This window comes from Lutra lutra, chromosome 4, assembly GCF_902655055.1.
Source record: "Lutra lutra chromosome 4, mLutLut1.2, whole genome shotgun sequence".
NCBI classification, from domain to species: Eukaryota; Metazoa; Chordata; class Mammalia; order Carnivora; family Mustelidae; genus Lutra; species Lutra lutra.
The window spans coordinates 46,787,141-46,931,319 of record NC_062281.1 but is presented as its reverse complement, the minus strand read 5'-3'; the positions used below and the strand labels follow the sequence as shown (position 1 = coordinate 46,931,319).

Sequence of the window (144,179 nt, the reverse complement as noted above, 5' to 3'; positions counted from 1 at the left end):
CTCACAGCTAACATTATACTCAATGTTGAAAACTAAAAGCTTTCCCAAGGTCTGAAAAAATAAAAGAGGACTCACTCACCACTTTTATTCAATATAGTAGGGGAAGTCTTAGCCATAAAACTAGGCAAGAAAAACAAATAAAAGTGATCTAAATCAGAAAGAAGTAAAATTCTCTGTTTGCAGAGAATGTGATCTTACATGTAGAAAATCCTAAACATTCCTCCAAAAAACTGTTAGAACTAATAAACAAATTCAGCGAAATTGCAAATACAAGATCAATATAAAAAAATAAGTTGTTTCTGTAAAGTAACAATGAATTATCTAAAAAGAATTAAAGAAAACAACCCCATTTATAATAGCATCAAATAATAAAATACCTAGAAATAAATTTAACAAAGGAGGTGAAAAAACTGTACACTGAAAATTATAAGACATTGATAAAAGAAATGGAAGAAAACACAAAAAAGTAGATATCTCATGTTCATAAATCAGAAGAACTAATATGATTATTATTTCCATACTATCCAAAGCCATCTATAAATTCAGTGCAATACCTAACAAAATTCCAATGGCATTTTTCACAGAAATAGAAAAAACAATCCTAATGTTTGTATGAAACCACAAAAGACTTCCATTGCCAAAGCAATTCCAAGAAAGAACCAAACTAGAGGCACCACAATTCCTGATTTCAAACTTTATTATAAAGTTGTAGTAATCAAAACATTATGGTACTGGCATAACAATACATAAACCAATGGAATAAAATTGAGAGTCCAAAAATAAACCCATGCACATATAGTCAATTAATATTTGACAAAGGAGCCAAAAATACTCCATGAGGAAAGGATTGGCTCTTCAATAAACAGTGTTGGGAAAACTGTATACTCACATATAAAAGAATGAAACTGGAGCCCTACCTTGCACACACAAAAATTACACTCAAAGCAGACTGAAGACTCAAATCTAAAATCCAAAATTATAAAACTACTAGAAGAAAAGTATGGGAAAAGCTCCTTGTTAACGATTGGTCCTGCCAAGGATTTTTTGGTTACGACAGCAAAAGCAAATAAAGCACACAAAATCAGAAATAAACAAATGGGTCTACAACAAACTGAAAAGCTTCTACAGTAAAAAAAAAAAAAAAAAAATCAACAAAATAAAAAGACAACCTATGGAATGGGAGAAAATACCTGTGAACTATCTGAAAAGGAGTTAATATTCAAAATGCATAAGGAACTCACACAAGTCAGTAGGAAGGAACAAAAACAATTTTAAAAATGAGTAGGAGGGGCACAAGGGTGGCTCAGTCAGTTAAGCATTTGACTTTTTATCTCAGTTCAGACTTTGATCTTACTGGACTCCATGATGGGCATAGAGCCTACTTAAAAAAAAAAAATGGGTAGAGGACTTAAATAGATATCTTTTTTTTTCTAATAAGACATATAAATGGCCAGCAAGTACATGAAAAGATGCTCAACATCATTAATCGTCAAGGAGATGAAATCAAAATCACAAGATTTCACCTCACACCTATTAAAATGACTACTATCAGAAAGTCAAGAAATAACAAGTATTGGTGAGGATATGGAGAAAAGGGAAACCTTGAACTCTTTTGTCTGGCATAGAAATTGGTACAGCCATTATGGCAAAGAATGTGGAAGTTCCTCAAAAAATTAAAAATAGAGACAACAATATTGTACTATATTTATATAACATAATAAATACTGCTACAATGACAATCATGTTACAATATATAATTGTGTTAAAATAGCACAATGCCACTTAAACTCACACAATGTTTTGTGTCAAGTATATTCAATAAAAAAGTAAAAAATAGAGTTTCCATATCATTCAGCAATCCTACTTTTGGGTATATATCCAAAAGAAATGAAAACCTACCTTAAAGAGAGATTCACATTCTCTTGTTCATTGCAGCATTATTCACAATAGCCAAGACATGGACATAACCTAATTATCCATCAGTGGATTAATGAATGAAGAAGCTGTGAAATATCTGTAAATGGGACATTATTCAACCATAAAAAAGAAAGAAATTCTGCCTTTTCCAACTACATAAATAAACATTGAGGACATTATACTAAGTGAAATAAGTAAGACAGAGAAAGATAAATATTATATAATGTCACTTTTATGTAGAATCTAAAAAACTGGACATAGAAATCAAGAGTAGAATGGTGGTTGTCAGCGATTGGTGGGTAGAGCAAAGGAGGACATGTTAGTCAATGGGTACAAATTTCCAGCTATAATATGAATAAGTTCCAGAGATTTAATGTGTTGCATGATGACTATAATGAAAAATATTATGTTATATACTTAAAAGTTGTTGAGAGTAGGTTTTAAATGTTATATCCACCCAAAAAAATGAGAGGGAATGGTGGTGTTACCTTACTGTGGTAGTCATTTTGCAATATACACATATTCAATATCATGTTGTACATCTTAAGTACACATGTTATATGACAAGAATATTTAAATAAACCTGGTGGAAAAAAAACAAAATTAAAATTAAAAAACATTGGCCCAATCCTAAAGAGAACAATATTTCATTTTAAAAGGGAATTTGATAGTATTGTGATTGATCTGGATGCTTGTAATCCAAATAATCTATAGACCTTAGAATGCTGTCCATTCAGTTTTATACTACACTGGTCATTCCACATTAATGGGGGTGAAAATGACAAAGACAGGTCTATGATGGATGTATCATAAGATGGCCCTCATAATCCCTGCTTCCTGGTATTCCTGCCCTTGTGTAATACCATCCTCTTGAATGGAGACAGAAGTTGTGAATTTCTCTTTGCTGATAGAGTAGGCAAAGGTAATTTGAGGTGCATGATTACATTCTATAAAATCTTAACATCTGTCTTCAAGGAGACTCCCTCTTATGAAGAAGCAACTGCCAATTATGAGTTGCCTATAAAAAAGGCATGGGGCAAGAAGGTGAGGACAGGCTCTATTAATAACCAACAAGAAACTGAGGGCTTCAATCTAACAGCCCACAAGTAACTGAGTGCTGCCCACAACCACATGAACAAGGAAGCAGAATCTTCCCCAATCAAAACTCACATGAGATCACATCTTCATCCTTCCTTTTTACTGCAGCTTTGTAGAACCCAGCTTAGACCATACCTGGACTTCTGACACACACAGCATTGAAGGATTGTTGGACTCATAGTACTAAAAGGAGTGAAATGGTCATTTAAGAGCTGGCAGTGAGAAGGAGAGATCAACATTGAGAAAATGTTGAGGTTGCGGAAAAAGTTACTGACAAAGCCTGAGGGTGACCAAGGGATGGATGGCAAGGCAGAATGAGCACAGTCATTGGAGTATGCCAGGGTATTTGAAGGCTCTTCTCTGAGAATACTGAAATAACCCACAAACTGCAACAGTGGTAGGATAAAGAGAATGACAGGGGGTCAGGAGTTAACATCTTTAAGGAATGGGAAGATATAACCAGTAATCTATAGATAAGACTGTAAGAGATGATGGGATTATGGACATTATAAAAAGAGGAATAATGAGCAATTAGTCTGGTGCCCAAATTTAAAGCTGAAGAAGTTCAAAAAAGAGGAAAAGAGAATGGAAGAATGGCCTAGAAGCAGAAATGATGATCAGGGAAGTTCCCTCCCCCACCTCCAGGCCCAATGATCTGAAGTGGGGTGGGAAAGAAGATAGCCAGCAGTGAGGAAGAGTGTGGGAACGCTAGAGATCTCAGAGAAGAGCTACATTTCTACAGCACAGAGCCCCCTTAAAACTAGACTCCAGATTATTAGAATTTCTTTTGGGTAAGGAGAATATCTTACTATTTTGCCTATTATTGCAAAAGTTGAATCTTTAACTTAAAGCAGGAAATACCCAATTTAAAAAAAAAATTTCTATGCATTCATGAAATCTTTCTTCATGCATTCGTGAAAAGATTCTATGCATTCACTGACCTACAGATCTGATTTAACCCCTATTTGTGGTTTCAATCTTGGTGAGCCGTCAATTCCCCAAAAGCAGATTGCTCAGAATCCAAATTAGAATTACAATAAACATTTCCTTAAATGTCTTCATTCTCTTTAGGCCAGGTTTTAGGGAATGTTTGCTTGTTAATTATTATAATAACTATGACAAAGTCAGAGTCCCCAAAGATATTGGACAAGGCTATAACCGCAGAAATAATTTTATATGCGTCTTGCAGACTAATCAGATTTCAAAATGCCAGTTTATGCATTTGTAATAAGTCTCAAAATTAATATCCTGACAATCATATATTAATATGTGCTAAACAGAACATTAACAACCACACCAAACTTAAGGATCAATTGCAAGAAAAAGAATTAAGTGTACTCTTACATAGGAATTTTTTATGTAAACTTAAATTGTGTACTTGATGCTATTAGAAAGTGAATGTTCATTCTAGACTTCATTGGTAAAATTTAAAAATGAAAACACTTAACTCTTCATTAATAAAAAATCAATAAATTATGAAACATGCATACTATTGAATATAATAAAGTCACAGAATGATTAAAAAAAAATTCTATTAGCGTTTCTATAACTATGGTCCAATGATCATCTGCATCAGAATCACCAGATTTTAGTAGATTCTTGAGCCTTGTCCCAGACCTACTGAATTCATGGGACTTGCATTTTTAATTAGAACCTCAGCTAATTCTTACTTATGAAAGCTTGAAAATAGCTATTATATATTCCAACAAAGACAGCTCTCCTAAACAAAATCATTAGACCAAGAAATGGAATAATACATATAACACAAGCCTGTGTTTATAAAAACAAAACTATATAGTTGTATGTTTATGTGTACTCGTGTGTAACTATGCATATGTTTGTTTATATTAATATGTGTATGTATGAATATAAACAAATGATATGGAAAAGTCCAGAAAGCAATATAACAAAGGTTAATAGCGGTTACCGCTTAGGAAAATAAGTGAGATACCCATTTATTTTTCTTTTTTTTTTTAATTATTTATAATGAACATATATTCATGAATTAATATGACAATTTTAAAAGAGAAATGAAATTCACATGACTAAAATATAATTGCAGGCCAATGAGAAATGTAGATTAGTGTCTTGCCATGATAATAGGATAAACTAAAAAGCAAATGATACTACTAATACCAATTTTTTTACAAATGCATATCAAACTCTTCTGGGCATCAAAGTACACCACTCAGATTTCCTATTATTATCCATTTTTGACCCCATGGCACCAACAAGGTGTACTCTGAATCCACCACCACACAGGCACCGACACCATACCTTCCACAGACTGCTCCCAGCTAAAGACTCAGCGCAGCCAGGATACTAAAGTATACCCATTTCTGTGAACTATAACATTGCATGGCCACCTGGGTTTGAAAAGTGGCCATAAAACTTGCCAAAACTTTCTTAGGACTTCACTGCAGTCCAAGACTCTTCTTACCCAAAACTTCCTGTCTTTCATCAATCCTTTGTAGGGATCAGACTTGCAATGTGGTCTGAGAGCTCTCTCACTACCTTTGGCTCTTTCCCCAGCTTCCAGCACAGATATTCTACCCAAATAAATCTCTTGCAGGTCTAGTCTCTCCTTTAGTATCTCTTTCTTAGAGAACCCAAAATAACAAACTATCTGAGTCAAAGGTCTGAACTCTTAATAAATACATTGTACTACCTGCCAAGTAAAATCTGTAACTTTACAGAACATTTCCCTACTTTTCAGCACAGATATAAGGCTCCCAAAAGAAGTAATCTTTCCCACGACTGTCCCCAAACTAGCCCATTACTTCCTCTAGGATGACCTATCTTTAGACCAACACTTGACTTTTAACTCCAAGTGAAGATTTGCCCAGAGCCTCAAGAAGACCAGCCTAAATGACCCTTCCTTCATTTCTTCAGTCAAAATGTATTGAGTACTAACTATACAAGAATTGCCATCCCAGGCCCTGAGTATGCAGTGCAGATGAGGTGTCTGCTCAAATGTAGTATATAATCTCGAGGGGAAAAAAAAGACAGTAACAAACACAGGGGAGCCTGGGTGATTCAGTTGGTTAAGACTCTAACTTTTGGTTTTGGCTCAGGACATGATTTCAGGGTCATGAGATGAACCCCCAGGGCAGGCTCCACACTCAACACAACCTGCTTAAGATCCTTTCCTTCTTTCTCTCCTCCTCCTCTGCCCCTCCCTTGCCCCGTGTGCACGTATGCCCTTTTGCATGCTCTCTAATATAAAATAGAATCTTAAAAAAATAATAAACATGAACATATAAAAAATTGCAAAAAGCTGGGTGCCTGGATAGCTCAGTCCTTGAACGTCTGCCTTCAGCTCAGGTCATGATCGTAGGGTCCTGGGATTGAGCCCCACATCAGGCTCCCTGCTCGGCAGGAAGCCTGCTTTCCCTGTCCTGGTCCCCCTGCTTGTGTTGCCTCTCTCGCTGTGTCTCTCTCTGTCAAATAAATAAATAAAATCTTAAAAAAAAAAATAAAATTGCAAAAAGCCCCATGAAACAAAAGAAACAAGAGTCGCATGAGAAGAAGAAGCAATGTTAAGACTGGAAGGTGGAAAGGTCTTGGAGTATATGAGATGTAAGCTGAGACTAAAGGAAGAAAATGAAACTAACATGTGAAGATTTGGGAAAGAGTAGTTCTGACAGAGGAACAGCCCAGGAAGACCTGAAATGAAGAAGAGTTTTATGATGGGGATAACACAAGTGAAAGGCTTAAAAGTAGTTAACTATGGTTAGAGAGTAAAGGTCACATCATTCAGGGCCTTGGGGCCATGGTAAGGAGTTAAGATTTTATGAAGTCTCTGAAAGGTGTTAAGCAGGGGCCGAGGAGGGGCAGTGATAAAAAGACGCTAGGAAGGATATGCTCCAATTTCAGTTGTTAAAAGACTATTCTAGCAGGATTGTAGAAACTGACTTAGTACAGCACACAGCAACAAAAGAATGGGAAGAGCCACCAATGGTGGGGACAAAGGTGAAGGTAGGAGACAAGAGCAGAATCGAATGCATCAGAAAATTGTTCAGTGGGGACACACACTCCTTGGGACCTCTCAAAGAACCTACCCACATGTGAGATACCCCAAAAGATCCAGCATTTGAATACCTGCCACATAGTCAGAAGATATAAAAACCAGTAGTGGAATTAGAGAGCAGTAACCATCCAAGACAAGACTGCAGCCACAGCCAGCTAAGTAAGAACATTTCTCTTTCCTTCCCACCCACTCCCCACTCCTTTCCACTCGAATACACTGAGTGCCAGGGCACGAGAGCCTAGAATAGGCAGGAGAAAAGGTACATAGCAGTGATTCCCAGCAAGAGCATCACCTGGGATCTTATTGGAAACAATTATTCTCAAATCCTTTCACAGACCTACTGAATCAGAAACTCTGTGGTTAGAGCTCATCGACTTGTGTTTTTAACAAGCACCCCAGGTGATTCTGATGCATGCTAACGTTTGAGAATCACCATTGTAGAGCTTGGCTAAACAGAAATTTTAAACTACTGGAATGAGATTTAATAACTATAAGTGATCTGAAAGTTATGGGATCTGCCTGAGATGTTACTAAATGATAGGAAAGGGACATTGGAAAGAACACAGCTGAAATCAGTGGCTTGCAAAAAATAAAACGATTTCATATTTTATTCCTATGATTGATTAAAATTCACATATTTCTTCTTTTAGGTACACTGACAACAAATGCATTTAGGATTTTATATTTGCAAATACTTATTACTTGAACAAGAGTGGAATAATATTTTATTTTCACTATGAAATCTGATCATAAGCTATGCAAATACCTGCTCTCCAAAATCATGTACTCAAAATTGCATGGTCTTCCAATATGAGAAAGCAGAGATAATCTATACTACCCAATTGAGCACCCCTTCACAACACCCCATACAACATCAAACAGATTTCCTTGAAATAAACAAGCAGTTTACTCTGAAGAGATATGGATTGGTATGATGAGTATCTGGTCAATTATTTATATATGCTATTTCTTTACTTCTAAATTTATTGCTTTAATCACATCTACTAACAGTTATTGAGTGTCCAGCATATTCCAGGTGCTGCCAGATGGTAAAATACCTTAGGTAAATTTGCTTCTAGAATTGTCAACCATAATTGAATGTATTTTCTTTATACTTGTCAGAATGCTTTATCCACAGTAAATCATGAAGACCTACAAATCATGAACTACATAGTTCAACATTTACCCTTTGACTATCAAAGCCAGCATAGATGTTAAAAAAAAAAAGCAGGCTCCTTGATAAAAATTATAGAAATTATTTTAGTTGCTAAAAAAAAACCTGTTAGTAGTTATTCCTGATATACCTGCTATGCATATTTTCTGAGCACAGAGGGGAAAAGATACTGTTGCACATTCACTCTATAACTCTGCCCCAACACTATTGAAACTATTATTGCTGTCTTGGCATGTTTCAGGTGATATTAACGATGTTCTCCTTATATGAATAATTTAAAGATACCAGACACCATGCTAAGCACTTTACTCATTTATTTAGTGTTCACAAGTCTTCCAGCTGGGCATGATTATACCCACTTCGCAAATGTAAAAACCAAAGGTCAGAAAGATTAAAGAAACCATCAAGGTCATACCAAATGGTTTATCTAAGATTAGAACCCAAGACTATCTTAGTCCAGAGAAGAAGGTCTTAAAGACTGCAGGTTACTGCCTGAGACATCCCTTTGAATGCACAATTTAGAGGAAGGAGGAGTCATAGGCTATAATCACAAGGGAGATGCACCCTGGAAAGTGAACCATATCCCCATTACAAGGGAAAATCAATGCCATTTAAAGATTTACTGAGGGAGAATAGGGAGGTGGCAACTAGGAGATAGTGAAAGCACCACATTTCTTCACTTGGCCACATAAACCTGCAAAGAAATCTTCCACTAATGGTTTATGATTGCCAGCCTCTATCCTGAGGATGGCTGAAAAACAAAATGGCTTATCTTGCTCCCAAGGAACACTGTCACTCTTTTAGTTAGATCAGCTTATTATGAAGGTAATTCTTGAAAAATACAAGATTCACAAAATATACCGAGAGGAAAAAAATCAATTCCTAGGTGATCTTAAGCAGGTTTAGCAAAGCCATAGAGGCACAGAGGTGCAAGAGTATGGAAAGAATATACTAAGGTCTTAAAAATACATATAAGAGAAACAAAAAAAAACAGTATTTAGGTTTTGTAACCTAAATTGTTAGGAAGATGGATGAATAATAATACACTAAAAATAACCCAAATAAGAATCCCCAAAATACATCTGCATGATTTCAACGTCTTTGAGCTATAGAAAAACAACTGTAATTGGATCGCATTAAGAAGTGTCTTTTATTTGAATTTACTTTTCGAACAGATGTGTTGCTACAGACCTGAAGCTATCATATTCAAACTTCCCTAGGCTCCAGTTCCTAATAAGAGTCAAATGGATTTGATTCCATCTGTATGTCACAACAATGACATCCAGTGGCTAGTTCACTGAAGTGCATTTTCAGGGAAAAATTATACAATATCCTTTTTAAATGTAATGAACATTTTGGCACTTAACGTTTTCAAAAGTCATCTCTACTATGCACCTTCATAAGGTATGAAAGGGTAGAATGAAGAACTGTGCTCCTCAAACAATTACATTCTGTGTTCATCATGAACATTTCTTTGAAGCTAGAGAAATTCAGTCCATAAACTGAGTCTAAAGCCAGAGCTGGTTGGCAGTTACTGAAGTCAATCATTTAAGTAAAAAAAAATCTGGAATTCCTAATAACTCCCTTTTATACTACTACTTATTAAGGCAGAGGAAAATGACTAATTATTTCTTTTTTCATTGTTCCTTCCTTCAACCTAAAGTTTCTACTATAAGTGTATGTCGTTCTGAATTTTAGATTCAACACAGGAGCATAGTGTCTCTCTTAAAGATGAAAAAAATAGAAACATTTAGCAAAGTCTTTTAGTTAAAGAATTAATACAGTTTCCCCCAGAATAACTATATCAAAAATCCCAGAATATAGGTGTTGGCACATGGAAGAATCTATTCCATTGTTTTCTTGCATTGTGGAGATTTTTTAGTTGGGAAGTGTACATATTCAGGAAGAGATTTCACTACACAATGTTTTTTTGTTTGTTTTTTGTTTTTGTTTTTGTTTTACAAAAACAAAGTGGAGAGCTAAAGTTGAAACCTGCAAGAACCAAGCTTCTACGTTGGCTAAACTGCAATATATGGGTATGTGTATAATGTTATAGAAGACCGTATCACTGTCCTAGCCCATTTCTGAAGCAGCAGTATAAAAGTGACAGTAAATCACATTAAGTGTGGTCCCAGTAAAGAGTATCTCATTTCAGTTGTGTGCACATGTAACATAATCATTACTAATGGCATCTTTCCAACATTAATTAAATCAAGTTCTTACAGAATATCTGATACTGTGCCATTTGGGAGGGGGAGAGGATGAATAAAGAGACAGACCACAATAAAAAAAAAAAAGTCTTAGGTTAATGTATGTAACAAACATCATCTGCCTCTGTGTTCTCTGGCCTTCAGAGATCACCCTTTTTTTTTACTGTAAGTTGGCTCAAGCCCCCATGCCACATAGGTGAGGACATAAGCTATCCTTCACATCCCCTCCCCCATTCATACTTCCAAATGATCTTTGTAGGGCTTAAATTTATCTTATTTACCTCTTGTTATCATATCCTGCATCTGCTGAATTCTCTCTACGTCTCTGCACCTACACCTCTCCTTCACTCGCATTCCAGCTAGGCTGAAAAATAAGCGACTTAAAAGTGGGAGCCTTTCTAAAAGTCCTGCTCCCCATTCTGTCCCCAATGTCTAAAAAGGACTTGGTCCATAGTAGTCACAATATCCTCTCATTTTTTTTTTTAATTCAAGCAATTCAGCGATGCTTTTATCTATTCTCTCTGACCAGACCCTGCCCCAAGACCCATTTTTTCATGCCCAAGGGACATAATTATGAATGTCCCAGAATATTCTCCCTACTACTTGCATGTGATGTATTTAAAACATACCTAGAGGGGCACCTGGGTGGCTCAGTGGGTTAAGCCTCTGCCTTCAGCTCAGGTCATGATCCCAGAGTCCTGGGATGGAGCCCCGCATCGGGCTCTCTGCTCGGCGGGGAGCCTGCTTCCTCCTCTCTCTCTCTGCCTGCCTCTCTGCCTACTTGTGATCTCTGTCTGTCAAAAAATAAAATAAAATCTTTAAAACATACCTAGATATAGTGAACTGATCTACCAAAAACTAAACTTGACCTCTTCAACAGAAGAAGCTGAAACAAGTTTAGCATAGTTTAAAAAAAAAAAAAAAAAAAGATCTGGAGCAGATCTGAAGCACACTTTTTTTTTTTTTTAATTATTAACATGTAATGTATTATTTGTTTCAGGGGTACAAGTCTGTGATTCATCAGTCTTACGTAATACACAGCACTCACTACAATATATACCTTCCCTAATGTCTATCACCCAGCCACCCCATCTCTCCCACCAGCCTCTACTCCAGCAACACTCAGTTTGTTTCCAGATTAAGAGTCTCTTATGGTTTGTCTTCCTCTCTGGTTTCATCTTCTTTCATTTTTTCCTCTCTCCCTTATGATCCTCTGCCTTGTTTCTCAAATTCCACATACCAGTGAAATGAAGAACCCATTTTAGAAAACAAGCCTCCTCGTATCTACACAACAATCGAAGATCCCAGCATAGGTCAGAGCAGAAGGCATGAAAGCCAGGGGGAACTTTGAGAGGGAAGCAGTGGTGTGCTGGAACGTGTAACAACAGGCTCTCTGAGTTTGGATACAGGTATTGGTTAACCTTGTCATTTCTATTAATAAGTAAGATGAATAGAGATGAATGGTAGAACGTAACTCATTTGTTGATGATGTGAGCAAGTGTTTGCTAAATAAGATAACAGTTTTCAAACACTAAAAAATATTGTGTGTGCTTAACTCGATGCAAAGATAATAGACACAATGCACTTTTCGGTTTAATCTGCATGATTAACATTTTCTCCAACACTTAAGTCTAGATCAAAGGTCAGCAAATTGCAGCCTGCAGGTGAAATCCAGCCTGCCATTTACTTTTGTAAGCAAAGTTTTATTGGAATGTAGCCACGCTCATTGTCCAAGCATTGTCCATGGCTGCTCAAAGCTACAGTGGTAGAGCCAGGCAGCTAGGACAGAAGCCATGTGGTCTGCAAAGCCTAAAATATTTACTATCTGGCTCTTTACAGAAAGAAGTTGTCAACCCATTCTGTACTCTTTCCATTACTAGCACCTACTCTCCTTAATCTTAGGTACCAACAAACTCCTCTGTCTGTTCAAAGTCCCTGCTTTAACTCCCAAGGACAACCAACTCCTTCTATTGTTTCTCTGACCTCCTTTTCACCCATAAAATGTTCATTTCATTATTTTAACTAAAAGTTGAGGAAAGATTATATAATTATTTTATAGTAAGTTTTAACTGTGTATTAGATTCAGTACTCCTACTTTTTAAAAAGAAGCTTGTAGGGGCACCTGGGTGGCTCAGTGAGTTAAAGCCTCTGCCTTCGGCTCAGGTCATGATTTCAGGGTCCTGGGATCAAGCCCCATATCGGGCTCTCTGCTCAGCCAGGGAGCCTGCTTCCCTCCCCCATCCCCCACCCCCCGGCCTGCCTCTCTGACTACTTGTGACCTCTGTCTGTCAAATAAATAAATAAAATCTTGGAAAAAAAAAAAAAGCAGCTTGTAACTTGTTAAAGAAATCTTACTGGAATAACATCTAAAGAACATCAGTAGGGGCACTGGGGTAGCTCAGTCACTTAACTATCTACGTTCCGCTCAGGCCATGATCCCAGTGTTCTGGTATCAACCACAGCATCGGGCTCCCTATTCAGCAGGGAATCTGCTTCTCCCTCTCTGTCCCGGCTCCTGTTTTCACTCTCTCTCAAATAAATAAAAAAATCTTTAAAAGAAAGAAAGAAAGAACATCAGTATGCTTACATCACCATGTTCCTGTCTTTTCAGCTTCTGTCAAGGACTCTCCAGAGAACAATAATGGAATAAACAGTGAGCCAGAGCCATCTACACCTCTGGCGACCCATTTCTGAAAGGGAGTTACTTTCTACCAATTCTCTGTGAAAAGAATAAGAGACTAGGTCTACCTACTACTATTTAAAATGAAATTTGGCTCATGTATCTCCTTACCTTTTTTTCTAAAGCTTTTTCCTACTCCTCTAGTTTCTAGGTAAAGATTTTATAGAAATATTCAGATATTATATCTTTTTGTATTTAAATTTTATATGAAATAAAGTTATTAAATCTTTGAAAAAATGTGTCTTTCTCTGCAATTTCCATAAATTGATAGCTTTACTTAGAGGCATAAGTTATGTGTATGCTTTTTCTTATAATTACTCACATATTTTAAAAGGAGCTTGTTTATTTTAGATCATTTAAAAAGTACAAAAACAAAAAAGAAATTGAAAACTCACCATTCAGAGTTAATCATCATGATATGTGAGGAGTATACCTATAGTCTTTTCTCTACACAGACACATGCACAAAGGAATGTGTCTCACACACACATATCATTATTTACTAATTTTAGATACTACTATTTTCACTTAACATTATATAGTGAAGATCTTTCAATGTCCTCAAATATTCTTCCACAAAATCATTTGTACTGGCTAGTTAGTGTTTCAATGTATAGCTAGACCATGATGAATTTTTAAAATAGCTTTATATATGATATTACATGTATAAAAATGCTTTAAACACTTCAGGGGCGCCTGGGTGGCTCAGTGGATTAAAAAAACCTCTGCCTTCGGCTCAGGTCATGACCCCAGGGTCCTGGGATCGAGCCCCACATCGGGCTCTCTGCTCAGCAGGGAGCCTGCTTCCCTTCCTCTCTCTCTGCCTGCCTCTCTGCCTACTTGTGATCTCTCTCTGTCAAATAAATAAATAAAATCTTTAAAAAAAAAGAAAAACACTTCAATAAATGCCATAGACACCCATCCAGTAAATATTTCATTAAGGAAATCCCTTTCTGAGCCAATAATTGGGTATCTTTTTATTAGAATCAGCTTTTCATTCAAATCGTTAAACTGCCTTCCCCAAATATGGTATTGTGATAATAGTAATGATCTATGAAGTAGAATTATGGATGATTGGAATTTCCTTTTTATTATTTATCAGTTTTTCCATGTTTTCTACAATGAACCAACTGAGATACCCAGGATATTCAGAAACATCCTTCTTAATAGATAGATAGATAGGTACATAGATATAGCAAACTATGTATTTATGGGTCTAATCTGTTTTAGTTATAAAATATAAAACAAATTTTAAATGTAAAGTGCCTCTTTCATGGTATCCAGCCATTTAGAAGCAAATGGTCTATGCTATATATGTGCTTAAAAGTGTTAGAATAATATAGCAGAATCTGTGTCTTTAATGTGTACATTAATGTCTTTCTCTAAAACATAAATGAGATAATTTTCCTTTCTACCAATAAATACAAGAGTACATTTAATGAATATATTCTCAAGTGTTTCATGTCTTATTTCATTACCAGCAGTAACAACCTACTTCTGCCATCTTCCTAATGACAATTTTCATTATAGAGATTAAAAAAAAGGCATCACATTTAGAAACACAGCATCTCAGGTATAACTCCTAAGTGAATATTTCCATCAGCTCCTCTCATTTTCCTGTTCAACATTAATCAGCTCTTTCCCTATAAATATGCTATGTTTCATTTAGAGATAATGTTTAAAGTTAATCAACTGCCTACATTGTTGTTTCACTTTCAGGAACCATTTAGGTATGCATTAGGGGAACACAAATATTAAAGTTGTAAATGTGTTTCTTAATGAATTTACAGTAACATTTCATTAATTTAAAACCCTTTCATACAAAGAAGTGTAGCAAGAGAAAAACTCCTGCATTCTATTAAAGCAATCTGTGAAGGTGAGTGTGTCCAGAGGAGGTTTTCTGAGCACCGTTTGAAGAGGAAGGTAAGGAAGATCACCCTGAGCGAGCCTGACATAATCCACTGCAATTCCCTAAGCTACACAGAATGGTTCCAGTTTCATAGCTTTCAGCAAATGTCTAGACATTTCTTTCCACAGATAATTCAAAGCAAAATAATTGGTTTTCCTACTTATTGGTAGTTTTTGTCTTCTATCTGCCTTTAGACCTGTCTCAATGTTTATATTTAAATCAGGTCTGATTGGCATCACACAATGGGCATCACAATGATTACTCTTCAAGAAGTTCTTACAGTAGGAAATCAAAATTCATAAGAATGGGGTTGTAAAAGATCAGCATGCTCCATGCATTATTCATTCAATAAGTATTTACCAAATCATTATTGAGTGCTAGGCCCTGGGCTAGGTAATGCTGCCCTGCTCCTTGTAGATTGTATTTCCTATGTAACTTTTTTTTTTCCAACTTCACTACCATCTTTTCAACGTCCATTTGAATGATCCTTTGGATAACCTGGCTTCTGGGTTCCTTAATTTGGTTTTTCCAAAGCAGGTCCTTAAAAAAGTACTTGGCTACAGGTAATTTACTAGAGGGATAATTCCCAGAAGTAACAACAAAGGAACAGGAAGGAGTGTATGCTACTGTATTAGTTGCCAGAATACACAATAGCTACTCAGTCCTTCTGGGGAACCATGTTAAACAGAACTGCCCTTCCAAAGAAGAGAAGCTGGGGCATTTATCCATCCACTCCAATTCACAACTGGTTTAGATTTGTTGTCAGAAGTACATACACCTCTGCACTTCCTTACTACCCTTGCCTGCATTGAGGGACCTCTCAAGAGAAAGCTCTGAGGCAGAAAAGCAAAGACAAAATAGGTGCTCAAGGTGGGAAGGCAAAAGCAAACAGGAACAGTTTGCCACAGCTGCTGATGAAATCAGAGGCAGACCAAGGGGATGTGACCCAGGGCACAAAAACTATAACTGCAACTTCTTTTTCCGTAATCTTGCTCTGTACCCATTTCAGATAGTCACTCTCATAAGCAACCCCTAGCCTTGTAGTTTCCTCTTCCCACCTTGCACTTTTAAGAAATCCCTTCCAACCATTGCTTTCATTTTTCAAACTTACATTCTCTAGTATCCTGGTTTAAACAATTCTTACTCCCTATTAGATCCTACAATCCATTAATCCTACCACCTTTCTATTGGCCACCACTTAATGTCCTCACTTCCTTTCACAGCTTAAATATGCAGTCCATCTTTATCATCATTCCCTTGCACATATTCTCAACTCTCTTGCTTCTCTCCGACCTCCTCATTCTCTTATAGCAAAACACTCATATTGGGTAAGTTTGTTTCTACATCTAATCTGTCCTGCATCCTATAGCTGGATGAATCCAGAGAAAAACTGTTCTCATTTTAAAGGGATAGTCATTCTGTACAAGTAGCCTTTTAATGCTGCCCAACAATCAAACCAAATATCCCTGGTTCCTTCACACATGCACCCTAGACGGCTGTTTCATTTCTTCTATTCTCACTTCAACCCTCCAACTTCCCCTTTATCTTCATTTTCAGTTGACAATCTTGCTTCCTGTATCTCTGAGAAAATAGAAGTAGAAAACAGAAGCAACTTTTTTTTGAATCCCCACAAGCTCCATCAACACATCTACCCATCTCATCATATATGTGCCCATACAGTCTAAATTACTCTCCTATTAGGGGCCCCTGGATGGCTCAGTTGGTCTTGATTTTGACTCAGGTAATGATCTCAGGGTTGTGAGATCCAGCCGGGCTTTGGGCTCCACGCTGGGCACGGAGCCTGCTTAAGATTTCTCTCTCCCTTTCCCTCTGCCCCTCCCTATACTCTCTCTCTCTAAAAACACAAAAAATCTCTATTAATTCAAACTGTCCATACCCCTATCCAAGGCCAATGCTTCAACTCACCCACTAGATCCCATCAAACTTCTCTTGCTTAAGGATATTACTCCTGGGGCACCTGGGTGGCTCAGTGGGTTAAGCCGCTGCCTTCGGCTCAGGTCATGATCCCAGGTCCTGGGTTCGAGCCCCACATCAGGCTTTCTGCTCAGCAGGGAGCCTGCTTCCTCCTCTCTCTCTGCCTGCCTCTCTGCCTACTTGTGATTTCTCTCTGTCAAATAAATAAATAAAATCTTTAAAAAAAAAAAAAAAGGATATTACTCCTGGCAATATTCCCTCTTTTTCCTATATCATAGGAAATCATAAATGTTTCTCTCTCTGCTCAACCCTTCACATTAAGCATAAAAACATGATAAATTGCACCATCTTAAATCATCATCATCATCATCACTATCATCATCATCATTATCTCCCTCATTACCTTACTAACCTCTAACCTACGTTCCATTACACTTCTTCACTTCACAACAAAACTTGTTTGGAGTTACCTACATTCATTATCTCTGATTTATTCTACACCCATTCTTTTTTGAACCATTCTTTTTTGAACCAATTCAATGCAGTCCCAGTCAATATTCTCTTGTCAAGGGAAAATATGAATTGCCCTCATACTTAACTATTAAATTCAATAATATTCATTCCTTATACTTTTTGACCCATCAATAGCATGTGACACAGATTTGTTATTCACCTCTTTCTGAAATACCTTTATCATCTGGCTTCCAAGATACTTCACACAGTTTGATTTCCTTACTGACTACTCCATCTGAGTCATTTTTATACTTCGTACCATCTCCCTGGTTTCTAAACACTGCGGTATGCCAGTGCTCAATCTTTGAACTTCATATATATATCATCCAGTTTCAGAACCTTAAATACCATCTATATGCACGTGAGTCACACATTTATCTTTATCCCAGACCTCTCTTAAAACTTTTTAATTAGGGGCACCTGGGTGGCTCAGTGGGTTGTGCCTCTGCCTTCAGCTCAGGTCATGATCTCAGGGTCCTGGGATGGAGCCCCGCATCAGGCTCTCTGCTCAGCAGGGAGCCTGCTTCCTCCCTCTTCTCTCTCTCTGCCTGCCTCTCTGCCTACTTGTGACCTCTGTCTGTCAAATAAACGAATAAAATCTTTAAAAAAAAAAAAAACTTTTTAATTAGCTGTTTTTTGGTATAATCTATATTCAATAGAATTATACAATTTATGAGTTTTGACAAACAAATACAGTCATGTAACCACCACCAAAAGATATAGAACATTCACTTCATCTGAAAAGTTCTCACCTGCTCCTTTGCAGCAAAACTTCCTCCTCCTCCACACACATACACCATGCCTCAGCTTCTGGCAACCATCAATCTACTTTCTGTCATTACAGTTATATCTTTTCTAGAACTTTGTATCAGTGGAATTATACATTATATGCTATTTTGAGAATGGAATTTTTCACGTAGCATAATGTTTTTGGTACTCATCCACATTATTACATATATCAGTAGTTCTTTCCTTTTTATTCCCATATAGGATTCCAGGCATGGATATACAACAATCTGTTTATTCATTCCCAGTCAAGGAACATTTCAGTTCTTTCTAGTTTTATCTATTACAAATAAAGCTACCAAAAATATTCACATGTGAACATTTCATTGTAATTTTACTTTGTATTGCCCTAATAAACCAACAATGTTCAGTATCTTATGTATGCTTATTTACCATTCATACAACTTATCTGGGAAAGTCTACAGATCTGTCACCCATTTTTGTTTTCATAGATTTATCTTATTATTGAGTTGTAAGAGTTCTTCTTCTATTATTGACACAAGTTCTTCATCAGATATATGTTTTGCTAATAATTTCTTCCCATCTGTAGCTTGCCTTTCCCTTTTCTCAACAGTGCATTATGAAAAGCAAACATTTTACATTTTGATTAATTCTTATTTTACCATCTTTTTTTTTTTAAACTTTCATTCATTTTGTATCCTAAGATGCGTTTACCTAAACCAAGGCTATAAAGATATTTACCTATGTCTTCTTCTGTAAGTTTTGTGGTATTAGCTCACATTTAGGTGTATAATCCATTTAAAGCTAATTTTTTACAGAATGTGTGCTAAGGGTCAAGGTTCATATGGCTATCCAATTGTTCCAACACCATGTATTGCAACAACTATCCTTTCCCCACTGAATTACCTTGAAATTCTTTTTCAAAGTAAGTAAGTGTTTATATCTACTTTGGGACTACTCCCATTTTTCTGTATATCTATCCTCACGCCAATACCATATTATTTGATTACTGCAAAACTTTAGAGTAAGACTAGGAATTAGATAGTATAAGTTCTCAAATTTTGTTCTTTTCCAATAATTGTTTTGGCTCAGGTGCCTGGGTGGCTCCGTTAAGCATCTGCCTTTGGCTCAGGTCATGATCCTGGGAGTCCCAGGATGGAGTCCCGCATCAGGCTCCCTGCTCAGCAGGAAGTCTGCTCTTCCCTCTGACCCTCACCCCACTTAAGCGTGCTCTCTCCCTCTCTCTCTCACGTAAATAAAATCTATAAGAAAATTGCTTTGGCTCTTTAGCGCTTTTAATTTGTATACAGATTCTTGAATCAACTTGTCAATTTTTAACCAAATAATAAAAGGCACCAGGGTTTTAATAGATAGCATTGAATCTATATATAATTTAGGGAGACTTGACATTTTAACAATAGTCTTTCAATCTGTGAACCTGGCATAAGTCTCCATTTATTGAGACTTTACTTTCTTTCAATAAATTTTGTATGTTTAAGTGAATAATTCTTGCACATATTTTATAACTTTTAAAATATTTCATATTTTAAAACTATGAAACATTTTTAAGGCCATTAAAATGTAAAATAAAATTATTATAGGGGCACCTGGATGGCTCAGTCAGTTAAGCATCTGCCTTCAGTTCAGCTCATAATCCCAGGGACCCCACTTAGCCCTGCATCAGGCTCTCTGCTCATCAGTGAGTCTGTTCCTCCCTCTGCCCCTCCGTCTGCTTGTGGTTACTCTCTCTCTCTCTCTCAAATAAATGAATAAAATCTTTTTTAAAAGATTATTATATTAACTTATTATGTTATTATATTAATGTTATAATTAATTATAATAAATAAAATAATTATATATTATTGTATATTGTCATATTTCTATTACATAATAATTAATATTATGATATTAATAAGTATTATTATAGTAATTTCAAATCCCAATTGTTGGCTGTGGATATACAGAAATACAATTAATTTGTTGAAAAAAAAGAAATACAATTACTTTATTAAATATTGACTTTTTATCCAGCAACTTTGCTATTTATGTGTTAGTTCTAGTAGCTTCTTTTTTTGCCTAGTCCCTTCTATGTAGATTCCTTGTTGTTGTGTTAAATGTAAATGATTGGGAAACTTGGGTGGCTCAGTTGGTTAAGCTTCTGACTCTTGATTTCAGCTCAGTTCATGATCTCAGGGTCTTATGACCATGTACTGCATCAGGCTCCATGCTGGGTGTGAAGCCTGCTTAAGATTCTCTCTCTCTCTTTCAGTTTGCCCCTCCCCTCAGTTTGCACTCTCTCTCTGAACAAATAAATAAATAAATAAAAATTAAAAATAAATTTAGTAGATCATGTCATATGCAAATAAAAGGTCTTTCTTTTCCAATTTCTATGTCTTTTGCTTATTTTTCTTCCCATATTGCACTAGCTAGAAATCACAATAAAAATAGAAAAGAAGTGGTGAGAAGCCATCCTTGACTTGTTTCCAGATTTAAGGAGAAAGTATTCAGTATGATATTGGTTGCATGGATTTTGTAAATGCCTTTCTTCTATTTTTGGCTTGTAAAGTTTTTATCGTGAATGGGTGTTGAATTTTGAGAAAAAAATGTTTTTACTTCATCCATTGAGGTGATTATGAGTTTAATCTACTCTCTGTTAATTGGTGAATTATATTTATTTTTGAATGTTAAACCAACACTAAATTCCTGAGATAAACTTTAATTGGTCAAGATTTACTATCCTATGCAAACTACAGCCACAATGAGATATCACCTCACACCTGCTAGAATGGCCATCATCAAAATAACAAATTCTGGTAAAGATGTGGAAAGAAGAAATCTTTGTGCACTGTTGGCAAGTCTGTAAATTGGCGTAGCCCCTAAGGAAAACATTATAGAGGATCCTCAAAAAACTAGAAATAGAACTACCATATGATCCAGCAATTCCACTCCTGGGAATATATCCAAAGGTAATGAAAACACTAACTCGAAAGGATACCTGCACTTTCATGTTCAAAGCAGCACTATTTACAATAGCCAACACATGGTTATAGACACAGGTGTAGGGGGAAAAGGAACTGAAGGAAAGTAATCAAAAGGATTTAACTTCCAGTTATAAGATAAATAAGTAGTAGGGATACAATGTACAATATGATAATTATAACTAACACTAACACATGATATATAGGAAAGTTGTTAAAAGAGTAATCCTAAGAGTTCTTATTTAAAGTAGGAATTTCCTTTTCCTTTAGTCGATTCTTTTCTTTTTTTTCTTACTATATCCAATGAGAACATGGATGTTAGCTTAACCTACTGTGGTAATCATTTTACAATATATGTAAATTAAACCCTCATGCTGTATGCCTTAAACTAATATAGTGATGTTGTTAGTTATTTTTCAACAAAACTGGGTGGGGGAGATGTATTATTCTTTTTTATATATAGTTGGATTAGATTTGCTAAAATTTTGTTTAAGGAATTTTTCATTGATGTTCTTGAGTTTACAATATGTCACTTTGACTGACTACAGCTTAATTAATCAGCTTCCAAGATGTCCTCCAAAAATCTCTGCTTTCTAGTGTTCAGACCTAATATAATCTACTCCCACACTGAATAGAGATGACCTGTGTAAACAAGAGTATATATAAAACCGACAGCATATGACTTCTTAAGCTAGGTCAAAAAGATATTGTGGCTTCCAACTTTTTTTTTTTTTTTTTTTTTTTTGCATCACTCACTCTGAGGAAAGCCAGCCATCATGCCCTGCAGACACTCAATAGTCCTATGAAGAGTTCATATGGAAAATAACTGAGGACTGTGGCCATGACCCAGAACCAACTTTCCAGTCACATGATTGGGCCATCCCAGAAGCACTCTCCATTCCCAGTAAAAGTTCAGATGATAGCAACCCCTTTCAATATACTACAATCTCATGAGAGATCCTGAGCCAGAGCCACCCAGTTAAGTCCATCCTAAAACACAGAAACTATCTGAGATAACAAAGGTTCACTGCTGTTTTAAGCTGCTAAATTGTGGGGTAATTTGTTATTCAGCAATAGGTAACTAATTCAACCATCTACCTTCAAATGATAAATCATTTTATGCACAGTATAAGGGGTTTTCAACACTACACTTCTATTTTGTCATCCTGCCCTTTGAGCTATTTTTATTATACACTTCACTTCAGATATTTTAAACCCAAAAACACATTATTTCTATTTCACTTTAAGCAGTCCATTATTTTTTAAAGATATTTAAAAATTAAGAACATAAAGTATTTTATATTTACCACATATTTACCATTGCTGGCACTTTCCATTCTTTAATGAAGATTCAAATTTCCATCTGTTACCTATCATTTTCCTTCTACCTGATGAATTCCTTTAGCATTTATTATAGTGTAGATCTGCTTACACTAATTTTGTCTGCTTTTGTTTTTCTGGAAAGTATTTATTTCACTTTCAGTTTTGAAAAATCAGAAAGCTAGGTATAGAATTCTAAATCAACTTTTTTTCTTTTAATACTGAGGATTGTCTTCTCTCCTGCAAAGTTTCTGACAAAAAAAATTCCTGATGAGAATATGTCTTTTTCCCTCTGGCTACTATTAGGATCTTCTCTTTATCACCGCTTTCCTAAAATGTGATTATAGTGTGTCTTGGCATGGTTTTCTTTATGTTTTCCCTTCTTAGGATTTGTTGAGCTTCTTGGATTTGGGAACTCAAGAGTTTTCACTAGATTGGGGGAAATGTGGCTATTTTCCTTTAAATATTTTCTGTCTTCTCCCCACTTTGCTTCTAGGATTTCAATTCTAAATATGTAGCAACTCCTGATATGGTACCTCAGGGCATTAATGCTCTCCTCACTTTTCTTTCGATCTTTTTCCTCTCTGTACTTCATTTTTATTTTCTATTGCTCTGTCCTTCTGTAAGTTCTACTTAATCTATTTATCCCATCTAGTCTTCATTTTGGATGCTGTACTTTTTATCTCTTGAAGTTTGATTTGGGTCTTTTTCATATTATTTCTTTCTATCTTCATTATATCCATGTTGATATACCCATGCCTTAACATGAGTAAATGTATAATAATCAATTTTAATTATTCTATCACCGTTCCAATTTCTATTTCTATTTATTGACAATTTTCTTGTGATTAAAAGTCACATTTCTGCTTTTGAATTTCTATTTCTATTTCTATTTATTGACAATTTTCTTGTGATTAAAGGTCACATTTCTGCCTTTGAATTTCTGGTAGTTTTTTATTGAACACTGGACATTTAGACTTTACATAATCAGGTGGTGTATTTTGCTGTGTTCCTTTTAATAGTATTGAGCTTTCTTCTGGCACACAATTAAGTTACTTTAAATCAGTCTAGACCTTTTGAAGCTTATGTTTAAATTTTGTTAGGGAACTTGAGAGCATCCTTTAGTCAGTGCTAATTTAGCATCTCTACTACCTAACTACTAAGGTACCCTTCTGAGCATTCTCTCCAATGTCCCATATAATACAAGATCTTTCCTCTCTGACTGCTGAAAACACAAACTTATCCCAGCCTCATGTGAGTTTTAAGAATTATTTATTTTTGTTTGTTTGTTTGTTTTTCAGTGGCTCTTTTCCCTGCCTGGGTAATTTCCTCTCTCTCATGCATAAATCAGTATTCAGACAAAGACTCAAGGGGTCTCTGCAAATTTCTGAATCAGTCTTTCTCCCTCTCTCCCTCCCCCTCTGCCCTTGTCTTTCCCTTTTTCCCCCTGCTCCCCAAAAAAGATTCTGGCCACCTTAACCTCTCAAAACCCCTATATTTATTTCCTTCACTCCAGTAGACCACCAGGCTTTGTTTGAGTTTTCCTTCCACCCACTGAAGACTGAAAACTGCCTCCAGATGGCAAGCCAAAATGGGGCAATAAGGATTGCCTTGTTTGTTTTCCCTTCTCTCAGGATCCCCAGTGACCGTTATCCAATACTTTGAAAATACTGTTTTCCAATTCTCTAGTTGTTTAAGGTGGGAGAATAAATTCAGTCATAGTTAATCTATCAATGCCAGAAGCAAAAGTGTTCTTCTGAAGACTTTTTTTAAATACCAAACTGTTCCCTGGATACCTCTAATGTAAATATAATAGATATACCAAACTTAACATGTACAAAGTTTAACTCTGATTTTCTATGCATGCCCTGCATCATGTCTCTCTTCCAATCTCTTCAAAAATATATCCAGATTCTAATCCTACCACAACCATCCTATTTCACTCTAGTTTGCCATCACTCTTTGCCTAAATTATTACAATAGTACCTGTATGAATCAGGCTTTACTGCTTAAAAAATATCCTTCAGAATCTCAGGGGCTTTCAACATAATTTACTTCTTGCTCATAAATCCACAAGTCTGCTGTGACTTTCCTGTGCTTGGCTGAGCTTTGCTAGTCATCTTGTCTTGACTCTAGGCTGCTGGTTAAGTTCCTGTTTGCTCCATGTCTCTCATTCTGGGGCCCAGGCTAAAGGAACTCTGGCTACTTGGGATATTCTTTTAACAAAGCAGAAGCAGGCTGAAAAAAACTAGCTGTGTCTTTTAAAGTCTTATCTCTCAATTGACACACAGTCACTTTTCACTCACATGTCATTGGCTAAAGCAAGTTAAATCAGCAAATTCAGTTTTAGTGGGTGCGGAAATTTTATCCTACCTAATACAGAGGATAGGAATGTGAATATGTGTTGAATAACAGTCCGCCAAGCCTCCTAACTGGTCTTCCCCTTCTTTCCCTGGACTTTTTCAATCTGTTCTTAACATAATATTCATAATGAACTTTTTAAAATATTCCAAGATCCTACTTTACTAAAAACCCATCAATAGGTATTCATTTCACTCAGATTCCACACAATGGTCTATAATGTCTTGATCAATCCAGCACCCAGTCACCTCTCTGATTTCAGTTTCTACTATTGCCTCCTTACTTTCCCAATCCCAGTAACACAGCCCTCCTTGCTAACCTGGAATAGACCATGCACATTACTTTCTCATATCACCTCCCACCTGTAGGATGGTCATCATCTGAAAGACAAGACATAATAAATAGTGGTAAGTATGTGCAGAGAAGGGAAACTTCACATGCTATTGGTGGGAATAAATTGGCACAGACATTATGGAAACACAGCATGGAAAATCCTCAGAAAACTAAAAACAGAACTACCATATGATCTAGCAATTCCACTTTTAGGTATTCGTCTGAAGAAAACAAAAACACTAACTCAGAAAGATACCCATACCTCTATACTCACAGTGGTATTATTTATAATAGTCAAGACATGGAAACAACCTAAGAGTCCACTGATAGATGAATGGATAAAGAAGCTAAGGTGTGCACGTATGTGTGTGTAGGAATATTATTCAGCCATAAGAAACAAAGAAATCTTGCCATTTGTGACAAAATGGATGAACCTCAAAGGCATTATGTTAAGTGAAACAAGTCAGACAGAAAAAGACAAATACTGTATGATCTCAATTGGAGAAAGGGAGGTCAAAGGTACAAATTCCCAGTTACAGGACAAACAAATACTAGGGATGTAATGTACAACATGATAACTCTAGCTAACATTGCTAAATGACATACAGAAAAGTTGTTAAGAGAGTAAATCCTAAGAGTTCTCATTACAAGAAAAAAAAATTTTTTGCTTTCTCTTTTTATTGTATCTGTATGAGATGATGGTTGCTAACTATAACTGGAATCATTTTACAATACATGTAAGTCAAATCATTGTGCTATACTCCCTAAATTTATACAATGATGCGTGTCAATTATTTCTCAATAAAACTCAAAAAAAATTGCTTCTCAGAGTCTTTGTACTTACACTGCCCTCTAAAACATTATTCCCCCAGATATCTCACAGTCCTTTCGGATCTTTACTCAAACATAACCTTCTTACTGAGCCTTCCAGAATTCCCTATTTATCATTTCAAACCATACAATACTCCCTAGCCATCACTTCTGCATTATCCTTCTCCATAGTACTTATTATATTTTATATTGGATACTGTCTGCCTCTTCCCACTAAAATGTGAACTCTAGGACGGTAGGTAATTTTTATATGTTTTATTCACTTCTGTATCCCCTCGAATATCTTGTAGATAATAGGCACTCAATAAATATTTATGGAATGAATTAGCAATAAACTAGCATAAATAAGGATGCTCTATTACTATAAATAGTCTTAATAGGAAGAGCCAGTCATTTTACCAGGACAAATCTGATGTTCAATCTGCATGTATCCTTTGAATTCCAGAGACCACGTCTAGACTGGTAAAGAAGTTCAAGAAACCCATGGTAGCATTAAAAAACAAAACTAAACAAAACTAAACAAAACAATACAAAAAACTTTAAGGAGTTTTTAATGATAAAGAGCATCTTTGAGGAACTTAATGCAAATTTAAAACATGTACAAACAGGAATTACACAATCTAGGAACCTCTAGAAAGAGTACATGTTAGGGCATTTGATCATTTAGAGGAGGTCAGCCCCTATTTTCCATATACACATATGATGAATTCAATATATATGATAATTCAAAATCTATGATAAACTGAATTTTCTTCAACTTTAATATGCATCTCTCCTATGTATATGGAAAGGAAAGTGCATATTAAAATTGAAGAAAACTGGGGCACCTGGGTGGCTCAGTGGGTTAAGCCTCTGCCTTTGACTCGAGTCATGATCTCAGAGTCCTGGGATCGAGTCCCACATTGGGCTCTGCTCTGCGGGGACCCTCCTTCCTCCTCTCTCTCTCTGCCTGCCTCTCTGACTACTTGTGATCTCTCTGTCAAATAAATAAATAAATTCTTAAAAAAAAAATTGAAGAAAACTGGTTCTATGGTCTCTTAAGGGAGTCTATAGAAAGTAAACTTTGAGGACCAATGAAATAAAGTATACAAAAGTGCTTTGCAAAGTTTAAAGGAAATTGAGTTTTAAAAATGCAAAATACATTTTTTCATTTTTTTATAATGATACTAAAAGTGAGTCAGGGAGTTGGATTTACCATGGCACCTGTGCTGTCAGGACAGTAAAAGCTCTGGTGAGCACTGAGAGGACACACAGACTACTTTAGCCCCTGTAGTTGAGGGCACTGGTAGCAATGGAGGCATGAGGTATGGGAAGGAAGAGAAGGCAGCTAAGTTACATAGTTAAACATGGACAGTAAAATTCTGCATGTTACTAAGCCAGTGATTCTCCAACTTTAGTGGTCAAAAGAATCACCAATTCTTGCTACAAACAGATTTCCCCTCCACCTCCAAAGATTCTGATCATGTTAAATATGGGCTAGGGTCCAGGAAACTGCATTTAATAAGTACCACAGGCAGTTCTAATGGTGAGGAAGAAGAACTGGGCTTCAGAAGGCCCTGCTGTAGGTTGAAGTCTCTCATCCTCCTGTTTTCCTTCATTTTAGATGTGTTCCTAATAATGGCCAGAAGGTGGCATACGTAAACCTAACTCCAAAAATGTATAACCAAATATCCTCACATGAATCAAAGAGTTATATCATCCAGGGGCGCCTGGGTGGCTCAGTGGGTTAAAGATTTATATCATCCATAATATGCCTTCAGTTCCCAATGGAGACAACACAAAATGACAAACTAAAGTTTGGGAAAATGAGCAGCAAAAAAGCAGCACGTACTACAATTAACTATCTCCAGCCTTGACCACTAACACCATATGAGATACACATTCTGAGAAATCTTTTTCATTTTGAAATTGTAGTGTGTAAAAGCACTGACCTATAGATTATTCTGGATTTCTAAAAAATATATCTGTTTTTTGATCAGGTGCTTGCTTTTTCTTTTGAAAATGGCGGTAATAAACTCTCAAGGCATTTTATTTCAACAGTTCCTATGATGTAATCTTTATTAAGCTCCTCCCCTCATGCCAAATAAGCCTCTGGGTTCAAAGCTATGAAGAAGTGATTGTTCAATCACCAGAGAACTTCCTCCTAAGTCTGCCAAAGACAGAAGGGACAGCAGCCCAGGAAGACCAAAATAAAGAGACCTTCCCAAATTGTTCTCTTCTTCCTGGTACTTTCCAGGTGGGCGATGATGGGTTCTGTATGCTCTAAAGAGCAAGGCACATACAAGCAGTTACTTTTATCTCATTACATTGTAAATTTTCTTTTGTTAGCCCTGAACTTCTGGTAAATAATGTTAAGGACTACAGAGTGGTCTCAGCTCCACTGTGTTAAACTCATGAAGGGTGTGTGCCCTTAGCTATGCCTGGGTGCTAAAGATGGCAATGTCAACATCTTCCCTGGGATGAAGGGTGGGTGGTGGCAACAATGATTAGTGAGATCCTCAAAGGACAGAAGAAGATATAAAGCCTGGCACCAGATCCAGTTGTCCCTTCCCCCACAGATGAATTGTTTAAATTAGGTGAAAGGTTATTTTGTATAGAACAAAATAAAAATTATTTTTAACTAGTTTTCCAAATATTGCAACTTCTGACATAAGCTGCTGATTAAAATAAGATGCATCAAAATCTTGTCCTTTTCTTTACAATACCAAATATGGGGTTTGTTTTGAGATGAAAATTCACTTTTCCTCATGGAAAATTGAAGAGTTACTGTAAGAAACTGGTATGATATAACAGAAGGGATATCCTTAAAGGAGGCCTAAATAGGAGCAAATGGGAGGTTCCTTACAAAACTAGACTAGAGGATAGACTATAATTTAGCCAGTATTACAGTTGTAGTCATACATCAAAGACTCTTTAGCTTGTCAGGATTAAGCAGAAGTAGACCCAGGGACACAATGGAAGCCAAATAAAACTTCCCAGCACGACTGGTTTGCTTACTTGGAGCCTTTGAAATGTGGACTAACAATACTTTCTCTTCTCTTCCCAAGGACTCTTTTCCTTCCCCCAAAACCTTCCTTTCAATTCTGCTTTCATCTTGTTACTTATTTTCTACTCCTGCCCCTGTCCAACTGTGCCACCTCACAGCTTTGCAACTTGTGTTTTTCTCTTTAATTTCTTATTCCAACTCATTTTTTGTATGTCTTTCATTCTTTTCCTTTATTCTGGCATCCCCTCATCAATAAGTCTTTTTTTCCTATTTCCATAAAGATTAATCTAAAGCTATCTAAAACATTAAATAAATATTCTTTTTTCTTTTTGATACTTAGTGGAAATTATATATGTATATATCTTTACAAGGACAAGATTTTTAATTCTATCTGGGTTAAAATGCATCCAGTGCTATCTATAAGAGGTACTCATTGAGAGTATCAAAGAGAGCAATTTTACTTAGACCACAGTATCTCCTGAGACGCTTCAGATATTATGTCTTGTGCCACTGTAACTATGGTACATAGGTTAGCAGCATTGGGCACTACGTTAGATCTGCAGGATCTCAAGCCCCACCCATTCCTGTTGAATCACAAGATTCCCCGGTGATTCACATACCCAGTCAAGTTTCAGAAGCACCATATCAGAAACCATACAGAAACCTTCAGCTTTTCTGCGAGAGGACTGTCAATGTCCAGAATTTCATAATTAAATGATACTAGCTTAGCATATCAGAGCAGAGAACTAAAGGCTATCTCGGTGGCTTCAGAGACTTACTGTCATGTGCTATAACCTACAGTCTAAGATGATGACTGAGATGGAAAGAAGAGTAGAACAGGTTAAATGTTTAGGACTGCTGCAGTGGGGGGTCATGAATAATTGGATATCATTCTTTTTTTTTTTTTAAGATTTCATTTATTTATTTGACAGACAAAGATCACAAGCAGTCAGAGAGAGAGAGAGAGAGAGAGAGAGAGAGGAGGCAGGCTTCCCACTGAGCAGAGAGCCCGACATGGGGCTCGATCCCAGGACCCTGGGATCATGACCTGAGCCGAAGGCAGAGGCTTCAACCCACTGAGCCACCCAGGCGCCCCAATTGGATATCATTCTTAATAAAGGGTACTTGCTGTTATAGTCCTATACAAGTGTGCATAAACAAATTACATATTTCCTTAGTTTTTATTTGAATGTCTGACTAGTTGGAGAAGCTAGACATGTATAACCAGTTTAGTCTTAACAATCATGTTCAGAAAACAGTATGTAGACTTCCTCCTAATTCTTCTTCTATGTAAGGCTTCCTGTGAGCTGAAAGGAGTCCAAAATTCTCATGGTTCTTTTGTGAATTACTTTGCTTGACTCATATATGTATCTTCATATAGTGGCTTTTAATAATCAGGATAATTATAATATAATGTAAAAATATAATATAAAAATTAAAATAATTTTAATATTAGGAGATGAAAAGATTAGAGTGACTGAGCCCATTTAATTGGTAGGTTGCCATCTTTTATAAGGATTTACCCTTCCGGTAAACCATTACTGTTTTTTATATTATTTTTGGCTTAAATTTTGAGTCCTCTATTCATGAAAAATCAAATAAAGTCCTTTAGCTATGCTGCTTTATAATCAGGAAGCATAATGCGAATGCTTGTTATCATTCTCTAGTCACACACTTACTAGTGAGTAAAGGGCAGAATTCAGGCCATAATTCAGGTGATCTAGACTTTACTGTCAAGCAACTTGACTGAAAGATTATGGTTTTGAATGACTAGAGAACTGTTCTGCTCTTTTTGAAAGAATTATTCAATAATAGGATCCTGCGGAAAACACAGGTGTTAAAAATGCAGAGTTTGTATCAACTTCTTAAGAAATTCGAACTATGATGTTCCTTATAAGGAAACTTATTAGCTTCCTTATTCATTAATAATTTGATCCTCTACGACAGGCATTGGAAAGAGGATCTGTAAGGGGTAAGCCAGCCTTAAATTTCAATATATAACTCCTTCTTAATCCATACAGGGAAAGAAATGAAGCATCTTTTCATCATCCTTCTGTCTTCAAAAGTAAGAAAAGGGATCACAGAACATGAGGTATTAGAGACATGATATGAGGCCTTCTTGGAGAGCTTTAAGATATCCCTACTTCAAGAGAAGAACCAGATATTTAGTGAGATGCCAAGACACGATGCCAAGAAAGGAGGACTCTCAATCAGTGCACATAGCAGGAGAGAGAGCTAAAATGTTCTCAGCAGCCCCACCAAAAGCAGTTTTCCTAGAAGCACAGGCAAAAAAAGACATCAAATTTAAAGGAAATTAGTATTCGTGATTCTAGCTATTTGTGGTACTTTACATGGTGAATAGTGGGTAATTAATGAATACGAAAAAGACTCAAGGATCACAATAGATGCAAGAGAATTAAAATGTTGGGGTTTTTCTCCTTTTCTCCCATATTAGATGAAAGTGAAGGAAAACAGTACTGTTTTACAACTAAATAGCAGTTGTATTTAGTTAGGATACCTCAAGTGTCTGCATATTCATTTACTTTATCTTTTCCTACTTTATCTTTCCATGTTTATGCCTGGCAAATACTTTAAATGGTTAATTTCACATACTATGTATGTTTTATGTTCAGAGAAAAATATATTGATATTGAGTAGGTACTTACTGATATGAACATAAAATGTTAACAATGGTTATCTTGTAGGAAGTAGAAGGAATGATTCTTTGAGAATCAGGGAAGGCTTTCACTTATTGCATTATCCACATCTGTTGAATGTTGTGTACAAATATGACCTTTTAAACATTTTTCTAAGTTTTATTTATTTAAGTAATTTCTACACCCAATGTGGGACTCAAACTCATGACCTCAAGATCAAGAGTCACACACTGCTGTGACTAAGCCAGCCAGGCACCCCCAAATAAGACTTTTTATTGGAAGGGAATCTCCACTCCTTTGACTCATGCTTACTTAAAGAGATTATACTAATATTCCTTGCATCTCTCCTTTTCTTACAGGCTCCTTCCCAGGTATTATGTGGTAACTGAATTAGAACAAGAAACTGAGACAGTTCACAGACCCTCTCTCAACCTTTTCAGAGCCAGTCTGTCAACCAGAAGGATGCACTTCTTTATTGTCTCTGCTGCCTATGGCATCCTGCTTTATCTCCCTTCTTCCACAAAGAGAAGGGAAAAACATAGAGGAGAGCAAGGATTTTACCTCTTTTATTAAATCCTATGTCTCCAGCATCTAGAACAATGTCAGCACTCATGGAGCGCTCACTAAATAAATGCTTTTTGAATAAATCAATAAATTCCTTCTACTCTCTACCATGTGGTGAGGTGCCTGCCCTGTCCAGAGAAGCTGGCAGTTGTCTATCAGTGCTGAAGGCTGAGCCCACTAACCTAAATGAGGGCTGAAGTTGTCAAGTCCACTCTGGCTGCACCAGGTCTTGTGTGTGCACTCAATCCATTGCTGCTTCGCATGACAGCTGGCATGTGGTACCTACCTACTGACCACTGACTTCAACTCTTAACTTGGCTCCAAGTTCAAGAAGAAAGATACCATTTGTCAGAAATATTCAAACCACAATATTTTTATCATTAAAACTTTTTATTTGAAATGGACTTATTTTATTAGAAAGCTATATTACTTTTTTAAAAGCAATGTTAACTAGATCATGTGTTTCTACCACTCTCTAACATGTATGAGTAACCAAACATGCATATATAAGCAAATATACTCATTACTAAACACACTGTGGAAAGGGGGCCAGGGAGGAAATGAGAGCATTGCAGCCTTTTCACTTCTCTCTATGGTCTCTCAGCAGGAAGTGTTCCCAGTGACCATTCACCATGACCTTTTCTCTCAGTGTATCTGTGGTCTAACAAAATGACCTTATACTGAGAAGGTAGGTGTGAAAGGATACTGAGTTGATAGAAAGCAACACTGAACTCCACCTAAAAGGCTAGCATACTTTTGCTTTTTCTGTGTTCTCACAAAGCCAGTGACTATTCAGCATATTTCAGAAGATCAGAGACCTACCTCCACATGTATCTTTGTGAGACTACTTGCCCCACCCTTGCTGCAATTCCTACATACCTACCCACTGAAGACCAATGAGAAACCAATCAGGTTTTCTAGGACTTTTCAAATACGTCATAACTTGGGTTGCAGGAGTCTGGGGACAGCTGCTAAAACTGAATGCTTATAGATAAATAACCAGTTCCACAAAATGCCTTGCAAAACTATAGCCACTAAGTGACCAAATATATACATGTTTATTGATTTAGACCACTGTTGATCTCAAAGATTGCTCATAGATTTAAAAAGAGACAGAGAAGGGGGGCGCAGACACTTTCGAAGATGGACTGGAAGTTTCTTACAAAACTTTACATACTTTTACCACATGATAGAGCAAATGAGCTCCTTCATATTTACCCAAAGGAGCTGAAAACTCATGTCCACACAAATATCTGCACATAGGTGTTTATAGCAGTTTTACTCACAATTTCCAAAACTTAGAAGCAATCAAGACACCCTTCAGTAAGTGAATGGATAAAAATAACTGTGGTACATCCAGGCAAGACAATAGTATTTGGTTAAAAAGAAATGAACTAGAAAGCCATGAAAAGACATGGAGGAAGCAGAAATACATATTATTAAGTAAAAGAAGCCAGACTGAAAATATTACATATTATATGATTCTAGCTATATGATATTCTGGAAAAGGCAAAACTATGGAGACAATAAAGGATCAGTGGTTACCATGGTGGGGGCTCAGATCATGGGCATAACATAGACAATTTTTAGAGCGGTAAAACTATTACGTATGACACTATAAATGATGGCTATATGGCATAATATTTTTGTCCAAACCTGCAGAATGTTCAACTCTAAGAACAAACTGTAATATAAACTATGGAGTCTGAGTGGTTATGTATATTTATCAGTTATAACCAATGTACTACTCTGGTTAGGGATACTGATAATGGGTGAGATTATTATGCATGTGTTGGGGTAAGGATATATGGGAAATCTCTGCACCTTCCCCTTAATTTTGCTATGAACCTGAAACTGCTTTAAAAACTTAAATCAAGGAAGGAAAGGCAAGGCAAGGCAAGAAAAGAGAAAGAAGGAAGGAAAAGAAAGAAAGGGAGATCATACTCCTCAAGGAAGAAAAAAGTGAAAGAGAGGCACATTCCTATCACGGAATTATTGGCATTATTTTCCCTTCTACCTAGCATTGTAAGGCAGCAGGGCCATATGCTTGCAAATGACATTTAAACCAACAAAAGAAATATTAAGATGAAAGGGTGGATATGTTGAAATGGGGCAGGGGTGTTGAATATACCTCCTTCCTTTCCATGCTGGTTCAAAACACAGCTGTCTTCTTGCCAGATCCTAGTACACAGTTTAGATTCATACCTTCCTCAATCTTAAAGCCTAGAAACACTTCTTCCAGCAAAACCTTAAGTAGCAACAAAATAACTCTATAGTCAAACAACTGTATACCCATACATGAAAGGGTATGGAATTCATCTTAAATTGAATATTGGCTGAATATTAAAATTAACAGTTTAGAGGCCCAGAATAATTTTATAAATTAAGAATTACCTATAACTTGGGGGGTGCCTGGGTGGCTCAGTGGGTTAAGCCTCTGCCTTCAGCTCAGGTCATGATCTCAGGGTCCTGGGATCGAGCCCTGCATCCCATCAGGCTCTCTGCTCAGCGGGGAGCCTGCTTCCCCCTCTCTCTCTACCTGCCTCTCTGCCTACTTGTGATCTCTCTCTGTGTCAAATAAATAAATAAAATCTTTATTTAAAAAAAAAACACTTACCTATAACTTGGAACACCTAGGTGGCTCAGTCAATTAAGCATCTGCCTTCAGCTCAAGTCAAGATCCAAGAGTCCTAGATTCCAGCCCCATGTTGGGCTCCCTGCTCAGTGGGTGGGAAGTCTGCTTCTCCCTCTGCCTGCTGTTCCCCTTGCTTGTACTCTCTCTCTCTGTCAAATAAATAAGTAAAAATCTTAAAAAAAAAAAAAAAAAAAAAAACTTATCTATAACCTGAGAGTCATTAGTGTCTTAAATTCTTAAAATTACAGAGACTATAAAAGCAATACAGCCTGACAATATATTTCAATCAACACTCAAAGCTCTCAACACTAGGTAGGGTCAAAATATTTATAAGAGATTGATAAAACGCCTGAGTTGCCTGCTAGAGCACAGGAGGAAACAAAGAAAAAAAAAAAAAAGACAAAAATAAAACTGCTAAACAAAACTAGAATTCCAGCCACTTGATATGCTTTTAGATAGCTGACCTCCCTCCAGATTCCTATAGGATTTCTTACTTGATCTGACTTCCTTAATATATGGTTCCCCTACTGTAATGGTTTAAGTGAAACATTCATTTGTTATATATGCCACTGAATATATTCTACAGATTCTTCTCTTGAAACAGAGAACATGTCACAAAAGCTTGTTTTCCCTCAGAGACAAGACTGTCAACTAAGCCAATTTCCTGAGGAGACAATTATTTTTAACTTGCTGGTAACATTGTAAAGGGAGACTTATTTTTGTTTGTCTGTTTGTTTGTTTTGAGGAGACACCTAAGATAGCAAGAAATTGCCTTGGATTTCAAACTCAAGACTAGACTGTGTCAGACAAAACAGGAATCTGCCCAGTTCCCTGCTTACTAACTATCAGAGCTGGGGAAATAATGTAAACCAACCATTACTTACTAAGACATTGTTCTAAGTGCTTTTCTTGGATTAACCCACTCAACCCTCAAAAATACCTTATGAGAGGGACGCCTGGGTGACTCAGTGGGTTGGGGCCTCTGCCTTCGGCTCAGGTCATGATCCCAGAGTCCTGGGATCAAGCCCCGAGTCGGGCTCTCTGCTCGGCGGGGAACCTGCTTCCCCCTCTCTCTGCCTGCCCCTCTGCCTACTTGTGATCTCTGTCTGTCAAATGAGTAAATAAAATCTTAAAAATAAAAAAAATCTTATGAGATGGGATCCTGTAAGATGAGGTAACAATAAGTAACGTGCTCAAGATCACAGAGATGATAAAATAATGAATTGAGATTAAACCCATGTACCCTTATTGCTACAGGAGGAGGGCAGAGGGAGAGAGAAAGAGAAAGAGAAACTTAAGCAGGTTCCATGCCCAGTGCCCAGCCTGACAGAGGGCTGGATCTTGCAGCCCTGAGATCATGACCTGAGATGAAATCAGAGCCAGAGGATCAACCAACTGAGCCACCCAGGCACCCCCACTGGTGATTTTAAAAAAATATTTAAATATAACCTAATATAAGAAATATTTTTACTATAACTCATAGAAAGTAAGAAATATATTCTATAACACAACCCAGTACATGCATAAATATGTATTATATATAAATACATATAAAATTGAAACCATTTTATGAAACCATTCTTACTCTTACTTCAAGCAAAGCATTGATATTTTCTATTATACTTTATTTTTTTTTTAAACTGCTGATCACTCTTCATCAAACTGATTTCAGGATCCACTAAAAGTTATAACTTGAAATTTAAAAAACAAGGCACTACATTCTTTTCACCACCATAAGAATTCTGTGATAATTGCATAGGCTAATGTGTATAGAACATTTAGTATAAGGCCTGGTGCATCCTGTGTGCTCAATAGATGGTAGTAATTATTATTGAGCTTGTAAACTAGCTCTAATTATGGGAGGCAGAGACACTGAGGGGGAAAACCATGACTGGGCTGTAGATGAATTTTATTGCCAGTTAGCATCTATCCCTGGCAGTGAGACTGGGAATTTCCCCAGTATTTTTAACTTGTACTGTAATAGAAATCCATATTCAGAGAGCTGACTGGTGGCTAACTCTGATTTCCTCTTCTCCACCAGAAAGAGCAATTTACAAATTGCTATGCCTCTCTGCTGGAACCCTCAGTATATCCCACTCATTGATCTATGTTTATATCCAACACTATTCTGGGCACTATGAGCTATACAAAATTGGTCTCCATGAAGAATCCAGCTGAAGAGATGTATTCATTTCCTAATGATGCTTTATAAATTACCACTCACTTAGTGGCCTAAAGCAGCACAAATTGATTATCTTCCAGATCAAGAGGTCAGAAGTCTGAACTAGGTCTCCTTATGCCAAAAGCAAGGTGTTGGCAGGGTTATTCCTCTCTGGAGTCTCTAGGGGAGAATCTATTTCTATATATTTTCCAGCCCCTTTTAGGGTTATTTGCATTCCTTGGCTCCTAGCCCCTGGCCCCTTCCTCTACATAGCTTCAAGGACTGAAACAGCAGGTTGAAATATCACATCAAATCACTCTGACAGTAACTTGTCGTCTCCTCTCCTTCTCTGCACCTTCTACCTTTGTCCACCCTTTAAGGAACCTGGTGATTACATTGGATCCACTGGAATAATACAGAATAATTTCCCTATTGCCATGTAAGGTATCCTTCAAAAGTTCTGGAGATTAGGATGTAGACATTTGGAGATGGAGGAGGGACAACTATTCCGCTTAACAGAGGAGAAAAACACCCACAATAAGATATAACAACAATAACAACACATAACATTAACTGAGCATTTACCAGGCATTGTTCTCAGTGCTTTACTTGCCTTGACTCATTTCCTTGTAGAGAAACCAGGAGATAATGCAAATTGCCCATAGTTGTATAGATAGTGTCAAACCCAGAACTGCCTGACTTCAAAGAGCATGCTGTCCACCCCTTCACTACATACGAATAAATATTAAATGTGTATACATTTAGTGGTTTGCAACTTCTCCCCATCATGAACTCCTTTTACTCTTTTTCTCCAGGGACATTATTTTGAAAGATTTTGTATAGTAAGTATCTTTCTTCATTAATCAAAGGCAAATTTCTAATTGTAACATCTGGTAGCTCTGAGCTAGTCTCTTTTTGCCTCTTTTTGGATTTATATAGTTCCAGCCAAAATAATGCAACATAATATTTTATTTAATATGTTTTGGTATCATTTTGGAATATTGAAAATGGGAACTCAAATAACTCCCTTTGTAGATGCCTAGGAGTTCAGAGAAGAAGTAAATCAATGTGATGGAGAACTGTCAGAAAAAATGGGGTCTGACTTGAGTCTCAGAGAAGTAGATATTTCAGACAGACCAGAGAAGAACAAAGAACATGCGTGATGTCCAGGAAATGGGAAAATATATATGAAAAGATGAAATGCAGTCACCTTGTTAGGGAGAATTGGAAAAAGAGACTAAAGGAAAATAAATAAAGCACCAATGATTTGAAAGAGATAAATAAGGTTAAATTTAACCAGGAAGGATAATGCAGAGGCTGGAAAGTTTCTGAGCAGGAATTGTTGGGCTTGGAGAGGTTAATCAGGTAGAACAAAGAGAAAGAAAGAAGGAAGGAAGAAACTGGCAATTGTAATTTGCCTTCCAGGAGGGATATTGGGTGGTGGGTGGCATGGAAGGGGGTGGGGATTAACTTTTCAGTATATCCCCTTTTGATTCCTCTAAATTTGATGTAATATATATATATTAGCTAGTAATATATGGATACATACATTATAAATACATCATATATCAAATATATTGATACATTTATATAAGACTATCTTTATAGATTCAAAGTGTCATATAGGTAAAGTTACTCTTTGTACACTTAAGAGCTCAGGATAAACTACTCAGTCATTCTGCCCATCCCTGCCCCTGAGTAAAACAATTTCAGCAATTTTCTCATTGGCTTAAAAAAAACTGGGTCTCTTGTTTACCAACTTCATGCTAGGCATCAACTCAACGTTGGGCTAGTACCCAGGTATTTTTGCATTACTTTTATATGTTTGTCCAACTTGAATGAAAATCTACTTCAGAAATGACTCAGAAATCTCACAGGATTGTGCCATTTAACCCCAGGATCCAGGATCAGTAATAGAATAACAAGGCCTACACATTCTGACCTGCCCAGAGTCCAGGCTCAGACAACACCTGAAAACTGGCCTCATCCTCACACCCTAGATCAACAGGTATCCTACTGTTATCTTGTTTTTAAGAGTTAACTAATGAAATAACTCTGTCACTGGGACACCTAGGTGGCTCAGTTGGTTAAGCTCTGCCTTTGGCTCAGGTATCAGCTCCCTGCTCAGCAGGGACCCTGCTTCTCCCTCTCCCTCTGTACCTCCGCCCATCTGTTCTCACTTTCTCTCTCTCTCTCAAATAAATAAACAAAACCTTAAAAAATAAAAAAATAAAGAACTCCATCACTATTTTTGTGGGAAGATATTGAACCTTTGCACTTTCTAAATCCATGCTTTTTTTGTAGCATTGGAAAGCTCAACAGTCAAAGCAAGCACCTTATAAATGCTGAGGCAGGGACACCTGGGTGGCTCAGTTGGTTAAGTGTCTGCGTTCAGCTCAGGTTATGATCCCAGGACCCTGGGATCAAATCCCACATCAGGCTCCCTGCTCATTGGGGAGCCTGCTTCTCCCTCTCCCTCTGCTGCTCCACCTGCTTTTGCACTCACTCTCTCTCTCTGACAAATAAATAAATAAAATATTTTTATAAATAAATAAATAGATAAATAAATAAATAAATGCCGAGGCAGCCAACCTGCTGCATTAGTGCTATGTGGTAACTGAGGCAATATGAGGCCTTTGGAATTCTTTAAATGGTTTGGCATTTAGGGAAAGAGCTGCATTAGAAAAAATTCCTTGGGGCACCTGAGTGGCTCAGTTGGTTGGGTGTTTCACTCCTGGTTTTGGTTCAGGTCATGATATCAGGGTAGTGGGATCAAGCTCCACATCAGGCTCCGTGTTGGGCATTGAGCCTCTCCCCCTCCCTCCCTCTCTCTTTCTAATAAAAAAAATAAAAATTTTAAAAAAAAGGAAAGAAAGAAAACTATTCCTTAATCAGGTTGTGATTTACCTGCATTCAAACCATAGTACTAAGCTCTTGCTAAACTCTTGCTAAGAGCTTAGATATTACAAATGAGATTATATAAACAAATAAGTTACAGCAGGCATAGGAGATATAATAAAACAAAACTGACTGGCACAGCTAGATCCCCAAAGGCAATCTGGTTACTCTTTGCCCATTTTCCCAATTTCCATGTATAAGATTAAGTGCTTTATTATATGAATGAAAGTGTTACATCAATTACCTGATCCCTTTCCTTTATGTTAGTCAATGGAGAAATCTTTATTGAGCTCCCCACAGATGGGTAATTTTAGAAATTGTGTTAACAGGAAAACATCTAAAGTGAATAATTGCTAAGCCTCTAAAAACTGTTACTTCTTCTCTTGGAACTTCTGGAAGGTAGGAAATACTCCATGTTTTTTTATATATGCCTAGCACAGTGCTTCCCCTCAAGTGACACTAAACTAGAATAAAGAAATTCTTAAAGCAGAGCCTTGATTCAAAACTGAAATTAATTAATGTGTCCCGATTCATGAAGCATTTCCACATCTGTTACCTCATTCATTCCTCTTATAACTCCTATGAACAACAGCAAGTTTCAGTAAAGGTATACAATATGGGTAGTAAAAGAGAGACAGAGCTTGAAACCAAGCACATATTATTAGCATGTCTTTATATGTGGTTAAGGCCAGTCACAATTATGCAAAATTAAAGCCTTTGGCCATTCACCCACAAATTATAGATAAGACATAACACACTCATATTATGGAACTCAATTCTTAAAAATTTTATTGCCCCAGAGTGTAGCAGAGTACAGATTTGACTCACTAACGGCTTTTGCTCCCTTATATCATGCAGGCCCATGAGTGGTCCTGAAAGACATGGTTTTCATTCCCAGACCTTGTAGTCTTCTCTAAATGTACAAAAAACTTCTAGGAACCACATTTTTCCTATCTGTAATACCAAAATGATCCCTCCCTTTGAACTGCACCTTCAGATCACCTCTTTCCATCTTTTCCCAATCATTTATATTCTGCAAAATAATAGTGATTCATCATTCATTACCTGTCTAGCAACTGCCACATTTTAGAATGAGTATTACTGAATCTTCTTAAGTATTTCTGTTAAATATTTGTATGTTTATATATATGTACACTCTGCTATGTCTCCAATGTAACATTTAATAACTGAGGTATCTCAGGCATTTAGTTCAGATGTGCCATTTGAGTACTAAGTAAAAATATACACAATGCATTTTTTTTCTAGTGTTCATCAACTAATAACAGATTATATGAAGAAAGATGCAAATTTCTTATATTTGGCTTGTTATATTTGTAGGTCATAGCTTTACTGTAATTCTATGATATATATCAAAGACTTAATTAAAGAGAGCTTTCTGATGCAATGAACTTGAGTTAAACTGTCTGCTTAACCCAGTTCTATCACCTTCTACTTGTAATACTTGAGGCAGGAACTCTACTCTTAGGCTCAGTTTTTCCATCTTTAAACTGGGAATTGTTGAGTAAGACACTTACCACCACTCCCCCATCCCAGTATTTCCTTCCAGGAGAAGAGTTCTTTTATTGGAATAACATATCTGACCTCTTGCTGTACCATCTATCCCCAGTACTGCTTCCTAGAGGAATAAGAGTATCTTGCTTGATTGGTGAGTTTAGGAATATAGTAGCTCATTCCCCTTCCTCTTCCTTTTCTCTTTGGAATCTACCTGCCTTCAGAGAGAATACATTCTGCCTAACTCCTACTGTAATACTACCTAGATGGGTGCAGGCCTCAGTTTGTTCTTCCTATGATTAAGTGGGTACAAGATTAGCAAGCCCACTTGCCCATTATCTCTAGAAAGTGTTCTCCAATTTTAGAATAAAGTAGGTATTTTGGTCTCCATCCCCACTGCTCTTTTGCTTGCTTCTCAGTTGGCCCTGATCTTTGAGTAAAGAATGTCATTTATTAGTCCCATTATATCTATCAGTAGGGATAATAATTAAAACATTATCATCACCTTTTTCAGTAGCAATGTGGAGAATTTATCTTTGTGTGTCCCATATCATATATCAAAGATCCATTCACATCATAGACATTCAATAAATGTTGGATTAAATTGTTAGTATGTAAAAGAAAAATCAAATTATACTCAATGGAATTAGTTCCACAAATCTGAAGTTATTCCTAACAGTAATTGTTATTAAAGAGATACATCGACACTTTACAATTACTAGATTGAACTGCTTTAAAAGATATTCTTGCTCACATATAAAATAATTCTTCATATAACAGTATGTTGACTTTACCATATCATTCACACTCCATCTCTCAGCAGTCTAATAGCACTTTGTGAGAACAGTTGAACAGATTCAGAATGCAACCATATAATTTTCTTGGTTCAGATCCTGGCTCTGCCACTTAATAGCTGTGGGACCTTACACAAGTAATTAACATCTCTGTACCTCAGTTTCTACAACAAAATGAGAATAACAACATCATCTAATGCATAGTACTATTGAATGAGTTATTATATGTAAATTATTTAGAAGAAGGGCACCTTCAGCTCAGGTCATGATCCCAGGGTCCTGGGCTGGGACCCTGTATTGGGCTCCCTGCTCAGGGGGAAGCCTGCATCTCCCTCTCCCACTCCCCCTGCTTGTGTTTCCTCTCTCTGTGTGTGTCAAATAAATAAATAGAAAATCTTTTTAAAAAAATGTTTAGAAGGGTGTCCGACACATAGCAAACATTAATAATGTTCTGTTATAGCTATTGTTGTTGTTGTTGTTGTTTTAGAAATTCAGTACCTGATGTCCATACCCACATAATCCACAAAGAACTTGAAAGATAACATTATGGAGATTATGACCAGCCAGAGTCTCTTCCTCCCGAGTTCTGAGCTCTGAAATAACACCAACACCATAGACAAGTCACTAGGGAAATCAGAGGAGCCAGCTCTCTGAGATGCAGATAGTGAGGACTTCTGGCTGGGTAATAATTGCTCTATGAACTTGTTAAGGTCCTCTAGTCAAAAACCACCAGGAGCACATCTACAGTTCTATAACGCTGGGTGTATTGACTCATTGCAAGGAGAAGAAATGTATACCATGGGGAACCATGGGGTATCTCAATGATGTTAGAAAAAACGTATTGCAGGACTTGACCTTGTGTTAGGTTATTTAGGGGAACATTGAAGAAAACAGACATCTTTCCCACATTGGATGTTGTCTGGAAGAGTAATTCTCTGATTAAGGATCTTAATAATTCTTATCTGTGAGAGGAATGAAGTTAAGCTAAAGTAATAAGTAAAAAAGTTGCAGTCACTCATTACTAGCCAGGAAAGGGGATATTTACTCTTTTCTGATTTGGACAATGTTCTTACTTCTGTCTGTTCAGACATGATTGGGAAAAGGTCTTATTATTTGTCTTGCGTCATTACAGTCACAAAACAGTCTTGTCTGAGGTTGTTGTTAAATGAAAGTGCTTATACTCAACATAAGAACTTTGCAGATTCCCTGAGAGTGTCTGGCCAGCTCCCAGTTAATAGGGGCTGCCTTTCACTTTCTTGAACTAGATGAGAATGTTTTGCTTGAAGGGCAGGGCTGGCCAGGAAAAGAACAACTATTATTATTACTTATACATATTGACAGGTTTCTAGTTTATAAAGTCCCTTTATAGGCATTGTATAACTTGAGCCTCTCAGAACAATCCTGGGAGATTGCACAACTGTAGGGGCCCAATTCATAATGTATTCCATGTGACTGGCACCGCCCCAAAGTGACGAGTGACTTTTGGAGTTGTGCAATAAGGCTGCTGCATTCTTCTTTATAATTTATGAAAACTGAGTCAGAGAAGCTTCTTGAGTATTCTTTATTTCCTAATAAACCCTAGAGTTCTCTCTGGCAACCTGCTCAGCTGCTGACGTTTATCCTTGATTCAGTCATAGTTTCCCCTTCCAGACAATTTCTTCAGCCTGTTCTGTTATAACCTAGACTATACTGGCTACCAAATAAAAAGAATCTTCTCCTTCTTCTACAACTTTGTCTGTGCCTTCCCAAAACAGGATGATAAAAAGGTGACTAACTTAAAACACAATCACTTCCTAGAGAGCAAGAGGGGAGGGGGGAGCGTGTGTGCGTGTTGTGTGTGTGTGTGTGTGTGTGTGTGTGTGTGTGTGAGTTGCCTAAAAAGTTAATATACCATAGTATATGTTGCTTGCAATGTCAGAATGGCAGATGGAAAAACGATTTTGAGTTCTGAAGAAATTTTAAAAAGCAGAATATCCTACTAAATGCAGAGGCTGAAATTTTTAAATGCAAACTGAGGTGCTAATAACATTATCTTTCCACAGTCTTGGAAACCTACCAAGTAAAATGTCAAAGGAAAATGGAATTCCCCATGAAGTGTCCCTTAATAGTGAACTTTTTTGTCCAGGACCATCTTTTTGAAACTGGGAAATTCCCTCTTGCTACTAAATTTCTCTCCTGAAACATTATATAAACTGAAACCGAAAATGGAATACTCTACTGATATAAACAGGCAGTTCCCGGAAAGACTGCAGGCTTTGACTCAGATTTGCTCAGGAAATCCTGTCACAGTAATTCACAAAGTCAGTGACTCTGGGCAATTCATCTAACATCTTTTTCAATAAGTTACCATGCATTCTTCTCTCCTCTATTACTTGAGAATACCTTGGATATTCTACCTCATGGAACATGATAGCAAGGGACTTGAGGCATGATATATCCACTCCTCAGTCCCTTGTCCAAATGCTATGAAATAGCACCAAAATCCCTAACTCCACCCACTAGCAATTTGCACTTTTTGGCAAACAAGTTTCCTTGCATGGAATACTTCCAAAGATTTTGGTTGCTGATCAACTTACTCTGGATGATCACAATAATCCTTCAGTCTTTCTAAAGGACTACTGTTTCTTTAGCCACATAACTCAGATCATGCTGATATGGAAAAATCTGAGTCAGATTTAACATACTAATTGAATGTTTTCTGCCAAATTATGCTTTATTTGCACTTTTATTTTTTTTTAAGATTTTATTTATTTATTTGACAAATAGAGAGTACAAGTAGGCAGAGCGAGAGGGAGAACCAGACTCCCAGCTGAGCAAGGAGGCCAATGCGGGACTCGATCCCAGGACACTGGGATCATGACCCAAGCCAAAGGCAGCCTCTTAACACACTGAGCCACCCAGGAGCCCCTATTTGCACTTTTAAAAACTTAACAAAAAGGGGCACTTGAGTGGCTCAGTCAGTTAAGCATCTGACTTGGGCTCAGGTCATGCTCTCAAGATCCTGGGATGGAGCCCTGCCTTGGGCTCGCTGCTCAGCGGGGAGTCTGCTTCTTTCTCTGCTCCTACCCACTGCCCCCCACTTCATATTGTCTCTCTCAAATAAATAAAATCTTTTAAAAATAAATAAAATAAATAACTTAACAAAAAATAAAATAAATCTTACTAATATGATTTGTTTCAATGAGCAAATAAAAAAAGCTATAATCGAGGCTATAATCTAAAATGTGAAAAAATAAAAATAAAAAATAAAAAATAAAAATTCCTAAAGCTTTACAATCTAAGTGAAAAACATTTTCTATGTAGTAATTTATTTGGTTAATGAATGAAGAGGGGTTTCTAGTAGTTACCTCTAGATTCTGAACTTGATTTGTTCTGGTCCACATTTTGTTGAATTGAAAACACAGAGGGGAATGAAAATAGCATTTATTGAGGGTATGCCACATACTAACCATTTTATATTCATTATCTTACTTCATATTCATAAAATTTGTTAGAGCAATAATTGCACAAAGGGAGAGAAGAAGCCTTAAAGAATTTAAACGTAACTGCCCAAAGTTATGCAGTTCATAAACAAAGAAGCAGAAAACTGAAGTCGGATATTTATAATTCCAAACATCTCACATAGATAGTTAGAGAAAAACAAGCAAGGTGAACAGAGTATAGTATGAAACTAATTATATAAAGTGAGAAACATAATATACATCCACATATATATTTTATATTTAAACCTATTAGCTTTCTACTGAAGTATACCAATATACAGAAAAATGCATGGTAAGTGTAACCTCAAAGACTGTATATGAAGTGAACACACCCATGTAAATGGCACCTAGAGTCTAGGTTCTAGATCAAGAAACAGAACATTACTATCACCCCAAAAGTCTCCTCATGCCACTTCCTAGTCACTACCCTTCTCCCTACGACAGAAGACAGTATCCTGATTTCTAAAAGCATAGATTAGTTTTATTTTTGTACTTAATAGAAATAGACTCATAAAAATATATAGTTTTGTCTGATTTTTCCATCCAATATTATATTTGTGTGATTCATCAATATTGTTGTACATTGTCTAATCTCATGGCTGTTTGGTGTTACATTGTATAAATGTGCCACAATTTATTTACCCAATTCTACAGTTGATGGGTATTTGGATAATTTCCAGTTTGCAGCTATTATAGATAGCATGGCTCTGAACACTCTAGCATTTGCATATACATGTTCACATGCCTAGAGGAGGAATTGATGTGTCATAGAATCTGCCTAGCCACAATCTTTTTTTTTTTTTTTTTTAAAGATTTTATTTTATTTATTTGACAGAGAGAGATCACAAGTAGACGGAGAGGCAGGCAGAGAGAGAGAGGGAAGCAGGCTTCTTGCTGAGCAGAGAGCCCGATGTGGGACTCGATCCCAGGACCCTGAGATCATGACCTGAGCCGAAGGCAGTGGCTTAACCCACTGAGCCACCCAGGCGCCCGCCTAGCCACAATCTTAATAGAAACTGCTTTACAGTTTGCAAAATTGGTTCTACCAACTGACACTCCCACCAGCAGTGTAGGAGAGTTCCAATTGCTACAAATCCTCACCCACACTTGGTATAATCTTTTTAATTTTTAGTTAATATTTGTATAGTGGTATCACACTGTGGTTTTAACTTGTAGTTCCCTGATAACTAACAGTGTTGAGCACTTTAACTCCTTCATTTGCTATTTGCTATTTAGATAGCCCCTTTTGTTGAGGTATCTAGGTCTTCTGCCTAGTTTCCCATGGGATCATCTGTTTTATAGTTTTAAATGTTGAACCATGTGCATATATTACTTATTTTTTTAGCACTGTAATTAAAATATGACTTTTATAGAGTTCTATGCTTCATCCTCTTTCCTTCTTGGAAATTTATAATATACTAATATTACAAGAGCTCTGAAAAGTCACCTTTTTCACCATCACCAGTTTGTAGAAATGTTGTTTCTGGTTTTATATAATTTTTATTTCTCATAGAATTAATAATTGCTCTTCACTTAGATTTTTGTAAGTTCTCTCTACAATTTTATCACATATTTCATTAGATCTATCAAACATCAATATAATTTGCCCAAAACTCAAAATTAGATAATCTATAAAATCAATTACTTTAACTAGTCTTTCCCTTGGAATCTGGCATTTCCCTGCTCCAATGAAAAAAGGTTGCTCTCCAATTCTGCCACTTCCTGGGGTTTACCTTCCCACACTCTGGTCCTGTTTTCTGGATCCCATGTATTTCTCTTTCTTGATTTATTCCCATGTTTTGTTGGAGCACATCCTCCAGTATCTTTCTTTAAAAAAAAAGAAAGAAAGACAAGGAAAAAGGTGGATGGAAGGAATTGAAACATTTTCATCTTTGTATATGTGAAAACATTTTTATTCTGCCCTTATACTTAACAGTTTGGCTGACTATAGAATTGTAGGTTGAAAGCTACTGCCCTTTAGAATTTGAAGAAATTTCATTTCACTGTGTTTTAACAAAGAAGTGTTATTGTTGAGAAATCTAATGCCATTCTAATCCCATCCCTTTATTCTTGTTTCTTCTTTCTGAAAACCTGTAGAATCTTCTACTTGTTCTTAGGGTTCTGACCTTTTTAATGATGTGCTTACGTATAGGTGTTTTTTCATTCACTGAAGATACTTGGTGGCCCTTTCAATATGGAGACCCCTATCGTTTGATCGTGCCAAAATTTCTTGAATTATTCTTTTGGTCATTTCCTCCCCTCCTATTTTTAGTTCTTTTCTGGAACTCTTTATTAAAACTGGAAAATTAAATGAATGAAAGGGAAAAGTTTTCTGAGCACTTTTTGTAGCAAAAAGTTTATTAAGCAATAAAGTACAGAGTATTAGACCATATCTTTAAAACTAAATCTTTTATTTTAAATGATCAAAATTTTAAAATACAGTGTTTCATCACAACTTCCTAGTATTGTAAGAGTAACACTGCCACTCTCATTTCAGGCAACACAAAAATACAGGAAACATTTTTTTCTCTGCTGACAGAAATCCCCCACTTATGTCAGGCATTCCTTATTACTGTGGCTTTAGAATTCATTAAAATGCCTAGTATGGACTTGGTATTGTATACATTGTTTGCACTCATTCTACAAAATAATCAAGTAGAAAGGTGTTTGTTCTAAGGTAAAAAACAGAAAGATGTTTGGTTGTTTGTGGTTAAAAATGAAATGCATTCCTCACAGACCTATGAGAAACTAAATTTTTTCAGTCTTACCTGGAATCAGAGGGACTGATTCCTTTCAAGTTTATTTTCCAGTCTCCAAATAGTTAAGGACACAAAAGGGAAGAGCAGAGGAGCACGAACAGGAGCTAAACACCAACACTTCTTAACAGAGTCAGACTCTGACAGGGTTTATCACCCACCTCTCACTCCTACTCACCTGGAAGTGAGGGATGATTGAAGTCCAGGTAGGCAGGTTAATTTACACCCTACCTGACTCGCTAGGCATCTGGGTGCCGGGCTCTCAAAGTCACCACCACACCCACCCCTCACAGCGCTTCTCGCGCAGGCGCGGAGTCGGTAATCCCAAGCCCCCACCCACAGCCCTCCATCTCTGGCTCTGGCGACTCCCCCCACCGCTAGCGGCTCAGAGGAAATTCCTCTGTGGTGTGAGAACACGTTGACCAAAATCGGACAGCAGGCTGCTGACAGGATTTTTTTTTTTTCCCCTCAGAGAAAACTTTTCCAAACCTGGAAGTTGTGGAGAGAGAAGAGAAAATGAGCGTCCCTGGCTCCCTTCCCCATCCCTAAATCCCGCCTCAGCCCCGCGGGTGTCGCCCAGAGCGTGGGTGCCCGCGAGGCGGGCAAACCCGGGCACAGCCGAGAGCCAGTGAGGAGGGCCGCCGGCCGGGGCCCCTCTCCCCGCCCCAGCGTCCGCCGCTTTCGTCGCCTGAGAAGTTTCGGGAGGGAGGAGCCCGGACTGTCCGGCTCGGGTGGGAGGGCCAGGTCTGGGGAGGAAGCTCCTCCTCTCCGCGGTAGCCCGGGTAGAGTAAACTTCGGTCCCCAGAAAAGAAAAGTCCGCTCCGGCTCCAGAAGCAGCAGCTGGCGGGCGGCATGGGCTGCCTCGTGACCTAGTGTCCCGCCGCGGGAAGTGCCTTGCCGCTCCAGCTCCAGCTCCAGCTCCCGCACAGGGGGGCGGGTGCGAGCGCCCGAGCGCAGCCGACGAGCCCCGGAAACCGCCGAAGCGGCGGGCACACCCAGAGCGGGCCTGCGGCCTGAGCGCCCGCGCGGTTCGCGACCATGAACCGGGAGGGTATCTGCAGCGCCCTGCCTACCATTCCCTGCCACAAGCTCGCCGACCTGCGCTACCTGACCCGCGGCGCGTCAGGCACCGTATCGTCCGCCCGCCACGCAGACTGGCGCGTTCAGGTGGCCGTGAAGCAGCTGCACATCCACACCCCGCTGCTCGACAGGTAGGACACCCCCGCGAAGTCCCGAACATCAGCCCCGGGCCAGCGGGCTCTGGATCCCAAACGGCGGCTACGCTTGGGGGTCGGCCCCGCCTCTCGTCACCTCTGGGCAGCCCTTCAAGCCTAGGGGCTTGCATGGTGGGGAGAACTGGCTTCTCTGAAGATGCACCCTTCGCATTCCTCTGCTCCTCTCTTCTCTCCACTGCCCTCGCCTTCTCCGTCCCTCTTATTCCTGGGCTTCCTCTCTCCCGACACAAAAGTCAGGGTGTTTCGGTGTGGGCCTTTGGTTGTTTTTGTTTTGTTTGTGGTTTGTGGTATGGTCATGAAAGTGTAGATACCAAACTCAATTTGGTCTAGTTTCTCCTGCCTCTCTCCCAGCGAAGCCTGTCCCCAGAGAAGTGTATTATTTTGCTGACAATACAGTGAATCAGAAGACAAGTAAACTTAAGACCAGAAATTTTTTAATGTCTCTCACGTCCTGAACAATTTCCGTGCACTGTCTGGGTTTTAAGGGAAAGTTAGTATTAGTTTCTGTTTCCAGAAAAACATTTCAGTCCTGTCCCATTGATTTACCTCTGATCGAATGTATCAGTCAGTGGGTCTAGTCATTAGTCTTGTGTATTTGCCTTCCAGTAGAGGTTTAACTAGGCCCTGCATTCAGTCCTTGGTGAGTTAACATCCATGATTGCAACACTCTCTTCTCCTCCTCCTATATTTAACGTCAGAATTCATCATGGTGGGTGCCTGATTGGTCAGAGGCTGTTAGTATCCAGTGTCAGATAAATTCCTCAGCTTCAGCCCTGCCAATGTTACTGGACTTTCATCTGCCTGTAGCTTTCCTTTGCTGTCTTGCTATCAGGCTTGGGTGGGCCAGATCTCACAGTACATTGGGACACCCCTGGAGAGTGTTCCCACTTTTTGTATATCATAATCCAGATCTACTGATAGAGAAGATGTGGTGTCTGTTTCACATGGGCCTTGAGTTCTGTGGAGCAAGTGCTGGGCGAATGTGCAGATGTGTATGTAGTCAAGTTTGAAGGGTGGTGGTTGGTTAGAAAGGCTGAAAATATTTTAGCATCAGCTATGTAAATTTATGGATATCTAACCCAAATGGGCCCTTTAGGTATTCTAAAGCAAGTTGATCTTCCCATTTTGGATGCTGCTCCTCTAACCCTTTCTAATCTCATTAACAATATTCATAACCTAAAATTCTTAAGGAAAGTGGTGGAAATTCTGTTGTCAAAGATGTCAGGAGGACAAGCTAAAACCTCTGGCATTACTGCATCAGGTTCTTTCTCCCACCTGTTACCTAAGATGTTAACATTAGCAGTATTCATGGAATCTGAACATAGAACTAGGCTATGCAGTTGACTCACAGGGTGTCCGTTTCCTCACTTATAAAGTGGGAATAATAAATGCATGTACATGGGCTCTGGTGTGGAAAAGGTTTGCATTGTTCTTTGACACCATCTGGATGAAAATAAGTTTATGTGCAGTTACACGTTCTTATTTTAGTGATCAGTGAGTCATTCCCTGTAATCTGACTTCTGCCCAATGAGTGGCCCTTCCCCAACAGTCTCCTCTTTATGTGTAGTTGTGTCTGATTGGTTTTTCAAACACGGTGTGGATGACATAACTGTTTTGTGACTGAAATTTTGATTTGGGTATTTTGGTGATATATCTGTGAAAGCTGTATTTAACTTATTTGTTTTTAAAAATATAAAATCCATTTTAGACCTATTTATTTTTGGCTTTTTCTGTTTTGCCACTCACTCAGTCTTCCTGAAATCTGAATTCAAGAAGTTTCCTTGATCCTTTCCTTTCTTTGATCAAGCAGTGGAATGGAAAAAACACAGGCTTTGGAGTGTCACAACTACAGTTCAAATCTGACTCCAACCCTGCCACTTAATGTTGGCCTATTAGAAAATTATTTATCTGAGCCTCAGTGCCCTCATATAGAGTGCGTTAAGGTAACCAACTTTAGAGGGTTGGTCTTCAGATGATAGTACATATAAAGTGGCTGACACGTGATGCGATCACAGTAGAAGGAAGAATGCCTGATATTCTTAATGAGAGATAGCACAAGTATATTAAATATCACTGAGACTTCACCAGCATCCTCTCTCTATGGTTTTTTTTTTTCTTCAGTGTATCCAGAAATCTTTAAGTCCATTCTCTGTCTCCCTGTAAGTGCTAACAATAAGATGTAGTTCTTATTGACCTCCATCTCTTACTGTTTCAATTTAGGGAAGATAAATTTAATTAAAACGGGTCTCATAAACTGAATAATAGGTGGCCTCACAGTTTAAGTATTAAGCGGCTGAAGAACAGGGAGAAGGAAAAAGCTGTTTACTTTATGTCCGCTTGTAACTCTTGAATTTCAAAACATAAATATATGATCTATTTAGAACATAAGTAACTAAGATTTTTGCTTTATTTTGCCTTTTGTTTGCTTTTAGAGCAAACCTCATAGTCTGGTGTGGAATGTCTGTTGTTTTCCTATTTCAACAGCCATTCATCCAGAGCTTGAGTGGTTTAAGCACCAACTAATCATCATTATTTGCCCAATAAATATCATTGCTTACTGAATAAACTTTCTGTTCTGTTATTGCTGCTACCAACACATCTGTCCATGGTAAAAAACCAGTGATATCTCCAATTCCCTTGCTTTTTTTTTTTTTTTAAATATGTCTATCTTAGTTACCACCACCTGGGCGTTCTATTCAGCTAGTGTTTTTCTTTCCATTTTCACTGTGACCTTTATAGTTTTAGACTCTCATTGCTTCACATCTTTAATTAGTATTATAATATTCTAATACCTGACTTTCAAACTCTGTCCATTTCTGCTGATCCAACATCCTTCTGCTAAGTTAATAATCCTAAAAGTTTGTTCTGCTCATATCATTACCTTTCTCAAAAACCTGCAATCACAATTTGGTAACTACCAAATAGAGTGTAAATATCCTTTCCTGACTTTAGGGCTCTGAGATGAGGCTCTAGCCTACCCTATTCACCTTCATTCTTTTCACATGCTCTGTTAGGTATCCTGATTCATATTAAACAATCTACAGTTTTCCAAACACAACCTTCACTAGTAACTTCCTAGAATACATTTGATACATATCTATTAGATATCTACCAGGTACCGGGTACTGTTTCAGGTCCTAAGGACATGCAGATGAGAGAGAAAGGTGAAGTCTTTTCCTGAGTTCCATTGTATAATTTCTAAGCATTTTTGACCCTTATGCAACTATTATCATCTAGTCATTTAAATCTATAACATTTAAGTTTATTATTTAAATGTCTGGAAAAAATGCACAAGGTATGCAACCATGAAATTTAGTATAATACTCTAATCAAATATAATCTAGTACAACATACTGTAATTAGTTCAAACAGCAATAATTCTAATATCGATGTACTTTATAAACTTACTCAAATACTGTGTCCTTTCCCATTCCCAGGAAAGTATAATAATAACCTGTGTATACAGCACTTTTTTCTGTCAGTGGCTCAGAGAAGTTATTATAGTCTCTAAACAGACCTGTGGAATGTATATAGGGTGGATATTATCTACTTTAAATATGAAGAAACTAAGGGACAGAGAAGTTGCATAATTTACATGAGGTCAATTAATAGGAAAAAATCTAGTCTTAATGTTATAGGCATGATTATTGTATATTTTTCATTACTTTGAAATAATTATACATTTTCTTTCTTTAGTGAAAGAAATGATGTTTTAAGAGAAGCTGAAATTTTACACAAAGCTAGATTTAGTTACATTCTTCCAATTTTGGGAATTTGCAATGAGCCTGAATTTTTGGGAATAGTTACGGAATACATGCCAAATGGATCATTAAATGAACTCCTACATAGGGTAAGTATTGTGCATTTTTAGTAGCTATAATTCTGTTATTCAAGCTGTCTGGTGTTTTGGTTTTACATATGATCAGATTATTTGGAGAGATGTAGATGACTCAAAAGAAGAATAATGGAAAACAATTACAGTGGTAAAGTTGGACACTTTATGGCTTCTTTTGTGTTGTTAAAAATACCAGGGATTCAGGCCCTGCATTCTGTAGGACTGAGGTTATTTTGCTTAGGTTACTGATCCTGAGGTTTAAACTGAATTCCAGTAACTACATGTATATATACAGAGGTAGGGGAGGCAGAGAGAAGAGACAAACTCTGTACACTGTCCTATTAGTTAAGCTAGATTTTATTTTATGTTAAAAACAATTTAGGATTCAAATTAAATGTTTATAATACCAGTTCATAAAGTTCTGAATAGACCAAGTAAGTCTGTCTCTGAATACCAAATATATTGGTTTTTCCAATGATAGACAATGGCATGAGCCATTTACCTTTTTATCCAGGTACTAGTTATTCTGGATTTGACTGTGAATCCCATCAGTGAGCAAACTGGAGGGATGGGCCCTCATTCTTATCAGTAAGGAAATTTGTGGATCCTTAGTGTCAAATTGTGTGTATTCAACTATTGTTGTTTGCTTGAGCTTATATTATTAATACTATATGCAACCTGCAGTTTCTCCAGAAATCTTTTTTAAATCATTTGGTCTGTTTTGTGAGTGTTAGTTTAGTTAAAACCTGGTAACGTGATCTGTAAAATCCAGTTAGTGGATGCTCCTAAATTCTGATCCCTCACAGTGTTCTGTAAGCAATAAGAGAGAATGTGTGCCACTGTCAGCCACTCATGTAGTGACTTCCTCTTTATTTCAAAGTATATCACTATTTATGATAGACCACCTGAGACAAGGAGAGATTATAGTAACTGATGTCTGTGTATAAGATTTGTATAACTAACACAACAATCAAGATACAAATATTACTTAAGCAAAATTTTATTTTTTAAAAAATGAATATAAATATAAATTCTGATATTTTCTTCTCACACCCCAGTACCCATTAGATACTCTGATGCCCAAAATTGGAGCCCATTAGAAATTAAAGAGCCTCCTTCAAGGGACTCCCAACACCTAGAAGGAATCATAATATATAGAGTGTTCTTCTACCTCTGTCTCCCCAATCAAAAGCCTCTATGTGATACTATACTGCACAGAGGTCTTATGACTCTTTTGAACTACATAATTTTCAGAAGAAATTGTTCTAAGTATGTTCATTCTCCTGGGAAGGTACACTGACTTCTATGTTCAGATAGTTCAGATGAATATCACTTGTAAGTACCAGGATATGTAAAACATTATATTCTAAATATATCTGTATTGTATACACTTAAAAATGAAGATGATCTTTTTCTCTTTCACAAAGGCAAAACTCCCAAAGACTAATTTTTCAAGCTAGAATATAAAAATTATATGATAAGAAGTATAGGATATTCATGCTTATTAATGAATATAATGTCATAATTTTAATTGATGTAATGATTATTATAATAAGGTATGATTTTATATCAATAGGAAACTTAAATTATGAATTTTGAATTGATGGCTTGGTATGTACTAGAAAGAAATTTTCTGTGTATGTGTGTGCGCACACGCGTAGGTAAGTTACTTCATATGAACCATAGAATAAGAGATAGTTGTGAATATAGACAAGTGTTTGGGTATTACACAGAAAAAGAAAAAAATTGAAAACTATGTTAAATGAAGAAAGAAGAGCCAATACCATGTAGTTGTATTACTAACATAAATTAAAAGAAAATATCAGTACTATAAAGTCATTATTATCTTTTCTAAAATTGAGGAAATTAAAATATACATGAATGTTAATGTCAAATTGATACCATGATACTATGTAATAAAAATGAACATATGTCTTGACCTTTTTTTATACTGTATTTCCACATGGAATATTTAATTTTCTAAGTGGAAATTTAGTGAATATGGTCACTTATTTTCATTTTGTTTATTTTCATGTATATGAAGAAAACAGAATATCCCGATGTTGCTTGGCCACTGAGATTTCGCATCCTGCATGAAATTGCACTGGGTGTAAACTACCTGCACAATATGAATCCTCCTCTACTTCATCATGACTTGAAGACTCAAAATATCTTATTGGATAATGAATTTCATGTTAAGGTAATTACTTATGGTTTTAAAGACTTTTTAGTGTTTTTTTCTCTACCTAACCAATTTAATATCCTCTCTGTTTTCCATAGCCTATAATTCTTTTCTTCATTGTCCTTTCTTCCATCTACAGAGGCTTATTTATTCCTAGGCTCCAGAGATAGATAGAATTATGGTACAAAATACAAAGTCATTATGTCCTTAACTGAAATTATCAAATAAGCCTTTTTTTTTGCAGTTATTATAGATTCACAGGAAGTTGCAGAGGTAATACACAAGAAGGTTCATGAACCTGTCGCTGAGTTTCTACCAGTGATTACATCACACATACAATTTCAATTACACGTACAATTACAATTCAATTACATGTACAATTACAATCACACAGTACAATTTCAAGTCCAGGAATTTGACATTGGTACAATGCATGTATATAGTTTCTGTGTTGCTTTAGCACATATGTGACCATCACAGCAAGCAAGATACAGCACTGCTCTATCATCATAAATATATTACTTATACTACCCCTTTATGTTCACACTCATCTCCTCCCCTTCCACTATCCCTAACCAATGACAACCACTGATCTGTTCTCCATCTCTATGATTCTGTCATTTGGAAAATGCTGTATAAGTGGAATCATACCATGTATGTGGTATTTTGAGATTAGCATTGTCTACTTAGCATAATACCTTTGAGATCCATCCAAGTTGTTGCTTATATCAATAGTGGTTCTTTTTTATTGGTAAATGGTATTTCATGGTATGTGTATACCAAAGTTGTTTAATCATTGACCAACTGAAAGGTATTTGTATTTTTTCCAGTCTTTGGCAGTTACAGTAAAACTCCTACAGACAGTCCTGTGCAGCTTCTTGAATGAGCATAAGTTTTTGTTCCGTTAGCTAAATGTCCAAGAGTGCAACTGCTTGATGAGGGTGTGTTTAGTTTTTTAGGAAACTGCCAAACTATTTTTGAGGGGCTATACCTTTGTACATCCTACCAGCAATGTATGATTGACCTGTCTTTTCCATATCCTGACCAGCATTTGGTATTGTCACAGTTTTTTATTTTAGCACGTAATAGGTGTATAGTGATAGCTCATCAAAGTCTTAATTCCATTTCCTAATGGCTAATGATGTTGAACACTTTCTCATTTGCTACCTATATATCCTTTTCAGTGAAATGTCTCTTCATGTCTTAAGCCCATTTCCTAATTGGACCCTTTGGATTTTTATTATTGGGTTTTTAGGGTTCTTTAAAATTTTTAGATACAAGTTCTTCATCAGATATGTAGTTCACAAATATTTTTTACCCTTTGGTAGTTTGTTCTTTTCATCCTTTCAACGGGATCTTTCACAAAGAAAAGTTTTAATTTTGATGAAGTGCAATTTATCGGGGTTTTTTCCTTTATGGTGATTCTTTGCTGTCATATTTAAGTAGCCTTCATCAAGCCATAGGTATTGAAGATTTTCTTCTGTGTTATCTTCTAAAAGTTTTAGAGTCTTATGTTTTACATTTAAATCTAGGATCCACTTTGAATTAACTTTTGTAGAAAGCATAAAATTTAGGTGCCTAAAGGCACCAGATGTAGTAGTGATTTCATAGTTTACCCTGTATCTAACTAACAACAGCAAATAAAAAGTAGTTGCTAAGTAACTAATACTAAATATAACTCACTTTATTTTTATGTTATTTTGCTATACTTCTTATAATAATATATGTAATTGGAGATTACTGTAAATGCCAAAAAATGTTCAAAGAAAATATAACAAGGAAGTTGGAACAATAGAAAATACAAAAAATGTGAGAAAAGTTAAATAAAAACAAAACCTCTGTTAGAAGCACTTCATCTCCCTAGAATAAAATGGGAGGGGAAAGGGAAAAAAGCAAGCTGCCATCTCAATAATACTAAAAAAAGAAACTGATCAACATATTTTATCAGCTATAACCACATAGGTGGAAGTGCCTTAATGGTCAGTAAGTCCCTGGATGCTCACTATAATAGTCCCTTGTCTCCCAAGGCAGTTAGTCTATGACAGGGGAGTCTTAATATCCATACTTAAATTATTGTGACATTTTCTTATATGATCAGTTGAAACGCCTTCCCTTTGTTTTCATCCATGGGTCCTAGTTCTATTCTTTGTGATAAACTGAATAAGTCCAATTCTACTTCCCATATGACGGTCCTGTCAATGTTTGCAGATGGCTATAATCTCCCTGTCCCTCACATACACTTGTGTTTTGTCCTTCTCTCTTTTGAACATCCTTAGTTCTTCAGCCAGTTTCCTCATTACATTGGTTTTAATCGCAGGTGCTATCCAGATGCTTCAGTGTTAAACCTCTGTTCAACTTTTATCCTCACAATGAAAAAAAATACTCCTAATATGACCTTATGAATATAGACTTGAATGGAAGTGTCATTTCCCTGGTCCCTAAAACACTTTAGTACTTAATGATTCATTGGCTTGGGGAGGGGGGGCGTGGTGATCATATCACAACATTTAAATTAGGCTTAGCATCAACAAGCCCTGAGAGGTTTTTTTATTCAGGTTTTATTACTTAAGCCACATCTCCTTATCATGTACTTTGCAGAATATTCTTTGAACATGATCAGATTTAATTTTGTTAGATTTGAGTGATCACTTCAGCCTCTTAAGATCTTTTTCAGAATTACTTCTGTAGATCAAGGGTTTTAACTTGTCTCCCAGCTTTGTGTCATCCTCAGATTTAATTAGCTAGTTTTTGTATCTTTAAGTCATGATTAAATATTAACCAGTACTCGGATCAGAGCCACACAACATGGTGCTTAGAACCTCCCTCCAGGTCAATATCAATCCTTAATTAGCACTTTTGGAGAATAATCACTAATTTTGTGTGGAATACTTATGAAAGAACTGTGATACTGCCCGTATTTCTCCATTTTGTTCTTAAGAATACCATCAGAAAAAAGAAAAAAATGTAATCAGGAGACCTTGCTTGACTACTTTTCCAGTTCTCCTCCTGGCTTATTCCCTCATCTTCAGAGTGGCTTTCCCTGATGACCCACCCAGTTCCTCTGTGTCTTTGTACCTTGATTTATGCTTCTTCATATTATTTTTCACCATTCATCATAATATTTTTATTAATGTCTTTATTAATGTGTTATTGTGTTTATTAATGTGTTTATTGACTCTCTCCCCAATTAGAATATAAACTCCATGAAGACTGAAAATTAGTCTATTTTATTAACTGACACCTGCTCAGCACATGCCATACTGAAGCATTAACTAAGTATTTGTTGAATAAACAAATGAGTGAATTCCATATCTTCTATATATACCAGATAGGCCTGATAATGTAATGGTCAAGCATGTTATTATAAAATAACAAAGTGTATAATATGCAAGTAACAAAGTATAATATGCAAACTGTTTTAACATTTAATTTTTGACAGTACTACTACTGTCAAAAAAGGAAATGAAATTGGTCATAATTTTAGTCAGTAAATATTTATGGAGCAGCCATGACATTGTGCCAAGCTCTTGAGATATAGCACATGAGACCTGAAATTAACCACTGGTAAGTTATTATTTGTTTTTCATGAATTCTTGCTGGCATCCCTTATATTAAGTTTTCTAAATTTTTTAAGCAGGGATTAAAATGTCTACCAATAGTATTTACCAATAAGTAGCTATGCAAAATCAACATTTTTTTCCTTTTTGAAAGTTAAAATGGCATTTACTCTTCTCATATCCTATAGTGCCTCTCCATTCTTTCCCACAAAGAACACTAATAGCACCATGGAGGTATTTCTAAGTATTCTCAATAACCTGAAATATATATAAAATAACCTGAGATTTGCACTTTTTAAACCTTTCAGTGTCCTTGGACACTTACTTTCTTCATCTCAGTCTGGAAACTATAGTTAACAGAGTAAATAGAGGCAAAGTAATAGGTAATGATTCCTACTTTCTTCTTTCCACTGACCAACAAGGTATCCTTGGTCTTTGATATGAACAGAATTTAGAATAGTTTGACTTTGTTTAGTTTTTGTAATTTTTATTAATTTTCATATATACAGAGCTGTGACCTTTCTAATACTATTCTTATAAATAAGCAACATTCTTTTACATGCATCCTATGTGTCTCTATTTTTTACTATAATTTATAAATGTCCCTTTAAAGTCAAAGTTTATCACCAACCATGAAAAAGTAATGGTTATTTAATCTACCTATCTTCTTGGAAAGGCCTTTAAATGAAGTGCAAAATATCTTTAAAAATACTTAACGTGGGGCTCCTGGGTTAAAGCCTCTGCCTTAGGCTCAGGTCATGATCCTGGGGTCCTGGGATTAAGCCCCACGTCGGGCTCCCTGCTCAGCGGGGAGCCTGCTTCCCCCTCTCTCTCTGCCTGCCTCTTTGCCTACTTGTGATCTCTGTCTGTCAAATAAATAAATAAAATCTTTAAAAAAATAAAAAAAATAAAAATACTTAACAAAATTAAATGGAAGTTTACATCTTGCTACCATTTTCTGAAATAAGTTTTCTCACTGGAATGCTGACCAGAATCATAGTATCTGAAAGAAAAATATTTACTCTGATTAAGGTCAACTGAGACTTTTCTACTTTAAAAAGAATACATTCAGGGGCGCCTGGGTGGCTCAGTGGGTTAAGCCGCTGCCTTCGGCTCAGGTCATGATCCCAGGTCCTGGGTTCAAGCCCTGCATCGGGCTTTCTGCTCGGCAGGGAGCCTGCTTCCTCCTCTCTCTCTGCCTGCCTCTCTGCCTACTTGTGATTTCTCTCTGTCAAATAAATAAATAAAATCTTAAAAAAAAAAATAAAAATAAAAATAAAAAGAATACATTCAGTTTGGTTATCTATCAAGTGTCCATTAGTGCACCTTAGATACCAATGAACTAGTGATAGGCTTTTTTGGAATGAAAATATTTATATGTGCCATATTCACTTTCTCTGCTATTTTCAGGCCGGTGTGGGAACCAGAATACTTCAGGTTTATTCTTCATAACTTCTTACATGATAACTTTATAGTTTTGTAGATAAGGATAGTATATGTAAATGAAAATAGCTATCCTAATAGGGTGAGAGGATCATGGATGATTTTTATGAGTAGTGTGTTTTAATTTCCTCTGATTTTATAAAATCATCTTTTTAGTTAAAAAGAAAGCCCTTAGCTTCAAAATGCATGTTAAGATCTTGTGTAGAATGGGAAGGTTTTTATTCTCTGTCTTCATGGCTGAATGATAAATTTATCAAGACCTTCAAGAAATCATGGAATTCTTTTTCCTTCCCTCACTTTATCCACTTTTATCCTTCTGTTGAAGATTCAGATTTAATAAGTCATGCCTTTTATAATGGTATTATTTATAACAGAGAAAGGGGAGAAATAGGGGCACCTGGGTGGCTCAGTGGGTTAAAGCCTCTGCCTTCAGCTCAGGCCATGATCCCCAGGATCCTGGTATCAAGCCCCACATCTGGCTCTCTGCTCAGCGGGGAGCCTGCTTCCCCCCCTCTCTCTGCCTGCCTCTCTGCCTACTTGTGATCTCTGTCAGATAAATAAATAAAATCTTCAAAAAAAAAAAAAAGAAGAAGAAGAAAGGGGAGAAATAAAGTACCATGTGAAAACCAAACAAAATCAGCTCATAGATTTCTGATTAAGGTTTTTAGGTCAGGTTTGAGAATAAAGATGAAGATGTTGGTGAAGGAGCACATAAGGAAACAAGCTCAGGAACACATTTTCTACAGTACTGTATTTAAACCAACATTTAGCCCAGGAATTTGCAAATTATGGTTCAGGTATAAGGTGAGACCACATCTCAATTTTTTTTTTTTTTTTAGCATTTTTCACTTGTGGCATAAAAGTAAACTCTACTTATCATAATAATGCTTACTATTCTAGTAAATGTGCAATTGGAGTGCTGGTTTTGGGTTTTAGAGGGTAGGTGGGAAGAACAGATAGTATTGAATGAGAGCAACTTGTATACAAAACATTAATAATATTAACACATATAGATCACTTATTATGTGATAATGTTCTGAATGCTTTGCTTAGAATCAGTCATTTAATTTTCTCACTGCAACCCTGCAATATAGACAGTGTTATTATCCCCAGTTTGCAGGTGGGTGATCACACAGAGGCACAGAAAAATTTAAAACTTCCTCAAGTTCACACACAGTTAATTAAGTGGTAGAATTGGAATATAAATATAATACAACTTTAGGCTCTACAACCTGTGTTCTTAGCCATGTGGTGTATTGCCTTTGAGAATCCAGCTTAGCTTTTCATGTATTGGCACCATGTTTTCTCTTGGTCTTTTCTATTTTTTTTCTTAGACTTACCCTTTTATTTTAATAATGTATGGAAAAATGTATGTATATAGTCTGCCCCCTCCCTTAGAGTAATATTTTTTAATATCAAATTCATCTAAACACTAAACAAATTTTCTCCTATTAAAACTAGTAAAAATGTAAGAGTTAAATAATTGAAACACAAATGGTGTGCTAAATAGAGTTCATTTCCCTCTGTTGACTCTAACTTATGCGGTGTGAAGATCGAAGTAATTTAAATTAAGTGTTTTTAATTTAAAGATTTACTACACCCTTTGTCCATTAAATACTGTTTCTGTTCTTATATGTTGTCTTCCATTTTTTTAAAAATAAGGAACCTTTTAAATAGGGAATTATAAGATGTGTATCATCTACACAAAATTTACAAGTGAAGCAAAACTGTAAGCGATATATCAAAACTATAGAATGTCACCAATAATTCTTAGGCATTCCTTATCATGGACTTAAATATGCTCTATATGCTAAATAAACAACAGATATGATTCTTTTAGTGGTAGGCATAAATCGTATAATAATGACCTATACTATATTGGAATTTTACTTGCTTCAGAATTTAAGGTTGCTATTTTTAGGGCATTGTAAATAAGAACATATAAACCTGAAGTTGCAAGCAATGCCCAGTTGCAATCATATTGGATACCAGTAGTTTCGCACTTCTGTGGGGTGTAGGAGAATTTTGAAAGCACATGCTGTAAAACTACTTATCTTAAAAAGTAATGTTTGACATATATGCTCATTCAGAATTTAAGACAAAAAATACTCTGGTTTAATTTTTCAAAACTCGGTCTCCATTTCAAAATTTGTGACATTATGCTGAACTTCAAGTCAGTATGCATTGCTTCAAGAGTTACTGGGTTCAGTACTCTAGAGTTTAATGTATTAAGAAACTGATAGAATATGTAGAAATTAAATATTTATATAGAACATTTCCTCTGGTCTCATACCTAAATACAATGAATATAAACAAAGACAGTTCTTGGTTTGTTTGTTTTTTTAAAGAAAAAATTTTAAAATTCAATTATTTACTCTTTTCTCTTACAGATTGCAGATTTTGGTTTATCAAAATGGCGTATGATGTCCCTCTCACAATCACGAACTAGTAAATCTTCACCAGAAGGAGGGACAATTATCTATATGCCACCTGAGAACTATGAACCTGGACAAAAATCAAGAGCCAGCATCAAGCATGATATCTATAGGTATGATATGTTACTTTCGCTCAGAGTTAACCTTGTCTAAAAACAAGATTGATTGGAATTTTGAAGCTTCATTTTATTTTCTTTTAAATTTTATTTATTTGAGATAGAGCACAAGTGGGAGGAGAGGCAGAGGGAGAAGGATAAACAGAGTCCCCACTGAACAGGGAGTTGGATGTGGGGCTCCATCCCAGGACCCTGGGATCATGACCTGAGCTGCAAGCAGATGCTTAACTGACTGAGCCACCCAGGTGCCCCAAATCTACATTTTAATGCATAATCTTTAGTCTTCTCTCATAAGTATGGTAAAATAAAGTAGAGACCACAGTGGTTAATATTTTTCAAATTAAAGATGCCTTGCTTTAAGCCACTTCTACATCCTTGAAAAAATTTGAAGCATATCTTATTGTCCTGTCAATTTATAATATAGGACTAAAAGGTTTTTATCTTATGTGACATTGATGGAGGAGGAAGGAAAATAGTGTGGTTAACATTTAACAATACCAAAGGAGACAATACTTAGACCAAAAAAAAAGTTAACAGAATAGGGCTACATGAGACCTATTTGCTCTGTTTTGTATGAATCATAGAATCATATAATTAGAGGTCATTAAGAATCATCCAAAAGAAGTTATCCTTGCCTATAACTTCAAATTTTTATTACAGTAATTTGCTAATTTTTCAAATTGAATTAATTCCCTTTCAGAACAAAATTGTATATATACATTAATCACTTTGATTGTGTATGGTCATTCTTTATACAGCATTTTGCTGCCTTATTACTTGCAAAAATGATATCTCCACAGTCACCTTTTAAAATCAGTGCTCTTTTAGTTTATTATGTATAGTTAGTTTATACTGTCCTGTATGTATATTTTTATCTTAAACAGCTATGCAGTGATCATGTGGGAAGTCTTATCCAGAAAACAGCCTTTTGAAGGTAAATTTACTTTCACTTCCTTACTCTAGATGATACCATTTTGGTAGGCCATATCCAGAACTACCTAAATAAAGCCCATCTTGTTTTAAAAATGCCTACCATGCATTTTGTGGAAAACACACTATAAAAACATAACAATTTATCAATTCTGAATCCACTGTATATTGGAAACTGTACTAGAGTAAGGGTTAGAAAAATGTAGATTCTAATTCTTGTTCTGACAGTAATTAGCACTGTGATCAAGCCACTAAATCTCTTGAGTCTTCATTTCTTTTTTATTTGCAAAATGAAAATTTTAAATTTTTATTTCTTAGATTTGTTCCAGCTATAAAACTCTTAATTTGAAAATTTAATGTTTCTTCTATAACAAACAAGAATAATTTTTAAGTTCTCTGATAACACTGTCCATTTCTTTATTTTGAGGATTATATAGGTCAGTTTGCTGTGTAATAATCTCAGAAGCTCAGTAGCTTACACAATAAACATATGTTTCTCATTCACATTAGATGTGAATGGCCATTCTTGGCTGTGCTGGGTTCCACTCAGTTCTGCTGAGCTGTGCTCTATTCATGTTTCACTGGCCAAATCAGATACACGACCAAGCTTAAAATTAATGAGGTGAGGTGAGGCTATAAACTCCACCACAGGAGGCATACAAGTCTGCTGAGTTATATATGTGTATATATATGTCTTTAACCAAAAGGGGGGTAATGCATTATTCCTAAGATTTTAAGTTTCCCTCATTTTCATTTGGTTGACTCTAGAATGTATTTAAGTAATGTATTAAATCGTAATATATTTCTAATGAATGGAATATATTTGTTTTGACAGAAGTCACCAATCCTTTGCAGATCATGTATAGTGTATCACAAGGACACCGACCTAACACTAATGAAGAAAGTTTGCCACTTGATATACCTCATCGAACACTTATGATCTCTCTAATAGAAAGTGGATGGGCGCAAAATCCAGATGAAAGACCATCTTTCTTAAGTGAGTGTACAGTTTTAGTCTGGACCTTTAGAATTACCCAAAAAAGTGAATATACTGTAAATAAAATAGTCCTTAAAAAATTACACAAGTTAAATGGCAAGCTTAAAGTTTTTTTTTTTTAATTAAGTTCCTGTTTTTATTTTATGAGATGAGATTGGAGAGATAAGCAGGGGCTGTTGGCTATCATAAAAAGGTTAGAAATTTATTCCAAGTATAGTGGAGCATCACTAAAGTGTGTTTCTATGGAAATGACATCTAATTTGTTTTGGAGAAATCACTTTTGTTGCTGTGTGGAAAATTGACTGGAGAAGGATAGGAGTGGAAGCAAAGAGACCACCTAGGAGACTCTAGCAAATGTTTACTAATTAAGGTGGTAATCTGAGATAGAAAAATTAGGTGGAATTAAGATCTATTTCAGAGGTAGAACAGATCATCATCTAAATGTAAACACAGGAGAAAGTTTTTGAGACCTTGCGTTAATCAAAGAGCTCTTATATGTGACATCAAAAACATCAAAGATCCATGAAAAAAAATAGTAATTGAGCTTTGAAAAAACTGAAAATTTTTGCACTTCAAAAGATTCTATTAAGAAAAAGTGAAAAGATAAGCCACAAACTGGGGAATTATCTTTCTAACTAAAAAAGCAATGAAATGTACATTTTATTCAAAATTTGTGTCCAATCCTCATTAGTTCTATATTAAAAAATCAAAAGTTGCTTATAATGGATTCACATTTTATTTCTTATTTCTCAGAGCTATGTGGGAGGGTATCTATCTCCTTTGTACCTAGTGCCACTTCCAAATATTCATTTCTTTTCCATTCTCTAAAAATTCTAGCTTCCCTGAAGATCATACTATTGGGCCATACTTACTTTTCTACAGACTTCCAGGTTTTTCCCTATTGTTCTTTTTTTTCTTTTCTTTTCTTTTTTTAATTGACATTTAATGTATTAATTGTTTCAGGGGTACAGGTCTGTGATTCATCAGTCCTACACAATTCACAGTGCTCACCATAGCACATACCCTCCCCAATTCCATCCCCCAGCCATCCCATCCCTCCCACACCCCTCCCCTCCAGCAACCCTCAGTTTGTTTCCTGAGATTAAGAATCTCTTATGGTTTGTCTCCCTCTTTCGTCTTGTTTCATTTTTCCCTTCCTTTCCCTTCTTTTCCTTCCATTTTTCCCTGTCTTGTTTCTCAAATTGCTCATATCCGTGAGATCATATGATAATTGTCTTTCTCTAATTGACTTATTTCACTTAGCATAATACCCTCTAGTTCCATCCACATCATTGCAAATGGCAAGATTTTGGGGGTTTTGATGGCTGCATAGTATTCCATTGTATATATATACCACATCTTTATCCATTCATCTGTTGACGGACATCTAGGTTCTTTCCATAGTTTGGCTATTGTAGACATTGCTGCTATAAACATTCAGGTGCACAAGCCCCTTCAGATAATTACATTTGTATCTTTAGGGTGAATACCCAGTAGTACAATTGCCGGGTTGTAAGGTAGCTCCATTTTCAACTTTTTGAGGAGCCTCCATAGTGTTTTCCAGAGTGGCTGTACCAGCTTGCATTCTCACCAACAATGTAGGAGGGTTCCCCTTTCTCTACATCCTCGCCAATACCTGTCATTTCCTGACTCGTTAATTTTAGCCATTCTGACTGGTGTGAGGTGGTATCTCACTGTGGTTGATTAAGACTTTGACTTTTGGTTTTCTGACTTTACACTGCTTTGACCGCTAAATACTTAAAAGAAGCCTTCTGCAGATCACAGAGCTCTCTGTCTGTGTACGACTCCCCTCTCTGATACTGCCCTATGAACTCTGTCTGCCTTGGTCTACCCAGACTCCCAGCCCCATCTCTTCAGTTAAGTTTCCACTCACTTGAGAAGTGAGGCTCCACCTCACTTCCCTCTTAAGCTGCAGCTAGTAACTCTCAACACAGTGACTGTGGGCAGGCATAGGGCTCACCTGATTTGTTTCCCATCTCTCAGTGATCATTGTCCTTTGTTGCCTGGTATCTTGTATTTTGAAGACCACTGTTTCATGTATTTTGTCTGGCTTTTTTGGTTGTTTTAGGCAGATTGGCAAATCAAACCCTGTTGCTACATCTTGGCCAGAAGTGGGAGTTATTTATTGGTTTCTCTTTAAACTAATGGCTATGGTGCCTAGGTGGCTCAGTGGGTTAAGCATTAAGTATCTGCCTTTGGCTCAGGTCATGATTCATAGTCCTGGGATCAAGCCTGGTGCACACAGACTCCCTGCTCAGTGGGGAGTCTGCTTCTCCCTCTGGCCCTCCCCGTGCTCCTGCATGTTCTCTCTATCAAATAAATAAAAACTTTAAAATAAATAAATAAATAAATAATGTCCAGAACTGGACACTAAACACTACTTAGCAATTCTGTTATGCTTCTCAAATGCATGTACTATTCCATTTTTATATATCAGCTGAAAGTATGGTATAAGGACGCCTGGGGTGGTTGATCCCTGTGACTTCAGAAGAATTCACAAAATCAAAAACTCTTCAAAATAATAAATAGTAAGATTATTTTTTTAAATTCTCATTCTCTCATGAGTCTGTAGTGGATTTTTCCAAAGACTAAATGAGGTATAATGGTTTCATCGCTTCAACAAATAATGGAATGTGTTCTCATGTACTCTGATGTTTTAAATTTTTCTCAGTTTTAATTTGTAATATAGTAAGTGTCAGTAGATATGACACACACATACCAAAGCTATTTGGGATAGTCAATAATTTCAGAAAATCCCGAGACCTAAAAGTTTGAGAATTGCTTCCTTGTGTCAGTGATCATCTTGTACTATTGTAGGAGATACCTAAGGCCCATTCTTTAGGGTCCCAAAGTAAAGATGAAATTCCATTTCAGTCCCCAAGAAGGTAAGTATAGGAAGAACATTTCCAGCTTCTATGTGCCCTTCAGCACTCTTCCTCAGACCTACCTCATTTGTTAATTTAGGAGAAAAACTGAGCATGCTTATCTGGTCCCCCTTCTCAGTTTTTTCCTTCTTTTAGAAATCAGCCTGTCTAAAGGATGCATATTTTCTGCTCCCCCATATGGAAGTAGATGAGGCCTGTGGCTGAGTAAAGTTGTGAACTCTTTCCAAGCCAACTGGCTACAGATCTAATGGTAAATTAACATTATCATTATCAGTAATAAATGTTGGTACTTTGATCATTATTTATCATTATTCGTGGCTTTTGATAGATTCTAAGCTTAGGAAAAGAAGACAGGGGTAATAACTTAGCTTCCCTTCTTAAACCTGCTGCGCCCCACGCTTCATCTTTCCTTTGAGCTGATCACCTGTTTTCACACTACATTAAGAAAATAGAAACCGTGAGAGAGTACTGCTATCTCATAGATCCACCACCAGATCTATAATCTTAGTTGTACTTGTAACCATCTTTCCTGCCTTATCTCATTTACAGGGGAAAAAGTGTCCATATATTTACATAAATGTAAACATACTACTTGTGCTCTGAATCCTATTCCCAAACCCTCTCCAGCTTCTGTTCCTTTGTATTTCTCTACTCTTATAGTACCAGTCTCAGCCTGTCTACTGGATTATTCAGCTATCATACAGATGTATTCCATTATTATCCCCTATCTTTATACGGGGGGGGGGGGGGGGGGGACATGATTTCTTATGTTGACTTCAGGTTCCACCTCATTTTTGAGCTCCCATTCAAATCTAAACACCCTATAGGAATTGTCCATACTTCTTGTCTCTGCTGCTTTCCCTCTAATTCAGGTTTTAACAAACTTTTATCAGTCTTCTGTTTTCATATCTCCACTAAAGCTACATTGTTGGGATTACCAAGAATGGCAATATTCCTATACTTTCCTTCTTGGGGACTGAAATGGAATTTCTTTTTTTTTTTTTTTTTTAAGGATTTTATTTATTTATTTGACAGACAGAGATCACAAGTAGGCAGAGAGGCAGGCAGAGAGAGAGGAGGGGAAGCAGGCTCCCCACTGAGCACAGAGCCCGATGCGGGGCTCGATCCCAGGACCCTGGGATCATGACCTGAGCCGAAGGCAGAGGCTTTAACCCACTGAGCCATCCAGGCACCCCCTGAAATGGAATTTCATCTTTACTTTGGGACCATAAAGAATGGGCCTGCTTATCTTACTTGGCTTCTCAAAAGATTAGACATGACTAATGATTCCTTCCTTGAAATTTTCTTTCTGGTGGCTTCAAGATACAAGAGGCTACACGATTTAGTATTCTCTCTTCCTCAATCTCTTTCTCTTCCTCTACTCAATTTTGAACTGTTGGAGTGCCTTAGAGCTCTAACATGGGCCTTTTACTCTCTGTATCCTATCTTTATTCACCCCCTAGACAATCCAGTCCAGACCATGGCTTTATATACCATCCATATGTTAGTCATGCTCATTTTTATATACGGAACCCTGACCTCTCCTTTCAGCAGTAAGTTCATAGATTATTATAGTAGTTGTAGTAGTAATTATGATTATTTCTATTTGTTGACTATTATGAATAATGCTGCTCTGGCTATTCATAAGCAAGTCTTTGTGTGAACATGTTTTCATTTCTCTCAGATTGCTACCAATGAGTTGAATTGCTGGGTTGTATGCTAAATTTATCTTTTTTTTTAATTACACCAATTTTTTTTTTAAGATTTTATTTATTTACTTGACAGAGAGAGAGAGAGATCACAAGTAGGCAGAGAGGCAGGCAGAGAGAGGGGGGAAGCAGGCTCCCTGCTGAGCAGAGAGGCCTATGCAGGGCTCGATCCCAGGACCCTGAGATCATAACCTGAGCTGAAGGCAGAGGCTTAACCCACTAAGCCACCCAGGCGCCCTTATCTTTCATTTTTGAGAAACTCTCAAATGTTTTCCAAAATGGCTACATCATGTTACATTCCCATTCTTAAATTTGGTTGTCTAATTATTCTTTATATATTCTAGATACAAGTCCTTTAGCAGATACATGATATGAAAAGTGTCCTCACAGTCTGGGGCTTGTCTTTTCATTTTTCTTGATAGCAGCTTTTTGAAGTGTAAGAGTTCTCAATTTTTTTGAAGTGCATTTTCAAAATTCTTTGTGGATCCTGTTTTTAATATCATATCTAAAAATTCTTTGCCTAACCCAAGGCCATGAATATTTTCTCCTGTATTTACATTTCAGTGATGATCCATTTCAAGTTAATTCAATGTATGGTGTTAGGTAAGAATCTAAGTTTGTCTTTTTTTATTGGATATCTTAGCTGTCCTAGCACAATTTGTTGAAAAGATTATCCTTTTCCTATTGAATTGCCTCAGCAACTTTGTCAAAAAGTAATTGACCATAACTATAAGGGTATATTTTTAGACTCTCAAGTGTATTCCATGATGTATGTTTCTATTTTTGTTCATATAATAAAGGCTCCTAAGAGGGTTGAATGTCATCAGTTTGGGGAAAAATTGACCAAGGGCCTTATCAGGGAACTATTAGCACTTATATTTTGCAATTTAATGATTAGAGTGATCCAAACTCAAAGAACTTTTTTTTTCTTATTTAGAATGTTTAATAGAACTTGAACCAGTTCTGAGGACATTTGAAGAGATAACTTTTCTTGAAGCTGTTATTCAACTAAAGAAAGCAAAGGTAAATTGCTAACTGAAATAGTAGAAATTGAATTTAAAACAATCGTTTTTATTCATGGAGATTTTTGGCATAGTTTAATTTAGTTTTTATCTAAATATTTTTATATATTTATCTAAATATTTTTCACACATACAGGGTGGTAGAGTTTAACAGAGACTATGAATACTGTTTTCTCTGTCACCAAAGAGCTTTTCCATTTCATTCCGATGGCCACTTCTAGATTTCAGAGGCATTTCCAGAACTGCCTTATGTTAAATATAAGTTTAAAATGTGTAATGAATGCCCGTTATGTACGATGAATGCCCTAAATCACCAGGGTTTTTTAACCTATATTACTTAACCTAAAGTTTTCATATATACAGAGTAATAGAAGTCTAGGTTCTTACACTTCTTTTTATTCAGTGTTCTTGGGTTTTTTTAAGATTTATTGCCAAGTTAAGCTGTCGAATTGTATTAATAATTGAGGCCAAAATGTATAGTTTTAATGCTTTATTTTATTTTGTTTTATTTTCCCACTCAAAAACCTTCTATGTATGTTACAATTAAATCAAAGTAACAGTTTATGTGAATTACTTAGAACAATTGTCTTATTTACTCGTTCTGGCTTTTGTAGATTAGAACAATTGAAGGGACCTATTACTGCAAGGTTTTTCTTAATATTATTATCATAAATTTGTTTAAAAAGCAACTACTGTCCTTTAGGGACAAAGTAAGCATAGTTGAACATTTGCTGAGTTTCATTAAATTACATCTGAGATATAATAATAAAAATAACCACTGATTAACCAAAGTCTTAAGTTGTGAACAAGCATAGTCTACAATTTATGTATCATTAAATGACATTGATTGCGTCTTGCAGTGTAATAGATCTTTTTTTTTTTAAGATTTTATTTATTTATTTGACAGAAATCACAAGTAAGCAGAGAGGCAGGCAGAGAGAGAGGAGGAAGCAGGCTCCCTGCTGAGCAGAAAGCCCGATGTGGGGCTCGAACCCAGGACCTGGGATCATGACCTGAGCCGAAGGCAGCGGCTTAACCCACTGAGCCACCCAGGCGCCCCTGTAATAGATCTTTTGACATGACCTGTAGTTTAAAAGGGAAATGCATGAAGAAAAAACCACCTTTAGCCAAACTAAAAATTGATGGTGTCAGTATTAGTGCCTGTTTTTTAAGAACTAGAGAACTGTGTTTTAATTCTTTTGATAACTTTTCACTGACCGACCTGCTTCTGAGTAGGTAGTCTTTTCTGGAACATCAATCTCTCCAATTCTTAGTAGCTACAAACTTCTGTAATATATATATACACACATATATATCTATATGTATTCATATAGATATGGTTGTTTTTGTTTTTGCTTTTGTTTTGCTTTATCTTTCAGTTCTCTCTTCTCTCCTTAACAATTATCTCTTCTTCTGCCAAGACAAAGGTGGATAGAAGAATTTGTTTTCTTGGTTATAAAATGGAAGAGAACCATTCCAGTTCCTTTTTTTTTTTGTCCCCAAACAACTTTTAACACTAGGATCTATATTTTTTTTATTGTTTTAAAAAAATTTTTTTAAAGATTTTATTTATTTATTTGACAGAGACAGCGAGAGAGGGAACTCAAGCAGGCGGAGTGGCAGAGAGAGAAGCAGGCTTCCCACTGAGCAGGGAGCCTGACGTGGGTCTGTATCCCAGGACCCTGAGATAATGACCTGAGCCGAAGGCAGATGCTTAAGGACTGAGTCACCCAGCTGCCTCAGTTTTTAAAATTTTAATTCAATTAATTAACATATAATTTATTATTGGTTTCAGAGGGGCAGGTCTGTGATTCATCAGTCTTATATAATACCCAGTGCTCATTACATCACATGTCTTCCTTGATGTCCATCATCCAGTTACCCCATCCCCTCACCCCTCTCCCTTCCAGCAACCCTCAGTTGGTTTCCTATAACTAAGAGTCTCTTATGGTTTATCTTCCCTCCCTGGTTTCATCTTGTTTTATTTTTAGTTCTATTCCGCTATGGTCTTCTGCCTTGTTTCTCAAATTCCCCCTATCAGTAAAATCATATGATAATTGTCTTTCTCTAATTGACTTATTTTGCTTAACATAATACCTTCTTGTTCTATCCACATCATTGCAAAAAACTAGGATCTATATTTAAAATTGTTAATTTAGGGGCGCCTGGGTGGCTCAATGGGTTAAGCCTCTGCCTTCAGCTCAGGTCATGATCTCAGGGTCCTCAGATGGAGCCCCGCATAGGGCTCTCTGCTCAGCAGGGAGCCTGCTTCCCTCTCTCTCTCTGCCTGCCTCTCTGCCTACTTATGATCTCTCTCTCTGTCAAATAAATAAACAAAATCTTTTAATAAATAAATAAATAAAACTTGTTTTTTTAGGAGAAATTTAGGCTTCTTATTTTTTCTTTTTTTTTGTAGTAGAATTTTATTTTTTTAATTTTATTTTATTATGTTATGTTAGTCACCATACAGTACATCATTAGCTTTCAATGTAGTGTTCCATGATTTATTGATTGCGTATAACACCCAGTGCTTTTTAAATAAAATAGTTTAAAGTACATATTTTCAAAAACCTGAATACCATTTAATAATAGCATTGCTAAATTACTAAAAAAAATACTTTCTTTGTTGTTCTTAAGTAGCTGTATTGTTTTTACTCAGAATTTTAATCTTTTTTCTATTAAAAAAATTCTGTATCAATTCTGTGAAACTGGTAGGGAAGAATATCATCTCTATTTATAAATAAGACAGCTGAGGTTTAGGAAAGTTACATAACACTCTACACAACTAGCTAATGGCAGGGCCAGGAGTAGAATACAAATATAATAAGATTTTTCATCAAGAAGTTTCTGGGGGCACCTAACTCTTGATTTTGGCTCAGGTCATGATCTCAGGGTCATGAGATCAAGCCCCACATTGGGCTCCGCACTCATTGCGGAGTCTGCTCCGGGTTCTCTCTCTCTCTCTCTCTCAAATAAATAAATAAATAAAATCTTTAAAAAAAAAAAAAAAAAGAAGGGGGAAAGAAATTTCCAAAAACCCAAGGCTCCTGGGTGGTTCAGTCGGTTAAGTGTCGTCTTCAGCTCAGATCATGATCCCAGGGTCCTGAGATGGAGATGGCCTCAGGCCCTCTGCCTAGTAGGGAGCCTGCTTCTCCTCCCTTTACTCTTACTGCCCCTCACCCCTGCTCCTACTCTCTGTCAAATAAATAGATAAAAGCTTTTTAAAAAAGAAAGGGAGGGGGGAAAGAGGGAGGGAGGGAAGAAAGAAGGAATTTCTGAAAACAGATCACCAGTTAGGGTGACTTGTTTTGTTTGTGGTTCCTACATTTTTTTCAGTTCTTTGAACCAGGTCGCATAATTCATGTTCTCACAGATAGCGTTTCCTGTATCTTAAAAAGTAAAACCTGAAGCAAAAGTTTTTCCTTAATATTCCATTTCACTTCTTTCTAGGGGCTGATTTACTAGTTCATAAATAATTTCATTTATCATAACATCAGTTATAAAAACGATGTTACTTATTCAAGGATATCGCATTATCAGAAATGTTTCAATAAATTTAAAAGCACAGAAAAACTGTATCTAACAGAGACAGATCCAAAGAATAATTCTAAAAGTTCACATAAAAATGTATTTAACAAGTGCTTATTGGACAGCTTTGTGCAAAGTACTGTGCTAGGTGGATTATATATACAAATGAATAGTGGTTTTTTCTTCTAAAATTCCTTACCCATGTAATGGAGCAGACAGTCATAAGTATGAATAATGGAGGGCTGGGTGTAGCACCCACCAATTTCTAAAGTTCTGTAAACTGGATGACATGTTGGTTTGGAGACGAAAAGCATACTGACAGGTTTGTTTTTTAAATCACTCACTAGTGATGGCAGCTTAATCTGACTGGTTTATAGAGACGGGAGTATATCACTAAATGATTTTAATAGAAGTATAGCATATAAATAAATCATCTGCTTTAATAGCTAGCATTTATTGAATGCTTACTAAGTAATCTTAGGACTTTTTGGTTTATAATTCTCCTTACAGTGATCCTGCAAAATAGGTATTCTTATCTCCAGTTTACAAATCAGTAAACTGAGAGTAAGTCTTATGCCTAAAATCCAATAGTTAGGTATCCTGGGATTCTAAACCAGACCTGATTGGCTACATGATCCCCATCATTCCATAAGGAGACTCTGTATCCTTTAGTTTAGCCCTCAGTTTCTTATCTATAAAATGAAATAATACCTGTACTTACCAGCACAGTGCCCAAAATATAGTAAATACTTAAAAATTAGGATAGACACATATACTTACACAAATAGAAATTTATTAAGTACTTAGTTTGTACCAGACACAGTATATTCATTATCTCACTTAATCTCTAAAACAGTCCTGCATGTCCATCTTTTTTTATTTTTTTAAGACTTTATTTATTTATTTGAGAGCAAGAGAGAGAGCAGAAGCTGGGGGCGGGGGGTGCCAGAGGAATAATGAGGAATAGACTGCCAGCTGGGCAGGGAGCTCGACGAAGGGCTCGATCCCAGAACTCTGGGATTGTGACCTGAGCCGAAGGCAGATGCTTAACCAGCTGAGCCACCAGGCATCCCAGTATTAGTCCATCTTTAAAGATAAATTTGTTCAAGGTAGCCAATTAAGAGGAAGCAGGATTTAAAGTCGATTTCTCTAAAGTTATTACCCCTGTTGTATACTGTTTCTACCTTTAGGTTATATATTATATTCTCAAATGATTTAACTTTTCTTTTCATTGATTTTATATAAACATATAAAGTATGTTAAGCAGGTTGTATTTTACTCACATAATTTCCTAATCACCTCCAACTAAAGGATTTAAATGTATTAATTCCAGTTACAGAGTACTTCGAGCACTATTCACTTATGTGACAAGAAGAAAATGGACTCATCTCTGAACACACCTATAACTCATGGACCACAGGAGGTAAAAAAATTATGTTGACAAACTCAAAATGTGAGAAGAAAATGAAAAATAATTTAGTCTTAATTCCTTCCTTTACATGTGGAAGCTAAAGCCCCAGGAGATTTTAGGATTTATTAGGTGGCCAATAGCAATCTCCATTTCAAAATCCAGCACTCCTCTAATTTTCACACCACTGTTCATCTCATTGAATCATACATAGTCCGTGCTCCTTTGTTTGCCATTAACTTTAGTCCCTGTCAATATTTCATATAATGAGTGGTGTTCCAATATGGTTCTTAGGCAAATCACTGATAACATTTTTACCATTATATGTATGCCTTCTTACCCAAATGGGAACTAGATATAGTACTGCTTTGTCCTTCCTCTGAACAATGATTAATGAAAGGAAAATGCCATTTCCATGGCTATCTAAAAAGAAAGATTTCTTTAGTAGCATTCTTTCATATTTAAATTAATAATTTCTTCTAAGAATATATAAGACTTGCTATGTTATATATGTTTCTTTAATTTTGTAAGGTATAAGTTGTAACCATTTTTATTCTTTTTTTATAGTAAACCAAAATCAAGAACTATTTAGAAATTGGGGTGCCTGGGTGGCTCAGTGGGTTAAAGCCTCTGTCTTCGGCTCAGGTCATGATCTCAGGGTCCTGGGATCGAGCCCCACATCAGGCCCTATGCTCGGCAGGGAGCCTGCTTCCCACCCCGCTGCCGCCTGCCTCTCTGCCTACTTGTGATCTCTGTCAAATAAATAAATAAAATCTTTAAAAAAAATACAGAGGAAAAAAGAAAGAACTATTTAGAAATTAAGGCTATATAACTTTGAGAATGATTTTCTATTAACCTAAATCATTTATCTTCTCTTTACTTTAGGAATCATGTGGATCCTCTCAGCTCCACGAAAGTAGCGATTCTACTATAGCCTCAAAGTCCCTGTCAGCTCCTCAAGAAAATGATTTTTTATCTAGTATGTAAATTTTTCAGTCAGTATTACTTGCAAGTTTTCCCTTTTTTTAAGACTGTATTATGGATAAGCAGTCATGGTTTGTTTGGAACATGTCTTTGATCTGCAGCCATAATTCATTTTTTAAAAGTGTTAGAATCTTAACTTGTGAAAATAGTAGTGGGATGTTCCACAAATACTTTAAAATATTGAAGGCATTGTGTTAGACTCTGTGAAAAGATATTTAAAAAAATATCTAAGAGAAGAGAAATGTTTCTAAGTAACCATAGTATAAGATAGAAGTGATATATTGTAGAAGAGATGGATATAGAGCTATGGTGATACACTTGGAAAAGTAACATTTTTTACAAAGCATTTCACAACAACCTTGTGAGGGAGATATTCCTCATTTTACAGATTTTTAAGATCAAGACTTCCTGGATCACATAGTTAGTAGCTGGCAAACCCAAGACTCGAAGCCAGGTCTTTTGATAAATATTTTCATGTCACTCCACTACACCATGTTGTCATCATGAAGAAATTGTTTCTGACTGAAGGTTGGACCTATAGTTATAAAGATGGGCATTCCAGGCAAAAGGAACAACATAGAGGCACAGAAGCAAGAAAACACAAAGAACAGTGAGTAGTTGGGTTTAGCTGGTAAAGAGAATGAATGAAAGGAGATAAAAGGTCAATACCATCACAAATTCTAACACTTGGCTGAACTATTCGGGCTCCTCACTTGTGTAGGGAGCAACTGTTGCAAATTATTTGAGCAAGGGTGTGACATGATAAAAAATTTTTTGCTTTAGGAAGATTCATCCTGGCTAGAATATGTAGACTATTTTGGAAGGAAAAGGAGAATGGAGGTGGGAAAACCAATGAGTAGACTGTTAGTCTGTTCCTATAATATACATGAGAGGTTATGAGACCTGATCCTGAGTGCAAGAAGGGAGAAATGGTGAGAGAGATGTAATGGAGGACATGCTGAAGAAATGTATAGCATTCTACCTGGAGGAAGAAAGAGGGAAAAAAGGAGCTAATCAAGTTTTCAAGCTTGATGATTGGGAGAACATTGGTACTATTAACAGAAATAGTTTAAATAGGTTTTAGAGTTAGGTGAATAATTAAGTTTTTAATTTTTTTTTCAAATTTGAGGTGCTTAGCAGCACATAGGAGGTTGATGTCTAGTGGACTGTTGAAAATGTAAGACTAAAGCTCAATGAAGACAGGAAATTTAATTACATAGATTTGGGTAGAGAGGTGACAGTTGAGGCCCTGAGATTGAATAGGATTACCAAGGAAGAGTGTAGAAAGACACATCATAAATAGATTTAGAAGACACATTTAAAGTACAGAAGGAGGAAGAAGACACAGAAGAAATACAGGATTATGGGTGCCTGGGTGGCTCAGTTGGTTGAGCAACTGCCTTCGACTCAGGTCATGATCCCGGACTTTCAGGATCGAGTCCCACATCGGGCTCCCAGCTCCTTGGGAAGCCTGCTTCTCCCTCTGACCTTCTCCTCTCTCATGCTCTCTCTCACTCATTCTCCCTCAAATAAATAAAATCTTAAAAAAAAAAAAGAGAGAAATACAGGATTATGTGAAGAAGTAAAATTTCACAATTTATAATATACATAAAACAGACAAGCACAGACAGAAGTATGGTAAAAACGTTCATTATAAATGCATTTTTATTCTAAAATATATTGTGGAATTAGATTTATGAACCAGCTTTAATAACAATGAAAATTTAAAGACACTGAATACTATCCTCTGTGTGATCCAGATGTTTGTATCTTAGCTAATAGGAGTAACTAAGGACTGTTCTACCCCTAATGAAGATACTGTGTTTTATAGGAAAAACTCAAGACTTTTCTACACTGTGTCACTATCCAGTAAATCACAGTTGCAATAGTAACATTTCTGCAGTTCAGAAGAGAACATTTTGTGATCACAAGACCACCCCAGGCTCTTTAGCAGTGATAACTCCACTCTCAGCTGAGGGAAATTCAGGTAAATATTTAACACTTTGTAAATGATGCTGTTTATCTTGCAACTATATGTTCAGTAGATTTGCCATGCAATAAGTTTTATTTGTTTTTATTTCTTCAACGTGATAAATATATACCTTCTTAAGTAGGAAAGCACTTCCAGTCCTAGGAGAGTTGAGGGCTGACATGCGATAAAAGGTCCACATGGTATTCCATCAACATCTATCTAGGGAGGGAATGTTAAAAGGAGGTATGACTTAATATGTTACTAAAGGTGAAGTTATGTTTATTTAAAAATTATGCAGGTATCCTTTATATTAAAAAGTATATATCTATAACATAGATTGGGTTTTGCCCCTGTGGATTTATAGCATATAAAAAGGATTTTTCTGGGAAGGAAACTGAAGGGAAAAGAAGAGATAACCCAAATATCTGAGTGTTTCCTGAATATTAACAGTATCCCCCAAAATATTTGCATTCATATTGCACAATCATAGAAAATTAAGGGTTTTATTCCTTATTATTTCTTTGTTCATCCAATTTTACTCATAGCTATATATCTGTCCTCAACTGATTTGTAATGCCTTGCTCTTCTGCAGAGAGATTACAGCCTGGCATAGCCCAACAGTGGATCCAGAGTAAAAGGGAAGACATTGTGACCCAAATGACAGAAGCCTGCCTTAACCAGTCACTAGACGCTCTTCTGTCCAGGGACTTGATCATGAAGGAGGACTATGAACTCATTAGTACCAAACCTACAAGGACTTCAAAAGTCAGACAGTTACTGGACACCACTGACATCCAAGGAGAAGAATTTGCCAAAGTTATAGTACAAAAGTTGAAAGATAACAAGCAAATGGGTCTTCAACCTTACCCGGAAATACTTGTGGTTTCTCGATCACAATCTTTATATTTATTTCAAAATAAAAGCTTATAAGTGACTCTTTTTCAAGAAGAAAAATCATTCTATAAAAGGGTATTTTTTATTTCTGTTGCCTTTATCATGTTGTTTTTATAAAATCCACATGAGTATTAGAAGTTTTAATGAAGTTTCTTCTTCAGGTAAATATTACTCTTCTTCCATGACATTGTAGTATTTTTTTTTTTAATTAATATATTGGAAAGTCTGCATTTTGCTACAAGAGTTCAATTGTTTGTCTCTGGTTAATTGAAATTATTTTTTAACTGTAATAATTATATTCTTGTATATAACAATTTCTTAAGGTGTCATGCATTTCTCATGGAAGCCATTTTCGTATTCACTTTCTTATGCATTATTTATTACTTGTCTAAGATGCAGTTGGGCTTTTGGAAATGTAGCCTTTATATTTAAATTAGAGCTAGTACAGCATTTCTAACCTATACTGCTAGTTCAGGTCCTCTCCAAAAGGTTGTTCATTAAACTTTGTTATCCAGATTACATTTTTAAATCCTATTCACTGAATTCTTTAAAAAAAATGTTTTGAAAGTAAAATGATGCAAAGTATATGAAGAAAAAATGAATCTTTCAATATATGTTTCTACCCTCATTTCTGACCTCAACTAGCAACCACAGTAACCAGAAGTTAACAGCACAATGTTTATCTTTCTATACCCTTCTTCCTACTCATATGTATACACTCATGTGGGAGAGGGTCTTTCATTAATATTATTATAATACATCATACTACAACCTAATTTTTGCACTCAGTATTGCATCATGTGCAGCCTTCCAGATCATGTATAAATCTAACTCATTCTTTTTAATTGCCACATAATATCAAGGCTGCTTTTTAAATTTTTTTAATTTATTCACCAAGTTTAGCCAAAGCAATAGAGCATGAGTTATTTTTTGCTTAACAGCTTATGTCACTAAATGAAAACTTACAAGGCATAATTCCTCTTCTGAAAATGTTTATTAGTAATGTCAGCAATAAGTGTGATGCAGGATAAATTCTAAACAAACTTTCAAGAAGCACCAGATGCAGAGTATGAAAAAAGGAGATTGGAGCAATTAAATATTTTATTAAAATTATAAAATAAGTATTTTAATCTTCACTTGGAACTTGACAGTAACCTTTGGAACCTCATTACCATGTCTCTGAGAAATATGGAAATTAGTAGGGAAAAATGGAAACCAATTAAGTATATGAGTTATCTATTATATCTCTTATTTTTAAAGTGTTAGAATAAAGATTTAATTTGGGAAATAAGTTGAGAAGTTGGGTTTGTTTTTAGGTAGTACATAGACACAGCACTAAGTAACATTTAAGTCAAATACTCGGGAAGTTCTTTTCAGTTCTTCCTTGAACCTTCTAATTAAGTAAAGAGAATGTCACAGTTGTGCTGTCATCTTTTAATCCCTCTTGTTAAGAAAAAGAATAGGCTTCAGAACTTCAGAAACAATATTTAGCAAGAATTTTATTGTTTTTTAAATTGTATTTTATTTGAAAATGACCTACATATGTCAAGTGGTACTAGTTTTGTACTTATAATATGTTTTATTTTATAATATTCAAATAAAAAGACAATCAGAAATACTAAATTGAAATATAGGTAGTACATGAGTGTGACAGCAATCATAGAAGTAGTAGAAGGATGACATTAAGATTGTCACTCAAGGAAGAAACCTAATAACCTATAGTTATTGGGGTTTTTTTAACTAGATAGTACTGGATAATCTGAAAATGGCATTCTTTGCAGTGTTTTTTTTTTTTAATTCAACAAAGTTTAATTCATAGGAATTTACAGGGTTCAAAATAAACACAAAAATCAGTCATGTTTCTGTATACCAGCAGCAAACAATCTGAGAAGGAAATTAACATAATGGTTTAATTTACAGTAGGATCCAAAAGAATGAAATACATAAAATCTTACCCATAAGTGTAGGCCAGAGAGCAGCTGCATTAGCATCACCTGGAGCTTGTGAGAAATGCAGATTCATGGCCCCCATCTCAAACCTGAATCAAAGGGAGTAAGGTTCAGAAATCTGTTTTAACAAACCATCCAGGCCATTATATATGCTAAAGTTTGAGACTCTTTTTTTAAAAATGCAATAGAATTATGCATAAAATAATTTCCCTCTGGGTTCACACTGTTTTCCTTATGTCCATTTGCTACATTTGTCTTCCAGATGGATAGTTCAGAATTGAGGTTTAATTAGGAAATTTAACTTTTCTTTCTTTTGTACTTACTTGAATTTCCAAAACAATTATAGACATGTTTTACAATTTGGAAAGATTATTTAGACATGATCATCAGATCAGTAGATTGAATCCACCACTCAGCTTTTTAAAGAAGTACTTAAGAAAGGGACAAACACTCGAATTATGACAGCAGAAGAGCAGAGCTGATGTGGGACAAGACAAGAAACAAGACTAAATTTGCTGAAAGTTATACTGAAGAAATTGGCATCACTATGAAAGACTGGGGAGTAACAGTGGCAGTATCCAGCAGTAGGAGCTAGTTTTTATCTTCTTTGTCTGTCATTAATCCTCCGCTCACCCTCCCCCACCCTAAATACTTAATTTCCCAATTTGTGAAGAAAAATTATGATCAATTAGAATAACAGGAGAATCAGTAATCTTTCGCGTTAAGCCATCCTCACAAACATGTCATTGGTTTTAGAAATGTTTCTTCTCTATAGTCTCAATTCCATTTCTCAGAGCCCAGTTACCAATCTCTTTTCCACTCCTTCTTCCCTGGACCCTTTTTATTTTTCCCCAATTGCAAACACCCAGATTTCTTTTAAAAACGAAATTCCTTTGCTTGACTTGTCTGTCCCTTCTTATCCTTTTCCTCGAAAATTATGTTGCCTTTACTCTTGTTACCAATTTCATTCTTAATCTTTTAAAATTTTTAAAGGGACGATTGGGTGGCTCAGTCAGTTAAGCATCCAACTCTTGATTTCTGCTCAGGTCATGACCTCAGGATCTTGGAATTGAGCCCTTCATCAAGCTTGGTGGGGAGTCTACTTGAGGAATCTCTCTTTCCCTCTCCCTCTGCCCCCACCCTCCCTAAAATAAATAAGTAAATTTTTAGAGACAGAAAGCACAATCAGGGGAGAAGCAGAGGGAGAAAGTGCCCAAGCAGACTCTCTGCCAAGCTCAGAGTCTAATGCAGGGCTCGATTCCAGGACCCTGAGATCATGACCTGGGCCAAAATCAAGATTTGGTTGCTTAACCAACTGAACCACCCAGGTGTCCCTAATCTTTAAAATGTTTTTTAAGGTTTTATTTTTATTTTTGCAAGAGAGATCTAAGAGAGCATGTGTGCGCATGAGCTAGGAAGAGTGACAGACTGCCCACGGAGCAGGGAGCCGCATGCAAGACTCCATCCCAGGACTCTGGGATCATGACCTGAGCCGAAGGCAGACAGACACTCAACCAACTGAGCCACCCAGGCAACCCCCCTTTTTAAAATTTGATGTCACAGAAATAATGAATATCTGATCTCTAAGTTGCAAGGAGTAATTATGCATGGTTATGCCTCAAACTCCTTAAAGACATTAGATAGATGAGTATCTCATGATCAAAAACTTCTCTTGATATTAGAGGAGCCTATTACCTATTCAGGCAGTGTTCTTTTTTTTTTTTTTAAGATTTTATTTTTATTTATTTGACAGAGAGATCACAAGCAGGCAGAGAGGCAGGCAGAGAGAGAGGAGGAAGCAGGCTCCCCGCTGAGCAGAGAGCCCGATGCGGGGCTCGATCCCAGGACTCTGAGATCATGACCTGAGCCGAAGGCAGCGGCTTAACCCACTGAGCCACCCAGGCGCCCCTCAGGCAGTGTTCTTCATGTCTAGACAATTCTGTCAGGTTTTCCTACATTGCTTTAAAAATCTATTTCCCTATTGTATGTATCTATTGGTCCTTGTTCCAAACATTGGGATAGTCTGTAAAGTACATCTATGCCCTCCCTCACAAGACAATTCTTCTATTCCTGATGGCTCTTTTTTTTCTTTTTTTTTACTTTGAAATAATCCCTTCTTCCCTCAATTGCTATTTATAGGTATGGTCTGTATTTCTTTCAAAGTATGGTATCCATAACTGCATGTTATACTTCTAATCCATTTAGGTCTTATCAGCACAATTGGGATACTTCCTCCCTTGTAAGTAATATATTAAAAGCCTATTTTTTAACAGTCACCTGACATTACGTAGTTGATATGTAACTAAAGTGAGCTAAAAATCCTCTCTCTTTTGTAACTCTGCTGTTTTGCCTTATCTCTCCTTTTTTATACTTGAAGCTGAGTTGGGTTTTTGGTCCATATATAACACTACTCCTGTATCCCTCTTAATTTTTTGAAATTCATTATAGTTCCAACCACTCAGTATAGTTTTGATTCCTAAATCTGGAATTTCCCAGCTTGTTGTCCACAAACTTGACAAAGTTTCTTTTTGTAATTTCATCCAAGTTACTAATTAAAATGTTGAATGGTACTGGGCCAAGGAAAAGTCTAAAGAATGCCATAGGCTTCCTCCCTTCAACTTGACAAAGCTCGGCTAATCATCACTATTTAGATAGAACCATGCCCCTACTCACTGATGAATATAATTGAAATATTTTTAAAATGTTATACAATATTGCAAAAGACTATGTAATCTATAAATTGCACCAAATAATCTCTATTTCCAGGTCAATTTTTAAAGCATTGGCTTATTTTTTCATCTAAAATGTGTGTTTCAATGTAAGCACAGTTTTGGGGGGGATTTGGGAGGTGAGTACATTAAAATATTAAAAAGGAACATGTCCCCTGTCCTTAAGTAGAAATAATATGGTATTGCTCAGAATCTGCTTATGAAGTCTAGATGCAAGGCACTGTGTCCACCAAAATCTCATGATTTAAGGATACCAACGGTATAAAGAATCCCCAAATTCAACATCTGAAGACAAAAACTAAGAAAATTAAAGATTAAACAGAAACAACTTTAAAATAAGCATAAATAATCTCTTAGATTTGAGTGGATAAATCTTTAAAATTATAAGTTGCTATGAAATAGAAACAAAAATCTAAACAAAATTCAAACTATGATTCTCAAAAATAGTAACCCAGAAGCTGTTTATTCATTTTATTTCCAATATTTATTTATTTATTTGAGAGAAAGAGCATGTATACATGAGCTAGGCAGGGGGTAGAGGGATGAGGGGGAGAGGGAGAATCAGACTCCCCCTGAGCAGAGAGCTGGATACAGGGCTCTATTCTAGGACCCTGAGGTCATGACCAGAGCTGAAGGCAGATGCTTAACTGACAGGGCCACGCAGGCGCCCCCCAAAACTGTTCATTCTTAAAAATCGTCATATTTCTCACTCTACTACTGACCTAGGGAGTTTGTTACGGTAGATAGTCCACAGCTTCAACATCCAGACTCTATGCTTGATTGCTTTATGAGGATATTTGGAGACGCTGAGCAAATGGAGAAGTACCAACAAAATAGTGCAAGTGCTTTTCATTTCCAGTTTGAAATCTCTTCCCTTCATTAAGAATACAAAGAAGAGATGATGAGGCCCCGCCTTTCCGCGCCGCCTGGCTGCCGCTACTTTTCCCGCTGCCACAGTCGCCGAGGAACGAATATTCTAGAAATTAATGAGATTAATCTTTACTAATAAAGGAAGAATGGCATTGAAGGAGATTTCCAGCAACAAGTGCTTTGAAGGGTTGCAGAAAGTTTTTGAACATGACAGTGTTGAACTGAGCTGCAAAATGAAATTTGGTATCTATTTACCACCAAAGGCAGAAACTGAAAAATGCCCTGCACTGTATTGGCTGTCTGGTTTGACTTGCACAGAACAAAATTTTATATCAAAGGCTGGTTATCAGCAAGCAGCCTCCGAACATGGCCTCATCATCATTGCTCCAGATACCAGTCCTCGGGGCTGCAATATTAAAGGAGAAGATGAGAGCTGGGACTTTGGCACCGGTGCTGGATTTTATGTGGATGCCACTGAAGATCCTTGGAAAACTAACTACAGAATGTACTCTTATGTAACTGAGGAGCTTCCCTGGCTCATAAATGCCAATTTTCCAGTGGACCCCCAAAGGATGTCTATTTTTGGCCACTCCATGGAAGGCCATGGAGCTCTGATTTGTGCTTTGAAGAATCCTGGAAAGTACAAATCTGTGTCGGCATTTGCTCCCATTTGCAACCCAGTGCTCTGTCCTTGGGGCAAAAAAAGCCTTTAGTGGATATTTGGGAACAGATCAAAGTAAATGGAAGGCTTATGATGCTACCCACCTTGTGAAGTCCTACCCAGGTTCTCAGCTGGACATACTGATTGATCAAGGGAAAGATGACCAGTTCCTTACAGATGGACAGTTACTACCTGATAACTTCATAGCTGCCTGTACTGAAAAGAAAGTCCCTGTTGTTTTTAGACTACAAGAGGGTTATGATCATAGCTACTACTTCATTGCAACCTTTATTACCGATCACATCAGACATCATGCAAAATACCTGAATGCATGAAAAACTTCAGATAAGAGAATTTGTTCAAGATTATATGAAATTTGCTCAAGATTATAGAAAGGGAAAAATGATTTCAAGACATTGATTTCGTAGTGCTAAAAATGCATCATTCCGTAGTTGAATCACTTTATGGATAAATATGTAAAACCTGCTTATGATTTAAAAGTTATCCTACCAGTGTTCATATGGGAAATATTTGATACTTTACAACTTTGTCAAGGTCATTTGAAAGTCATTGTTGTATTAACCTCAAACCACAGAACATATGAATATAATCCCATTTTAATCATAGAATGCTAACTCAGGAACAGGTTTTAGAAGTTAATTTAGCCTAAACCCCTCACTTTGCCAGACTTGAAGTCTGTGAAAGCATGGACTGTCTTCATTATGTTCACTGTTAGATCTCTAAGTGTTTAGCAACTACTTGGCTTTTAATAGACATTTAATAACTATGTGTTGTTAAATAAGGAAGTAGGCTCAGAAAGGTTAAGTAAATTCCCCATCATTATACATTTATTTGTGAGACAGCTAAGATTAGAAGCCAGATTTCCTAAACCCATTCCACTGAAATTTCTTATCTCTTCAGCCAAACAGATTTGTGGACCTTGATTTCTGGAATCTCCCAAGAGACAAGAATTAAACAATAAGATTCAATCTGAAAATAGCTATATAAGGAAAGTTGTTTCATATGTTACTGTAAACACAGTATTTTCCTTCAGTTACATGGAGAAATTTAGTTTGGTGAGCTCATCAAGAATAGTAACCAGTCTCTGTAAGTACTCTATTGTGTTCCTTTAAGAACTTAATGAATAAACTTTTGAAACCTGAAAAAAAAAATACAAAGAAGAAAAAAGTAATTGGTTCTTTATTGATTTATGTGGTTTAATGAGATTATGACTTAAATGAATAGATACTGTGCTTGTTCAGAAAGGACATAAAGAGACTAGATGGAATATGATTTACTTTCTGAGCTTTTACCAATGAGAAATTAAGTTTCAACCTGGGGACCTTACATTCTTATATAATTTATTAAGATAAAATCATGCTCTGGATCGTTCTGTTGTACCATAGGGAGAAACTACTTTGCATAGGCTGTAACACTTTAATTTTTCTCTTTACTTTTTTCTTTTTTTTTTTTTTAGTGAGAAAATTTAAGTTCTAGTCTCTTAACATATTTCAGTCAAACAATATAGTCATGCCAGTTATAATCACCATGTTTAACATTAGATCCTCAGACCTTACTCATGTTATAGCTGGAAGTTTGTACCCTCTTGCCAGCGTTTTCCTATTTCTCCTACTCCCCAGCCCCTGGCAACAACTTTTCTACTCTGTTTCTGTGAGTGTAATTTATTTTTTCTTTTTAGCTTCCACACGTAAGTAATATTTTGCAGCATTTATCTTTCTCTATCTGGCTTATTTAACTTAGCATAATGCCCTCAAAGTCCATCCATATTGTTGCAAATGGCAGGATTTCCTTCTTTTTCATGGCTAATACTCCCGTGTGTGTGTGTGTGTGTGTGTGTGTGTGTGTGTGTGTGTGTGACATCTTTTTTATCCATTCATCCCTTGAGGGACATTTAAGTTTTTTCTATATCTTGGCTATTGTAGATAAAATATTTCTTTTAAAAAAGAATAAAAATGATGCCATTTTCTGTACTATTTCTTTACTGTTTCTATCCCTTGTTACTGCTGTTATTTGCTTCCCATTAACCTGATGTTTGATGAGTTCTCAGTGATTCATATGGCATGTCTGGTCTGGACAAAAGCATTTTAGAGGCTAATAAATAGAGACTGTTTTCAGAGACTCAGAGAAAACCTTTTGTATGTTTCCTTCTAGGCAAATTCAGGTTTTGGCATAATTGTTCTTCAGTTTGGTGACACGTATACAAAAACGTTTCTTTAAATATTCTTTAAACTTCAGAAATAATTAAATATTTAGTGTGTTAGAATGGAAAATGCAATACTGATGGATAAATTGTAGTGAACAAAGTATTTCTTAAGGAGAAATTTCCCCTCAGTAGCCATAAAAAGCCCTATAATCTCTACCAAAAGCCCCAACCTACTTTTGAGATTACAAAAGGTTTTCACTGGAAAACATTGCAGAAATTCCCAGTGGGCTAACAGAGAAAGAAAATATTTAAAAGTAGCAGCTAAGCTGACACCCTGGGCCATTCTGCTAAGGTAGGGGAAAAAAAAAAAGCACAATTGCCTCAGACAGCATCATCCTCAGTGGTGGAATTCTTGACTTCTTGCTGATGTACCCTCTCCCTGACAAGGAATGTAACAATGAAATTTATATTCATTCATTCTCAAAATCACTAGTGAATACTGACCATGTGTCAGGTAGTAGAGATGCAATGAAAAAAGTAAAAAGCCTGTCCTCAAGGGATTTTATATTCCAGTGGGAGAGGAAGAAAATACACAAACAAGAATTGGACAAATTTATGTAAGTGAATATCAAATAACAGTGTTGTAAAGAAAACAAAGAATAGTGGATTTCAGAGGGATTAGAGGAGAAGGACCCACCTTAGGTTAAAAAAAATGATTAGCATACTTTTTAAAAAAGCTAGGTCTGAGGATTTCCCCCAATAAAGAGGACGAGCCTGCCAGGTGAAGATTAGGAGGATGAGTGAGACCAATGCTACTGAAGGTGGTGACTAAGGACAAGGGAGCTGTGAGCTGAAGCCACAGTAGTAAGAAGAGGCCAGAATTACATAGAACTTTAGGGAAGAGTTTGAATGTCACAATAGTGTAAGGGAAGCCAGTGGATACATTCAAGCAGAGAAATGATACGATGTCCTACAGTTTATATGTTTGAAGATTACTTAAGTTGACAGCAGAGGAGCTAGAACAGCAAGAGCTGTTTAAGAGACTGTTCTATATAATATGATGCCTGGATGGCAGTGGGTAGAAATGAGATTTCAAAATTGAATTGTTGGGACTTAATACATTTTTTTTAAAATTACTATAAAGGAATACCCAGTTAGTCAATGCCAGATTTCTTTCATCTTTTTAAAATAGAATGTATTATGCCACATCTGTTTAATCTTCAAAGGTCCCCAAATTTCCACAGGGTAAAAGCCAATCTCCTTATTCAAGAACCCTTTAAGTTAACAGCTACATAGCTTTTCAGGCTCTGCTCCTAACATCACCTTCTACACTTCAGCTACACCAAACTACTCAGTTTTTCTTTTGTCATTGCCTTGCACATGCGGTGAATACCACCTGGAATGCCACTTACTCTCATGCAACCCAAGAACTCTGTCTGAGTCATCATTCCCAACCTTCAGGAAACTCATAGTCCCAGAGACAAGTTAGTTGCTGCTTCTCCATGAGCTCATTGCAGCCCAAGTGATCTTTTAATTTGTTTCAAATTTCTGCAGCAGACTGAGATGCCTGAGGGCAAGGACTATGCTTTGTTATTTGTATTCCTGGAACCTATCTCTCCTGAGTTTTTTAAACTGCTTTGGAAATGAATAAATAAATGGGTGGATCATGTTGAAAATTGACAGCATTTCAGTAACATTCTTCACATTATTGTTAGTTTGAGAGTTGCCAGAAGTTGTTTTTGCCATTGTCTTACACCATCTCATGAATAGCATCTCTTTTTCTTCCCATCACCTCACAGATGTGCTTCTAGCACAAAGTGGCTGGGCATTTTTCTATGTGCTGTTGTAAACATGTCACACTCAGTAAGGGAAAACCAGCAGAAGACAAGCAAGACAAGGACCAAGAAGAAAAAGTCCAAATGAAGCACAACATCCCTGTACTAAACAGCGTCTATCTCACCGTGGGGCATATGAGGCTCAGGCACACTTGTATCACCCAAGAAGTGTCTTAGAATAGTGCCTCCTTTAGGCTTTTCCTGATTGTTTGGACTACCATTGGACTTTTTTCACTGTTGGGACTTTATGTTATGCAGAGTGGGAATGTCCATCAGGTAGTCAGGGACAAGCTGTGCATACATCTTGGAAGCATTTCAGAGATTTACTACTGTCTTCCCCTGATTTTAATCATCTTTACTCATTGATCCAATAGGACAGATCCTAAAGGCAACCACACCTCGTTATCACACCTGTTTGGACAAACTATGATACCCAAAATGAGGCTGGGAAATGGATCGTGACTGCCTGCACATGTGAGTATAGTACTTTGCCCTTCAGGCTCTTAGAATCTTACTGGAGTCAAGGAGACTTCATAGGCTATTTTTAAAGCCCTATCAACCTAATATTTCAAATTTAGCTGAGGGCCAGTCTATTTGTGGAAAGTAGTCATTTGTATTTCTGATAATACTAAATGTTTAAACTTAGGGCCTTCATGTCCCTGAAAGTTACATTCATTTATTTCATCTTGATTTTTACTTACAAATTTTATGTAAAATAACTGGAAACTTCAGGTTCATTACCCCCTAATAATTTATGAACCTGGACTAAGAGTCTAAGTCCTAAGTTTAATTCTGTTCCATTCTATTCACTTATGAATCTTCTGTATGTTAAAAATGATGGAGACATTGAAATAAGGTCTTCCACAATTAGCATATATTCTATTGAGAGTGTAAGACATATATAAAGAATAGCATAAGCAAAAATGATATTCCATCAGAAAAGTATAAACAAGTGCTACAATATTTCAAATGTGAGATAATTCACATTTGCACCGGGGATCAGAAGTTTCTTAGAGAAGATGACTGTCAAGATAGACTTTGAAAGACTGAATTTTGATGCAGGGCATATACAGTAGAGCATTCCATGTGTAGAAAACAGCACAAGCAAAGGTATGAGGACAGGAAAATAAGAGAAGCAATCTATGTGAATGTCCTCCCTGAAATGGTGTAACAGGTGCATTCAATTTTCCCCATGTAGGCAGAAGAGAAACCTGGTGAGATGCAGTGAGGTGTTGAGACAAAATTCTACTTTAGGATCATTTTTCCAAATTTATCAGCCACTTTATTTTATTTATTTATTTATTTATTTATTTATTTATTTATTTATAGTAGACTCCACAGCCAGCATGGAGCCCAATGTAGGGCTTGAACTCACAACCCTGAGATCAAGACCTGGGGCATTATCAAGAGTCAGTCACTAAACTAAACCATCCAGGTGCCCTAAGCCACTTTAGTCATGGGTTGTAGAAGGGTAGGAAAAACAAAAGTAGATAAAGTCTTAAAACTACTATGTAAAACTGTTTCTTTATCAAATGATAAGTGTAGGATTTTTGTTTTTTAAACAATGGGCTTTTCTGCTTTTCAGAGCCCTTCCTGAATACTGATTCTTGTGAGAAGCTGTGCCTGTGACATAACCAGCATAAGGCTGTTTTTCACTTAACTGTGCTCCTTCTTTCTATTGGGACCATAATATTTATGCACTGCAGGAATGTGAACTAGGAAAGCAAAGTTCAGGATACCTTCATGGATGCAAAGATCTTGATGCTCATCTTAGTTATATCTAGGAATGGCTACTTTGTTTTTAAAGGTAAGACTAAAAACTAGGCTTATGCTAAGTAAATAAATAAACAAAAAATACCCATGAAGTAGTTAAGTAAATATGAACTACTCTATTACATGAATATCAACCTACAATATAGTTCTCAGAGACTAAGATAGACTGTTTAGTAGGTTCCAAGTTGCATCACCAAGTCTCAAATGTAGCCACTATTAAGTGCTCTGACCATAAAAAAGTAAATCTGTCCAGCTTTTACATTTTCAATAGCTTTTCAGCATATCTCATTTAATCCTCAAAACCAGGCTATGTTACCTAATGACCATTTAAGGAAATCCAAATGTTGTTTATTCATAAAAGACATCTTAACAGGTTTTTTTGGTTTTGTTGTTTTTTGTTTTTAATTTTGACACTAGGATGTGAATTTCAGATAGGCAAAAACAAGAATATTTTTTAAGAAGACAAGATATAAGTCATAAATGCCTAAAGATAAGAAATATTTATAGGCAACATTATCATAATACACAGCAATAAACAACAATGTTTATCAGAAATAATTGGTTTTTTAGAAATATTTTTTTAAAAAGCAAGGGATCTTTGAAAACATGATTTGAGAGAATATCAAAAAGCACTAACAGTTGTTTGTGATTAAAAGGAATTTCTACTATTCCAGGCATAAAATAACTCAGTCATTTTATAGAAAAGAAAAAAAGACCCAAGCTCTAATTGTAATCCTTTATCCTTTTGTTCGTTCATGTAACAATTTACAGTAAAAGATTTAACAATACACTTTTTTATGTTTGTATTTAGCTAATACAGGTATATAAATATACAATAATTGATACATATAAAGCTTTAAAATATTAACATATCAATATATCAAATAAAAGTGCATATATATTTTTTCAAATATATAGATATATCTTTTTCAAAATGGTAATTATGCATATTATAGTAAAGTTACCATTTTGTAAAACTATAAAAATTTTCTTAATAAGCAAACAAATATATATTTCAAAAACATCCTATAGCATAAATAAGGTGAGTTTTATGCCCACTTTATGGATCAGGAAGTGAAACTTGGGAAGATTAAGTGATTTCCCAAGGTTACCCAGGAAAGACACTCATGAAACCTTTCATTTGACAAATGCTGGCTCTGGCCCTGCCACATGCTAAGCATTAGCTAAACAAAGACCAACAAGGCGTACCCTTGTCCTTGAGGAGCCACACCCCATCTTGAATGCAAATCTTCAAAATCTTAGATAGGTATTAAAACAAACAAACAAATAAAACACCATAGTAACAGACTAAGGAAAAGGCACTTGAATATCAAGTTGGATTTAGGTTCCAATTCTACTATAGCAGTGTGGAGCCATTTGAGAAAATTACTGAAATATGCCAACTTTCATTTTCTGAGGCATTAAATGAGTGGCTCTCAGGTGAAATTCATAAGGACTTATCAATACCGAAAATTCAATGAAGTGTAGAGCATTTTGAATTGGTACTTATAGGTCTAAAGTCAACATTAATACCATCATGGGCTGAATATAGCTTTTCTTATGAGCTTGCTATTTTTGTAAGATATGTACTTTTTAAAAACCTTCTGGCTATAGTGTTTGTTTTACATATTACTAATGTACTTTTTTTTTTTTTTTTTGACAGAGAGATCACAAGTAGACGGAGAGGCAGGCAGAGAGAGAGGGAAGCAGGCTCCCTGCTGAGCAGAGAGCCCGATGCAGGACTCAATCCCAGGACCCTGAGATCATGACCTGAGCCGAAGGCAGCGGCTTAACCCACTGAGCCACCCAGGCGCCCCACTAATGTACTTTTAAGCCATGAAAATTAGCTCTATCCGAAGAAGCACCAGTAATACCTCAAATTAAGTCAAAAGCTTCACAAAATTATCTTTCAACAAGCATGTATTTTCCTCTCAGAGAGAAAAAAAGTGGGGGGAAAAAGGCATTTTTGCCCTTAAGGAGATCTTATTAGGAATAAAGGAGAAAACCAAAACCAAAACAACTATCCAAAATGTACATGTCTACGAAAAATAGTCAGGCCTTAGGAGCTGGAAAATTTGTTCCAAACATGATATGGAAATTAGAAAGAAACAGACACAAGTTGAACTGACAGGATAGCCAGGAGAAGGCCAGTTGGCTGTTTCCCAAGATACATGGCAGATGTTCTGGCATTCCCTTACCTCAATTCAGGTTCTGCCTTCAGATTTATAAAATCAGACATGGGCCTTGGCATTAAGCTGAGAGTGGATCCCTCCATCAAAGTGGTACCCACAGATTCTAAGACTGATAAATAAAATCAGAATGCAGTACCATGTTATTCACTAAGGAGGAGATCTAGAACTGTTGTTGAGCCTCCATGATTTTGTGAAAAACATGTTTTGTTCCACTAGTGAGATCTGCACTGAAACATAAATGGTAAACAAAAGAAGACAGAATAAGGGGTATCTGGTTATTTCCCCAACAGAGATACCATAATCAAGGCTTTAGACCTGAATACTCTTCCACCCAAGAAATGCCTCCGTGGACCTAACAAGGACCACTTCTCTCACCTTCTGCCACTTTTTCCAGTTAGTCATTCCTTAAATATGTTAGTTCCTCCCAGAAAACTTGCCCCTTTTCAAGTCATGAAATATCTCAAATGTGTAGAATATAACAAGGACTCCATATCCCACACATTCTAGGTGCTATATTTGTTTCAGACTTCTTTTTAAAGAAATAAAACAGTATAAAATGAACTAAAGCTTCATTCTTCCATCTTCCTCTCATCACCACCTTTTTCTTCCTAGAATAAATAACTGTCCTGATAGAAACATAAATCGCCTCATGCATATTTTAAGAAAATTTTACAACATATGAATATTTCCACAGTTGTGTCATTTCATAAATAGTACTACCTTATACATATCTATTTGCAGTTTCTGGTTGTCTGTCAACATACTTTTTAAAAGATATGACCACGTTGATATATTTAGCACTCATTTGGCATAGCACACTATGGCAGAAAATAGACTTTATGATTTTATGTATGGATGTATTTTATGTTTATGTGTAAGACACCTGATACAGAGCTCACAGGCCTAAAATCTAGATGTAGGCAGGGCTGCATTCCTTTTTAGAGACTCTAGAAGCAAATCCATTTCCTTGCTCATATAAGTTATTGCCAGAATTCTGTTCCTTGCAGTAGTAGGTCTGAGGTCCCCATTTCATTCTGCTATCCTCTGAGAGTTGTTTTCACCTTTTTCTTCTTCTTTTTCTTTCTTTCTTTTTTTTTTTTTTAAGATTTTATTTATTCATCTAAGAGAGAGAGAGAGCACAAGCAGGGGGAGGAACAGAGGGAGAGGGACAAGCAGACTCCAAACTGAGCACAGAGCCCGATCCAAGGACCCTGAGATCAAAAGGGAGACTGACCCAGGTGGGTCTGGCTTAATGAGGTGAACCCTTTAAAAAAGGGTCTAGAAGAAAGAGGTTGTCTCCTCTACCAGCCTTAAAGAAGCTTCTATGGCAACTTATTGTGGACTCACAAAAACAGGCATGGAATCTCCCTGCCAAATCTGCTTGTAGCCAAGGTAGTCACCAGAGCTGAGATGGGAATTTTCCAGCCATGGTTATGTCACCATTTTGGTGACCTGAATGGTTTCCAAGGGCCTGAATTAAATTATCCAATTCCCTGCCCGAAGAGCTAAGACTGCATCTATATCAAATTCATGTGAGGAGGTTGGCTGCTAAGACTTGTATGAGGAATTGATTTTGTCTACAATAACTAACATACAGTCTTGTTTCACTATTTTTATTTTTTAACCTTTTATTTCTGCCTTTGAAAAAATTCTAGCTTAGATACCCCTAAATCTGATTCCCAAACTGCTGCATTTTTATAGAGATCCCAATTTCCTATAAAATCTAGAAAAAAATAGAGAAGAAAATTATGAGGACCCACGTGAGAGTAGAGTTTGGCCTAGTATGCATTTATCAATTCAGCACTAGATAATTGTGGGGAACAGAATCTAGAGAAATGTTTGTAAACATGTTTGATGTGGATACTATTTTTCTTTTAGGTTTTAATTGGCTAACTTACAGTTCACTAATACTCTCTGCATGAACAATAGGGATCATCAGTTTATTTAGTATCGGGTCCATTTCATTCCAAATCTCTATATCCTGAGATCAGCACTAAAAATGAACTAGAGGGGCGCCTGTGTGGCTCAGTGGGTTGGGCCGCTGCCTTCGGCTCGGGTCGTGATCTCAGGGTCCTGGGATCGAGTCCCGCATCGGGCTCTCTGCTCGGCAGGGAGCCTGCTTCCCTCCCTCTCTCTGCCTGCCTCTCTGTCTACTTGTGATCTCTGTCAAATAAATAAATAAAATCTTTAAAAAAAAATGAACTAGATTCTCAATAATGAGTTTTCTTTTTACTAATAACTTTCTTTTCTTATTCCCTCTCTGCCCCCCAGACATTTGGTAATAAGGCCCTAAGCCACATTCAGAGACTCCTATTACAGTGTCATGCTTGTGAACTGAATTCATCAATCATTATAGCATCCAGGTAAGAAAATCAAATGCGCTATGGGTTATTTTTGTTTTCAAAGCTCAGCTAAGGAAAATCAATAACTTCTTATGTTTTGTGTCACTAATGAACAATAGCCAAGCCTTTTGATTATCTCTTGGTCTTGTTTTTACCATAAATCTATTTCAGGGATTTCAAATGTTAAAATAGAGATTCTGTTTGGTCATGTTTGTCTTTCTCTAGTTAATGCATAAAGGTGGCCCATTTTAAATGGACTCTAAAAGAGTCAATCTTTTCCAGGATGTGGGAAAGCAGGCTTTGCATGAAAACTGTTTAGTAACATCACATACTGCAAATAGTTGTCAGTCAGGATAATTGCAAAACAAAGTGAAAATGTGGAAAACTGCTGAGTGAATGAATCCACAGGGAGAAGAGCCAACTGATGGACACAGCAAAACAAGCTGTAAAAAATCAATGCTAATACACACCACCTACCCAGTGTCCTTAAAATCAGATCCCTTGCTTGGCCACCCCACAACTGGCTAGAATAATGATGGGCCCTCACAAAGCTGCTCAGCAAAGTAATTGCAAAGAGAGAAGAGGAGATTAGGGTGTAGGTGTGCTGGAAGGAGATTTTGGGAAAATGTTTCTAATTTAGATGATGAGTAGGAAGGATGGAGCAGTTCCCACCATCATTTGAGTCTTGGGTATTTTTATTAAAATGATAATAACAAATTAGTTTTCCTAATCTTATCTCATGCTATAACAAACTTGTGAAATTATTGCTATCAATGCTATCATTATCCTTATCTTCAGATTGAGTAAACCAGCATATTCAAAGTGACCTAACAGATTTATCCAAGGTCATATCAGTAAACAGTAGAGCTCAGGACTGACCTTTCAGACTCCAGTCTTAATGTCTTTTCCACCTTGCCATACATCCTCTAGCTAGTAATGACAGAGCTCTGCTTCTGTCCATGTAGGATAGGATTTGGCTCCCATTTTTCATTTTCTTTTGGTTGTCTTATTTAGCGGTTGCATTAAATCTCAGTAGACAGTACTGGGTCCTATCTGCTCTTCTTCCATCCTTTTCTTACTCCTAATCAGCAACTTGGAAAGAAAAAAAAAAGGTAAATACAAGGGGATTTCCAGTTCTACTGTCTGGTTCCTGTGTGGTCTTTGATTTTTCAGAAGATAAAAAAAAGTACCTCAATATGTGTGCCATCTGAATTTCTCTTTTTCTTGCCTTACATATTTACATAAGAAATATCAGTTGTTGTGTTTGCAGAGCATCTGATGACAGCTAATACCTCTCATTCTTCACATCCATTTTTTCAGGCTCTTGTATGTGGGCCCAATCAAAGGGCACCTTCTCTGCCGTTTAAGCAGGATCCAGGTGGAGTGATTCATACTGTTCCCTGCTCTTCTCTTCAAAGTAAGTAAATCTGATGTGCATCTTATAGAAACTGTTACTGTCAAGAATTCTTTGCTCCTTGCACTCATTTTCTATATTCATTTACATGAGAATGTTGATCTCCACCCAGCTTTAAGATAAGGAATGCAGGGGGGCGCCTGGGTGGCTCAGTGGGTTAAGCCGCTGCCTTCGGCTCAGGTCATGATCCCAGGTCCTGGGTTCAAGCCCCACATCGGGCTTTCTGCTCAGCAGGGAGCCTGCTTCCTCCTCTCTCTCTGCCTGCCTCTCTGCCTACTTGTGATTTCTCTCTGTCAAATAAATAAATAAATAAATAAATAAATAAATAAATAAATAAAAGATAAGGAATGCAGGGGCCTATGTCTTGCTGAGTCCCAAAGGACAACAGCACCTTAGGAAGATTCCTGTTCTGTGAGGCACCTAAGTAAGAGCCTGGGCCAGAGACTAAGCAGAGATAAACAAGATGTAGAGTCTGAAGATAGGAAGGCTCCCAGAAACTTTTACTTTAACTGAGTTGTCATGAATTGGAAATTTCCCTGTGGTTAGGGAAACAGGAGGAAAAGGAATAGTCAAAAAAGAGATTATATAGGAAGAAGATACTGAACATAAAATGGATAACTTGCACTTAGTTTTTCAGTGCTTACTGTGTGCTACACACTAGATGTCTTCACAAGATGGGATAGAGATTGGCTTGGGACAAGACATTGGGCAGCCAGATGGTCTTTTAAAACAATGAAGCACATCATTTGGTTCTCCTTCAAAGGCAGGTTCCCCTTGTAAACAAAATAAAATCCAAATTCCTTAGCGTGTCACACAATGCCCAATGAGATCAGCCCTGAGAATTTCTACAAGTGCATCTCCTGCCACATCCACTATATTTTAGTCCCTCTGGCTTTTTTTTTTTCTGTTTTACTGGGCAAATCTTTTTGCTTCTCCAGGGCATTTGTATTTATTGTTTCCTGACCTGCTTATCCCTCAACTTTAAGCTCTTACCTCACATACTTTGAGAAGTCTTTCATTAGCATCTTGAGATAGAAGCCATCTTTCCCCAACTCATTGCCCAAGACTATCTCTGTCCCATCTCCCTGTTTTACATATAATCCCACAGTATTGAATAAACCTAAAATGTCTGTTTGCTTTGTATTATCTGCTTTCTCCAACAATTATAGAATTGTTATAGAAGAAGAAATCTTATAGAAGCTCTGTGGAAAGCGAAATCTTGTATCTCTTAGTACTCTATCCTCAGCATCTAGAAGACTTGGCAATCATCTATTGAATAAAGGACTGAATCACTGTCACGAGGGTAAGCTGAGGAGTACTCATGTTCAAGAGAAGTGATATTATTTTACAGGGTTTTTCTGGGTAGGGTTTTCCAGAGGAGAAAACTTAAAGGCTGGGGGTGACTGGGTCGCTCAGTTGGTTAAGCATTTGACTCTTGGTTTCGGGTCAGGTCATGATCTCAGGGTTGTGAGATCAAGCCCTGCATGGGGCTCTGCACTGGGCATGGAGCCTGCTTAAGATTCCCTTTCTTCCTCTTCCTCTGCCCCTCCCCCCACGCTTCCTTCTCTAAAAAGAAAAATAAAAAGAAAACTTAAAGTCTGAGTTGATAAGACATAAATAATAATCCATGAGTAACTACCTTATAAAAGTTTCTTAAGAAAGGATCTTAATATAGCAAGCATAACTATATTCATTGCGAATATATACCAATGAATTCAAATTTTATCTGTATAACACTACTCATTTTTTGTGTTGGTACGGCATGGTAGCTATGATGTATCTTCTGGTGGAAGACATTTTCCAATTCATCATCATTCCTTCAGCTACTGGCTCTATGTCAGGCTCTCAATTATAGGATTAATGTATGTAACAGCTTGAAAGACCAAGGCCAATCAGAGTGAGTAAAATATATACTATCTAGGAATGCCTTACTAAATTTCTTGAGAATTTTTAACTAGTATATATTAATGCATTATTTATATGATTTCTTATTAAATTTTAAAAATAAACCCCAGAAAAGCAGAGAGAATCTTTGGGAAAAAAAAAAACACAACTTTTTTCTTAATTTTTTGAAGTAGACTCCATGCCCAACATGGGCCTCAAACTCATGACCCTGAGATCAAGAGCCACAAGCTCTATCAACTAAGCTATGCAGGCACCCCTTGAAAAAAAAAAAAAAATCATTCTTGACCCAATACCTATATATCTAGGAATTTATTCTAAGATTAAAATTTAACAAAAATGAAAATATATGTGTGACAATGTCAACTATATCTTTATCTGCAAGACCAAAAACATACAAAAGAAAATATCCATTAACTTGGTGGACAACTATATGGATAATAAAAATGATATCTATATAAAACCAAGAAATATTTGTATAACAAAATATTTAAATGAAAATAACATAATAAAATATAGCATTAGGGATGCCTGGGTGGCTCAGTGGGTTAAGGCCTCTGCCTTCAGCTCAGGTCATGACCCCAGGGTCCTGGGATGGAGCCCCGCATCAAGCTCTCTGCTTGGCAGGGAGCCTGCTTCCCCCTCTCTCTCTGCCTGCTTCTCTGCCTACTTGTGATCTCTGTCAAATAAATTAATAATCTTTAAAAATATATATAGCATTAGTAGTATGATATGTTGGACTTTGGAATATGACATCCTTATTCATATAGCCAAATCACATGTAGTTGCTTATAAACCATATGACCTTTGGTATATCCATTAACTTTACTAAACTTCTGTTTTCTCATTTATAAGCTAGAAATATCAATAGCACCAATTCTATGTCATAGGAGCAATTTTTTGTTAACTAAAATTCATTTATAAAAATTTTATTGAAATGCCTCATTAAAAATATTCATGTGAAAGTCATTGACTCTCAAAAACTGTCACCTTCTTTGCAACACTCATTACTTTTTTTTTAAAGATTTTATTTATTTATTGGACAGACAGAGATCACAAGTAGGCAGAGAGGTAGGCAGAGAGAGAGGAGAAAACAGGCTTCCTGCTGAGCAGGGTGCCGGAGGCGGGGCTCAATCCCTGGACCCTGGGATCATGACCTGAGCCGAAGGCAGAAGCTTTAACCCACCGAGCCACCCAGGTGCCCCACACATTATATTTTAGATTTAACTTTTGTATCTCCTCATTGAAATAATTAACAGAACCTGCTGCTGTGTTATGAAGTGCTTTGCCAGGCTTACTATACAATCTTGCTGGTGAGTAATACATAAAAATTAAGAACTAAAACTAAACAATAAGAAATAAAGTACTAATCACTTGGCAAAGCTGTGGTTTTCATTTGTTTTCTTGAATTATATTCTTTTTTAAAGATTATTTATTTATTTATTTATTTGACAGAGAGAGAGAGAGAGAGAGATCACAAGTAGGCAAAGAGGCAGGCAGAGAGAGAAAGGAAGCAGGCTCCTTGCTGAGCAGAGAGCCCAAAGTGGGGCTCGATCCCAGGACCCTGAGATCATGACTTGAGCTGAAGGCAGAGGCTTAATCCACTGAGCCACTCAGGCACCCCTTGAATTATATTCTTATTTACCATCATAAGCCACTTTTTCTTCAGAAGAGAGGTAGTGAAGTTTCATTCAGGGACAATTAAGAGATGTTGAACTATTGGGGTGCCTGGGTGGGTCTGTAGGTTAAGCATCCAACTTGGTTTTGGCTTAGGTCGTAATCTCAGGGTCGTGATATCGGCCCCCAGTCACGCTTTGCGCCTAGCATGGAGTCTGCTTAAGACTCTCTCCCTCTACCCCACCCCACCTCTTCAAATAACTTACTAAGAAAGTAAGTAAGTAAATAAATAAATAAATCTTTTTTTTTATTTTATTTTTTATAAACATATAATATATTTTTATCCCCAGGGGTACAGGTCTGTGAATCACCAGGTTTACACACTTCACAGCACTCACCATAGCACATACCCTCCCCAGTGTCCATAATCCCTCCCCCCTCCCAACCCCCCTCTCCCCATCAACCCTCAGTTTGTTTTGTGAGATTAAGAGTCACTTATGGTTTGCCTCCCTCCCAATTCCATCTTGTTTCATTTACTCTTCTCCTACCCCCTTAACCCCCCATGTTGCATCTCCTCTCCCTCATATCAGGGAGATCATATGATAGTTGTCTTTCTCCGATTGACTTATTTCGCTAAGCATGATACCCTCTAGTTCCATCCACATCGTCGCAAATGGCAAGATTTCATTTCTTTTGATGGCTGCATAGTATTCCATTGTGTATATATACCACATCTTCTTTATCCATTCGTCTGTTGATGGACATCTAGGTTCTTTCCATAGTTTGGCTATTGTAGACATTGCTGCTATAAACATTCGGGTGCACGTGCCCCTTCGGATCACTGCGTTTGTATCTTTAGGGTAAATACCCAGCAGTGCAATTGCTGGGTCATAGGGTAGTTCTATTTTCAACTTTTTGAGGCACCTCCATGCTGTTTTCCAGAGTGGTTGCACCAGCTTGCATTCCCACCAACAGTGTAGGAGGGTTCCCCTTTCTCCGCATCCTCGCCAGCATCTGTCATTTCCCGACTTGTTAATTTTAGCCATTCTGACTGGTGTGAGGTGATATCTCATGGTGGTTTTGATTTGTATTTCCCTGATGCCGAGTGATGTGGAGCACTTTTTCATGTGTCTGTTGGCCATCTGGATGTCTTCTTTGCAGAAATGTCTGTTCATGTCCTCTGCCCATTTCTTGATTGGATTATTTGTTCTTTGGGTGTTGAGTTTGCTAAGTTCTTTATAGATATTGGACACTAGCCCTTTATCTGATATGTCATTTGCAAATATCTTCTCCCATTCTGTCAGTTGTCTTTTGGTTTTGTTCACTGTTTCCTTTACTGTGCAAAAGCTTTTGATCTTGATAAAATCCCAATAGTTCATTTTTGCCCTTGCTTCCCTTGCCTTTGGTGATGTTCCTAGGAAGATGTTGCTGCGGCTGAGGTCGAAGAGGTTGCTGCCTGTGTTCTCCTCAAGGATTTGGATGGATTCCTTTCTCACATTGAGATCCTTCATCCATTTTGAGTCTATTTTCGTGTGTGGTGTAAGGAAATGATCCAATTTCATTTTTCTGCATGTGGCTGTCCAATTTTCTCAACACCATTTATTGAAGAGGCTGTCTTTTTTCCAGTGGACATTCTTTCCTGCTTTGTCGAAGATGAGTTGACCATAGAGTTGAGGGTCTATTTCTGGGCTCTCTATTCTGTTCCATTGATCTATGTGTCTGTTTTTGTGCCAGTACCATGCTGTCTCGATGATGACAGCTTTGTAATAGAGCTTGATGTCTGGAATTGTGATGCCACCGACTTTGGCTTTCTTTTTCAATATTCCTTTGGCTATTCGAGGTCTTTTCTGGTTCCATATAAATTTTAGGATTATTTGTTCCATTTCTTTGAAAAAAATGGATGTTACTTTGATAGGAATTGCATTAAATGTGTATAGTGCTCTAGGTAGCATAGACATTTTCACATATTTATTCTTCCAATCCAGGAGCATGGAACATTTTTCCATTTCTTTGTGTCTTCCTCAATTTCTTTCATGAGTACTTTATCGTTTTCTGTGTATAGATTCTTAGTCTCTTTGGTTAGGTTTATTCCTAGGTATCTTATAGTTTTGGGTGCAATTGTAAATGGGATTGACTCCTTAATTTCTCTTTCTTCTGTCTTGTTGGTGGTGTAGAGAAATGCAACTGATTTCTGTGCATTGATTTTATATCCTGACACTTTACTGAATTCCTGTACAAGTTCTAGCAGTTTTGGAGTGGAGTCTTTTGGGTTTTCCACATATAGTATCATATCATCTGCAAAGAGTGATAGTTTGACTTCTTCTTTGCCGATTTGGATGCTTTTAATTTCCTTTTGTTGTCTGATTGCTGAGGCTAGGACTTCTAGTACTATGTTGAATAGCAGTGGTGATAATGGACATCCCTGCCGTGTTCCTGACCTTAGCGGAAAAGCTTTCAGTTTTTCTCCATTGAGAATGATATTTGCGGTGGGTTTTTCATAGATGGCTTTGATAATATTGAGGTATGTGCCGTCTATCCCTACACTTTGAAGAGTTTTGATCAGGAAGGGATGCTGTACTTTGTCAAATGCTTTTTCAGCATCTATGGAGAGTATCATATGGTTCTTATTCTTTCTTTTATTAATGTGTTGTATCACATTGATTGATTTGCGGATGTTGAACCAACCTTGCAGCCCTGGAATAAATCCCACTTGGTCGTGGTGAATAATCCTTTTAATGTACTGTTGAAATCTATTGGCTAGTATTTTGGCGAGAATTTTTGCATCTGTGTTCATCAAGGATATTGGTCTGTAGTTCTCTTTTTTGATGGGATCCTTGTCTGGTTTTGGGATCAAGGTGAGGCTGGCCTCATAAAATGAGTTTGGAAGTTTTCCTTCTATTGCTATTTTTTGGAACAGTTTCAGGAGAATAGGAATTAGTTCTTCTTTAAATGTTTGGTAGAATTCCCCCGGGAAGCCATCTGGCCCTGGGCTTTTGTTTGTTTGGAGATTTTTGATGACTGTTTCAATCTCCTTACTGGTTATGGGTCTGTTCAGGCTTTCTATTTCTTCCTGGTTCATAAATAAATCTTTTTAAAGAGATATTGAACTATTAATAGAGATGAAAGAAGGAAATAATCAGAAGAAGAAAAGAAAGCAAAAGGAGTAAAAGAACTCTGATAAAGAGAACAGATGCGATGGGTTGTTGAAATGCAGCAATAAATCTGGGTATGCTTTTCACAGATGGCTGTGATTCCAGATGATGAGATAGGATATCTATGAGCAGCATTTTACTCGGTAGTTTGATTTCAATGAAGCTATTCAAAATTTAGAAAAGTTGAGGTAATATGGCATACTGTTTCTGGCTCATGAATTTACGCTCAAGGCTGTGATACAAAATACATTACTGAGTATACAACAATGCCCCCATGCATTAGTGATACAGGCTGTGGTGATCACATTTGGTTAAAAAACTAGCTAGCTTATTGATTCCTGTAATGTTGGCAGCGTTCAATGAATATTATAAATACCAAGAGATATTTTTATCTCCTCTTTCATAAGTTTATTAGAAGATTTGTGCTTTTTACCTAAAGTTGTTTTTGTTTATGATTGGTGTTACCAATTTGAAATAGTGCAGTAATTAATCCCAAAGCATTTCAATCCAGAAAATCGGCATTGGGAGTTAATATGTTTCTTAAATGAAAGGCACAGATAAAATAATTTTAGTTTTCCATTCTCTTGATGCTTTTCATGACCAAATGAAGGTTGGGTTAAAGTATTAGATATTACCATGGGCAGTCAAGAGTCATGTATTCCTGTGACTCAAATTTCTTGTGTTCAGGGTCATCTCTAATGTCAAAGATAGCTCTGAATTCGTCACTATGTTAGCAAAATTAATACTATAATTCTTGACCCACTGTTTTTATTTCTAACATGAGGTGCAGCCATGGGGTAGAGTAGAATATGGGAGACAACATGGCAACAGTTGTAGGCAACTTACACCAGGAAAATAGGGCTGGTGAAATTAAAAGCAAGTGTTAGAGAGGATAGGCCAATTGGTAGTTCCTATATTTATATACTCATATATTTTTGTTTATATTATATACTCATATATTTTATAACATATATTTTTATTTTCCTTTATCTGTAGTTAAGACTCTTCCTCCCTGGGTACCTGGGTGGCTCAGTCAGTTAAGCACCTGCCTTCAGCTCATGTCATGATCCCAGAGCCCTAGGATTGACTCCCATGTCAATCTCCCTGCTCAGTGAGGACCCTGCTTCTCCTTCTGCCCCTCCCCCAACTCGTGGGCTCTCTCTGTCTCTCAAAAATAAATAAATAAATAAAAATTTTTTTTTAAAAACTTCTTTCCTGTAGTTTATTGCTTGTGTACACTCTTCCTGGCAATATTCCCCCTCTAGGGGATAAAATCAACTCCTTAATTGGAATTGGAATTTATCTTGATTTCCTGCATATTTCTTGAGAATACATTTAATAGTAAAAAATGGTCTTCAAATTTACAAAGGCTATAGTAAGAAATACAAACTCAACACTCTTTTCATTGCATCCTGTGACTTGTAATGATACCCATGCAAGCGAAATAGAAGTTTGTATGTGTAAAATGCTAGGACTTCCCTCTTTCACTTCCCTCCAAAATACACTCACACGTAGGCATCTAAAAGCATTTAGCAGTGTCTAGCACAAATCAGGCACTTAACAAATGTTACTTTCCCTTTCCTTTGTGTAGGACTGTGTTCATCACCAAGAATTGCCTTGGGGAATAATGGATAAGGCAAAAAGCAGGGAGTAACTCAGCTGTTAGAAATGTGAGCTTCGGGTATCAGACCTGGTTTTGAATACTGACTTCACCATTTAGCAGTTCTCTGTCCTTAGGAAAATTAGTCAAACTCTGATTCTTAGTTCCCTCATACACAAAGTAAGGATACCACTAGGCCATAGGATGGTTGTTAAAAGTGATGAGCTATTGCATGCAAAGCATTTAACAGCATACCAAGCACATAGTATGTACTTAATTATAAAAACAAAACATTTTAAATTTAAAAAAAAGTAGTGCGTACTTACATATTATTAGAGAAATGGAAAACAAATCACAATGAGCCATTAGGATAGCCACTATCAAAAAAATAAAAAAATAAATAGAAAATAGCAAGTATTGACAAAGATGTAGGACCAATAGGGAGGGTCCTCAAAAAACGAAATATTAGAATTGCCATATGATCTAGCAATCCTACTTCTAGATATCTATCTAAAAGAACTTAAATCAGGATGCAAAAGTGATATTTACACACCCATATTCATTGAATTCACAATGCATTATTCACAATAGCCAAGAGGTGGAAGGAGCCAAATGCCCATTGATAGATGAATAAAGAAAATGTAAATATATACAATGGAATACTATAGCCTTTAGAAAGAAGGAAATTCTATCACATGCTGTGACACAGATGAACCCTGAGGACATTATGCTAAGTGAAATAAGCCAGTCACCAAAAAAAACCCCTAATTTTGTATAATCACACATATATGAGATGTCTAGAGTAGTCAAAATTATGAAAACAGAAAGTAGAAGGGTAGTTTCCAGGGACTGGGGTGGGAGGGTGAAATGGGGAATTGTTCAATGGGTCTAGGGCTTCAGCTTTGTAAGATAAAACTCCTAGAGATCTATTACACAACAATGAGAACATAGTAAAGATACTGTATACTTAAAAATGATTAAGAAGGTGAATTTTACATCATGTGCTTTTTACAATCAATTTTTTTTAAAAAGTCATACTAAAAAGAAAAAAAAAAAGAAGAGTGTGTCTGTAAGGATATGCTCTCCAGTGTTCCTCCAATGCCAGAAGAGATAATAGGAAGTAGAAAGGAGAAACAGAGCTGAAGAAAAGAATGACCTTCAGTGCTATAAATGTTTGTGGGCTTACTTTAGGTTAAAGGGAGAGGAAAGGCCATGAAACATAGAAAAGGCTGATCAGAAGCAGCGTTTTCCATCAGCTTTGGGGATACTCAAAAGAAGACATTGAAAATAACCCATTATGGGTAAGCAAGTGTCTGCGAATGTATTTGTATAAGTGCTTTGGCTCAGAGCTGGAAGTAAGAAGTGTTGTGAGGAAGGACACAAAGCTTTGAAAAGGAGGTAAGGAAGAAAGCATTGCAGAAAAAGCCTGTAGAGTGGTGTCAGGATGATGAGTTTGAATCCTCTTTCCACTGCTTGCTTATCCTCCCAGAAAATGACTTTATTCATCAGTAAAAATGAGGATGATCTTGCTTTTCTAACAGAAGTATTGTGAGAGTTAACCCATGACACTGTGCCTGAAACATTCTTTTTATCCCATGAAACAGAATACACATTTTAGTTGTGATTTTTTCAGGTAAGCAAACTCTGGCTAACAACTAGAATGGGGAAAAACAATAAATAATTTCCACATGCCTACTCACAGGACTAATCACTTATTATTTTGATATGTACTATTAGTCTTGTTTACAGATGTCAATATGGATACAGGAGGGAAGTGTGGGCTGCTTCTTACAGTCAAAGTGACAGTCTAACAAGTTGCTCATGTGCTTCACAAGTTCCTGTTAAAACAAGGATGCATACCCATATCAAGGATATAACTATTGATTTTAAGGAGTTCATTAAGAGAACGTTAATAAGCAGTTTTATAATCATAAAGTAAACAAGTTAACAGAAGTCCAGTGCCCACAAAAATATTGCTTATTCAGTAGCTCACAGTTTAATCCACAGGGTCAGGTATTTTTTTTTTGCCGATATTTCCTGAATATAAACAATAATAACATTGTTCCACTGGCTTCCACGTCAATGATCTATTCTTGATTTATATCAATTTTAAAATTTCCACTTAGGTATCTCTTTGAACTTGCTCTCAACTTTTCCTCTTTCTGTACAGACAGTAGGAAGAGAAAAACCTGCATGTATATATGAGCAGAAAGAGAAAGATGACAAAATAAAAAGGCTATGAGGAAAAGTAGAAATTTCTATGACAATTCCAGTGCATTTTTAAAAATCATTCTAAACAACCTTCATGAGTCATCCAACTTGAGGGTTAGCTGTTATACAGCAAATTCTTTAAGATGAGGAACTTGAACACTTAAACAGAAATGAATGACAGATGCTTTGTCACATTTCCTTACTTTTCTAAGTAAACCAAGAGTACGTCATGGAGATTGTTCTTCGATGTATATTACATCCCCATGATTTATTTATTTTATGACTGTAAGTTTGTATCTCTAGACCCCATAATGCTATTTTATTCATCACATTAACTGTAAAACAAAAACTTTTATCTATAACAAGCAAAGAATTTCAGGATTTATATTCATATAGCCTATTAAGTTATACAGTTTGAAAGTAGTTTTTCATTAGGAAGAACTCACAAGTTTCTTGTATAGCTAATGTAATTAGAAGGATGTGCAAATGTTCCTGAAAAAAATGGGTTCAATGTCTTGGCACAAATATCTTCTTCTCATAAATGAAACAAGATGGGATCGGGAGGGAGACAAACCAGTGACTCTTTTTTTTTTTTTTTAAGATTTTATTTATTTATTTGACAGAGAGAGATCACAAGTAGATGGAGAGGCAGGCAGAGAGAGAGTGAAGCAGGATCTCTGCCGAGCAGAGAACCCGATGCGGGACTCGATCCCAGGACCCTGAGATCATGACCTGAGCCGAAGGCAGCTGCTTAACCCACTGAGCCACCCAGGCGCCCAAACCAGTGACTCTTAATCTCAGAAAACAAACTGAGGGTTGCGGGGTGGGGGTGGTCGGGAGAGGCCGGTGGGGTTATGGACATTAGGGAGAATATGTGCTATGGTGAGTGCCATGAAGTGCGTAAACCTGGCGATTCACAGACCTATACCCCTGGGGATAAAAATACATTATATGTTTATAAAAAAATTTTAAAAAAACCTTCTTCTCTATGAGGCTTAACCTATCTTTTTTGTTTAATTAACATATAATATATTATTTGTTTCAGGAGTACAGGTCTGTGAATCATCAGTCTTACACAATTCATAGCACTCACGATAGCATATGCCCTCCCCAATGTCCATACCCCAGCAACCCTATTCCTCCCCTGCCTCACCCCCCAGCAACCCAGAGTTTGTTTCCTGAGATTAAGAGTCTCTTATGGCTTGTCTAAATCCATGTCCCCATCTTGTTTCATTTTTACCCTCCCTTCCCCTATAACTCCCTGCCCTCACTTTCAAATTCCTCATATCAGAAAGATCATATGATAATTGTCTTTCTCTGATTGACTTATTTTGCTTAGCATAATACCCTCTAGTTCCATCCACATTGTTGCAAATGGCAAGATTTGGGGCTTTTGGGTGGCTGCATAGTATTCCACTGTGTATGTGTGTGTGTATGTATGTATATACATACAGATGTATACACACACACACACACACACACACACACATATCTTCTTTATCTATTCATCTGTTGATGGACCTCTAGGTTTTTTCCATAGTTTGGCTATGTGTACATTGCTGCTATAAATATTCAGGTCCACGTGCCCCTTCATATCACTACATTTGTATCTTTAGGGTAAATACCTAATAGTTCAATTGCTGGGTCATAGGGTATCTCTATATTCAACTTTTTGAGGAACTTCTATGCTGTTTTCCAGAGTGGCTACACCAGCTTGCATTCCCACTCACAGTGTGGAAGTGTTCCCCTTTCTCCACAACTTTGCCAACATCTGTTGTTTCCTGACTGGTTAATTTTAGCCATTCTGACTGGTGTGAGGTGGTATCACACTGTGGTTTTGATTTGTATTTCCCTGATGCCAAGTGATGTTGAGCACTTTTTCATGTGTCTGGTAGCCATTTTATGTCTTCTTTGCAGAAATGTCTATTCATGTCTTCTGTCCATTTCTTGATTGGATTATTTGTTCTTTGGGTGTTGAGTTTGGTAGGTTCTTATAGACTTTGGATACTAGCCCTATATCTGATATGTCATTTGCAAATATCTTCTCCCATTGTGTCAGTTGCCTTTTGGTTTTGTTGACTGTTTCCTTTGTTGTGCAAAAGCTTTTGATCTTGATGAAGTTCCAATAGTTAGTTCATTTTTGCCCTTGCTTCCCTTGCCTTTGGCGATATTTCTAGGAAGAAGTTGCTGAAGCTGAGGTCCAAGAGGTTGCTGCCTGTGTTCTTCTCAAGGATTTTGATGGATTCCTGTCACACATTGAGGTCTTTAATCCATTTTGAATCCATTTTTGTATATGGTATAAGGAAGTGGTCCAGTGTCATTCTTCTGCATGTGGCTGTCCAATTTTCCTAACACCACTTGTTGAACAGACTCTTTTTTCCACTGGATATTCTTTCCTGCTTTGTCAAAGATTACTTGACCATAGAGTTGAGGGTCTATTTTGGGGCTCTCTATTCTCTTCCATTGATCTATGTGTCTGTTTTTGTGCCAGTACCATACGGTCTTGATGATTACAGCTTTGTAATAAAGCTTCAAGTCTGGAATTGTGATGTCGCCAACTTTGGTTTTCTTTTTCAACATTCCTCTGGCTATTTGGGGTCTTTTCTGGTTCCATATAAATTTTAGGATTATTTCCTTGAAAAAATTTCCTTGAAAAAAATTGGTATTTTGATAGGGAGTGCATTAAATGTGTGGATTGTTTTAGGTTGCATAGACATTTTACAATATTTGTTCTTCCAATCCATGAGCACGAAACGTTTTTCCATTTCTTTGTGTCTTCCTCAATTGCTTTCATGAGCACTTTTAGGTTTCTGAGTACAGATTCTTTGCCTCTTTGCTTAGGTTTCTTCCAAGGTATCTTATGTTTTGGGGTGCAATTATAAATGGGAATGGCCCTTTAATTCCTCTTTCTTTTGTCTTGCTGTTGGTATATAGAAGTAAATGGATTTCATTGCATGTATTTTATATCCCGCCACTTTACTGAATTCCTGTATGAGTTCTAACAGTTTTGGGCTGGAGTCTTTAGGGTTTTCCACATAAAGTATCATTTCTTCTGCAAAGAGTGAGAGTTTGACTTCTTTGCCAATTCACATGCCTTTTATTTCTTTTTGTTGTTGGATTGCTGAGGCTAGGACTTCTAGAACTATGTTGAATAACAGTAGTGATGCTGAACAGCCCTGCCATGTTCCTGACTTTAGAGGGAAAGCTCTCAGTTTTTCCCTAATGAGAATGATATTCCCTGTGGGTTTTTTCATGATGGCTTTTGTGATATTGAGGTATGTACCCTTTATCTCTACACTATGAAGAGTTTTGATCAAGAAAGGATGCTGGACTTTGCCAAATGCTTTTTCAGCATCTATTGTATCATATGGTTCCTGTTCTTTCTTCTATTAATGTATTGTATCACATTGGTTGATTTGTGGATGTGGAACCAACCTTGCAGCCTAGGAATAAATCCCACTTGGTCGTGGTGAATAATCCTTTTAATGTACTGTTGGATCATATTGTCTAGTATTTTGGTGAGAATTTTTGCATTCATGATCATCAAGGATATTGGTCGGTAATTCTTTTTGGTGGGGTCCTTGTCTGGTTTTGCAATAAAGGTAATGCCTGACTCATAAAATGAGTTTGGCAGTTTTCCTTCCATTTCTATTTTTTGGAACAGTTTCAGGAGAATAGGTATTAATTATTCTTTAAATGTTTGGTAGAATTCCCCTGGGAAGGCTTCTGGCCCTGAGTTCTTGTTTTTTGGGAGATTTTTGATGACTGCTTCAATTTCCTTATGGGTTATGGGGCTGTTCAGGTTTTCTATTTCTTCCTGGTCTAGTTTTGGTAATTTATATGTCTCTAGGAATGCATCCATTCTTCCAGATTGTCGAATTTGCTGGCATATAGTTGTTCATAATATGTTCTTTAATTGTTTGCATTTCTTTGGTGTTGGTTGTGATCTCTCCTCTTTCATTCATGATTTTATTGATGTGGGTCCTTTCTCTTTTCTTTTTGATAAGTCTGGTCAGGGGTTTATCAATCTTATTAATTCTTTCAAAGAACCATCTCCTAATTTCATTGATCTATTCTACTGTTCTTTTGGTTTCTATTTCATTGATTTCTGCTCTGATCACTACTATTTCTCTTCTCCTGTGGGGTTTAGGCTTTCTTTGCTGTTGTTTCTCTAGCTCCTTTAGGTGTAGGGTTAGGTTGTGTATTTGAGACCTTTCTTGTTTATTGAGAAAGTCTTGTATTGCTATATACTTTCATCTCAGGACCGCTTTTGCTGTGTCCCAAAGGTTTTGAACAGTTGTGTTTTCATTTTCTTTTGTTTCCATGAATTTTTAAATTTTTCTTTAATTTCCTGGTTTACCCATTCATTCTTTAGTAGGATGCTCTTTAGCCTCCATGTATTTGAGTTCTTTCCAACTTTCCTCTGGTGGTTGAGTTCTAGTTTCAAAGCATTGTGATCTAAAAATATGCATGGAATGATCTCAATCTTTTGGTACCAGTTGAGACCTGATTTGTGACCCAGGATGTGATCTATTCTGGAGAATGTTCTATGTGCACTAGAGAAGAAAGTGTATTTTGTTGCTTTGGAGTGGAATGTTCTGAATAGGTCTGTGATGTCCATCTGGTCCAGTGTGTCATTTTTTTAAAAAAGATTTATTTATTTATTTGACAGACAGAGATAACAAGTAGGCAGAAAGGCAGGCAGAGAGAGAGGGGGGAGGAAGCAGGCTCCCTGCTGAGCAGAGAACCCCATGTGGGGCTCAATACCAGGACCCTGGGATCGTGTCCTGAGCTGAAGGCAGAGGCTTTAACCCACTGAGCCACTCAGGCGCCCCGTGTATCATTTAAAGCCTTTATTTCCTTGTTGATCTTTTGCTTAGATGATCTGTCCATTTTAGTGAGGGGGGTGTTAAAGCGCCCTATTATTATTGTATTATTGCCAATGTGTTTCTATGATTTTGTTACTAATTGGCTTATATAATTGGCTGCTCCCATGTTCAGGGCATAGATATTCAAAATTGTTAGATCTTCTTGTTGGACAGACCCTTTAAGTATGATATAGTGTCCTTCCTCATCTCTTATTATTCTCTGGCTTAAAATCTAACTTATCTGATATAAGGATTGCCATCCCAGCTTTCTCTTGATGTCCATTAGCATGGTAAATTGTTTTCCACCCCCTCACTTTCAATCTGGTAGTATCTTTGGGTCTAAAATGAGTTTCTTGCAGACAGCATATCGATGAGTCTTGGTTTTTTTGTTTTTTTGGTTTTTTTAAAAATTTTAATTTATTTGACAGACAGAGATCACAAGTAGATGGAGAGGCAGGCAGAGAGAGAGAGGAGGAGGAGGATGCAGGCTCTCTGCTGAGCAGAGAGCCCAATGCGAGGCTTGATCCCAGGACCCTGGGATCATGACCTGAGCCGAAGGCAGAGGCTTTAACCCACTGAGCTACCCAGGCACCCCTGAGTCTTGTTTTTTGTTGTTGTTGTTGTTGTTTTAATCCACTCTGATACCCTGTGTCTTTTGATTGGGGCATTTAGCCCATTTACATTCAGGGTAACTATTGAAAGATATGAATTCTGTGCCATTGTATTGCCCGGAAGGTGACTGTTACTCTATATTGTCTCTGTTCCTTTCTGGTCTATGTTACTTTTAGGCACCCTCTTTTCTTAAAGGACCCCTTTCAATATTTCCTGTAGGGCTGGTTTGGTGTTTGCAAATTCTTTTAGTTTTGTTGGTCCTGGAAGCTTTTTACCTCTCCTTCAATTTTCAATGACAGCATAGCTGGATATGGTATTCTTGGTTGTGTATTCTTCCCATTTAGTTCTCTGAATATATCATGCCAGTTCTTTCTGGCTGGCCAGGTCTCTGTGGATAGGTCTGCTGCCAATCTAATATATCTACCTTTGTGTATTATAGACCTCTTATCCCGAGCTACTTTCAGGATTTTCTCTTTATCACTGAAACTTGTATTAGATAATGGGATGTGGACCTATTTTTATTGATTTTGAGGGGGGGTTCTCTGTGCCTCCTGAATTTTGATGCTTGTTCCCTTTGCCATATTAGGGAAATTCTCTACTATAATGTGCTCCAATATACCTTCTGCCCCCTCTCTCTCCTTCTTCTTCTGGGATCCCAAATGTTCTAATTTTGTTTCATCTTATAGTATCACTTATCTCTCAAATTCTCCCTCATGGTCCAGTATTTGTTTGTTTCCCTTTTGCTCATCTTCTTTAATCTCTGTCATTTGGTTTTCTATATCAATAATTCTCTATTCTGCCTCATTTATCTTAGCAGTAAGCCTCCATTTTTTTATTGCACCTCATTAATAGCTTTTTTATTACAAGTTGGTTAGATTTTAGTTCTTTAATTTCTCCAGAAAGGGATTTTATGTCTCCGGAAAGGGATTCTCTAGTATCTTCCATGCTTTTTACGAGCCCAGCTAGCACCTTGATAATCATCATTCTGAACTCTAGTTCTGACATCTTACTAATGTTTGTATTGATTAGGTCCCTAGCCATCGGTACTGTCCCTTGTCTTTTTTTTTTTTTTTTTTTTTGAGGTGTGTTTTTCCACCTTGTCATTTTATCCAGATAAGAGTAGATGAATAAGAGAACAAAATACTAAAAGGGTAGCAACAACCCCAGAAATATATAGACTAACCAAATCTGAAGAGATCCAAAACTGTAAAGATAGAAGAAAGGAGGGGGAAAATATATATATATATATATATATATATATATATATATATATATATATATTAGACTGGTGCATAGAATAGAGCCACACACTTGATTTGGGGTGTATTTTGGTCTGTTAGAAGAGACTGCCTCCCAAACTTTTAAAGTAAGAAAAAAAAAATATATATATGTATATATATAATACACGCACACAAAAATAAGGGTAAAAATGATGAAGGGATAGAATATGACTGAAAGATGAAAATTAAAAAAGATTCTAGGGCACCTGGGTGGCTCAATCGGTTGGGCCTCTGTCTTTGGCTGAGGTCATGATCTCAGGGTCCTGGGATCAAGTCCCACATCGGGCTCTCTGCTCGGCAGGGAGCCTGCTTCCTCCCTCTCTCTGCCTGTCTCTCTGCCTACTTGTGATCTCTCTCTTTCTCTCTGTCAAATAAATAAATAAAATATTTTTTAAAAGATTCTAAAAAAGGAATTGATAAGAAGTTGATTGAAAAAGGAAAGAAAAAAAGAGGAAAGAATGTGATCAGGTGGAGACTATAACAAAGCCATGGGCTAGATTTAGGGTATATTTTGAGCTGTTAGAAGAAATTGTAACCCAAAATTTTAAAGAAAGAAAAACCTATATGTATACAAAAAAATAAGGTTAAATATAATGAAGGGCTAGAATATGAGTATGACAATGAAAATTTTAAAAGATTTTTTTAAAAATGTAATGATAAAATCATTTAAAAAGGTTAAAATAGAAAGAGGAAATTTTTTTCACTGAATAAGAAAAATAAAATTAAAAAAACTTTAACTTTGATAGACTAAAGAATCATGGGGAAAAAGCTATGAATTCTGGATTGCCGTCTTCTAGCTCTGGAGTTCCACAGTTCTCATTGATTAGTGAACTTGGTCTTGGCTGGATGTTCTTGCTGATCTTTTGGGGGACAGGTCTGTTGCAATGATTGTCAAATGTCTTTGCCTGAGGTGGAATTTGCCACCCTTGCCAGGGCCTAGGCTAAGTAATCTGCTCTGTTTTGCTCTTGGTAGCTTTTGTTCCCTGAATGCTTTCCATAGAGCTTTGGAAGACGGGAATGAAAATGCCAGCCTCCCAATCTCCAGCCCATAGGAGCTGAGAGCTTGGCTCCCCACTCCTCAGTGCACCCTCAGAGAAAAGCAGTCAATCCCTCCCGTCTCCCTGGTCTCTGGCCACACTCCAATCTCACCCAGCCTGTGACCCAATGTTTCTATCTCTGATGCACAGCCCTGTTTGGAGTCTCCAAACCCAGCAGATTCCTGCAGTTCACTCCTCTGCTCCGCTCCTCCCAGAGGAGGAAGGAGAGGGTCTTCCCGGATCTGCCACCTGCAGGGTCCCTGCTCAAAGAGCAGTGGCCCGACTGTGCCTCAGATCACAATTTAAAGTAACCCGAGCTGAAAACCCCCTCCTCATTTCCATCTCTGCAGCCAGCTTCCTTGCTCCAATACCTGGGAGCTCTGCTGCAGTCAGATATCCCCTGGTCTTTCTGTGACTCCTCGGGTCCTGAGACCACACTGTCTCTGCGAGGGCTCCACCCCCTGCTTAGCCTCTGGAGTGATGTCCCTCAGTAGAGCAGACTTATAGAAATTCCAATTTTGTGCTCCACTGCTCTACCACTTGCTGGGAGCTGGCCCTTCCCCCAGAGGTCTATCTTCCTATATATTGCCTCAGATTCACTTATCTGCATGTCCTACATTCCGAAAAGTGGTCAGCTTTCTGTTCCTAGAATTCCTGCTCTTCTTCTCTTTGATTTTCTATTGAGTTTGCAGGTGTTCAGAATGGTTTGACAACTATCTATCTGAATTCCTGGGACCAGGCAAAATTTAGGCCTCCTACTCCTCCACCATCTTGCTCCTCCTAACCCATCTTTTTTAACCAGACTTCTTCTCTTTGTCAAATTCTTAATCCCCTTTATCCTCTTCTTTACTGTTTTTCCACAGCACTTATCATTTTATAGCATTTGGCATAATTTACTTATGTTTACTGTCTACCTCCCTCACTTCAGAGTTAGCTGCAGGAAAGCAAATCTCTGTCATTTTTGTTCATTGATGTGTCTCAAGTACCTAGAACAGCATATACCCCATAATAAATATTCAAAAATATTTGCTGAATGAATAAAAGTGGGAAGGGAAAGGACTCACTACCAGAGACAGATACAACTTTTGTTAGACCTGATGCTTATAAAATTTGGGAGGGCTCTCTTCAAAAAAAAAAAAAAAATTAATATCTTACTTCTGCAAATTTTACAAAAGCATGTTATGATTATGTGAACACAGTTGTAGCCTGTGCCAGTGTCTATAAATGGCCTTGAAACTTAAGTTTCATTAGTTCCTTGGTAATGAAACTAGAGTTTTGAGGATTATCAATTTTATGTTTTAGATATTGATAGATTTAGATTCAGATTTAAATACTCTTATCAAAGGATAGTAACAGTACTTCTCTATGAAAGAAAAAAGTTACAAATGGGATGTATACTATGATGCCATTTGGTACAAAATGAATGGAAGAATATACAAAGTATATCTCTAGGTGGTAGGATCATAGGTGTGATTTCTTCCATGCTTGTCTGTATTTTCTAAATTAAATGAATATGGACTGCTTTCATCATGAGAAAAAAGTTATAATTTTTAATTATAAAAACAGACCAAATTACAATTAGAAGGATGTGTTCTAATTCTTTTTAAAATATTCATGTAGGGTTCCCTAAATTATTTATACTGTTTTCCTTTATCCTGATGAAAAAGTAACATACTTTTTTAAAAGAACTGATCAAGATTTGAGAATCCTTCTTGGTTGTAGCTACAACTTCTGCCCACCCAACCCTTCCCCCCACCTCCCCCCATATCTGTTCCCATCCACCTCTCATCCCCCCACACACTTTAAAAAGTTAACCCACTAGCTAAGTGGCCCATGGGAAGGTAAAGAATAACATTCATTTCAAATGAAATTAAAAAGTGTTTATATATATGTGGATTTTAGATCTCCCAGATCTGACCCCTTTTTTTGTCAGTAATAACATGGACAAACAGACTTAGCAGGGAAATTATGGTCTACTTTTTGCACATACTCAAGTGATTCTTAGCATTTCCAATTAGACTTCTTAGTTTTATCTACAAATGGTTATTATTATACTGAATTGTATCCACTAATTTAATGTAGCAAAAAATTTTTAAATACAATTAGAAATAGGTTTAAGCAGATTTTAAATGGATTAGTAAAAGCAGAGTATTTCTGCCATTTGTTAAGAAACCACTTCTATTCTCAAATTCTGAGGGACTATCTCAGCACATTTTTAACCTACCAGGCTTTTGGTTGCTTTTCTTTTCTTTCCAATTTCAACTTTTATGTCGAATAACCTAAAAGTAAAATGTTTCTCACATGGCAAAAATAACATTCTGAGTTAAATAAGTTACATAAAAAATATCATTTTGGATGTTTCAAACTTTTGCCTTTTCAAAAGAATTACAAGTTTTAATGCATGAAAGGAAGTAGAACCAGTAAAGGAGACAGAAGGACTAGAAAGGTAAGAGGAAAATCAAGAGAGTATTAGATTAATGAAGCTGAGGAAAAACTTCCATAGAGAGGAAGAAGGGGTCATAGAAAAAGAGCCTGGGAAAGAGGATGCTTACTCCAGTTTCCCAGCACCTTCTTCTGTGCCTGAAAATAGCCAGTTCCTCCCCTGGCTACTAACTTCCTCCTTCCTTTCAAAAAGTTGTTATGAGAATAGCAAGGAAATTGAGGTACAATAGCATACATGAAAGAGCTTTGTAACCTGCAAAACACTGTGTGCATAATTAGGTGAAAAGTCTGCTGGTCTAGATGATTCAGACATGTCTTCTTATGGAAAACCGTTATTACAAAACAGGTCTGAGGAGACTGATGGGATCCCCTTCTGTGGCAAGGAGCTGTTATATGGGAGATACTTCACCAGCAAGTTCTTCAGAATTCACTATTCATGCTGCCTCTGTTTCATCACCAATGATTCACTTATGTTTAGTTTCTCCCTTGACCTTGATGCCCCTGAGCTACTAACATTGTGCATAGAGTTCTTCCAAACACTCAGACTTCAAAAGGACAGGTACAAAAAACAGCAGCAGAGGTATACAATCAAAAGCAAATTCTGAGTTGTGGTCAGACCTCTGTGAATAATGCCAGGAATGCTGAACCTTTAAATGAGGTTAGACTTAAGAAGAGAAAAAAAAAAAAAAAAAAAAAAGAAAAGAAAGAAAGAAAGGTCACAGATAATAAAGACAAAAAGGATTCCTTATCCCTACTGATGGTGATGCAATGTTTAACAGGTTTTAAAAAAAAAAAAAGTAGAATACATAACTTTCATCTGACTCTCTTCTTTCCTATCAAGAAAAAGATACTCAATGAAAAGTTCCAAATCCTTGAAAGGATAAACCAAACACATTTAACAGGGAACTGAAGTGTATCTGATAGGTAAGGAATGATAAGACCATTTAGCTATTTTCAATGTTCAAGTGAAATAGTTTCCAAAGCACTGAAAGGAGTTGTGTCAGCAAAGGACTGCTGTCAGTAATCTTTGAAAAATTGCAAAAAATGGTTGAGATGCAAGAGAACTGGATGTAGATATGCCCTAATTTAAGAACAAAGAAAAAAATTCTCTCTTCTTAGAAACCACATGCAGGGTGAGTTTGCTATGATTCCCAGTAGAACTTTCTAAGGATCTGTTATGGGGCGGGGTTGGGGGTAGGGTGGTCAGCAGCTTCCTGCCAAAGCAGGCAGGACTATACACATGCATTTACCTCTGTTCCCAAATCCCAAACAAATGTCAGAAGAGTAAAGTTAAATCAAAATATATCTAAATAAGTTTTAGAAAATTCAGAAGCGGGTGACTAATCAGAACATAAGAAATTTCTGGAATATATAGATGCTGAACTGAAACAGAGCTGGTAACCCACAAATCCAGACAATGAAAGAGAACTTTAAAAATACAAGTTTTCCCTTAAAGACCTAAACTTGACTCCTGAAACCATAAAAATCCTAGAAGAGAACACGGGCTATAATATCTCTGGCATTGAACACAGCAAAAAAAATTTTTAAAGATATGTCTCCTGAGATAAGGGACATAGAAACAAAAATAAATTATTGGGGCTACATCAAGATAAAAAGCTTCTGCACAGCAAAGGAAACAGTCAACAAAATTAAAGGCAGCCTACTGAATGAAAGAAGGTATTTTCAAATGACATATCTAAGAAAGGGTTACCATCCAAAACCTATAAACAGCCCAACACCCAAATGTATATACCATTCAACACCCCCTCAAAACAAATAATCCAATTTAAAAATGGGCAGAAGACAGGAACAGATATTTCTCCAAAAAGACATGCAGGTGGCCAACAGACACACAAAGAGATGCTCAACATTAATGAGCAACAAGGAAATGCAAATCAAACCTACAATTAGATATCACCTCATGCCTGTCAGAATGGCTAAAATCAAAACCACAAGAATCAACAAGTGTTGGCAAGGATGTGGAGAAAAGGGAACCCTCAGGTGAGAATGCAAATTGGTGTAATCACTGTGGAAAACAGTATGGAGTTTCCTCAGAAAGTTAGAAATAGAACTACTGGGGCACCTGAGTGGCTCAGTCATTAAACAGCTGCCTTCGACTCAGGTCATGATCCCAGAGTCCTGGGATCGAGCCCTGCATTGGGCTTGCTGCTTGGTGGGAAGCCTGCTTCACCCTCTCCTACTCCCCTTGTCTGTGTTCCCTCTCTCGCTGTCTCTGTCAAATAAATAAAATCTTTTTTTTTTAAAGATTTTATTTATTTATTTGACAGAGAGAGATCACGAGTAGACAGAGAGGCAGGCAGAGAGAGAGAGAAGCAGGCTCCCTGCTGAGCAGAGAGCCCGATGTGGGACTCAATCCCAGGACCCTAAGATCATGACCTGAGCCGAAGGCAGCGGCTTAACCCACTGAGCCACCCAGGCGCCCCAATAAACAAAATCTTTAAAAAAAAAAAATGGAATAGAACTACCCCATGATCCAGGAATCATACTACTAAGTATTAACCCCCAAAATACAAAAACACTAACTCAAAGGGAGACATGCACTCCTGTTTATTGCAGCATTATTTACAATAGCCAAATTATGGAAGCATCCCAAGCGTCCAACAATAGACAAATGGATAAAGAAGAAGTGTTATATATGTACAAGGGAATATGATGTAGCAATAAAAAAGAGTAAAATCTTGCCATTTGCAACAACATGGATGGAGCTAGAGTACAATGCTAAGCAAAATAAGTCAGAAAAAGAGAAATACAATAATTTCACTCATATGTGGAATTTAAGAAACAAAACAAATGAACAAAAGGGGGGAAAAAAGGAAGTGAGGCAAACCAAGAAACAGACTCTTAACTTTGGAGAGCAAACTGATGGTTACCAGAAGGGAAGTGGTTGGGGGATGGGTGAAATGGGTGATAGGGATTGACAAGCACAATTTTCTTGATGAGTACTGAGTAACATATAGAATTGTTGAATCACTCTTTTGTATACCTGAGACTAACATAATAACATATGTTAACTACACCAAAATTAAAATTAAAAACTTAATAAAAAAAAGTTTTCCCACCAGAATTCTGCCTTACAATGACAATAAGCAGAAACTAGCTGGATGAAGTGAGCCCTGGCCTGGGGGAGAGCTAACTAGTTAAGGCAGAGCTGCAGAGCTGGTCGTTGTGCCACCTAATGCTGATTCTGATATCTGCCCCAGGCTGTACATAGTCACTTTTCAGGTGAAATTCTCTCCAAATGAACATCAACTCCAGAGAATTAGGACCTTGCAGCAAAGGAGAGCTGCATATTCTTTTTTCTTTTAATATTTATTTATTTGAGAGAGAGAGAGTGAGACAGAGGTGGGGGAGGGGAAGAGGGAGAGAGAATCTCAAGCAGTCTCCCCATTGAGCACAGAGCTGGACACGAGGCTTGGACCCATACCCTGAGATCATGACCTGAGCTGGTATCATGAGCCAGTCACTTAACTGCCTGAGCCACCCAGGTGCCCCAAGCTACATAGCCTTAAAAGAGATCACACTCACATCTTATTGGAAAACCCACCACCACTGAGTCAGAGCTGATTTTACTCTAAACTTGAGCTTCTGGCCAGGCAAACAAGAATTCTTACTGACTCCAGCCACCAATAATGTTCAAATTGAGATCTCATTTACAAATATGACCCAAACAACCAAGAATCATCAACCAACCAAGAATATGAGAAGAAAAGCCCTGAACCCAATGAGCAAAAATAACCTCTGGGAAAACACAATATAGGACACAGAATAAAATGCTAAAATAAACATGTTTGAGATCTTCAGAGACATTCTGGAGGCTTCTGATCTATAAAAAGAAATTAAGTACAGCGAGTTACTAAACATTTAGGAAGATGTTTGAGATCATTCAAATATTTAAAATAAGAAAATGAAGAGAAAAAAGGAAGCAGTGATCACTCCAAGTCAGCATGAACTCATGAAGCACAAGTTATCTCAATTGCTCCATTTCCTTCTTTTCGAGGTCATCAGACTGGTAGATCGGGGGAATACCAGTGGCATGGTGTGTCTGTTTGGAAACTAGCAGGCCATTAAATTGTTTCATAACACAATACCCTGAAAACAAATCGTATCCTATCAGTGACTAACAATTCAACAAGTTAATAGAAGTTTGTATCACCTACTTTTAAAATCCCTAACTTACTTATATTTCCCTAGATTGCAAATTTCTTTTTTTTTTTTTTGAAGATTTATTTATTTATTTGACAGACAGAGATCACAAATAGGCAGAGAGGCAGACAGAGAGAGAGGAGGAAGCAGGCTCTCTGCTGAGCAGAGAGCCCAATGTGGGGCTTGATCCCAGGACCCTGGGACCATGACCCGAGCCGAAGGCAGAGCCTTTAACCCACTGAGCCACCCAGGTGCCCCTGCAAATTTCTTAAGAAACCATTTTTCTTTATTGCATTCACCCTCTCCCTATTGTCTATGGGATATTTAGTGAATGAAAGATTCTCAATACTTATGGAATGATAATTAAATTTAATATTGATTAACACAGAGCCTCTGTTTAAAAGTATGTATGAGATAAAAGGGGAATGGCTAGCTTCTCTGAAACAATGCAGGGGTTTTACCTGATTGCTGACTTAATGTTGTCAACATTGTGGCATGGCTGACGAGAGAACCATAAATAAAAGTCTATAGTAATAGACAAATAGGAACAGAGGAGTTGTGATAGATTGTATTTTGCAAAGAGCCATAACAACATCTCTTACCCCACATGGTCTATTTACAATGTGACTTTGACTTTTGACACTCCACCCATCGAGTGTCTATGTTCCCTCCTCTGTAATCTGAGTGGGTGCCACCCTAGGACTTTCTAGGCTAGGTCTTAAAAGACAATGTAGCTTCTGCCTGGTCCTCTTGGGACACTTGCTCTTAAAAGCCACGGTGTTACTTGGAGAGCTCCAGTTGAGGTAACTGAGGTCTCAGTAGACAGCCAGACATGAGTGAACAAGCTTTCAGATGATTCTAGTCATAAGCATCAAGTCAGCCCAGCCTTCTTATCTTCCCAGCTGAGGTCTCACACATCGTGAAGAAGAGATAAGCCATCTGTTTAGGAAAAAGTCAGTTTTCCTCCTTCTGTGTAGGGTAAAACCAAGTTCTTTCCTATGCTGTGTTTCTTCCCTGTCTCTCTCCTTTAACACAGAGAACACTTCACTTATGGTCACCAAATATGTGGAGGTTTTTCCTTACACCAAGCAATTCTCTGTGACACCAGCTGGGTGTCTTATAATTTAATTCAATTCTGACTCTATCTACTTGGAGAGAGTGGTGGCTTCCACAGGTTAAAGGCTCAGTCCCACAAACTGCCCCCCCACCCTTCTGATACCAGCTATAAGCCTAGGTTATCACCTGTCCTTCCAACCAACAAGCCATAGATCAGAGATTCCAACAACCCCCTCTTGGGGTCATTTAATTTGCTAGAGCAGCTCACAGAACGCAGGAAAACACTTATATTTACCAGTTTATTAAAGGATATGATAAAGGATACAGATGAACAGCCAGATGAAGAGATATACAGGGACAGCTCTGAGAGGGTCCTGAGAACGGGGGCTTCTGTCTCCATGGAGTTGGGGCTGCATCACCCTCTTAGTGTGGATGTGTTCACCAACCTGGAAGCTCCCTGAATCCCTTCCTATTGGGATTTTATCAGGTTTATCAGGTTTCCTCATGTAGGCGTGATCAATTATAAATTGCAAATCCAGTCCCTTTCTCTTTTCTGGAGGATGGGGGACAGGGCTGAAAATTCGAAGGTTTTAATGATGGCTTGACCTTTCTGGTGACCAGCCCCCATTCAGGCATCTACCTAGAGCTGCCTCATTAGAACAAAAGATGTTCCCTGTGTTCTTATCACTTAGGAATTTACAGGATTTTAGAAGCCCTGTCAGACATGGTGAAAGATAGCTATGAGAACAAGAAATGTTCTGAGGGCTGTTATCACTGAAGGAATTACAAGGGTTTTAGGAGCTCCATGCCAGGAACTGGGAGTAGAGGCATATTTTTTTTTTCTATTATCCCACATCATCTTTCGGTATCTGTTTCAAATCTCTGACCCACAGAATCTGTGGGCATAACAAAGTAGTTTTCTATACCACTAAATTTGGGATGGTTTGTTATGCTGCTATCAATAACTGGAAAGATAAGAAAATGGATGTGCAATTTGTGATCTTTTTACTCGATGGACTATTATGCTGCTACAGTAAGGAGCCTTTCCTATTGAAATACAAGTAGAATGTATATTATTATTCATTTATTCGTTCAAGAGACATTTGTGAGCTTATTATGTCCTAAGGGCTGTTCTGAGAATACAACACTAAACAAAACAAAGTCCCTATTCAAAGTCCTCTGTCTGGCCTGCGTATTTTGGTGTCCCCATTGTTCAGTCCCTAATTCTCTTGGCTTTAACCTCTGATGATGTCCAGAATTCTGTCTTTGGCTCTGATTTCTATCTTGAGCTCCATATTTATGTATTTGAATACTTACCTATTCTTTTCAATTGGATATCCCACAGGCTACCCAAACTGCTAGTTAATGGTGCTAATACCTACACATCCAATCCAGAACCAACAACCTAGAAATCAATAGAGATTTCTCTCTCACTCCTCACTTCCCACCACAGGACAGCCCTTGCCTCCATAGCCAGAGAGGCCACTGAGCCCACCTCCTGTAACCTAAGTTCATCCTTTGTTTCTATCTTACCACCATTGCCTGGTTCCTGTCAGCATTTCTTCCTTGGGTTCCTTGATCTTCCTGCCACACTATTACTTCAAGTTTACACTATACAATGTTGTGTTCTTTCACAATATAAAAATATGATTATGTTACCCTCTTGTTGAAATTCCTTCACTTATTCTCTTCAGAAAAAGGCCCAAGATTCTTATCATTGCCATGTAATGGTGGGAAGTCACAAAACAACATGCATGATATGATCCCACTTATATGTTTACACACATATAACCATATGTTTCTATACATATAGAAAGATACTGGATGTTCAATAAAGTGTTAATAGTTGTACTCTCTGAGTGGAGAGAGTGCAGGTGGTTTTTACTTTTTTCTTTGTACTTTTATGTATTGTTATAATACATATAATATCAGATTTTTTTTCAAAAAATAAACACATTTCACTTTCACAGAAATAATAGAACATTAAAGATATTAAATACAGAGACTTCATTATTTTGTTTTGAGTTATTCAGCTTTCTCAGTTCTCTTCTCTCTTCTCCTAGTCCTTACCCGAGCTCCTGCTTCATACTATATTGCTTACTTCTATTCACTCGGCAAACCATGTTTTTTTAAGTGTTCACACATCCAGTTTCTTCTGCCCAGAAGGCACTTTCCTCGCTCTGTCTTTGCCAGTCTGATCTCTACTCTACTCGTTTATCAGGTTCAGACTCTTCGGGGAGGATTTTCCTAACCAATCTCTTCTCTGAGTTCCCATGCTGACTTCTACTAACACTCCCCACACTGCCTCATAACTATCTTTGGCCTCCATCTCTGTGGTGAATCCAACTCCAGGTATCCACAGATCCTGTACATGGCTGACACACTGAAATTATTCCATACAATTCTTCCCAAGGAAATCCGTGAAGCACTCTTTGGGAAGATAAGAGCTCAAGGGCAAAGTTTTAGTATTTCACTCCCTGGGCTCAAATTTCCAGTTTTGTCACTTGCCAGCTGTGGAGATCTAGACAAGTTACTTAACATTTCTGTGCCTTAGTCGCCAATATCCATGAAGTAAAAATAATACTAACCATATCATCAGATTGTTGTGAAGATTAAGAAATATCAAGTGTAAATAAGTTTCACATAGACTGGACATTTAATAAATGGTTATTATAGTTATTATTATTTACTGTCCCTCATTGACCTGTAATCCCCTTGAGAACAGGGTTGTGTCCTTCATAACCATATCCCCTTGGATAGAATAGGTGTTTAATGGTTTGACGAACAGCTATATGAACTCATTTATTCTTAAAAAACCTGAAGAATGTTTCCCCTTTATTTAAAAATTACTTCAGGGACACCTGGGTGGCTTAGTGGGTTAAAGCCTCTGCCTTCGGCTCAGGTCATGATCCCAGGGTCCTGGGATCGAGCCCCACATTGGGCTCTCTGCTTAGCTGGGAGCCTGCTTCCTCCTCTCTCTCTCTCTGCCTGCCTCTCTGCCTACTTGTGATCTCTGTCAAATAAATAAATAAAATCTTTTTTTAAAAAATTACTTCACAAAAGAAAAGATTAAAAAAAATAAAAATAAAAATTGCTTCACATTATTTTCTGCCTGGAATCAGTCCTCCACTAAGAGCAGCAGGAGAGAGCCTACAGAAATGGGAAACCCTCATCTCTTTCCCAAAGGATTCTGAAAGCCCAGAAAACCACACCCAGCTTTAAGGGCTGATTGTGCCCCTTTCTTTCCTCCAGAATGTCCTGTGCTCTCACCCCTTCTGATGTGTATTATATTATCCTGAATCTGGACATTCTCTCTTCATTCTTATGTCTTTCCTCTTCTGCCCATACTTCTCATCTTTGATGAGAGGTGTTGAAAAATAGCAAAAAGAGTTACACAGAAAGGTGCAGAGACATCTGAGCCAACCCTGGGTTTCTGGAATAAGATTTGCCTCAGAGCATTCAAAGGAAATATTGATTCACATAGAGTCCTAATGAAAGGATTCCATTCAGTGGCTCACCAGGACCTTCAGAAAGGAGTTAAATATGCTTCTCCAATTCTCTCCCTGGTCCCTTAAAGCCCATTTGAAAAAAAAATTTTGTGAATTTGTAGAAATGATGAAATCAGATGACAAATGTGAAAGGGGCTTTAAAAGTTTAATGTATTAATTCTTTTTTTTTAAGATTATTTATTTATTTATTTATTGGACAGACAGAGATCACAAGTAGGCAGAGAGGCAGGCAGAGAGAGCAGGGGAAACAGGCTCCACGCTGGACAGAGTGCGCTGTGATGCGGGGCTCGATCCCAGGACCCTGGGATCATGACCTGAGCCGAAGGTGGAGGCTTTAACCAACTGAGCCGCCCAGGCGCCCCTTAGTGTATTAATTCTTATATTAAATTCTGAGGATAAGTTATCCTGTTTGTGTCTTCAGGTAATCAAAATTGGTGATTTTTACCAATCTTGATCTTGAATGCTGAATTTCCCTAAATTAAATATAAGAAAATCTGAGAATGAGTTTCTTTGTGTCATATTTCTAGAAGTGTCAGGGCCTATTAATTTTGGCAGAATCAGAGACTTGGGAAATATTTTGATGGTAACCAGCAACCACTGGTGAACAGTGAGTCTTGTGTCCTTTCCCATAACAGGAATAACCATAAGGGTGAAAGCACTGGAATCTTCCGATTCTCCATTAAGGGGCAAGCCCGTAAGCGTTCTCTGCCTGAAATGCCCCAACGTCACACAAGTGTCTTACAATATTAATAAGTTAATTACTGAGGGATGCATATAGTGTACTTTACACTCCACAATAATTTTCCTGAGTTAAATGTCTGCCAAGGAAGTGGTGTTTTAGCTAATCCTTAAGGATGGTGACAGAGAGGATTGGGGTGCATGTTAACCTAGGAAGGAAGAAAGGGAGGATAGAAGGAAAGAGAGGGGGAGAGAAAGGGAGAAGGAAGGAATGGAGAAGAGATAAGGGTATGTCTGAAGACAGTGACTAAATCAATTTGGAACAGTAAAGAATTTATATTCAAAATAGTAGGCTGTTAGGTTTGTAAAAGGGAGTCTGAGAAAGACTGCTCAGAGATTTTAGCCATGCGCACAAGAGTTTGACTCCATCGAATCAATAGTCTGAGGAAGGAACAAACATGGCGTTTGTTTTGTTATTGAGGAGACTCTAACACACCTCATTCTTCACTCAGAAAAGTCCTATTTGAGAAAGACTGGTGATAAGAGACCTAGATAAAATAACCAGCACAGGAACGGGCCTCTGCCTTCTTCATCAGACAGTATATCATACTGCTTGGGCTGTATGTCAGGGGCTTATCTAGTCCCATGAAGTAGGCTCTGTTATTATTTATCCTCATTTGGCAGAGGATAAATAAAATAAATAAAGACAGTTAACCGGCTTGCCCAAGATCACCTAGCTTGCGGGGGTCAGAGCCAGAGCATGAACCTCACAGTGTGAATCCGGGACCCCCGCTCCTCTCACCGCACCGCCTCTTCCTTCAGGCCCTGTAAGTAGGGCAGTAACAGGAGAAGGTGGAGCTTTTGAAATGTCATTCTGGTGCTAAGTTAGGGGGAAAGAGCAAGTGTCCAATAGTTGTTTCTCTCCTAGTAATTATTTTAGCTTGCAAATTTCTTATACTTAACTATGAATACACATTTTGAAAATAGCTGATATGTAAGATGAATTGTTCTGGTCTAGAAAATCAAAACTCACAACCAGTACCACATTGAGCTCTTTGGACTTTTTAAAATACATTAAAACAGCTCAGTGGGTTAAGCCTCTGCCTTCAGCTCAGGTCATGATTTCAGGGTCCTGGGATCGAGCCCCTCATCGAGCTCTCTGCTCAGCGGGGAGCCTGCTTCCCCCCACCCCCGTCTTCCTCCCTGCGTACTTGTGATCTCTCTCTCTCTCTGTCTTGCAAATAAATAAATAAAATCTTAAAAACAAACAAACAACAACAACAAAAAAAAACCCGTCATGAACAGGTAGATAGTCTTGCCTTTGCTATCCTGCCTGCTGCTCCCTTGCAGTGTGTTCAATAAACATCTCTATCTCCTTTACTCTGCCCTGGGTGAGTTCTTTCACCACTGTGTGCTGGCCTCCACCCAAGCAGGTTGCCCCACACTGGGCGGCCTTCACAGGGAATTTCTGCTGGCCTGGGGCTTACCCCAGATGCTCCAGGAATTTCTTGGGACTTTCCCTCAATGGACAGACTCCTGCACTCCTTGGGGAACGGATAACCTCTGGTTGAGGTTACTCCTTGGTGAGGACCTGGACCCACAGAGGAAATGAGCTGGGCCACCCTTTCCTTAAAGAGTGAGGGATTTCCCCTCTTGCCCTTCAGAGAGATCCTTTCCTCCCTCTCCTTTTTCTTTTTGGCCCTTCAACCCTCTAACCCTAGAACTCCTCAAACAATGGAGGTTTCTAGCCATGACGACTCCCCCAATGTCGTCTCAAGGTCTGAGGGCTAAGAGGCTGGACTGCCTGCACCTGTGAGGGTGAAGGGCCCTTTTTCTCTCCTCCCCCTCTCCATCTGCAGTTTGTCCAAGGCAAACCTGCACACCTTAGGGACTGGCTTGGGATCTTTTTCTAATGCTGGCTGACACTCAGCCATCTTGCTTCTCTCAGGCCTCTCCTTTTTGTTCTGTCCTGTGAATCCAGCCGCCATCTTGATCTGCAAACAAACATGTTCCTATGCATCTGGGCGAATCCAACTCCATACAGGAATGATGATTCAACAAGGATTCCAGCCCATACCATGGGAGGGAGGGTTCTCTCACCCTACATCCCATGGACCTAGCCACCAGGGGATTTCACTCAAATCGCCTATCAGCACGTTAATATAATACCGTGCTCTGCTCTAAAACTGGACAGAACCCCTGATGGACTGACAAGTTTAGGTGGGGATAGCATGCCCTACCCCCTCCCCAATGTCCCCACCCTCCACCAAGAAGCAGCTACTGAAGATGAGACCCCAAATGCCAAGTATCTGTCATTGTTGATTGGGGGTGGGGGTTAATACAGAGGCCAATTTTAGGCAATGGATTTGAGCAATGGAAACCTGAGTAAGGGAAAAGGGTCCACAGTGACCATCAGGCTGAATGCAAACAGATTCATTAGGCGGCCCACCTCAAAATAACCATTAGACTCTAGCTGACCTTATTTATAACTAAGCACAGGTAGCAAAAGGAAATTCAATAGGTTCCCATGCCTCCCTACTCTCCCCCTTAACTACAACCCCACCACTGCCTCCTGATAGTCTCTCCTTTGTTGTCCTGCCCACTGCTCCCTTGCTGTGTATTCAATAAACTTCTATCTCCTTTAAATAATAATAATTTTAAAAGTGGAAGAAGAAAAAGGCATGAACATAGCCCTACTGGTATATCAATAAGACAAGCTTATGTGATTTCTGTTTTATTTTTCCTGTAGTGATAACAGTTATTCCTGCCATACCCATGGAGCAGTCCTAAACTTATTCTCAGCGTGCAAATGAAGGAGACCCCGTCCCACAAATAGGGAAGGTGTTGGACATCAAGGTGAGTGTACTGGAATAGAGCTGGTGTGTGTGTGTATGTGTGTGTTGCAGGGACATTGTTTCTACACATTGTTTATACAAAGTGAGCTGGAGTATTGTCTTTTTTACGCTATGCTAGAATCACATGAAACATTTTCCCTTATTATAATTTCCATTTTTAGTGATCTGTTCGAATTATAGTTTTATTAACTGTTTCTCAATAAAATTTCTGGCTCAAGAAATATCTGTTGTGTAAAATTAAGTGGAATGGAAAGTAACAGAATTTAATGGAATTAAAGATAATTGAATCAAATTGTAAACTATGTACACTATTGAGGTTCTTAAATGCATCTCTCTTATGTCACTAGAGGGAGCTCAGCACTTAATTTGTATTCTGAAAAAGTCTTCCCCTCTCCCCAACCTCCCATACCCCCCCACACTCACTGGCAATCACACCGCCTGGGCAGACTGCCGTTCTGTTGTGTTGTGTGTGAAGGGGCGTCTAAACAAACCAATGCCATTCTGTTTCTTAGAAAATGAAAGTGATTGAAAGCATTAGCTCTCATGGTTTTCATGGTATCTGGGGCAAGTAGAAATGCCTGGGTCTCTGTGGCGCCACTGTGAGAACAACACATCTACTTCTTGGAATGCCCCTCTGAAATGCCTCATGCTCTTTGCCACAGTCCAAAATGGAATGGCTGGTAAAGAGTGGTACATCATGCATGAAAAGTGCCTCACCCTCCTGTCTCCAGAGGAAGGTCTCTGCGGGGCGGTCAGTGCAATGCCCACAGGAACAAGGTTTCGCCCTCAGCTGACGCTCCACCTTTAAGTCTTATTACATATAATCTTATTATATATATTATCATAATGTTTGAACTGCTCATAAATACACCTCTTATGAGAGATGCATTTTAAAAAATTTTAAAAAGGGATGCCTGGGTGGCTCAGTTGGTTGAGCCTCTGCCTTCGACTCAGCTTATGAACCCAGGGTCCTAGAATAGGGTCCCTCATCGGGCTCCTTGCTCGGCAGGGAGCCTGCTTCTCTCTCTGCCTCTGCCTGCTTGTGTGCTCTCTCTCTCTCTGACAAATAAATAAATAAAATCTTAAAAATAATAATAATAAAAATTTAAAAAGAGGGATACCTCAATTTCATCACCATTATTTATGGCCAAAAGCCACTAAACATTGTACTCAAACTATTAAAAAAAAAAAAAAAAGATTAGATAAGACTCTCAGAAGACAGTAAGCATTCACCAACTCCTGCAGCTGAGGGATTTTGAACAAAAATAAAAGACAGTTCCAGGCCTCACAGAAATAGCTGGATGAGGCTTGTAAATAAGAATGAAAAGAATATTAACATCATAAATCCTCTTGAAAAGAAAAAAATAGAAAAAAAAGAATATTAACATCAAATGTATGTTTTCACAAGCTGAATTTGTAGTCAAGAAATAAAACATAATGGGAGTAGGAGTTCGGTATTCTTTTCTACGTTGCTGGCAGGAGCCCCCAAGTTTCTCAGGACATGGTTACTTGCACGTCCGAGGAGAAAGGCTGAAGTTAATAAAATCCCAGACTCTTCAATTTGGAAGGAACCCAGGAGCCTCTCTCTACCCCTCACACACACAGACGTCCTTCTGCTGCCTCTAGGTCTTTTGGGGCTCAGGTGCAGGGAGGAGATCCTCCCGGCTCACAAAGGCCGACTTAATCTCTTACTGGATGGCCCTAAGTCTGCAAAATAAACTCTTCTATCTTCAGAACTTCATTTTTCTGCTGTATAACATTATACTTTTATTCTGCTTCTGCCCTTTGGCTGAAGGTAAAAAGCCTTTTTTCTTGCTCTCAGGAAAGGCATTGAATCTGAACGTGGACGTTATGTCCTTTCTTCTTTCCCATGGCCACACTCTCCCACCACTACTTCTTATATCCAGCCAAAATAGTACAAGCTTGTTTGCAACATTTGTTATTAAAATACATTTTTATCATTCTTCCCTTGGGATAAAACTCTGTAGAAGAGTTAGAAAATTCAGACATGCCGAACAAAGAAAAACAACCTTACTGCTCAGAATCTGTTTTTCTATGTCAATATATACTTCTTTATTAAATATGTTCACAAAGATAGACTATCAACCATTTTGTTCCACAATCTTTTTTTTTCATGTAACCAACGAATAAATCATCCACAACAACATTTTTAAAGTTGAATAGTACTTTGTTGTGTGCTTGTAGCATCTTTATTTAAATAATTCACCACTGTCGGATCTTTAGCAGCCTTGCATTTTGGCTATTAGAATAGTCACTAAAAAATTCTCACCGACACGTTTTTTGCAGAACACTTGTGTAATTTTCTTACGTTTTAGTTTCTTATTTTTTGGAAATTAAGATCTTTCTCTTTTCGAAAATGATTGTTTCAAAAGTAAAATATGTTTACTTCTTCAATAACTTCTTACGAAGGATTGTCCAAATCTGTCATCATCTTTACCAATCTTAAAATTGAGGAATTTATTTCTGTCTGAATGCTTTTTCTGAAAAGCCGTATACCCCTCCAACCAATGCCAATCTTTTCAGTTTCCTGAGTTCTTAGTCTAGGTTAGGTCTCTGTCATAATGTCTCATGACACTTTTTACTAGTCCTTCATGGCAATTTTCATGATTGTAATTACAAGGTTCACTGTGTGAGGATTGATTTAACTCTGTTGGTCCGTTAAAATCACAAGGACAGAAATTGTGTTTGCTAATTCAGCACAGTGTCTACAGTGACTAACACAGTGCCGAGCAAAAAACATGTACTCAAAACCCTTCTTGAATAAATGGAAAGATTCATAGATTTTAAGTGGTGGTGGACTAACAGTTCACCTCTCAGGTAGACAAGAAATATGATTTAAGATTCTATATTCTGAGTCCTTACTCTACAGGGCTGTCAGAAAATTCACTGCAGCACATTGAAGGGTTTCTATATCTTGCCTACCTCCCCCGTCTCCTGAACCATGGTTACTGGATCCCACACAGGGCAAAGGCATTGAGAGAGGAAATGATTGGTCGTCAGTCCTCTGTTCCTTTCTTCATGGCCTCATCAGGTGTCAAGCTCGTTCCAGGTCTGGGACATGTGAACCTTCTCATAAGGCCGCCCGCACAACTCTCTGCATTCCCAAAATCAATTTCTCAAACTCCATGTGCATAAGAATCATTCGAGGGCCATTATGAAAATGCAGCTCCCAGGACCTCCCTCTCGGACATTCTAATACAGTGCAAGGAGGTACACTGAGGTACACTGAGGTACAGTGCAAGGAGCTGTCCTTTTCACAAGTACCATGTGCCCAAGGTGACCATAAGTTAGGTAGATCACAAGTTGAGAAACATCAATAAGGGATGTTTTAAAAAATATTTGCAGACATATCATTTCATCCCCTCAGTTACATTTTAAAGTAAGGAGGACCGAGAGTGTCTTCATTTTATAGACGAAGAGCCTGGGTCTCCAGAAGATGCAGGAGCAGCCCAGATCTCTCCTCCAGGATGGCCCTGTAATGACCAGAGAGACTGAGTTTATCTTATACCTAAAATATATATGTGTTTACTCACCAAACTGTGTATTCCTTGAGGACGGCGAGTCTTACTCATTTTCATATTTCCAGTACTTAGCAAAGCACAGTAAATATTTAATGAAAGAGCTAATTTCTGAATAATAATTCAAACAAAGCATCCTTTGAGGCATTTTCAGTTTTTCTCAATCAACAAAAGTTCTGTAAAACAAAAACAAAAACCTTCAAGCTACAGTTTTCAGAAAATATAAACCTTTCTTTGTTCCTTAATAGCTGAGCTGAAAGTCACTTTCTCACAGTTGGGGAAGGATCATGAGGTCACCCAATTCCACCCTGGAATGGAATGCCCACTTGTTGCTTGTTCACGGAATTGATGATGCCAACAATCCTTTGTCTTTGGTATAATCAGACTCTGAGGTCCGTCCAGGCCTCTAGGTCCAGGCTGCCAATGCCAGCAGCCTCTCTTCCAGATAACCGACCTCAGTTCTGCTGACTCAGAGAGTTAACTACCAGAGTCACACAAGGCTCCTATTCAGATGGGACCAGTTTCTTAACCTTTTTTTTTGCAGGGGAAGGGAAGACATGAAACCTCTTGAAATAAAAGGGGATTCCTATGAGTCCTGCCACTTATGTCAATGGACACTGACATTATGTCAATGGACACCTCAAATGAGATTGTAAAACTATTTCGCAAAACCGAATATTCTAGGATTACCCTCATCAAATATTTTCTACTGGAAATAATCTGTCATGGCGAAGGGTACAGCTTTAAGTGGCTTATCTAGTAAACGGAGAGACAACAGAGTGATTGTTGATGTGCATTATGACCCCAAATAGAGTTTGTCCAGCAGCAGCTCGTTCAAGGCTATGGTTCAAGGCCGTGGAACATTTGCAGAGAGCTTGTATTCCCATCAAAGGTAAACATAGCTTAAAATGGAAGGAAATTTGGTCAGGGAGGTTGTATAATGATAGTACTTATTGCGAAGAAAACTGCTCGATATAATTCTATTTTCAGTGGTGGAGCCCAGCAATATTTCACAAATTTAATACCTGAAGTTTAATGTGTAAAATGTTAGTTATCAAGGGGTACAATCTCTTCTCACACATTGTAAAGGTAACAATACATATTGAACCATGGACTGAGAGCAGCTGGAGAGAGCTCCAGCTGCTCCTGGAGTCAAGACCATGCCCGGCCCAGTGTTTCTGACTTTACAGTATCTGCCACTACAAATAGCACAGAGTGTTCTCAAGCACCTTCTTGGCAAAACCAGTTTGGAAACTTTTGTCTTACTGGTAAGGCATGTTTCTCTTTTGTAATTCAGAACCCTGTGATGATTCACAAAGGCCAGGAAGAATTGTACCGTATATGGAATTTCTAGGTCAGAGGTAGAATAACAAAGGACTATCAACTGATAAGACTACAAAGATGTTTTATGGAGCTGTTGTTGAGTCAAACTGTAGTGATCCAACCAAAAGCCTGCAGCATCCTTTGATAAATCTCACCATTTTATCTAGTTTATACCCAGGGAAACCAAGCTTTGGAGAATTCAAATAACCTCCCCAATATCTCCCAGCCAGCCGTGAGGAAACAGATTCTGCCGTATGATCCCAGATCCTAATACCACACTAACTCCAACACACTTTCTTTAATTGAACGTAGGTGAAAAATACTATTGTTTAGCTTATTCAGATACTATGGCCAGCACCATTAGTGTGAATAATACAGAGAATAAAAGACAATTTTTTTTAAACTTTGGAATGCGTTTCTATACCTGTGTTTGGATATGGGTGTCGCTAATATTCTGAAAATGGGTAAAACTGTCTTGTTCCCCAAAGCCAGGAGAAGTAATTTACTATCTTGATTTTGAAGCAAACCTCACACCTCCTTCCCTTTCAATAACTTTTGGATTGGCAGCGCACAAAATGAGAGGAGTGTAGTCATGGGGATAAAAGAGCAGACTCAAAATCAGGATTATCTGAAATACCTGGTTGTTTTTTGATAACATATAACTTAGAATTACGAACAGGAAAGGTGATCATGTTAACAGGGGAACTGTTTAAACTGAGCAGATGAAAATGTCATAGGAAAAGTTAAAGGCAGATTTATGTGGTAGAAGTCTGCAATGTTCATGCAGTCACAGGACCAGGCAGGTGATAAGTTAGCAACAACGTGCCTTGCTATTTCGAGATCACCGAGGAGACAGAAAAATGCTTGGAACTAAAAAGGCAGCTGAACTAATTAATTTGCAGTGGTGCTTTCAGACTGAAATGTTATAGTCTAAGTTTCTGAAAGAATGATACTTTGTGGTCAGCTGAAGATTTTGGAAGGAAACAGACATATTAAACATTCTGACAAATACTTTCCTATTTACGGGGTTTTTAAATCACTAAAATGCCTGCAGCGTGTGATAACAAGGAAAATCTAAACAGTGCAAATTGTTTTATACAATATGGGTTTGTGATTTTCATTAAATAATAATAAAATGGGGCGCCTGGGTGGCTCAATCTGTGAAGTGGCTCAGGTCATGATCCCAGGGTCCTGGGATAGTGTCCTACATTGGGGCTCCCTGCTCAGCGGGGAGCCTGCTTCTTCCTTTCTCTCTGCCTGCTGCTCCCCCTCTTGTGCTCTCTCTCTCTCTTTGTAAATAAATAAATAAATAAATAAAATCTTTGAAGAAATAAATAATAAAACATTATATAATATTAAATCAACAATAAAAGTAGTTTATACTTTTAGAAAATTCAAAAAGAAATTTTGAAAAGAAAATTTAAAAATTCAATATACTGAGAAGCACAGACAAATCCCAAACCATCTAAAAATAGAAATAATGATAACATTTGTAAATTTTTTTATTTGAGGGGTGCGTGGCTGGTTCAGTTTGTTAAGCCTAAGAGGCTTAAGATAAGGGTTAGTTTAACAAGGTTTGTTTGTATAGATTATTGGCTCCCAATCCCCCATCTCTGATAATGTTTTCTTTCTTTCTGTTATAAGGAGGGTACTTATCACATGGGAATTTTAACTCCTGCTTTCAGGGAGAAAAAGGAGGGTTGGGGTGTCTTTCTTGTACCTGCTATTCCTTAAGTGTCTATAACTTTAAAATATTCAATATGCCAAAATGGCATATTCTGGGGTGAGAGATTTTGGTTTCCTTTACCAGGGAAGTATAGGAACATAAATACAAATGGCCAGTGAACATAGTTTAAAACACTTAACCTTATTAATGAATGGGGTCATGAAAATGTAAGATATTACTTTTATTTATCGGGCAAAAATTCAAAACATTACAGTGGAGAAAACGATACTCTTATATACTATTTTTAGGAGTGTAAAATAATAGTACCTATCAAAAAAAAAAAGTAAAAATACACATATCCATTGCCTCAGTAAATCCATTTCTTAGTATCTCTCAAGCAGAAATATTCATATAAAATGGGCAAGGATAGTTGCTCAAGAATATTCTTAGTAGCATTTTTTAAATTGTTAAGAATTAGAACAAATTTAAAGTAAATCAGCTGAGGACTGGTTTTAAAAGTTGTGGCACATTCTTTCACTAGAATAAAATTTAGGCTTAAAATAATGAAGTAGATGTATAAGCAGTAGAAAGATACACGTGATATGTCACTGAATAAAAAAGCAAGTTTCAGAATAATATGTTAGTCATGATACAATTTGGTTAAAAAAAGATATGTATATCTGAATTTGCATAAAGAAAGGTGTAATAGGATAAAAACTGAAATTGTTAAAAATGGTTACATCTAAGGGGAGAAAGTTATAGGGAAAAGTAGCTATGGAAGAAACATTAAATTCTGTCAGATTTGATCATATTTAATCATTTCCAACTTTTTAAATGAAAATATGTCATAAGTCGAAGGGATAAACATTTTAAGAACTGAGAGCAGCACATTCTTCAAGAAGTTTTCCATGGGCAGAAACTGAGGAGAAAATCTCAATGAGCAGGTCAAAGTCAAGCAGAGTTGGAAACCACTCAGTCCAATTGTTCCTCAGTTGAAAATTTTTCTTCCCACCCTAAAAACCTAAAGGTGCAACATTCTGTTTGCTTGATTTTTTTCATTTGAATTATTAAGGTACAATTTATATACCATAAAATTGAGCCAGTTTTAAGGACACAATAAATTTTGACAAGTAGAGGAAGCACCATACATTTTGTTTTAAGGCTCCTTATTTCAGAGGTGTCTGGGCGGCTCAGTCGGTTAACGGTCTGCTTCCGCTCCGGTCATGATTCCAGGGTCCTGTGATTGAGTCCCACGTGGGTGCCTTGCTCAGTAAGAAGCCTGCTTCTCCCTCTGCTGCCACTCCCCCTGCTTGTGCTCATTCTTGCTTTCTTTCTGACAAATAAATAAATACAATTTTTTTAAAAAGTTCCTCATTTCACTCTAGCTAAGGACTGATGATTCATCCTTCCAAGCACATTTACACTTTAACAGAAAACTATTCAAGATGCTTAATCTAAGGTGCTAAAATTCTTAATTATTAGAATTCTGCTTCTGTCAAAATTCATTAAACTATCAACAGAAACCATCAAAAGACATAATAAATCCTGTTATTTTAAGCCAAAAAAAAATTCATTAAACCAGGCTGTGCCCTGGCTGTGCCCCAAGCCATTCATGAAAGCAAGATATAAATAAACATTTGTGAGGTATCTAGAGTTTAGAAAGTACTCAGATTCTAGAAGATAGACCACTCACTGGAATTCCAATTCATATCTTCCCTATTTGTTCCCAAATCGATTGTGTCTGTTCCTTCTCTATGCCCCAGATGATGGATTCAGTAGCCTCGGTTTGATAAGGCACTTTTGGCTCTTTGATTTTGGTTAATCTCTAACTCTTCACCCATTTGTTGTTTTTATCTTGGCACAGAGCTACAGTACTTAGCTAAACTCAATTCATGACCATTTGCATCTTCTACTCAAACCTAGCCCTTTTGGAATAAACTGTCTCACTCTCCACCATGGACACTTGGAATTCAGCAGAAATTTAAAAGAAGAAAAATATTTACTGTGAAGAACTCTTTTCTTTTGCCCATGGTTAGCTTTGGTCCTCTGTTCTTCCTCTCATCTCAGATTTCATAGCAGGTTTGCCTCTTAATTTTGAGTAGGCCTTTTCCCCAGTTTCCAGTCAAGCATTTAAACTTGAGCTCACATACGAGGGTGAGAAATAACATTATAAACATTAAAATTATAAACATCTAATTCATTTGACCATTTTTTCCCTCAAGCAACCTATTTTACTTTTTATAACTTCTTAAATTTAAAAATAATTTTAAGTCAAAAAGAGTGAGGTAAGACGATGTGGCTATTTTAAGGGAATTATTCATCAAATCTTTATCTTCATTCTTTCCCAAGAGATCTTGATAATGGCTCATCTCCTTTTTTTACAAAAGTCTATCATGCTTCAGGTATGAACAATTCTAAGGTGGCAAAGCAAAGGGGAAAGTGGAAGTATTAAAGTTAGTGCTGAGAAAGTGAATTATTCTAATGACTGGGTAATGCTAATTTTTGAAATGTTTTCTAATTATTTGCTTTCATCAGAAGTGAAGGAAAGCCTACTCTAACTTGTCAGCTAATAGAACTTAAAATAACTTCTAATAATAGGTCTATTTTAATAATAGATTATTGTGGAGTTTTTATGTATATATGATGTGAAAGACTTCAAAATGACATTGCTACTACAAACTTTTCACATTTCTATCTATTCACTAATGTAAATAGTTTCTCAGCACTAAATATATAAATATTAAACAGGAGGGATATTTCAAAATACTCGATATTCCTAAAAATGGGAATAGAACTGATGAGACTAGAACCTTACCTCATTCTAGTAATTAATAATATCCTTCTCATAGAGATACACTAATTTAAAAAAAAGTTAAAATGCAGATCCATCTCTCCTGAAAAGGTGTAAGTCCAAAAAATTGTAGCTTTTATTTATCAAAACAGCATACATCTTATGTAATATATTTATTTATTTTACGTACAAATTATGATTGTATTAAAAGCTCAATTGGGGAGACATTTGTAGTACTGAGAGCTTTAGGATCATAGAAAATAACTTTTCAAACTTCATTTTCTATGACTATTGTTGCAGAGAAGTATGAGAGTGTGATCAAGATTTTCAAGCTTAAAAATTACATTAAGATAAAAGTATGTAGGAACTGTAGAATCGCAATGCAAATTCAGAGAAAAGAGAATTACAAAGTATCTAGAAGTGCTGGGAAGCCTGGGTGGCTCAGTCTGTTAAGTGTCTGCCTTAGGCTCAGGTCATGATCCCGGGGTCCTGAGATCAAATTATACATCAGGCTCCTTGCTCAGTGGGGAGCCTGTTTCTCCCTCTGCCTGCTGCTCCCACTGCTTGTGCTCTCTCTTTCTCTGACAAATAAAATTTTAAAAAAATATTTAAGAGTGCTAAAGGAGAACTTGTTCTTCTGTACTAAAACAACAAGAGCAAAACTTTTCATTATGTAAATGTTCAAACATATCCCCAAATAGAATGATTTACTGAACCTTCATTATCCAGCTTGAACAATTACTAATATTTTGCCAATCTTATTTCATTTAGACACCCACTTCTTTTTTTTTTGTTTGTTAACATTTTTATGCCAAATCTCAGATATATTATTTCGTAATAAATTGTGTATTTGTAAGGTGGGTAACAGTAGATATTAGTCTAGTATTTTACTTGGAGTTCATTAGACATTGTTAAAAAGCAGTATCACAGAACTATTTCAAATATCAATATTTACAGCTCTATTTCAAATGTCAATATTTACAAAATACAAGATATCCTTGCATTTCTTTATTCCAAGATATTTCGACATATCTGAAGTTAGATGAAAAAATAAATTTGACATTTATTTCTTTCCTCTTGGAATGAATTTGCACTAAAAAAAGCCCCAGTAACTTTAAAAATATGTGTTTTATTTTGGACAGAACATCGCTTATAACTAGAGAAAAATATAATATTTTGCCTTGTGGCATCCATATAGGTCTATTGTCCCCTTAATTACAAAACACAAAAATTCTGAAGACTAAATGCTTTTCTCTAATTTTGGTATAAACTCATCAGACAGCAAAACCCACCTGAAATGATGTGAGGTTATTCATAGTCTTTATTTATGTCACATAGTGTGAATATTTATGTATTTTGGTGTAAACATATTAATGAGTTTGATTGTAGGGTGCTTTCTCAGACCTCTGATAAGGTTATAATGTGCATGATAAAAGGCATATGTTTAAATTTTTAAAAAAGAGTTTGAAACACATATGAACCCAAGAGTTTCATATAAAAGATGGTGAACCTGTATTATATACTTATTTGATTTAGCTGCAGACCACTTACCTTCTGTCTTTTTAATCCATTTATTACATTATTGACTTTGCCTCTGGTGGTCTTCTCTCTGCACAACATATTCCTATGGCTGAGGACCACAGAAGCAGAGAGAATGATGTTTATAATTAAAAATACCAGGATCTTTAAATAGAACTCAGCTAACACATGACGAGTTTTTTCCTTTAGAATTAAACTTGTTTTTTTTCCAAAATAGAATCAAATGCTAAAAACTTGCATATATTATTAGAGCCATTTATGTTACCTCCCAAACTCGCCCTGATTTCATATCCCTCACACTCCCAGAGGCCCACAGTCCCTGCCCCAAATAGTATAATTGGGATGATTATGGATAAGTAAACAATGAAGTATATTTTGTCTTTTAGAAAAAAGAAACCCGACCGATTCTACAGGAATTCTACAAAATAGAAACAGTATGTCTTCCTCACATTTGACTGATGCAAATGTTTTATTTTTACAGTCTGAAAAAAGACTCAATTGTCCAATGTAATCTCAGTGCACAGGAACCAAAACCATAGTGAACATCAAAAATAATCACAGCAGTAAGCATGTGAATCATAGAAGAATCAAATCATTTAAAATACTTTTAATAAGGGGCACCCGGGTGGCTCAGTGGGTTAAAGCCTCTGCCTTCGGCTCAGGTCCTGATCCCAGGGTCCTGGGATCGAGCCCCACATCGGGCTCTCTGCTCGATGGGGAGCCTGCTTCCCTTCCTTTCTCTCTGTCTGCCTCTCTGCCTACCTGTGATCTCTGTCAAATAAATAATTAAAATCTTTTTAAAAAATTTGTTTAATAAAGTATAACACTAAAAATAACGAAAATTAAAAAATAACTGTCTGTGTCAGAATATTTGGTTTATGCTTTTTCCCAATTTTCAAAAAGCAACTTAAGAATTGTGTATGTTATAGTTTTATTTATGAAACTACCTAGAAAATAGATAATCTCATTATCCGACTGTTAATAAAAAATTTTAAATTCTAAGAACAATGAAAAGTGCAAATCTGAGGTTTTATCTTTTCCTTTGGCTGGCAGGAGGTCTGGGCATTATTTTAAGATAATTTACTTCCTCTCTCAGAACTATTACAGTAACTGACAAGGCATGTGACCAGGAAGAGGGTAGGATTAGCTCCCCCTCTTTTTCCATCTAAGCTAATATTCTGGTTTAAACATGTATTCTTTAATTTTTATCTTCTGTGTTATACCAATTGTTAAACAATTTTTAAGTGACTTTTCTGTGATTCACATGCTTTCTGCTGTGATTTTGCTTTTGACTGAGTAAGTGAGTAAACCACGGCCAAGAGCGGAAGTTATATCTATGCTGCTTCTAGATTATTCCTTCCCAGCGTACTTCCCCTCCCCCACCATCTGCACAACTGAACCATCTCTCCCCTCATTTCTAAATTTTCATCACGTGTGGCACAGCAGAGCGGAACAAAGGCAGAGTCCACGGCAGTCCGAGGGGTCAGGACAGATGCAGTAGCAGCCACCTATGAGATGCTGGGGCGCCTGTGTGACCCAGTGGGTTGTGTGGCCAACTCTTGATTTGGCTCAAGTCATGATCTCCAGGTGGTGAGATCTAGCTCTGCCCAGGGCTTCCACTCAGTGCCCAGTTGGCTTGAGATTCTGTCTCCCTCTCCCTCTCTCTGTCTATGCCAAGGGCCTCTCCTCCACCCCCCCCCATTCCCCCCGCTTGTGCACTGTTGCGCTCTCTATCTCTCTCCCTCTGTCTCCTTCCCCACTCTCATAAATAAATAAATAAATAAATAAATAAAAATCTTTAAAAAATAAATAAAAAGAACCAGGAGATGAAGAGTACAGCCTAGGGAATATGGCCAGTAATAATTGTAATAAGGTTGTATGTTGACAGATAGTAGCTGCAGGTAAGGTGGTGAGCGTTTTGTACTGTATATGCTTGTCAAAGCATGTTGTACACCTTAAACTCATATTGTATGTCAACTATACTTCAATTAAAACAAGAATTAAAAATAAATGAATTAAAATCAAAAGAATTGGGAGAAGGAGAGCGTAGAACAGTACTAAGCTGACCAGCAAAGGCATAACCGCACTCCAGGGGTCGTTGACCCCACCGAGGTTCACCTCACTTGGTGCTGCACCTTCAGTAGATCAGAGCTGTGAGGGATCTCCAGCCCAGGGCTCAGCGCCCCCGGGTCATCAGGACGCAGACACTGAAGCCGGCTGCAGAGTCCGCTCTGAAGTTCCACCACCAGTGAAAGGCAGTCCCGATATAATGTTAGCTTTAAAGGGAAATCGCACAACTGCTAGAGCTTTACGCTTAAAACGATGAGAAACAACATCTCTTAGTGTCATTTACACAGTCACACATGTTATATCAGTTTTCTCTCTCAAACAACTTACTAAGGTGGGTAAATCAAGGAACAGAAAACAGAGAAATTGAGAAATGCAGTGGCGTGTTCACATCTGGGTGAGCAGAGAACTGATGTTCTCAGAGAACAGTGATTAAAGGAGTGGGTTGGAAAGCCAGACTTGGAAGGTTGGAATCGTGACTTCAACACATCTGAGCTGTGTGGTCTTGGACAAAATAGTTAACCTCTCTGTGCTGTGTGTGGGGATTTTCACAGGCCTGTGCTGTGGATTCCATGTGTCGATCTATGTAAAGCATTCTGGAAGGCTCTGTTGGTGTTTGCTTTTATTCACCTCCCATGCAATAGCATTCTCTAATCTCTTGATTTGTTTGTAAGTAAAAGTCAACATTTTTGCTTCCAGTTGATAGCAC

At 37.2% G+C, this 144,179-nt stretch overlaps 2 protein-coding genes and 1 long non-coding RNA gene across 7 annotated transcripts; all 3 read left to right on the top strand.

The window, feature by feature from the left end:
- The first annotated feature begins 49,276 nt into the window (after positions 1 to 49,276).
- Positions 49,277 to 90,295, top strand: RIPK2 (receptor interacting serine/threonine kinase 2). 4 transcript variants are annotated; one of them, XR_007126753.1, is made up of 12 exons: positions 49,279 to 49,691; positions 53,412 to 53,565; positions 55,595 to 55,750; positions 63,123 to 63,280; positions 64,168 to 64,217; positions 65,049 to 65,210; positions 70,763 to 70,848; positions 75,709 to 75,798; positions 76,669 to 76,762; positions 78,599 to 78,754; positions 79,332 to 79,794; positions 90,216 to 90,295. XR_007126753.1 is itself a non-coding variant. In XM_047726721.1 (11 exons), exons 1-11 carry the CDS (start codon positions 49,519 to 49,521, stop codon positions 79,667 to 79,669), a joined length of 1,611 nt encoding a protein of 536 aa, XP_047582677.1. In that variant the 5' UTR covers positions 49,277 to 49,518; the 3' UTR covers positions 79,670 to 80,149. The 4 variants fall into 4 exon arrangements, 3 of the variants coding, with proteins under 3 accessions (XP_047582677.1, XP_047582678.1, XP_047582676.1); XM_047726721.1 differs by lacking the exon at positions 90,216 to 90,295 and having other exon boundaries at positions 49,277 to 49,691; positions 75,715 to 75,798; positions 79,332 to 80,149; XM_047726722.1 differs by lacking the exon at positions 90,216 to 90,295 and having other exon boundaries at positions 49,277 to 49,691; positions 79,285 to 79,417.
- LOC125098186 (S-formylglutathione hydrolase-like) lies at positions 82,855 to 87,014 on the top strand. The gene is given in 3 exon segments (XM_047726723.1): positions 82,855 to 83,113; positions 85,277 to 85,879; positions 85,881 to 87,014. Coding segments are annotated over 2 exon segments (879 nt in total). The 5' UTR covers positions 82,855 to 83,113; positions 85,277 to 85,297; the 3' UTR covers positions 86,178 to 87,014.
- Positions 90,296 to 95,013: 4,718 nt separating the features above from the next.
- LOC125098187 (uncharacterized) lies at positions 95,014 to 105,366 on the top strand. 2 transcript variants are annotated; one of them, XR_007126755.1, is made up of 6 exons: positions 95,014 to 95,044; positions 96,078 to 96,169; positions 97,469 to 97,565; positions 98,732 to 98,865; positions 100,724 to 100,777; positions 105,230 to 105,366. It is a non-coding gene; the product is annotated as an uncharacterized LOC125098187 (long non-coding RNA). The 2 variants fall into 2 exon arrangements; XR_007126754.1 differs by lacking the exon at positions 95,014 to 95,044 and having other exon boundaries at positions 96,056 to 96,169.
- Positions 105,367 to 144,179: the final 38,813 nt, after the last annotated feature.

Coding starts and splice junctions, on each gene's coding strand:
- RIPK2 (XM_047726720.1), top strand. CDS start 49,519: ATGAACCGGGAGGGTATCTGCAGCGCCCTGCCTACCATTCCCTGCCAC. Junction 55,751..63,122: donor ATAATGAATTTCATGTTAAG/GTAATTACTTAT, acceptor TTTCTCTTACAG/ATTGCAGATTTTGGTTTATC. Junction 64,218..65,048: donor CAGAAAACAGCCTTTTGAAG/GTAAATTTACTT, acceptor TTGTTTTGACAG/AAGTCACCAATCCTTTGCAG.